The 140,527-nt window shown below is 44.3% G+C and overlaps 11 protein-coding genes and 1 non-coding gene across 17 annotated transcripts; 7 read left to right on the top strand and 5 right to left on the bottom strand.

The window, feature by feature from the left end:
* Positions 1-11,612: 11,612 nt before the first annotated feature.
* On the bottom strand, positions 11,613-12,481 carry LOC133929103 (uncharacterized). Its single transcript, XM_062375709.1, has 3 exons — positions 12,280-12,481; positions 12,106-12,161; positions 11,613-11,974 (listed from the first exon to the last, which is right to left on the bottom strand). The coding sequence occupies exons 1-3, from the start codon at positions 12,368-12,370 to the stop codon at positions 11,843-11,845; spliced, it is 279 nt and encodes a 92-aa protein (XP_062231693.1). The 5' UTR covers positions 12,371-12,481; the 3' UTR covers positions 11,613-11,842.
* A 16,961-nt stretch (positions 12,482-29,442) lies between these two features.
* Positions 29,443-32,199, top strand: LOC133929102 (large ribosomal subunit protein eL24). 2 transcript variants are annotated; one of them, XM_062375707.1, is made up of 6 exons: positions 29,443-29,555; positions 30,394-30,435; positions 30,584-30,659; positions 30,742-30,843; positions 31,359-31,507; positions 31,677-32,199. In XM_062375707.1, the coding sequence occupies exons 2-6, from the start codon at positions 30,425-30,427 to the stop codon at positions 31,822-31,824; spliced, it is 486 nt and encodes a 161-aa protein (XP_062231691.1). In that variant the 5' UTR covers positions 29,443-29,555; positions 30,394-30,424; the 3' UTR covers positions 31,825-32,199. The 2 variants fall into 2 exon arrangements, with proteins under 2 accessions (XP_062231691.1, XP_062231692.1); XM_062375708.1 differs by having other exon boundaries at positions 29,489-29,555; positions 30,387-30,435.
* A 407-nt stretch (positions 32,200-32,606) lies between these two features.
* Positions 32,607-37,965, top strand: LOC133929099 (BRCA1-associated RING domain protein 1-like). 2 transcript variants are annotated; one of them, XM_062375701.1, is made up of 14 exons: positions 32,607-32,955; positions 34,054-34,192; positions 34,275-34,523; positions 34,611-34,711; positions 34,918-35,104; positions 35,198-35,304; positions 35,403-35,498; positions 35,611-35,709; positions 35,806-35,904; positions 36,008-36,103; positions 36,211-36,343; positions 36,546-36,711; positions 36,917-37,038; positions 37,523-37,965. In XM_062375701.1, the coding sequence occupies exons 2-14, from the start codon at positions 34,091-34,093 to the stop codon at positions 37,898-37,900; spliced, it is 1,935 nt and encodes a 644-aa protein (XP_062231685.1). In that variant the 5' UTR covers positions 32,607-32,955; positions 34,054-34,090; the 3' UTR covers positions 37,901-37,965. The 2 variants fall into 2 exon arrangements, with proteins under 2 accessions (XP_062231685.1, XP_062231684.1); XM_062375700.1 differs by having other exon boundaries at positions 34,272-34,523.
* Positions 37,966-39,703: 1,738 nt separating this feature from the next.
* Positions 39,704-46,633, bottom strand: LOC133929101 (probable NOT transcription complex subunit VIP2). 4 transcript variants are annotated; one of them, XM_062375704.1, is made up of 17 exons: positions 46,470-46,612; positions 44,539-44,630; positions 44,048-44,153; positions 43,787-43,953; positions 43,654-43,687; positions 43,333-43,533; positions 42,606-42,818; positions 42,433-42,534; positions 41,899-41,984; positions 41,743-41,817; positions 41,130-41,558; positions 41,005-41,057; positions 40,891-40,932; positions 40,637-40,781; positions 40,458-40,538; positions 40,240-40,327; positions 39,704-40,157 (listed from the first exon to the last, which is right to left on the bottom strand). In XM_062375704.1, exons 2-16 carry the CDS (start codon positions 44,554-44,556, stop codon positions 40,316-40,318), a joined length of 1,764 nt encoding a protein of 587 aa, XP_062231688.1. In that variant the 5' UTR covers positions 44,557-44,630; positions 46,470-46,612; the 3' UTR covers positions 39,704-40,157; positions 40,240-40,315. The 4 variants fall into 4 exon arrangements, with proteins under 4 accessions (XP_062231688.1, XP_062231686.1, XP_062231687.1 ...); XM_062375702.1 differs by having other exon boundaries at positions 43,333-43,687; XM_062375703.1 differs by having other exon boundaries at positions 43,333-43,687; positions 43,787-43,899.
* LOC133929944 (small nucleolar RNA snoR35) lies at positions 44,048-44,125 on the top strand. Its single transcript, XR_009911675.1, has one exon. It is a non-coding gene; the product is annotated as a small nucleolar RNA snoR35 (small nucleolar RNA).
* Positions 46,634-57,721: 11,088 nt separating the features above from the next.
* On the top strand, positions 57,722-60,435 carry LOC133929098 (uncharacterized). The gene is made up of 5 exons (XM_062375699.1): positions 57,722-57,898; positions 58,021-58,176; positions 58,542-58,593; positions 58,683-58,749; positions 59,983-60,435. Exons 2-5 carry the CDS (start codon positions 58,021-58,023, stop codon positions 60,071-60,073), a joined length of 366 nt encoding a protein of 121 aa, XP_062231683.1. The 5' UTR covers positions 57,722-57,898; the 3' UTR covers positions 60,074-60,435.
* Positions 60,436-61,797: 1,362 nt separating this feature from the next.
* LOC133929097 (leucine-rich repeat receptor protein kinase HPCA1-like) lies at positions 61,798-67,691 on the top strand. The gene is made up of 19 exons (XM_062375698.1): positions 61,798-62,265; positions 62,448-62,568; positions 62,678-62,749; positions 63,161-63,235; positions 63,334-63,405; positions 63,517-63,678; positions 63,787-63,858; positions 63,932-64,003; positions 64,119-64,190; positions 64,282-64,350; positions 64,451-64,525; positions 64,610-64,681; positions 64,772-64,906; positions 65,006-65,481; positions 65,570-65,731; positions 65,958-66,097; positions 66,252-66,471; positions 66,581-66,813; positions 66,967-67,691. The coding sequence occupies exons 1-19, from the start codon at positions 61,959-61,961 to the stop codon at positions 67,459-67,461; spliced, it is 3,102 nt and encodes a 1,033-aa protein (XP_062231682.1). The 5' UTR covers positions 61,798-61,958; the 3' UTR covers positions 67,462-67,691.
* Positions 67,692-82,923: 15,232 nt separating this feature from the next.
* Positions 82,924-85,165, top strand: LOC133929843 (L-ascorbate oxidase homolog). The gene is made up of 3 exons (XM_062376601.1): positions 82,924-83,322; positions 83,426-84,535; positions 84,667-85,165. The coding sequence occupies exons 1-3, from the start codon at positions 83,069-83,071 to the stop codon at positions 84,971-84,973; spliced, it is 1,671 nt and encodes a 556-aa protein (XP_062232585.1). The 5' UTR covers positions 82,924-83,068; the 3' UTR covers positions 84,974-85,165.
* A 1,266-nt stretch (positions 85,166-86,431) lies between these two features.
* On the bottom strand, positions 86,432-87,409 carry LOC133928141 (protein SCARECROW-like). The gene has a single exon (XM_062374401.1). The coding sequence runs from the start codon at positions 87,407-87,409 to the stop codon at positions 86,432-86,434; it is 978 nt and encodes a 325-aa protein (XP_062230385.1).
* Positions 87,410-92,249: 4,840 nt separating this feature from the next.
* On the bottom strand, positions 92,250-99,868 carry LOC133929096 (uncharacterized). The gene is made up of 5 exons (XM_062375697.1): positions 99,695-99,868; positions 97,927-98,069; positions 97,658-97,787; positions 93,505-93,696; positions 92,250-92,634 (listed from the first exon to the last, which is right to left on the bottom strand). Exons 1-5 carry the CDS (start codon positions 99,845-99,847, stop codon positions 92,422-92,424), a joined length of 831 nt encoding a protein of 276 aa, XP_062231681.1. The 5' UTR covers positions 99,848-99,868; the 3' UTR covers positions 92,250-92,421.
* A 14,972-nt stretch (positions 99,869-114,840) lies between these two features.
* On the top strand, positions 114,841-118,205 carry LOC133929095 (uncharacterized). The gene is made up of 2 exons (XM_062375696.1): positions 114,841-115,335; positions 117,146-118,205. Exons 1-2 carry the CDS (start codon positions 115,070-115,072, stop codon positions 118,044-118,046), a joined length of 1,167 nt encoding a protein of 388 aa, XP_062231680.1. The 5' UTR covers positions 114,841-115,069; the 3' UTR covers positions 118,047-118,205.
* Positions 118,206-127,250: 9,045 nt separating this feature from the next.
* On the bottom strand, positions 127,251-131,452 carry LOC133929094 (uncharacterized). Its single transcript, XM_062375695.1, has 8 exons — positions 131,069-131,452; positions 129,903-130,047; positions 129,585-129,735; positions 129,372-129,497; positions 129,218-129,298; positions 128,704-128,896; positions 128,359-128,629; positions 127,251-127,821 (listed from the first exon to the last, which is right to left on the bottom strand). The coding sequence occupies exons 1-8, from the start codon at positions 131,258-131,260 to the stop codon at positions 127,613-127,615; spliced, it is 1,368 nt and encodes a 455-aa protein (XP_062231679.1). The 5' UTR covers positions 131,261-131,452; the 3' UTR covers positions 127,251-127,612.
* Between the last annotated feature and the right edge of the window lie 9,075 nt (positions 131,453-140,527).

Genomic DNA, 140,527 nt, shown 5'->3' with positions numbered 1-140,527 from the left:
ACAGCAATCTATGAACAGTAAAATACGGCGCTGCAGTATGCCACATCACTGTTGCTACAGTACGTACTACAGTATTATTAATTACTTAACGCAGACTACTGTAGCGGTTGGCTTATTACACTGTTTATACAGTGATTCTCTGCATTAATCACAATTAAGACAGAGGATCCGGATCCCTTGGATTCGCATGCGATTATGAGGTTAAAATATGCTCACTAGTGACTGGTGGGGCTGCCGAATAAAAAAGGAGAGAGGCAAGGTACATGTGCATGTGTGTTCGATGGCTGATTTCGAGCAACATGCAGGCGCTTGTTGCGCGGGCTCACGTGACAGGAGTTGGCTGTGGTGCAGAAACATGTTTAAGGTCTACCAGGAGCGTCTGGCGCACAGTTGGTCGGTTTCCAAGGATACGTCGGGCTGCACTATCCTGTTCGATCACAGGTTGTAGTCTTGGTAGGACACGACACTGATTGAGAGGGATATAGAAGAAACTGCAAGGGCCTCGGTTGATTGTGTAGATAGCCTGGCAGAGCTGAAGTCAACACAGACAGAGAGATTGGATAGAAAATCTAGAGTTTGTGATTTCGTACAAATCTTTTCTGAGATGTTGTGTAGACATATCCTGTGAATTTATTTATATAATGAAGATTAAATTTCGTAAGTTTTGGTTTTTCTCAGTGTTCTACGTTTTATCTTTTAGTTTTTCTATTTTTTATCTTTTGATATGACGTAATTTGCCTTAGTTTGATATATAAAAATCATCTTAGAGTATCTAAGTAATGTTTTGAAAAGTATTATTGATTGACTTTTCATAATTCTTGCATAATCACAAAATTATGATTTAATTAATTTTTATCACCATCTGTCACAGTCTAGTTATGAGGTCATAATTCTTGATCTAAAGATCTGATTAACTTTATTCTTGTTGTATTAGTTCCATAACATTATGTAGTTTCTATTCTAAAATTTAAGGACAATTAGACCTACTGATATTTATGAAAATTATTTTTAGTGATGTGATAGTAGTCTGTCTAGAATGGAATATGAGATTAATTTAGTTCTTTTATTAGGTGAGCTAATTTTAAATTTGATTTCTATAATCATTCAACTTCTCTGATAACCTATTTTGTGAGTAATGGATCCAACTGGTTCTGTAACAATTTGTGTATTTTATATTAGTATAGCTGAAAGAATGATGATGTCATCTCAAACCGAAAAAAAAACGTTGACGTCACAAGTCACAGAGAGAAGTGTCGGGATGGATCGGTCCAACCCTTATTCTACCCACGTAAGTGTCCGGGCCATGGGCGGAGCTACAAGATTGTCTGAGTAAACCCAGGACTACCCTATAATTCCGGCCCTTTTTGTCAATAGTTTCCACTTCCGGCTTTCCCCAGCGGCCCAGCCCACGGCGAACTCCCGTCGTCCCGATCAGCAGCAAGAAAAGCTCGGCAGCTCCCGTCGACCGTCGTCCCGATCCCCATCCGCATCCGGCTTCCCTATCCTGGGACGCCGCCGCCCGCCGACCCACGCGGCCGCGCCCGATGGCTTGCCGCGCCGAGCCGCGGACCCGCGCCTGCCAGCCGCCGAGGTGTTGGTGGTGCTGTTCATGGAAGAGCTAGAGGCGGTGCCCTGCGGCGGCCTCCTGGTGCAGCAGCAGCAGCTGCGTGAAGGGTATCCCTCCCAAGGCCGGCGGCCCGGCTCCGGAGTGCGCGAAGTGCTGCGGCATGTGCGAAGCGTGGTGCTGCTGCTGCGGTGGCAGGGCGTGGTGGTGCAACGGCCGGTGCCTGAAGGGCCCGCCCAGCTCTTGAGCCCCCGCGGGAACAGGCTGGGACAGCTGCTGCTGCGGCGGCGAGGAAATGGCGAAGGCGCCGTCCATGATGAACTGCTGGAACTCGGAGGCACCGCCGTAGCCGGACTGCATGGCGACAGGCTGAGTAGTCAGTCCGGATCGGAGTGTGGCTATCCTGCCGGGTTACTAGTACAGTAGAACTGTCGCAGTCCTCACTCAGTTGACTGGGAAGTGAAAGGAGACTCTTTTCCACTCAGTTGTGGTCAATTACTGCTATTGCTAGTCTGCTACTGTTGCCACCCCTACACTACCTTAGTGGTGAAGCTTGCTTGGTTCACATGTTGGGCAACAACAAACAAGGGAGAAGAGGCTTTGTCTCCTAACAGCTTAACCTGAATTGAAAATTGGAAATGCTTAGGGGAGAGGAGATGGGGATGTGGATGAAGAGGAGAGGAGGAAGAAGGGATGGCCTTGTCTTAATGAAGAGGGGGAGGGGAGGGAAGGGAAGGGAAGGGAAGGACATGTTTGGATGCTTTTCGGTTCTGTTTCATCTTTCAATTTATTTGTTTATTAGGAGCTACTACTTAGGCTCGGTACAGAAGTTAAAAACCCAAACAAATAATATATTTTTGTTGACTTTTAATCTTAGTTTTTAAGAAGCTAAAAATAAGTTCAAATATACTTGTACTATAAATAGACTTCTGAAGAAGTCAGAGCTCGTAGAACCAACCAAGACCTTACTAAGCTTTAAGAGAAAAGGACATGTCCATAAATTTGCAATGTTGAGAACTTTAAATATATGTATATTATATTTTTAATAAATTTTATATTTATATATTGAATTTAAAAAATTTCATTAATTAAATCCTAGCACGCCACGTGTCTGGGCTTACTATAAGAATATGTGCCATTGAGCCAAACACAGACTTTTTTATTTTTATATTTTGAAAACAAAAAATGGCAAAATTAGATGTTTGTTTACAAAATTGTAAAAATAGGCTATTATCGTCTAACGGGTGATAGTAGGTGTCACCCTTCCAACATACAATAGACTTAAAAAAATAAAGATATTATCCTTTCAACATGTGATAAGTTAAAAAATAAAAAATAAATATTATGCTCTATTTCTCTCAAAAATCAAAACACTGTTAAAATAGTTATGAAAAATTCTAAACAAAGTGTATTTATAAAGGATGCTATACTCTATCTCTCTAAAGTTGATCATATATCCTCTATGACGTATATTTGTTTCAGAATTTATTATAATTATTTTAGAATGTTTTGAATTTTACGTGGAATCCCCGACCCCATTTTTTAATTTAGGACGTAATTTTTTTGCCAATCGAATCTTCTTTATATTAATATAATAGAGAGTTCTTCTGACAGTTTTATTAAAAAAACACCAACACACGTACGGCGAGCGTATGAGAACCAAATCCAGCGTGCGCCAACCACAGAAAACGTCAGCATCTTGTCGACGGGGACTTCGCGGCGCTGTACGCGCAGAGTCAGAAACGGTGGATTCGCACAGCTCCTTTGCTCTATCCACCACGCCGGCGTCTCGCCACCCACCCACTCGTGGCCTCGTGGCTCGGCGATTCGTCGAGTTGGAAAGCACGAGAAGACCAGGGCATCGATGCCGCTGCACACCTGTTGGTTTCTTCGGAATTGAAGTGACCTGCATGCCCAGATGTTAGCAGATTTTAGATCATCTCTAATAAATATTTTTAAAATAACAAAATTAGATGGATACTATTATAAAAGTGTTTATATTGAAAAATACAATTAACCGTGAGAATGATATATAGATCCAGGATCCATATATTATCCTCACACTGATAATATTTTCCAATTTTTACAATTTTTGCGATAGTATCCAGAAAATTGCTCCTTTAAAAATTCATTTCCTATAATAATATTACAACATCATCTAAGAATAACTTCAATTGACTTCTCATCCAACCCTCAACTCTATTTTTTAAAGAAAACGATAAAAAATCATCTTCAACCGATCCCTCATCCGGCCTCTTATATTTGAGAAGCTCTCATTTCTCCTCTCTCACCCTCACATGTAGGAGGTCGCATCCGAGCCCCTATTTGCGTCGCGACGCTACTAGCCCCCTCTCGCGTCGATGTGCAACCCGACAACCACCACCGCCATTGTGGACCTCCGTCGCCGGCGTGCATGCTACCGCCACCCCCAAAAACAGATTCTTCTCGTCAGTCCTCTTGGTACCGACCTCCGGTTGAGCCTGGTAGTCGTTTGCCGCTAGCAATGTGTCAAAGGATCAGTCAAACTTAATACCAGAACTGTCAAGACCCGTCTAAATTAAATTTAAATTAATCACCAGGACGATCATTTAACAAGATGAGAGCTAGCCCACACATATCTTTCGACGTGCCGCGTGCTAACCCTCATCTCGCCACAATAATCATAGGCACCGATGATTAAAGTGAATCTAATTCCAACAGTTCCGATATATGTGCGTTGGTAACTTAAAAAAGCTATTACCCACATATACCTCAACAATATGAATACCACAACATGATAAAGAAACGGAATTACAAGAAAAACAAATTGATACAAAAGATAAATGACAAGGCTCATCTAGCGTTAACTTACAACAAACATCGCAACGGAAAAACAAAACTAAAGAAACAAAATTGGTGGCGCTATTTGCCCATAAGGCAACCAACCGGGGGTCAAAGTAGCCGGTAGCTAACTCCACCTGAAAAGAAAATAAGTAGTATGAGTACGAATGTACTCACAAGACTTAATCTATAGTGATACATATAAATAACCCGACTCTAAGAATTATGCATTTTGTTGTTAGCAAAGAAATGGTCACAAGGTTAAGTAAATTTATTATGTGAAAGCAAAACTTAATACAACTGTGTGAGCATCTACACTAGAACACCTATACCAATCTATCTTGTAGACATCCACTTGAAATATAACGTAACTATAACCAAAATAAACATAACTGTAAATGGAACCATCGTATCTCACCATATCCAACATACATTCCTAACATACTATCCATCCCAAACATCCCACATTCATAACTCTACGACCGATGCAAATAGACAAAAGCATGCTTGATAACCGAAAGTGCGGCAATTCGAATTGATTTTACATCCTGCAGGGGTACTTTTGGACCCACACGATTCGATAACTATTCGGCTTGTATGACCCGCTAAAGTCCACGCAAGGGGTACTCGTGCCAACCTTTCTCAATAAGTCATAACCATTTAATCATGCGCTGATAGGTGCGGGGTCTTCTAGAACTACCCCCAGAGCAAACTGGATACTCCAACCAGTCTCTCATGCCCGACATCATAGACTCGCACGCTAAAAAACCACAACTACAAAGGTATTCGGCTCACCCATCCCATATCCAGGTAGGTGGCAAGTACAGAAAAGTGTTAAAGCCAACTGCACTAATGGATAGTACTTAAAACGATGCAAGCGATCTATGGCATCTGAGCTCCTCTCCCGAACTACCCCGAGGAACTCCTCCGGTGCAGATGATACCCCTAGCACCGCCCACATCTCGCCTCATTCTCACAACTCATCCAACCGACATTATCAACCCAATTTGTAATCATTGTGAAAGTAATTAACTCTTATGCTCACGAACGATGAAACATTTTAATCACTTGACTTCTACCAGTGACCTATGCATTGTTAAGCATCACAAGCAACTTATAAGTTAGACAACATCGTATTAAATCTAGGTTACAAGAATACAAATAATCAACAATTCAAGACGAGAGAAATAATACATCAAAATAGGCTCTACCCATGGAACCCGACATCGACTCACTAGCATGCAAACATACATAAAACATAATTTACCAATTAAGATGACATATGATCCAAAATAATAGGTGCAGTATGCTTAGATAATTGCCTTGCCGCTTTTCTTTAATTCAGGATCAACGATAAACCTCCTCGTGATAACCCGCTAATCTCCGGTTTGATGATCGCTAAAGAAAATAATACATCGTAATTACCATGATGAAATTCTACAAAATATACTTTATAATGCATAAAAATATTTTTCCTAGTTAGAAAAGGTCATAGGAAAACTAGTAAAATTGGTTTCACCAATTTTTGACTCATAAAGAATTAACGGTGAATTAATGAAGCTTTAACCTAATTAATTTATCTCTGAATTTTAATTAATTATTTTATAGATGAGGAAAATTTTAATAGGTATAGTAGGTTATTATAAAAACAAAAAAATTGGTTTTATAATTTTTGGAGCTACAGAGAATTTATTATGGATTTTACAAGTTTTAGCAAATAGTAAACTGCACTGAAACGGTTCTATCTAAGTTGACCGCGGTCAGACCGCCAACATGGGTGATCGGACCGTTGGGAGTGGTGGTTGGACCACGGGAAAACACGGTCAGACTGCCGGCGTACAGAGAGATTCAAGATCTAGTGGTCAGATCGGACCTTTGGGCAGTTCGACTCCTGGAATAGCGGTTAGACCACTAGAAAATGCGGTCAAACTACTGTGCTCGACTGGGAGCACTTGGTGAGCTCACCAACGATGATTCCAGAGATTCCTTTGACCAAGGCCGGCACCTAAACACTCTATGCGATGAGGAGAACCTATTTTAGATAGTTCAAGTGACATTCATGGGACCAAAAAGCTAAGGCCTCATAGATCGACATCTATGGCTAGGGAGCTCAGTTTTATAACTATGGGGTGTGGAAGAACCCGGGGAAACAAGGGGGAAAAGGGTTATGAGAGTTTCACCTTGGTGTGAAGATGCTTGCTTGTGAGTTGGTCGGCTTCGGGGAAGCTCTGATGTGTGGATCTGCTCCGAGGTGCTCCAACCGACCTAGAGGTGGAAGAAGCGTTTCGATCTTGCTCCAGCGAAGGGGTTGCTTGGGGATGAGCTCAGAGACAATGTCGGGGACTCGTGGACGATCTCCTCCTTCGGTCTTCGGCCTCCGTTGGGCTCGGGTGGGGTCCTCCTCTTCTCTTCCTCTTTCTCTTTTCTCACTCTCTTTCACTCAGTGGGGAGAAATGAAACGGTGGGTGGATAGATATGTGCTGGTCGAGGGCTTAAGTGGCGGTTCGGTGTACTGGTGGTCGAACTATGAGGTAGCTAGATCAGACTGTCCGGGAGCAGAGACTCTGGAAGTTCTGCACGCCACTAACGGTCAGACTGGCGATAGCTCGATTGGACCGTTAGGGGGGTTTCTTCTAGGCTTCTTTCTAAAAGGTTTGGGGGCTTTTGTGGTTTTGGATAGGATTAGGGTTTTGGAGATGATTAGGAAGACCCAACATACGTGGTGGAAACATGTATACGCCAAAAACATAGGTTTTTGAAACGTTTTAAATACTTAAAACATGATTTTAAAACACTATAATGCTTATGCATGCTCCGCGACCGAATTAAGATTTTTGAGCAGTGACATGAACTTTCGGGTAGAACCTGGAACTTCTGTGTAAATTAAAAAACAAAATCCGAGTAGAACCCGAAACTTCCGCGTACTATGTTGTTAAATAAACTATGCTGTTAGATATATAGCCGTTAAAAATAACACTATTTAGATATGAAATAGTTATGTGTCAGTTACAATATATTAATAAAATAGAGGTGATTGAAATATATGGGTTAAATATGAGAGGTCAGTTGGAACGCTCTGAGAAGTAAGGGGTGAAATATAGATAAAGAGTCCCTAAATAAGAGGAATAGGGGGTAAAATATGAGTCTCCGGTTGAAGTTATTCTAACATTATTATAGTACTATTTTTTTTTTTATCTCTAACAGTTACCCTATTTTCTACCATATATTACCCTTCAAACCCAAAGTCACCCTCTATAAACAGTATTACGGGTGCTATAATGACCCGCAAATTTAAAGGACGAGCTCCTCTTTCCACAACAATATAACATTAGATACGGGCTCTACTAAAAATAGATGCCGAGCTCTCAGACCTCAAATCTAGCGGTATAGTGATAAAGGATGAATTCACTGCTCAGTTGGAGATGGCCTTATCAGGCATATACTATCATCGGACACATTAGAACACAAGCCGATAGATACTTCTCAAAAGGATAAGAAGAACATAAGTTGATGGATACCTATCTATCTACGTAAGTTCTAAGATGCGATTAGCTGAAGACGAACCGATCGATGAAAAAGTGGCAGCTAGGTTTGGATAACCGGATAGCTAGCCTCGCATGCAGCAAAACCAACACGTGTAGCTAAGGATGGGTCATGGGTGTGTGAGGCAGAGCGATCCCTGTCGTCCATTTGCTGCAGCAAGCACATGTGTGTTTCTTTTCTTCCTTCTCTCTTTCCTTCGAGAAAGCGAGGACACGTGCGATGCGTGACGATGTGAAGTCAAAGGATAGAGAAAGGGATCGATGCGATCGTCATGTTCATGCGTTGGAGTAGCCTGTCGAACTACTACTCTACGCTACGCTTCGCGACCTCGAACTGATCCATCCATGGATGCTGTGCCGATTGATTGAGCAGCAGAGCAGACGAGGGAGGATCTTTCTGTCCCAATCGAGCGGGGCAGCGTCTCGCCGCCCAACGACAGCGCCGGTTTTGTATGCTTCTCTTTTCTCTCCCCGGAGGGCCACGCTGATAATCCGTGACAGTATGCACTAATGATAGGGTTCCAATAATTATAGGTGCGTAAAAGCTTCGTCCACTCAGCTAGATCACCCCGCATGAAAAGGCGGACATGAGAAATGGAAAAGATTTTGAGACTAGTTCAAGCGTTTTTTGAGTGAACCGGTGAGAGAGCTGATTATTATATTGTTAAGAAAGAGCTCAACAAACCGCACGATGTCCGGTTAATTAGGAAAAGCTAGGTGCAAAACTACAAACACAATGGGTAAACTATCTAGCTAAAATAGACTTAGAGCACTATAAAACACCTCAAAATCTCAATATTGATCATCTATCTAGCTAAATTAGATCTGTTATGGTCAAGCGTCGTCACAGATCTGATCAATGACGGATTTAAGCTGGCAGCCACTATAAAACACAAAGAAGGAAACTCATAGACGATATCTCTAAGGAGGGCATGATATCAAAAATGCCACCATCACCTATCAAAAAACCAAAACCGGGTTTTCACCCGAAGATCTTCCCAAAGTAGGTAGAAAACACCACAACATCGCCTACAAAGAGAGTATGACACCAACATCGATATGAAGTTGAACAAAGCTTTCCCCAGTGCTCTTGCACCCATCCGTGTAGAAGGGAACCAAACACGGCTGAACCAGAAGCACATTGCAACCACCAAAAACACGTCGCCGATGATGCAATCGTCGACCCCTTGAGCACGCGTGGCCCATAGAGCCATTGTAAAGCCATAGAGCTCCCCGCGGGCCAGATCTGAAGGAAGAGATAGATCTAACAAGAGGAGAAGACTAAGAGACGCCAAAGAGACCATGAAGAGGAGGAGCACCGAGAGAAAATGACCATTGCGCCATAGTCATCAATATGACTAGTCACCGGCCATGTGGTGGTCCATGCTAATAGTTTAGCTAGCCTTGCTGAATATTTTGTCACGATAATATTTGATTAAAACTTAGTCTCTTTAGTTTTTTTTTATTAAGTCAGTATCATTTAGTTACAAAACATATACAATTAGAACAAGAGATTAAAAAATATATGTTAGTGAAATAGAAAATTATTTATACTCCAAATTTATACCCGAATTATATACATGTATTAGTTCAATTCGTATATAGTTTGATCAACTGTCAAAATCGTATGTCGTGTGTAGGTAGCTCAACCAAAATCAGAATAGGTTTAACTTGCCTGTGTGTTGTGCCTTACCTGCTTCTGATCTTAGCTATACGGTGCTTCTTAATCTATTATCTTAATAAGAATTTTTTAAAAAGTCATTATTATTATGAATTTTATTTATTGATTAATTATATTTTACTTGGACTCTTTTATTTAGGTATTTTATTTTTATAATAATTTGATTTTTTTTTCTCTAAGACTATATTTGATATGGGTCATTCTTTTTTCTATTCTAACCCCAATTTTAATAATTATTAATTTATTTTATTTAGATATTTTACTTCTCAAACCATATGAAAATCGCACTAATAATTTTCCATCATTTTTAATTCTAAATTTAGCTATTTATTAATCGTATTGATATAAACTATTTGTTTAATCTAGACCGTTAGATATTTATATTAATGAGTGATCTAGATTTTTTTTAATTAACGTGGTAATTTTATAATTTTAAAGCAAACGTAAGAGCTCTTTTTAACACTCAAATAATAATATAATAGATACAATAAAAAATTCATGTCAAATTGCTAGCTCAAACCTATAATAATTCTCTCTAAGACCCGGGCCTTCGAAATTCATTGGGCACATTAACGAACCCAGAATCATCCAAATAAAAATAATCGACACACAAGTAGACACAAACAACAAGAGTATTCTTCTTGGCAAGAAGCTAAGAACCAAGGTGGCAGACTGTTTGTTCATAATTATCCTATCCCACTCAAACTGTTTACCTATAATGATTCACTATTTTTATAAAAAATCAATTATATCAGAGCGTTTTCAGGGATAAATACACTTTGAATTTGATAAATGTATTGCTTGTGAAGTATGTGTTCGTGTATGCCCGATAGATCTACCCTTTGTGGATTGGAGATTTTAAAAGGATATTAAAAAGAATTGCTTAATTATAGCATTGATTTTAAGGTTTGTATATTTTATGATAACTGTATTGAATACTATCCGACAAGCTGTTTATCAACTGGCAGTACGGTGAGTCTTAATCTTGCTTATCTCCAAGGAGAAGGACCAAGTGGTAAGCGAGCGAGTGACCATTGCACACCAGAGCATAGAGTTACCACCCTCCAAACGTCACCATGCCCACCGCGTCGTTGTCGCGGCCGCCGCTCGCAGCCAGCGACGCTTGCTCACTCGGCGCATCTTGTGCAGAACTCGGGGTCACGGCCTCACGGGCGCGGCGCCCAAAGTCAAAACCCGGAGCGGCGCACAGCGCGCTCGTGTCTCTCCGTCAGCCCACAGGGAAGGCCGGTGAGTCGGTGACCGGACAGCGAGACGGAGGAAAGGACACGAGTCTCTCTCTCAAGTCAGAGCAGCATCTCGCCACCTCACATCACCACGAGCACGGGCAGGGCAGCGTCCGTGGGGGGTCCTCTTCTGGCTCGGCGCAGGGGTTGTTCACGAGTCACTGATGCTAGCTGCGGCGTGCTGCCGCTGGATGATTGGTCGGCCAGGGAGGGATCGTGCCAGGATTGGATCGACGCAGCGGGCTCGGCGCGAGGAGGAAGGCAAGCTTCCATCTGAATTGGCTATCTAATTAATTAAGTAATTAATCTGTTATTCTATTTTTTAAAACGAAAGCAAATGAGAGCTGGCATTATATTAAATACGAGATAGTACCCGATAGGTAACAATAAGAAAACAAAAGACTGACTATGGCCTATAAACAACAAGAACTGCCCTATTCGTTTAGAAATAATAGATATAATTTTTTGAAAAAGTTAGATTTTATATACTTTAATTAATATTTAATCATATTATAAGAATATTTAATATATAAAAATTATATAACTAAATTCATATTTTAAAATAATTTTACACTTATATAGATATTGTAGCTATAAATAATATATTTTAAAAAAACATTAATCCTCGTCTCCCAGCAGCAGACGAGGATGACGAGCGACTTCAGCACCCTTTTTTAAGCATTCTATTGACATTTGCAACACGTTGTAGAGTTAGGGATATCCGGATTCGGTGAATATATAGACGTACGGACACAGAAAGAAGACGGGGAAGAAGCTCCATTGATAATTCCTTCAACGTTTCTTCTTCTTTTTCGGTCAGCAGCTTTAGCTCGCTAGCTGTTCTACTCTGATTTTTGACACACACTCCACTTCTGTAATTAGACATACAGTACATGAGCACTAGTTTTTTTTTTCTTCTTCTTCCTTATCTAGAATACAATACAGGACCACTAGTATAGTAAAGGTGAACTACTACAAATTCCAGCTTCGTTCATGCTCTCCCTGGACCCTTTGGCGGGTCATGGCGGTTGTTGGGGCCGGACCCGGGGTAGTCGTGCACCTCCACCTCCATCCTCGGTGCCGCCCTGCCGCCGAGGTTACGCGCCGCCGCCATCATCGCCTCCTGTTTCGATCTGAAGTCATCAGGAACCAGCTAGGATTCTTGCAAGACTCTATTTTCGCTAATTGTCCTATAGAATCAGGAGAAAACAGCAGGCTAGCTCGACAGGAGATCAAAGAAAGATCAGTTAGTACCTGAGATGTGAGCTTCAGAGACGGCGGGTGCTGCTGGTTCCTCAAGTGCTGACTTCCTGCAATTGCGAACGCGCGGGCAAAATAACTCGCGGTCATCAGTAACCGTGAAAGGAACCAAGGATTAAGCCAGAGCACTGAAGACCATGATCGAGTTGGTGTGGTGGAGAAACTTACTTGACATGGGCACCGAGGAGACCAAAGGAAGGAGAAGGCAGGAGACCACGATGAGCTCGAGGAGAGGCTTCCTGGAGCGGGAATACTCCATTGCTTGCTCGCTCGCTCGCTCGCTCACAAGAATCCCAGCCTCGCAGAAACCGAAGTGTGCTCGTCTGAATCAAGTGGCAGGATTGCAACGCGGGATGATGCTGGGTGGTGTGCTGCCTGGGTTTTTATAGTTGGACCACGCTGCTGCTAGCGCATTGGCATCCTCTCACATACCGAAATAGAGGTGGGACTTGACCGTGCCATGCCGTGCCGGAATAGCATAGTGCTTTTGGGCTTTGGGGCCTTTGGGCCGACCGTGCCGTGCCGTGCCGGAATAGCATAGTGCTTTTGGGCTTTGGGGCCTTTGGGCCGTATCAGGACGGCACGAGAAGATGTTAGCCTCGTCAGGCTGGTATGTGGAGCCTCCACTGAGGCCCAGACACGGAGCATCGACACGATGGGCTGCATCGTGTCGGGTTGGCACGGGCTCAGCACCTCGTCCCACTGCTACTATCATGCCACCTGCTGCTGCCGCTTCTTCCACTTCAGCATCCGCAGCAACAGGGGTAGCTCGACACTACTTGTGCTCCGCTTCACTCTCGCGGGCCACTTGCACCCTGTCGCGCTCGCTGGCTGCACCCCCCCCCCCGCTGTTGCGAGCTCCTCGATCCTCCTCATGAACTCCGCGTCCCCGCCTCCCATGCCATCCAAGCTAGCGCTCAACGCGCACTTGGTCGGCGGGCAGGCCGGGCGCCACCCCACCATTACACCGGCTCCCCAATTAATTAAGGACCGAGATCTTATGAGCCATGCACAGTCACCACCGAGGATTGCGGGAGGCGTCCGTGAGAACGTGGAGGAAGCCGATGAGGTAGAAGAGGAGCGTGCATATGGCGACGGTGCCACAACTGCGACCTAGATCATACCACCACCATGGCCACTTCCTCATCTCCCATGCTCTGTGCTCTCCTCCTCCTGCTCATCGTCTTCGTGAATGACGGCTCTGACATGGGGGCAAAGAAGGCGTTGGACCAGCTATGCTGGAGCCTAGGAAGCTACTACATGATACCGAACCATTACATGTTCACGCTCTGCGCTGACCCGTCTGCGCCCATGGTGGCCGCGCTCACGGCAAGGCTGGCGCCCGAAAATGCCATCGCGGCCAAGGGCAGCATCGAGGCTGCGCTCTCGGTCGGTCGCTCCGCATGGGGAGCGGCAAGTGCCATGAGGTCGTTCCTGCAGCTGTACAGTGGCACCGTCTCTGCGCGGCGAGGTCTGTGGCCACCGGGCGGTACCTCAACGCGTAGGAGGTGTTGCAGGCAGCGCAATACTAGGGTGGGTGGAGTGTCAGTGTGTGGGGTACCAGGGTATGAAGGCGCACACACTTGTGTTAACCCAGCCGTCTCCAATGGGTCCCACTTGTGTGAAGTGTTAGTGTGTCAGCACGAGGGCCCTGCCGGATTGGCAACTCGCACATAACACACTTGATCGATCCGTCCATATGCATGCTTACTCTGACACGTGTACACGCGATGGGTGAAGCTATGAAAATGACAGTGGTAAAAAAGTGACTGGACGACTGAGCTAGGCAGGGTAGGGCAACCATGCGCGTACGCGTGCGCGGGATCAATTTACTGTAGCTTTAGTACTTTATTACTTTACCATGTTGGGGTAGTACGTTTTAGATCAATGCCTCCATGTACCACATATGCAACGAAGTTATACACGTCACTGCATCATCCCGTGAGCACAATAAAAGAGTAAAAAAGAATATAATACATAAAATATATGCATCAAATATTTTTGGAGGAAAAGAAGAGAAGTTTTATTATAAAATAATATGTTACAATGTGACTGCCTCGTTAAAAATCTTACTCCCCATCATGGGGATTCCCTGGTAAGGAAAAGAGTACAGTACACTATTACACACATGATTTACTCATTATCATCTAGATCAATGTTCTTGAGGTCCACTAATGCCAAAGTGATCTCCTGATCCTCAAGCTGATGTTGTGTGCCAGGGTTCGTCTTTGTTACGTCCCAAATTCCGTAATTGCATGATTAAGCTTAACCATGCATCATTAACGTCATAATTAAATTCGTGGTAAATTATTTTGGCACACTAGAGCACTTCGTTCTGAGTCATTTGGACGAGAGAAAGAAATTCGAAGAGAAAATAATAGAAATCGTAGTTAAAACGAACATCTTTCTCTTTCACGTGGGCCCTCCTTGCCGGCCCCACCATCCCAACCATCCAAAGGGGCAGCACCCACCTGCTCCCCTCTCTCTCTCTCGCTCAGCTCACTCTCTTCCCATCGTGCTCCCTCTCCCTCTCTCTCAAGCACTCTCTCCTTCTCCCCCAAAATCCCACATCAAGAGAAGGAATCGAGGTGCGCATGTGGTGTCTACACGATCACTAGCTCGTAAGCTATCCATCTCTCCAATTTATTTTCATTTTCCTGAAGGATTCGAGTCGGTTTTGATGTCTTTTGGTGTTCATAGTTGAAGCACAAGAAGCACCGGTATTCTTTCTCTTCCCAAGCTTTCTTTCTTCAACCGACGATCCCCAAGCTCGGTGAAGTATCTTGGGTGAGTCCCCTAGGCATCCATGGCAAGAATCCGTATTTTGGTTGGATGGATTTTGAATTTGGAGTTAGGGTTGTGAAGTTCTTGAGTTTTGGAGCAAATTAGAGGCTTGTGGATGAAATTTAGGAATCGAGTTGGTAGATTAGTGAGTGAGTTGTAGACCCCCATGAGCCATTGCAAAATCTTGCTCTTCGATTTGGAATCGAAACAACCAAAGGTTCCCCTTGAAATTTCTTTCCCCGCAAGGTCCGGAGTGTCCGGAGGAATCTCCGGAGACTCCGCAAATCTCCTGACACTTCGCAAATCTTCAGAGAGTCCGGAGAAATCTGCGGAGACTCTGCAAGTTTAGAGAGTCCGGAGAAATCTCCGGCGACTCCGCAAGTTCGGAGAGTCCGGAGAAATTTCTGGAGTTTACGGCCTTCTGTATTTCTCCGGCATTGTTAGTTCGCGAATTTCGTGTTCTTCCTTATGTCTTATCCATTTAGCTTGTTGTCATGCATATTGTAGCATACATTATTGCACTTCATTCATACTTATCATTGCACGCGTTCTTGTTTAGTGAGCGAAGAACCGGCGCGTGACACGACCGTGGTTGAAGGCAACGCCAACCTCCCGGAGTTCCGTGAATGTTGTGCGGGGAGTATCAGACAACCACCAGAGCAGCAAGAAAGTATCTAAGCATATTGCACCATTTGAATAAATTGTGTAGTCTAAATTGGTAAATTATGCTTTATGTATGTTAGAATGTTTAGTGAGTCAATGTCGGGTTGATGTGGGTAGAACCTATGTTGATGCATGATCTCTAACTCGGTTTATTGATGAACTCGTATCCTTGTGACATGGGCTTCATATAATGTTGTTAACATAAAAGTGATACGAGATACTTAGCAATGCATAGGTCACCGGTACAAGTCGAGTGGTGGACAGTTCCATCGCTTGCGAGCTATAGATTTACTCATGGTTCATACTACAAATATTGATGATGGTTGGATGAGTGGTGAGTATGAGACGAGATGTGGGTGGTGCTAGGGGTGTTATCTGCTTCGGAGGGAAGTCCTGGAGGCAGACCGGGAGAGGAAACCAGACACCGTAGACAGCTTGCATCTTTTAAGCACCGATCATCGGTGTAGTCGGCTTTAGCACTTACCTTACTCACCACATGCCGATCTAATAGTAAGGCAAGCTGAATACCTGTGTAGCTGTGATCATTTGGGCGGGAACATTGACAGTGTGAGCGGGTGGGCTTGTAAGAGGTGCTAGTTTGCTCCGGGAGTAGTTCTAGTACCTCCGCGCCGAGTGATGCACCATCCAAATGGTTGTGACTTATTGGGAAAGGTTGATATGAGTACCCCTTGTATGGACCTGTGTGATCATGCAAGCCGTATGATCATCAAGTCGTGTGGGTCCAGGAGTATCCCCTACAGGGTGTAAAAATATTTCAAAATGCCGCGCTCTCGGTTATGAGCATGCTTCTGTCTATCTGCATCAATTGTAGAGTTTTATCTTGTGGTTGATGGTTGGATATGTGGAAGAAGTTTGAGTTGGTCTTTGTTACATATATGTTCAATGGTTCTAGTTATTTATGTTCAGTTGGTTATGGCCAGGTAAAATTATGTTGTTGTTGATTAAGTTAGTTGCTCACATCTATGTGTCTAGGTTGCTTACCGTTTATTTTTAACTTAACCATGTGGATTTTTCTTGCTAATAGCTTAATGCATAATCCTTGGAGTCGAGCTATGTATATGTGCTCTATATGGTTTAAGTCTTGTGAGTACCTTCGTACTTATGACTGCGTTTTCAGGTGCTGCCCGTGAGGAAGACCCGGTGTTTGGCTACTTCGTGCTTGCTGATCGGGGTGGCGGGTAAGAGTAGTTCATCCTACTCTCGGAGGTCGTTCTTTTGGGGTGGAGCCTAAGGGCATGTGGCTTCACTTGGAATTGGTGTCCCGCTAACGCTAGTATGCAATGTCGGAGTTTGACTGTTCTTTTTCTTCGTCTTAGCGCCAAAACAGGATGAGAACCTGCAGCAATTTGGGTGAGCTTCCTGAGGCCTCGAATGAGAACAACCCACCGCCGCCTCCGCCGCCGAGCATGGCTGATGTGCTCATGCAAATTAAGTAGAACCGTCAGGCTCAGATGGCGCTTCTCGAGGCTCTCGTGCACAACATGACCCCTTATGGAGGAGGTGGGGTCGGGCGCCAAGATGACTTCTCCGATTTTCTACGGACTCAGCCGCCCACATTCTCGTTAGCTGAGGATCCTCTGGATGCTGACCACTGCCTCTGGACTATCGAGTAGAAGCTCGCTTTGCTTCGATGCGAGGACCACGAGAAGGCGCTCTTCGCCACCCATCAACTCCAAGACGCAGCGGGTGCGTCGTGGTCCAACTTTCTGGCCATGCACCCTACCAATCATCGAGTGTCTTGGGTGGAGTTCCGTCTTGCATTCCATGACTTTCACATTCCAAAGGGCCTTATGCAGATCAAGAGGCGGGAGTTTATGGACCTCAAGCAAGGAGGGAGAACTGTGATGGAGTACGTGCAGGTGTTCAACCACCTTGCACAATATGCTCAGGATGAGGTCAACACCGACAAGAGGAAACAATATCGTTTTGTCAATGGCCTCAACTCGAAGATGCAGGACCAACTTCAACAAGTTGGTGAGCATGTCCCTCATGGTGGAGTTCAAGCTTAAGAACCACCAAGAGGAGAAGAAACGCAAGAGGGGTCCGTCGGCTTCCATGGGCAGGAGCTCTCAACGCACCCGCACTAAGAGTCAGTCTCCACCATCTCACGTGTCGGCACCAAGTGTTCCACAACCGATGTGGTTGGTACAGCGTCCGGCTTTCTCCGCTCCACAATGGTAACTTGCAAGACCCGTCGGCTCTCAAGTGAGCGTGACAGGTGGCCCCGGTGGCCCGTGCTACAACTGCGGCCCGTGCTACAACTGCGGTCTTGTCGGCCACTATGCTCGGGATTGCCCATACCGAAGCCGAGAACCATAGTGACTGCTCCAAAGCCACCACCTGCTCAGTCTGCACCACAATCTTCTCAGGCCACCCACGTCCCCAAGCGTGTCTTAGCACACCACACCACTGCTGAAGAGGTTCACAAGGGTGACAACATGCTGATGGGTACGTTGCTTATGCATTCAAGTTCTGTCGTTGCTCCCATAGTCGTTCTTTTCGATTCTGGAGCTTCTCACCGTTTCATAGCGATGAGCTATACATGATGGCACAGGTTGAGAATCGACACCACCCCTACACCTTATCTTATAGATGCACCCAGAGCTAAAGTTCTTGTTAAGAAATGTGTGTCCAACGCATCGGTGATTATCAACGAGATATCTTTCTGTGTCAATTTGTTGCTGATGGACTCAAAGGGGATAGATGTCATATTGGGGATGAATTGGCTTATCAAGAATGAAGCTGTCATGGATTGTGCTCAGCGGACCATCACCCTTAATGGTCCGTCCGGCACCCAAATTCATTTGAAGCTCAAGGCCATTGATCCTTTCCTTTACGCTCTAAAGGTTGTCCCCACCATGGATCTGTTGAGTATTCCTGTGGTGTGAGAATTCCTGGATGTCTTTCTGGATGAGTTTCCAGGGATGCCACCCAATCGTGCCGTGGAATTCTCTATTGACCTTGTGCCAGCGGCCCCAGTTTCAAGGAAGTCATTTAAGATGTCGTCAGTTGAGCTAGCTGAGTTGAAGAAACAGATTCAGGAGTTGCTGTCAAAGGGTTCAAAGAAATCTCTGGAGACTTCGTAAGTCCGGAGAGTCCGAAGAAATGTAAGGAGTCTCTGGCCTTCTGTATTTCTCCGTCATTATTAGCTCGCGAATTTCGTGTTCTTCCTTATGTCTTATCCATGTACCATACATTGTTGCACTTCATTTATGCTCATCATTGAACGTATTTTTGTTTAGTGAGCGAAGAATCGGCGCGTACCCAACTGTGGTTGAAGGCGACGCCAACCTCCAGGAGTTCTGTGAGTGTTATGCAGGGAGTATCAGACAACTACCAAAGCAGCAAGGCAAACATCTAAGCATATTGCACCCTTTGAATGAATTGTGGAGTCTGAATTGATAAATTATGCTTTATGTATGTTCGTATGTTTAGTGAGTCAATGTCGGGTTGATGTGGGTAGAACCTCCAGTAGCTGTACTGGAGGGTTCTTCTGTGGCACCATGGCTGCGGGATCTTGCCCACTTGGTCGAGACCGCCTAGCACCAGGCCACGTCAACTTGCACTGCGACTATCGCAAGGGCCGGTGAGGGTCTTGGTCGTCAGGGGTCACAACAAGGCCCACGACGAAATAGGTCTCGTGCTCCCCCAACCACGCGGAGTACTCGCGGACCACCTCCATGTCAGGACAGCTAACTCTCCGACTTGCGTAACTCTCTACGCCAACGTGACCTCTGGGGCGTAATCCAAGGCCAGGTGGCCACTAGAGAGTAGGAGGACAGGGCTCGGCACAAGAACGAAAAGGGCAAGCAGCCCTGCCGCACGCCTTCCCCCTACAGGGACGCATCGGATGGCTCTACCCCTTTGCCAGGAGCTCGAGGCCGTTGTCTCTCTCCCGAGGCGTGCGCCGTCGCCCAACAGCGAGTGGTTCCCCATTACGAGACAGGGTGTAACAACCTGTCTGTCACGTTACGTGAAGTACGCTGGCCGGACAAATTCCAGCCGATCCTAGCCGAGAAGTATGACGGTTCGACTAACCTGAAAGAATTCTTGCAGATCTACACCACCATGGTGCAAGCTGCGGAAGGCCATGGGAAGGTCATGGCAAATTACTTCTCTACTACCCTGATCAGTTCCGCCTGGTCGTGACTGATGAACCTCCCCCGCAGTTCTGTTCACTCCTGGGAGGATCTATGCGACCAGTTCATCGTTAATTTCCAGGGGACCTACGCCTGATCAAGGATCGAGGACGACCTATATCAGGTCCAACAGCGACAAGGAGAGTCATTGCGAGACTTCATCCGATGTTTCACTGAACGCCGGAATACCATTCCAAGAATCATAGGAGAATCCATGATCATAGCGTTTAAACCGGGGGGGGGGGGGGAGGGCAAAGAGCAGAAAATGGTCGAGAAGCTGGCCACCCGTGTAATCCGAAGCACAAATGAGCTCTTCAAGCTCGTGGATAAGTGCGCGTAGGCCACCGAGGCCTGGGAGCAACATATCGACACCAGGTCGCGACCAGTATCTGAACGGTCCGCCCCTGCCAAAGGGGTCGACCGGAAGAACAAGAAGAGCAAGTGCAAGGCCAGACCTCCTGAGGTCTTGGCGGTCGAGCAAACGGCCCAACATGCCGGCGCTTCGAAAGGAAAGACGGGAAAAAGGGTCGGGGCTACTGCCCGATCCACCGTACGGACGCCCAAGACCTAACTGAATGCAAGGTCTTGCGAGGCATCATCGAACAGGAGCTCGGAGAGCGCAAATACAAACACGACGATGATGATAAGGACGGGGCCGCCCCCGACCAGTAGGCACTGGGTTACCAACAGTCCGATCATATGGTCCATCACATCTTCAGGGCACCATGATATATTCATCTAATAGGGAATACAAGTCAGTGGTCCAGGAGGTGTGGGCGACCATGTCAGACCCAAGCCCGCGCTTGAAGTGATCGGAGGTCCCGCTCACTTTCAGCCAGGCTGACCACCCCGCGTACGTCCGATGCCTTGGTCGCTACCCCATCGTGGTCGAACCCACAGTGTAGAACATCCACCTGGGCTGCATGCTCGTCGACGATGAAAGCTCGATCAACCTCCTCTTCACCGATGCACTAGATGCCTTGCAGATTCTAAGAAGCTCGCTGAGGCCGTCCCCACCTTTCTTGGGCATCACTTCGGGCTCCTCGGCCAACCACTAGGGCAAATCGAGTTATCTATCACCTTCAGCTCATCGGACAACTTCAAGATCGCAAGATTATTTTTCAATGTGGCTGACTTCGGGACAATGTATAACACGATTCTAGGACAACTAGCGATGTCCTAGTTTATGGTCATTACCCACTACACATACCAGGTGATCAAAATCCATGGGCCAATAGGGGTCATCACCATTACTGGCAGCACCAAGAGAGACATGCACTGCAACAAGAGGAGCCTCGACATGGTCGAACTGACTCCCAGGTCGCATCCCTTGACCACGGAACCCAGCGGGCGGCTGGAGAAAGTCCACATCATCGCCTGCCCCGACGATCGGCTCAAGGCAGTGAGCCTGGATGACACCAACCCAACCAGATCGGTCCAGATAGGGGCCACCTCGGACCCCAAATAGGAACTCACACTTATCACCTTCCTCCGAGCGAACACGGACGTCTTTTCATGGAGTCCGTCTGATATGCCCGGAGTCCCCAGGGGTGATCAAGCACAAGCTGTCCATGCGACCTGACGCGCGACCAATAAATTAGAAAGCGCATCGGTTCACAGCCGACCGAAAGGAAGAACTTCGTTAGGAGATCGATAAGCTCCTCGAAGCAGGCTTCATACGGGAGGTGCAATACCCAGAATGGCTGGCTAACCGAGACATGGTCTGGAAGCACAATGGTGGGTAGAGAATGTATGTCGACTTCACCGACCTCAACTGGGCATGCCCGAAGGATCTTTTAACACTTCCCCGAATTGATCAGCTGGTTGACTCAACTGCTGGCAGTGATCTATTATATTTCTTAGATAGACGATCAGAGTACCATAAATTTAGTATGTATAAGGAAGATGAGAAAAAACAGCTTTCGTTACGCCCTTTGGGGTCTTTTGCTATGTAAAAAGGCCTTTTAAATTAAAAAGCGCTCGTGCCACTTACTAGCAGTGTATTCAACTCGTCCTTCGACCCTAACTCGCGAGAAACATTAAAGCATACATAGACGATGTGGTCGTCAAAAGCAAAACCAAGACAGATCTAATCGTAGATCTCCAAGAAACTCTCGACAATCTCCGAAAATACCGCATAAAGCTGAACACGGAGAAGTGCACGTTCGGAGTTCCATCAGGGAAGTTGTTGGGATTCCTCGTACCCCAGTAGGGGATAGAGGAAAACCTCGACAAGATCAGGGCAATCGACCAGATGCACCCCCGACCAGCTTAAAAGAAGTTCAGAAGCTTACAGGATGCATTGCTGCTCTAAGCAGGTTCATCTCAAGGCTAGGAGAAAGGAGATTGCCACTCTTCAAACTCCTGAAGAAAAACGACCTCTTCCTATGGATACCAGAGGCAAAAATAGCATTCCAAGAACCCAAAATGTACCTCTTCTCCCCTCCCATACTAACCACACATCGGCCCGACGAGGAGCTCTTGCTCTATGTTGCCTCAACACCACAGGTCGCAAACGTGGTCCTGGTCGTCGAGCGGGATGGCCTCCAGTGACCAGTATATTACGTCAGCAAGGTCCTGCACGACACGAAGGCTTGGTACCCACAGTCTTAGAAACTGCTATACGCCATCCTAATAGCCTCTCGTAAGCTCAGGCACTACTTCCAGGCTCACAAAATCAAGGTGATTTCCTCGTTCCCAATCAGGGAAATTCTCCATAACAGAGATGCAACAGGAAGAACGGTAAAATGGGTAGTAGAGCCCGGGGGATTCGACCTCCAATTCATCCCTGGACTTCTATCAAGTCCCAAGCACTAGCCAATTTTGTAGCCAAATGATTGTCCATCGAGTCCGAGCAGGTACCACGACCAGAGGCAGACGAGCACTGGACCATTCACTTTGAAGGGTCGTTCACACTAAAGGGAGCCGAGGCTGGAGTGGTCTCGACCTCACCCACCGACGACATTCTCAGGTACGCAATTCAATTATATTTTCCAGCAACTAATAACACTACCGAATATGAGGGCCTCTTGTCCAGATGCGAGCAGTCTCCACACTTGGGATTAAGCGACTGTTGGTTATAAGGGACTCGCTTTTAATCGTAACCAGGTATAAAAAGAGTTTCAGTGCTATGACCCGACGATGGTTGCATACCTCATCGAAGTGAGGAGACTAGAGCGACGGTTCATCAGCTTTGAGGTCAAACACATCCCTTGCAAGGACAACTTTCTAGTCGATGAGCTGGCCTGTCTAGCTTCTTCTCGTCAAACTGTCCCTGTTAGAGTCTTTGAAGAAAGACTCTCACGACCATCCACCATGGTCTCAGGCCAAGGTGAGGGGATGCTCTGCTCGAAAACGGAGCACCCAAGGCAACAACTTTAGAGGCAACACCTTCCTCGGTGTCGTCAGCCTCGAGCGACCATCATAGGTTACCCTGCTCAATTTGGGTACAACCTGGATGGATCAAATCTGAGACTACCTTCAGAATCGAGCAGCCCTTGACGATTATGCATCAACAGAAAGGGTCTCGCGGTAAGCCCGTAGATACTCTCTAGTAGAGGGGCGCCTCTACTATCGAGGGAGCAACGACCTTTTACCAAAATGCATCACTCAGAAAGAGGGAGCACAATGCTCTCTGATATCCATGGAGGCATATGTGATAGCCACGCTTCATACCGCACCCTAGTCGGAAAAGCGTTCCGGCAAGAATTTTATTGGCCCACTGCCCTCCACAATGCCTACGAGCTGGTGAAACGGTACGAGTCGTATTAGTAACACGGCCGAAATACTAACCTACCAACCCAAGCACTGCAAACCATACCACTCTCTTGGCCTTTTGTTGTCTGTGGGCTTGATATCGTGGGACCAATCCCCAAAGCCCTAGGCGGTTTTGAATTCCTGTTTGTGGCCATCGACAAATTCAATAAGTGGATCGAGGCTGAACTCGTCAGGAAAATAACCGCGACAGCAGCAATTAAGTTCATACAAGGACTGGTAGTGCGGTTTGGATGTCCAAACCCTATAGTCATGGACAACATAACTTAGTTCACCAGTAGTGCTTTTCAAGACTACTGTGATGAGATCGGGAACAAGGTATGCTATGCGTCTATGGCACACCCCCAAAGCAACGGGCAGGTCGAAAGGGCGAATGGGATGGTACTACAAGGAATCAAAACCAGGGTCTTTGATCGGCTTAAAAGCTATTCAAGGTGTTGGGTGGATGAACTCCCTACAATACTCTGGTCGCTGCGGACAACCCCCAGACGGGCTACGACTGAAACCCCTTTCTTCTTGGTCTTTAGCATAGAGGTCATGCTCCCCTCAGAAATAGCCATCCAATCGCCTCGAGTCATCAATTACTCGGACGACGACCAAGTGGCGCGATGAGAGGATGACATAAACCTGATCAAAGAGTTCCACGATCGTGCTCTAATTCGAGCCGCCCGACATCAACAGAGCCTCAGACGCTACCACGATCGTAAGGTACGAGAACGAACATTGGTTATAGGTGACCTCGTCCTTAGGCAAATTTAGAATAAGCCAGGTCAGAACTAGCCCTCCCCCAAGTGGGAAGGGCCCTACAAGGTGGTTGATGTTACCCGGCCTGGTACGGTCAGGTTGGTCGTAGAGGACGGTCGTGAATTACATAACTCCTAGAACATCGCTCTATTGCGCAAGTTCTATGTGTAGGGTCGCTCGAAGACGGGCCTATTTCTCTATTTTTGTAGGGTCCTCCGAACGAGCGTGGAATACAACCTATAAGTTCTAAAAATTCAAAAAAAAACTGAGACTCCCTATTTTGCAGGACTCCCCGACCAGCAACGGGCTCCCGACTGATTAATTCTCCAACCACGGCATGCAAGCATGCTTAAACGGCCATTACGGGATCTGCCAAACAAACAAAGTCACACACCCTCACTCGGGTTGAGCGCTAGTCACCACCGACGGGTTTTGTCAAGCTATGATCTGGTCTACGCCCCAACAACCAGGCTAGCAAGTGGAAGGGGACAAGGACGGGCGTCGTGAAACCTCAAACATGTTTCATTCATAAAAAGGAAGGAGTACAAGCCAACTTGTTACATCCAATCGGACAAACTACCTTGGTACATGCCTGCCCAATCGTCCCTGGCTCAAGTAACTAAAGCAAAGTTGAAAGAAAGAGTCCACCGGACTTCCATCTCTACCTACCTCTGAACGAGTCAAGAAATCTCTTATACTCCTCCCGAGGGTGGCAGCTCACCGCTCCAGAGATCGGGCGAGGACATACGTAGGGGCCAGGGAGGGAAGCCGAGGCAAAGACTCTGCTGGAGCTGATGACTGACCCTGGCACACCCTGAAGACCTCTCTTCCTCTTCATCTCCAACTCTTCCTCGTCATCGATCTCTTTCTCCAGAAGGTCCCAATCGATCCACTCCTCGTCACCAGAATTATCGATGACCTCGGCCGAGGGATCCACCCGAGCGGGAGAACGAGGAACAACAGGAGGTGCCCTCCTTTGAAGGGGCGGAAGCATGGTGGTCGCCGGCTCCAGTATCGCAAGCAACGGCCCCAACCTCGCAGGCACATCCACAATGAAAGGCGCCTCCGAAGACACCTTGGCAGGCGGATCTAAAGGCGGAGGTAGCTCCATCTCCACCAAGTCATCCAAGATCATCAATCCCTCCGACGATGAAGGAAGGGAGCATGCCATGGCCTGAGGGTCTGCCTACAGTACGAAGCGGAGGGCAAGACAGAATAGAAACGGATGGGCTCTAGGCATTGGAAGACCTGAGAGGAGAAGGTAAGGCAAGGAGGTGGATTGGAAGGCCGCTAAACACTTAGATTTAAAAACCTACACTGGCGTGGCATTCGAAAACGCTCAAAACCCGAGGGGACGCGCTGATAGGGCCAAGAGTCCCACAGGTCCAGCTGTGACCAATGTCTCTCTTCTCATCCCCCTTGCCTTTCTCTCTCTCAGGACACTTAAAACCTCCACACATGACACGAAATTCGAAGTCAAGCTTTAGGAACTAACTACATCAAAACGACCACTCCAGGAACCCTAGTGGCAAATGGCCTGAGGGACTGACTACGTCTACCAGGGACCCTAGTGGTAAAACTAGGTCGGACCACGGTCATAGGGAGGCTTGGGGGATTATATCAGTGTATTAAGTAAAATGGTACCCTGACTAAACGGGCCCCACAAGGGGCCTACAACTAGAGCTGCGTATTCCCCAAAATATGGTCGATCGTGCGACCACAACGACCAGTCTAAACGCCCGCCCGACCAGTCTCTCTGTACCACCACTTACACTCACGATCAGCCCCACTAGTGGCAGGGCCAGATTTGACGCAACCTGTCTAGAGTACAGTCGCTAATATCCACTCAAGTGTTTTTCTTTCCCCAGGCACTAGCACCAGATGATGAAATTATGGACGACGCAGTTGGGCACTGTCCCATCCCGTAGCATTAAATACGGCGGACAGCACACGGCGGATGGAACGTTGTTAGTACCTCAAACAAGCAAGTGGACGGGGTCGACGCCGAAGGGCCATGTCCCGTCCCGTAGCATTAAATACTGTGGGATAGAACTTTGCAGGCCGGTACGACAACGCAAGATAGATGGGACGTTGTCAGCAGATCGACCAGGCAAATGGACAGGGTCGGCACCAAAGGGCCATGTCCCGTCCTGTAGTATTAAATGCTGCAGAATAGAACTTTACAGGACTGGCACGATGGCGCACGACGGATGGGACGTCATCAGCAGCCCGACCAGGCAAATGGATGAAGTCGGCACAGAAGGACCTTCTCCCGTCCCATGGTATTAGTGTATGGCAACTAGACGTATAGTGCGCTCAGAGCAAATGGGCACACGCTGTTACTCCGTAATGATGGTCTGGATTAGATATTAGGATGAGTAGAGGTTTATCTGTTCGGAATCATATGTAAATACTCCTCATCTCTACTATATAAAGGGACGAGAGTCTCGTTCCAAATAGAGGAGTAGGAGACTAGAACAAGGAATCATCTATAATCCATGAAGATCCTTCATAACATACATAGGATGTCAGACTATTATTCTCTAGTGAGTCTGAATCTATATAACTCATTGTATCCCTTAGTCCATTCAAACACACACGTATTCGTTGAAACACTATTTACACACCTACTATCCAGTATACCAGAATCACTATCAGGATTCACTCTCGACACAGTGGTAACTGGCAACGAGCTGTGCGGTGCGCCACTACAGCCTCCCGCTACGGCGTGTGGAAACTCTTTTTAGTTCGACTCAGACCGGCGAAAACACCGGCACGACGAGCGCCCGGTGTGGCTGGCGGGCGGCGACAGCGACCGCGCATTTCCAGCGGGCTTTTCGGTGGTGCCCCGGTGAGCGCTTACTCATCGCGGATCTCTCTTCTCTTTTTCAACTATGAGCAGGAGCACTGCTCTTTCGTCACGGATCTCTGAACTAAATGATTCGACTCCATCTGCGTTCTGATAACAGGATATATTCCCTCTTTTTCATTAGTGGTAGGCATTTGGTTTGTTCGATTTCCTCGGTTCGTTTTTCTCGGTTGAAAGAAATTTCGGGTTTTGAGAAATGAAAACCGTAGTTACTGCCAGGAAATTAGCAGCCGCACAAAATCGGTGTGATTATTTCGGTGCGGTTTTCGGTTTAACTGGAAAAAAATCATCTCAAGAGCTCGATTGCTCGGTTCACCATCAAACACTGACGTTATATTTGGTTGGACATGGACATACCAGTCCTATCCTGTATGAGATGGTGCAGGATGAAGCCTAGGACGTGCGTTTGGTTGATTAAATTGTCCATTGTTCAGAATGAATTCTCGTATAGATTTCAAGTATATGCGGTACGTACAAATCTGCGGCACCACGGGCCGTGGACGGACTCTTCCCGTATAAACAGTGCTGGTCGCTGGTCGCGTGTGCACAGTACTCTCCAAAATCAACAGTACATCTTCTGTTGCTCAAAAAATATTAAACAATTTGCTGTTGCTCAAAAAATATTAAACAATTTGTACGTGTTCCATAATTTATGTGTAAACTATTTTAATTAGATTCATCCACAACACATACGTAGAATTTAAACTAAAATTCTCAAAAAATACTAATTTTATAACTTCTAATAATTGTTATAGCCTCGAATAAATTCTCAAAAATATAAAAAAAGTTCACTAATATTCTTCTTATATAATAGACTAATTTCTAAAATTATTTTTAACCCTAGTTTATATAGTGAAAAAGTGAATTCTTTTGTAATACTTTATTATATGTATTTTTATCATCATATACAACTCATCCAGAATCAACCTGTTCAGGCAACCAAACATAATCTTATATCAAGTCATTATATTCCATACAACCAACTAAACATATTCTCGTACCATCACACATATCTAACCAAGCAACCTCCTTGTACTATCTTATCTAGGACTATCTCGTCCAGTCTCATTCCATCCAAGACGATATCATCTCATACAACTTCGTTCAACCAACGAAATACTACCTAAATGTAGACTCATTCAAGCTTCAGATCCAAACAAAAAATTTGTTTGGTTCTCCAACCCGATGCAGGTGATCGACGATGAACCAATAGTTAGGACTGTCAAAAAAGCTCGAAGCTCACGAGCTACTCGAACTCGACTCACTGTAAACTTGATGTGAGCTCGGTTCGAGACCCTAACAAGACAAGTTTAAGCCTAGCCACAAGCTCGCGAGCCTGTCGAGCTCGAATAGCTTGTCAAAAGTTCGACTAACTTCAACTGCTTTATGTCAAGACAAAGGCGATGTCCATTCACTTTAATCATATTTATTTTTTAAAACCTCATCATCCAACCTAAAATCCAATCGTCTAACCTAAAAGCTACGTGACTACATACATATATGGTTTATAGATAGGACTATAAAAAAAGCTCGAGGCTCACGAGTTACTCAAATTCAACTTGCTCTAGGATCTATTCAAGCTCGGCTCAAGACCCTAACAAACCAAAGTCAAGCCTGGTTGTAGGCTCGATCAAATATTTAGTTCAGATCAAACTCGGCTCGAGTTTCTATCAAGCTCAAGCTTGAAGCCACAAGCTCACTCGAGCTTGGCATGTTGAAAACCCTACCGGTAGCACCCCTCGTCGCCTTCATCCACCTTGTCCCTCCTACACAGCAGCACCATGCCTCTTTCGCCTGTCGTCACAGTGTCTGCCTACCATGCCCCATCCATCGCAAGTCACCGCTTCTCGTAGCATGGCCCTCCGATGTTGTGTCTACCAGTGCCGCACCCTCGCCCTTCATCCCTCGCACATGCCCGTCGAGGCTACCATCATCAAGTTGTAATGCAACAGTGTTGGGCCACACACATACACACAAGGGATTAAATTTTGTCGATTTTTCACCAAAAATTCGTGAATTTCAAAGGGAAATGGAACACCTAATTTTAAAAATTTTCTTTCAGTGACATGTGAGACCCACAAAGCAAAGGACAAAAAATGACCAAAATTTCGTGTAATTTCAACGTTGACAAAAAAAACTATAAAATGAGATTGAAATCCCTTACACACACTCTTTCTATAAAAAAAGAACACGTGAGAAATGAAGCTACAAATCAAAATATAACAGTGTTGGCCCACACGTCATAATTTAACGATCGGCCCACAGACCATAAGACTATTATTGGGCTAAACTTGTTTGGGCCCATTAAAACCGTCGGACTTTGTAAATTACAGGAGCCCGGCCCACTCAAGAGCTCATAAGAAACCCTCGCGGAGCCATCAGCACACTGCTCCCTCCACTCCGCCGCCGCCGCCCGTCGCCTCGCAGTCGCCTGCGGCTTCGCTCCAAAGGTAGCCATCGAAATGTCCCCCCCCCCCCTCGTCCCTATCCTAGAGCAATTAGTTCGTGCTGTGCTAACCTCATTTCGTGCCGGTGTTAGCCGGAATCGTATGTAATTTGGTTCTTCATTCCATTCTGTGCCCTAGATTCGGAGGTTTAGATGGTTTCTTGCACCTGTAGATGATCCCGTGTACTGATTCCCTCGCAGTGTAGATAGGCATCGGGGAGGTATCCAGTTGAGTTTTGGGTCGGCTGTGTGTCTGGTGATCTTTGGCTTCCCTTCCCAGCAACGGATCAGAGCACCGGTACTGAGGCGCTACGGCTGTTTAATGGCGCAGTTGCCTATTTCTTTTGCGTGCTACATGGACCAGGGAACCCGCTTTGCAGCAGATATTTGTTTCGTGTTTCTGCTGCCAGTAGTCGCCCAACAGTTAAAATCTTTTGAGTTCTCAATCTTGGCAGTGGATAACTAGTGAATTCTTGCTTACTGATTGGCATTATAGATTCTTTAGTTGTCTTTCGAGACCCCTTGGGTTGAAGCACACGCACTCAGGTGCTATGGCCTTTTGCATTGCATAGCTGCCTATTTCACTGATGTACGAGATGGACCAGGGTAGGACCCTTGCGGCAGGAGCTTACTTATTGGTTCTGTTCCTGCTGCCTATCGAATCCCAATATTTGTGTGGCTGCAAAATGGCTTGGTTACTTTATGTATTGTTATGGATTGTCATGTCATGTACTTGCATAGTTACATTCTCTTTTTTTTCTTTGAACGAACGATAATTACATTCTCACGTGTTAATGTCATGGGTGCTGATTTTCTGTCTTTGACTCATGGAAAATACGCAGGAGTTTGTGAAGGTTTCTTGAAGCTGAGAAGATGGTCCTGAAGTAAGTTTCTACTTCTGTGATTGCTGTTGCCATATGTTCATAGATTTTGTTAGTCATTGCCCTTTGTGTATTCAGTGTGGTTAGTGATTGTTAAACATCAATAGGAGTTACTGAACTAGATGGTTTTTTAACTATGATCTTGTTGCAGGACTGAACTCTGCCGTTTCAGTGGTCAGAAGATATATCCAGGGAAAGGCATCCGATTCATTCGTGCTGATTCTCAGGTTGCTTGTTGATGCATTTATTGTCAGGGATATCTCTAATCTTAGAATGTTGTTATAACGATTGCTTGTACATATTTTACAGGTGTTCCTTTTCGCCAACTCAAAATGCAAGCGCTACTTCCACAACCGCCTGAAGCCTGCAAAGCTTTCCTGGACAGCAATGTACAGGAAGCAACACAAGAAGGTACTGTATATGACCCAGCCAACTTTCTTTAGTACGCTACGACATTTCTCTTATGATTACATGCTCTTTGGTTGGATGAACCACAGTTTTCTCATATCAGCTAGATGTTTTCTTCAACCTTTTAGATTGAGCTGAGATGACATGTTGAAACTTTGGTACTTGTAATTTTAATGGTTGTTCAAGTCCTATTAAGGCATGGAAGCAGGATTCCAATAAACCTCTAATTTGTTAACGCATCAAATAATTTCCTTCCATTCAAGATTACAATTAAATGCAATGCTGATTTCTCCGAATGAGCACCTCCATGTGTTCATGTGTACATGTAGAGATATATTCATTGGGTATCTGTCTTCTGAATCATGCGATTGTGTCTTTTGTAGCCTTATCCTTATATTTATATGTGTATAAGTTTGTTTTGTGCATGGCATCTGAGTACTCTTTGAACAACAATTATTTCTGCCATGCTTCTGTTGGTGCTAGAATTTCTTATATGTTTTTAGCATTTTTGTTTGTAGGATATTCACGCTGAAGCTGTCAAGAAGAGGCGCCGCACCACTAAGAAGCCGTACTCCAGGTCCATTGTTGGTGCTTCATTGGAAATCATCCAGAAGAAGAGAGCTGAGAAGCCTGAAGTCCGCGATGCTGCTAGAGAAGCGGCTCTTCGGTATGTTCTCTGTCATTCTATATAGCCGTCATTTTCATGCATCACAATGGTAACCATTGGTCCGGTTTGATCTGCTCTGTTCTTTAAGAAGATGCTTAACAGAAAAGCAGTACATACTGATAGCCTAATGTCAACCCAATTCACCGCTCGAACCGTCGTGACTTTGCAGCGAGATCAAGGAGCGCATCAAGAAGACCAAGGACGAGAAGAAGGCCAAGAAGGCGGAGGTGGCCAAGTCCCAGAAGACGCAGGCGAAGGGTGCCGTTCAGAAGGGTTCCAAAGGCCCCAAGCTGGGTGGCGGCGGCGGGAAGCGCTGAAAGTTCGATGATCATCTAAGCTTAGTACCGTTCGCTCGCTCCTCGAACCCGCTAAATCTTGTTGCACCAAGCCTCTTTTGTAAAACCATATTTCAGCGTTGACAGTGCGACTACTGCTTTTGTATTTCAGCGTTGACAGTGCGACTGCTGCTTTTGTATTTCAGCGTTGACAGTGCGACTGCTGCTTTTGTATTTCAGCGTTGACAGTGCGACTGCTGCTTTTGTATTTCAGCGTTGACAGTGCGACTGCTGCTTTTGTATTTCAGCGTTGACAGTGGTGTTAAAAAAGCAACCATGTTTCATGTACCTCTTTTTTTTCGTGTTGACAGTGGTGTTAAAAAAGCAACCATGATAACGGATTCTTGATCGTAGAAACGCAACCATGTTTCATGTACCTCTTTTTTTAAGTGTTGTTGATGTGCGCCCAGACGCTTGTCAAGCGATCGGGATCCACTGTATTGATGTGGAGATTGGATCAATTGATACAGTGGTGCTACAGTACATGTCTGAGCTACAGTAGAATTGAATGCTGTTTCTATCGTAATCCACAGTAATTGATTAATGGTAAGGACTGTAGCAACATACTCATGTTACTGTTTAAATAGTAATTTTCTATATTAATCATCATTAATACAGAGAATCCGTGTCCGTTTCACGAAACCACTTGACAAGGTAAATCCTGACCACGTCTGACTCCAATGTCTTTTCACTCCTCTGACCTGCATCGTAAGCCGGGAGTGGTGTACGACCATGACTCCAGGGGCAGTCCGGTGAAGTGATTATGAGCCTACTCTACTGCTGCTGCTGCTGCTCTACTCCACGGGTGGTAGTGACACGCAAAAGATTCTGCTGCTCGCTCCCTCGTCTCCCGGAGTCCTGGGGTCCCGCATCCGTTCGCCGCGCGTGCGCCCGTCGGTCGTCGCCGCCGCCTCTCTTCCTCCCTGTCCCCTGCTATTTATTGCCGCTGCCTCCAAATGTCTTCACGTCTAGTCTCCTAGGAGTAGGAGGTGAGAGTACTAGGAGTGCACTGCACTGCGGGACGAAGCCGAGGCCGGCAAGGTTTAACCGCGCGCGGCCGAACGTTCGCTGCTGCTGCACGATCTGAGGATGCGCGATCGTCCAGCCGTTCAGGTGAGTTGGTGCAGCACTCCACTCTCGTCTTCCTCCTCTCTCTCTCTCTCTCTACACCACCTCGTCCTCCTCCCCCACCTCTCTCTGCGTGCGTGAATGGTGCAGCCTGGTCTCTCCTGTGCCTGCGCCGAGTGGCAGTTTCTTTGGTTCCTCCCCCTCGTCTCTTCGTCTCCCCCGTTTCTTGCTCCTGCGTCGTACGAGTCGCCTTGGTTCCAGGGCGGTTGCTTCTTCGTGTGTCCCCCCCGTGCAGCACCGATGGATCGGTGCGATGCGTACTGAAATCGATGTGGGGCTGCTGGATCATGGCTGCGAGCTGGGACGGGAGGCGTCGGTCTAGCGACGTCACAACTACAAAATTTGTGAACAGGGTCACGGTTCTTGCTCGTTTTGGGGGTCACCTATTCTCATCATTTCAAACCTGGGGTCACGGTTCTTCTTCTTCTTCTTCCAAAATTTGGGGGAACAATTCGGCCATGAACCCTTCTTTTCTGAAAACGGCCTGATGGGTAGCTGGCCAGATTTTTGTCAAAAGTAGTACTAGTCGCTCGTTGTCCAACCAGGGCAAAAACAGTGCAAATGATCTGCAGAAATGCGTCCCGTGATTGGGCGAATAAGGAAAAAGGTGACCAACGTCGTCTCCATCATAGTACAAAAAGTGGGGGTGGCAAATTGTTAAATAACCCATAATTGCATATTATTTTTCTTTCTGACATCCTTGACATCTGATTTCAGATGTCGCGGGTTAGATGTTGGTCACTGTTGGAATACATACTCACATGTGTACGTGCATCAGCTCTACGTGCCGTGACCTGCTACTGCTATCCGTCCGGCACCAGCACACAACCACATGTATAGCTAGATATACATCCGGTTGTATAGCTAGATATCACAAGGTTATTGTAGTTTCTTCTTATCCTAACAACTAATGTACGCCAGCGTTAGCTATATATGTACTCTGACCATCAATGAGTAATCTATCGTGTGATTTTCCATCTATTTTCCACTCTATCAGTCACCAGTCTGATAATTACCAAAGATATCCAGTCCACCAAGTTTGAGTTTGATGTTACTCACCAGTCATCACTCTGGTACTTGTAGATACAAAGTCTGCTACTCATGTGAGCATAAATGGTCAATGGCGCAATTCAAGTCCTTCAGCGGGTTCGAAAGTAGAGCGATAAAATTGACCAGACAAATCAACTCTCCAACTAAACCCAGCCGGGCTGGGGTAACACAGGTTCTTACTTTACATTGGTTCGCAAATCAGACGCAATCAGATGTATACTCAACTTTCTGTAAATATCATTTTATCATAGAAGAGTAAAATGGCATCGCCGTCGAAGGCACCAAATGAGAACATTGTGGTAGACGAAGCAAAAGTTTCATTGTCTGGTGCTAAGCTAACTAACACCGGGCCTCGTCAGCATTCCTATAGAGAAAGCAATGTGTCGAGAAAATGTGTGCTGTCCGAAGACATTGAAGGTGCTACTGAATTGAAGAGATTGCCAACTCCAATCAACCTATTTGAAGATGAATGTGTTTATTGCCACTCATTTAGAACAAGTCCGGTAATACAATTTGTATCATTTACATCTATCGTGTGAGCAGACGTGTTGAAGACACCTCATTGGCATTAATTTTTTCCCCTATTTCAGTTTCATGGTCCCATGGTACGTTACCTAAAGGGAAGACTTGTGCCCATTGACGAGGGCAACCCATCAAATGGCATCTATGTCCATAGGACATGCCTGGAGTGGTAGGGTTCTGTGTAGACAATGTTTAACACTTTATATTTAATATAAATAATTTGGATTTATCTTCATGCTATTTTCAATGCAGATTTAAGATGCAACAGTGTTGCCTTTTTTTATTTGTTCAGTTCAATGTTAATCTCACAAAAGGACTGCATTTCTACGTTGATATGACCTTTCATTTTCTGTTCCTACTGAATTTTTTGTGAAGGGCTCCTAGAGTATGGTTTAAGGGTGATATTGTTATGAACTTGGAGATAGAAATCAGTCGTTCTTCAAGATTGAGATGCAGCAGATGTGGTCTCCTGGGAGCGGCCCTTGGTTGTTATTACAAGCGTTGCAATAAGAGTTTTCATGTTCCATGTGCAGTTCAGATATTTGATTGCCGCTGGGATGCTGTAAGCTCTTGAGTGTACTTTGCCATTGATCCATTGGTTTGTGATTTTTACCACCTATATGATGTTCTAATATTCTTACTTTTTATGTTGTAGGATAATGGTTTTGTGTTGTGCCCTGAACATGTGTCAAAGATGCTACCATGTGATGAGATGAGCTCACAAACGAAGGAGAAAGACAATTCTTCTTCCTTGCCTCGAAGGTATGTGAATGTGATGTTCTTTGCCCTTATAGGGAGATATGTTGAGGTTCCAGTTCATCTGATTTATAAATAATCTGCCTGTTGTGTTATTTTTCTAGCCAATGTTCACACAAAGAAGAATCTTTCACCATTTTCAATGGGGAATGCCAACAAATTGATCAGCTTAACACCACAAGTCCTTTCTTGCCTTTGGGGTATATGATATTTCTTCACCTTTCTTTAGGAGATAATGTAAAGGTCCCTGGTCATTTTATTAACCATCCATCTTTCATTTATATAATTGTGTACTGTATTTCGTGATTCCAGCCAATATTCAGACAAGGAAGGAATTTTTTATGATCATCAAAGGGAAAAACAACAAACAAATCAGCTTAAAACATCAAGTTCTTCCTCGTTGCCTCAGAGGTATGTGATCTTATTCATTCATGTTTCTTGTGAGATATGTAGATATTAGAGCTTATCTGATTATTGCATAATCTCTGTGTTGTTGTTTTTTTCTAGCCAATGTTCGCACAAAGAAGAAGCTTCCACTAATAGCTCAAGGGAAGGCCAACAAATAGATCAGCTTAACACCTCAAGTTCTTCTTCCTTGCTACTGGAGTATGCCATGTTTCTTCACCCTGATATTGCAAGCTTCCTGGTTACTTGAAATAATCATTAATTTTTTATTTCTGTAATTCTTTGTTGTATTTCGTGATTCTAGCCAACAATCAGACAAAGAAGGAATTTCTAACTATCGTGTGGATTATCGACAAAAAGATCAGCTTGATACATCGAATTATTCCTCCTTGCCACAGAGGTACGCTATCTTTCTTAAGGCACTGCCCTTCTTGGGACATAATGTAAAGGTTCCTGGTCCTTGATCAGTCATTAATTATAATTCTCTGCTATATACTATCATTCCAGCTGTCATCCAGACGAAGAAGGAATTTCCAACGCTTGCCAAGCGGAAGAAACAAAATCAGATCAGCTTGACACACCAAGCTGCCCTTCTGATCAGTGGGTTTTACTTGGTTCATCTTTAAGTGCATCAGAAAAGGTAGCTGGTAGCATAGCGAGAAGTGGTGGAACAAAAAAGCGACTTCATTTGGCGCTTCTTGGATGGATAACATGTTTGCTATGTTCCATCGAAATCCAACTTTATGGAGAACTCTTTTGCATAAGAAACGATTTGCTACATTTCTAAATAAGTCCTCTCCTCTTCCAGTTTGTGATCAATTTCATTTACACTTGTTGAGCAGGATTCCTTGCAGAAATTTGGGAGTTGGACCGATGCCACGGTGACCAAAGAGTGGGCCAAAAATGTGACTCATGTCATCGTGGGCAAAAATGCTGGTAGCAAATGGAGTAGATCGTATGAAGTCCTCATGGCAATACTGTCCGGGAAATGGGTTGTCCAAGCTGAATGTTAGTATTGAGTGTTCTTTTATGAACCTTTTTTTGATATGTTTTAAAAAAAAATTACTGTGTGCAAGTCAATTTTACTTATCTCAACAAGCTGCTGAATCCGATCTCTTCACATTTACATTTATCCATGAAGTACGTTCTGGAGATCACAAATCAACAGAGTAATTTTATTCCAGTGCTGATGCACTTGACCTCCCTCTTTTAGGGATTGTGGATTGCTTGGAGCTGCGCCCAGGTCCAGAAGCTTCTTATGAGGTAACATTCAGCAATGATTCACACAGATCATTTGATGGGCCAAAGAAAGGAAGAATTCGAGCGGCTGAAGGGGTATGTTATATTGTTTTGTATACATTTATATCTATTTCTGTGAGTCAATTCAACATGATGCTGCTATATGTAGCAACCATTGATCACTGATTTCTTTTGGCATAAGTAGAGGATTTTGGTTGAGATCGAGATGTCGCCATGTCGATATTTTGTTCTTACTACAAACAAGTATAAAAATGCATTGATTGTTCATACAATAAATGACAGACATAAAATGGATGGCTGTTCAGTGTCAAAAGACTAGAAAAATGCATATCTATATAAATTATTAAATTTAGATTTGTTCAGCGTGTTCCATCAGCAAATCCTGACGTTGCAAAATGGTTGTGCTAAGTTAACTCACATGTCACAGACTCTAATATGCAGTCCCATGTGACTGCTCTTTGTATATGGAATCCAGATGTTTTTGCACTTACATTTGCGGTCCATTCTCTAGATACATTTGGTACCATCGCATCCGCGTGACGAAAAACGATGCTTGCAGGCACCGAAACTGTTTTCGGGAAGGAGTTTCTGCCTCAGCGCCCACATGAGCCCTGACGACAGAGACCACTTGCGAGACCTCATAGCGGCCGCCGAAGGGCGGATACTGGAGGGAAGCAGCAACCAGCTGCATTTGCTACGTGAGAGTTCTTTGGTGAAGCCGTACTTCGTCTACGACGGCGGCGCTCCGACGGAGTTCACCTCGAGCTCGCTGCTTGACCTCAAGGAGGGGGTGGAGCACGCGGCGGCCGGGGCGCAGGTGATCAGCCACCGCAGGGTGCTGGACGCCATCGCGGCGTATGATGCGGAGGTCCTGAATCAGAAGGGCTGGCTTCACTCTGCAGGCTTCGTATCCGTTGTTTCTGTCAGGAATGAGTGAAAAGCTTCTGGCAGTTCTTTACAGCCCTTGTTCCGTTGTCAGGCAACGTTAGGTCTTTTTGGTCACTGTTTTCCGGACGTCAGCTTCTAGCACTCTAAGGTGATTAAAATGTGGGGGGAAATCGTTCCCTTTTGTTTTTCCAAAAGTAGACGAAGGCTTTTTTTGGTCATTTTTTATCGGTCATCGGTGTCGTAGCTTGGCACGGAGTATTGGCCAGAACATGCTGGTGTGTTGCTCATCTTATATGTGACCACTGCCAATCCGAAGCCGTGACTCTGCGGACATGCGGTAGAAGACTCAAACTTGAAGCCTTCCATTGAATCTGTTACTATTTATTCTCTCTTCTTCTCTTGTAAAGATAGAGATCAACTAGGAAAGTAGGAACTGGTAGAGGAGGATTGAGCCCCTCCACCCTCTCCCAAGATCTGCCACTGAGCTTATCACGAAACGCCATTCAAGTCAGTAATATAAGATCGATAGGATCATCACCGGCAATATGGGATCATCACCGGGGCATCCGAGACTTCATCTTCACACAGTAAACTTGCTACAGACAAAAGTGCCTACGCTTCACGGTCCATGCATCTATCAGCTTTCGCGGGCGGAATCCCAGAAACATGGAAGGCGTCCATGGTCCAAGTGCTGCATTGTTCACCTTATCATGATTTATTTATTGAGTAAATTTAAACTATGTATACTTTGATAAAATTATCGTATTTAAATAATAGTTTCATAAAAATATAGATTTAATATTAATTTTATCGTAAAACTTCAGATAATTGACAAAATTATCTTAAACTACAGATTTAAACAATAATTTCACAAAAGTATAAATTTAACGCCGATTTTATCTCAAAACTACAGATTTTAAAAGAGTTATTCTCAGACCTATTACCATGGCAACAGATCCCCACTTATAGTCTTACAACAGCTGTCATCTTATGAAACGAATACTTTCAGAGGATGAACTCTTCAAGCGGGGATCCTGAGAGACCACTTTGAGATTCGACCGGGGGATGGTTCTGAATCTACCTCGTACGTGAAATAAATGCGAGTATATGAGATGTAGGCGGGACGGATGATCGGATGCTAGCGGGAGTAAATGCTCGAGAGATTTTAGACAGGTTCGGGCCGCACGGAGTGTAATATCCTACTCCTGTGTATATGCTATAAATGCTCTGAGAATACCTCTCTGTGGATCTCTTGTGTTACAAGTTTTTCTATCTAAGTCTAGAGCTTCGGTCTTCAAGTGCCGATCTTCTTGAGCTTCTGCTTGGCTTCGTGCTTCGTGTATCCTGACTTTGTTAGCTTGGCGTGCCCAGAAAGAAGGGCGCGAGTCCCCATGAGCCATAAATGAAAAGTAACCATCATGAGGCTGCAGTTTGATGTTACGAAGGGTTGAAAATGCGTCCCTGACTGGTCCTGTCGCCCATCATGCCACCTTTTAGCGAGTGCAGCAGAAGGGCCCACCGAGCAACCCCGCGTGCCCGCCCGGTCAGAGCAAGGCTTGACACAGCAGGACGACAAACGATATGCCTCGAGCCCAGCGACGATATCTCCAAACAGCGCCGGATGACGCGCGATGGGACCCGTCGCATTAAATATCCTAGCGCCTTCCTGTCAGGCAGTGACAGGGACTGACAGCAGGTGTGGAGGAAGTGGTTGAAAGTGATAGACCATGCTCCCTCTTAAATACAGAATCGAACCTCTCACCAATTAACACCTCACCACCAAACACTTGTGGAATCCATCGGCAAGGGACTTCTCAAGTCCTCGAGTAAAATTTGTAGTTTTACGATAAAATCAACATTAAATCTATATTTTTATATAACTATTATTTAAATTTATAATTTTACAATAATTTTATCAAAATATATGTAGTTTTACAAAATTTACTCTTTATTCATATCATGCCGGTAAACCATGATACATTACTACATTCCGGTCAATGGTCGAGCAAGCACAACAGACCAGACTCCCCCAAGCAAATAACGAATCATCAAATGAACTACGACGGGCAGATCCAAAATCAGAAGTATGAACTTGTACGCAAGAGAACAAAACATTTACAGTCATCACAGGGAGACTTCGATACCCAAAAATGAAAAGAAAGAAAACTTCGAACCATAGTTACAATAGCCCTAATGATTATGGCCAACAAATTATGAAGCGCACTAATCTCAGCTACATGCCCACAAATACCAAGAGGGCTGTCGGCCAACAAAGGAGCTCCGTTTTTCAGAACAGCACGCATGCCCTGTTCAGAGAGAGAGAGAAACTTTAGGGTACGAATTTAATCTGGACAAACAAATCAGTTTCCAGGGGCCAGAAGTGCTTACGGAATCATTTTGTATGAATTCAACCCGTCTATAATAATAGCTATCGATTGAACAAAAGCAACTTCAAATGCAGAACCTAGCGCAACAGCTGCAAGCAAAAATTAGCGAGTCAACGAGGCAAGTCAGTACATACGGAATAATTACACTATCTTTGATACAGAATAGAAACACATTGTGTATCAAGGGTATCCAAGATTATTAGGACTCAAAATCCTGACCTTATATTTCTCGTCTAACATTTTGGGCGGCAGAAGGGCAGGTCTCTTCTCTACTGCTTCATAATGGAGAACAAAGTTGTCCTGCAAGCAAAAAAAAAGGAAAGAAAAAAAACTCAGATATATTTCTCGGCTAATAGATAAGGCTAGAAAGTCTAGCAGGTTCTATTTGGATAAAGAACCTTATGAATCGTGTCCCAGATGTTTGGATCAAAACAAATGTAGGACCCTCGTTCATGAAGTGGAGTTTTGACAAGAGGTGCCACATTTGGAACTCTTGTAAGCCAGACACAGTACTCTTTGTGGTAAAACCACCCTTTGTTGTATCTGGAAAAAAAATGGAGTAGCAATTTACTTGTATACATAAGGAAATGGTGCAAGATTTATGGTGACAATATGATGAGTGATACTACAAACTATGCAGGTCACTGCTTACAGTTCGTTAGCAGCATACAACTGAGCAACATCCTTAGGCATACTGCAGAAAGAACAGAGTCAAATTTGTGTAGCTAGTAATACCAAATGCAAAGTTAATTGGACTAAAAAGTACCTGTAGAAGATGTAGAATAGTGTTAAGGGGTGAAACTTCTGAAAATGTAATGGCTGCACAGGAAAAAAAAACTGTAATGCCAGGAATTGGGAGGCTAATGGTAACCAAAATGTTGAGAAGCTTACTTGGAGTGCTGGAGGTGGCTCAGCAGAGAAACAAGCCGGGATCTGATAATCGGGTTCTCCTTTAGCCGGCTCATTTAACCATGGAGAGCCAAACGTCTTGTAAAGATTATCTTGAGAGTTCAGATTCAATCCTAATGTTGTCAAATCAATCCCTAAAGCAAGAGATGTTGGCCCAGGCTCTTTCAATCTAATTAAACTTAACAATCCAAGCAAACTATATGGATCCGGCACAGTTTGTGTTCCCTGAATAGAGTTTAGACTCTTATCCTTGAATGGTTGTGGACTTGAAGATGCCTGCAACCTAAGTGCATTTTGAGTCTGCAATTGATAGTACTGCTGCATAAGTTGCTCATAAAACCCTGAATTGGATGACGGACTTGGAGAATTTGACGGCCTTAGTCCAATATTTTCCAGCCCGGTATTTTGAACCTAGTAAAGAATCATTATGGTTAATAATCCACATTTGGAAAGCTTAGCAGACACCAAATATCAAAGTTTCAGTAGGGCTCTCTCCGCTGTTCCGGTTAAATGGGAAATCACAAATTTAGTTGTTTCCTAAGAGTGGTATGTTAAATCTTGAGAAAATGTAAAAGAAAATCCTAGCGTTTCTTACTGAATTAGCACTCTGCTGATGTTGTTGACGGGGCGGATAGCTGCCTCCCAAGTTAAACCCAGATGATCTAGTCATCTGTACAACCATATGTTGGGAAATTTAAGAATATGCCGATATAACTGTTCAGGGAATGAAGTGGCAAAAACATGAACTCACAGGATAATGTTTTGCTTGCATAATATTTACATTCTCATGAAGGTGGTCCTTGTGATGCATATCCATAGCATAATCTGAGGAACTACCTTACATTTCAAAGAAAAATATAATAACGTAATATCCCAAAAGGGAAAAAAAGGATATCACTAAAAACACAATCAGCAGAAAGGAAAAATGACTTCGACAGATCAAATGCAATGAATACAACATGATTATCAATAACTAATGAAAGCGTATCAATGATGTTAACACATGATCAATGGAAAGTTGAGAAGAGTATCAGGGCCTTGGAATGTGATTTAAATGAGAAGAAACAGCCAAGGAGTTAATAAGATATCACACATTATCATGTAGTGCCAAATTATAGTCTATGTTGTTGATGAAGAAATAACAGATGAAATGCAAGTGCACAAGCTACAAACTGTAATGCTAACAAGAACAGGTAGTCATTCATACCAAACAACAAAATAAACTGTCTAAGAGTTGTCCACTACATGCATAACGAGACGTAATGGGTCATTGGTGAAAATACACCTTTAAACCCTGGTAATGCTGGAAAATCTTCATTCTGAATGCTAAATTCCGGATTTTGGTGCACAATCGCGTTAACACTCACTCCATGCTTTTGCAGTGACCCTTCAATATGCAGACGTAGGGAGTTAGTTAATCCAATAAAATCTGAAGATTTGTTAGCATTGTCATATTACCATATTGCCCTTGACCACCTCCAGCAGAATTAGGCCGCCCTGTTAATTGAGGAAAATCATTTATATCAAATGGAGAACTGTCACCGGAGGTTCCATCATGTAGCATTCCAGAAGAACCTAAAGAACTGTTTCCTGGCTGCACTTGATTCTGAGACAGTGATCCTCCAGGTGTTGGGTAAGAACGTCCAAGCATGTTCATGAACTGTGGTGATGCTGGTAAAGGAACAAATAAAACTATTAAATCAAAGCCCAGTATTCACACCTAATACAAAAAAAAAATCATTCCAAAACTCTTCATAAACCCAGTACTCCACATTATTTTACTTGCTTCCTATGGTTAACAACTCAACACAGCTAGGAACATCCATAGACTCAATGTATAGTGGTACTGCTTTATAAACATAATGACTTTGTAAACATTTCGGTTGCCCTTGTCAATTTCGAGTCAAATTAAGCCAAGTTAAAGTTCAATATTTGAAACTCAAAGAGTAAAGTGTTTCCTTCCTCAACCCTCTTACTCGTCTTTCAATTTTTATATGACTGCAGTGGGCCTTTCAAATTCTTACCATACAATTATAATTCTTACCAGATCACTTCACTTTCCAGACAGCAAGAAAGATAAACTGAGAATAGATGTACACATATTCATCAAAGACACATGGAAAGTTCAACCAAACCACCATGTCCCACAAAAGAATAGAAAAAGATTAACATGTCAACTGCATACCTTGTTGAAACATACTACTCATCCTGTTGGATCCTTGAATATTAATAGCCGCACTTCCAGAGTTGCCACTCAAATTCATGCGGGATGCAATACCAGGCATAGACAGCCCTGCAGAGCTTATACTTCTTCCAATATTGCTCCCACCCACAATACTCCCAGAATTTGTTATTTGCGGGCCTAAATTCCCCAAAAGTGGAGAAGCTGCCAGCCCAGGAGCAGAATTGCGGTTACCCACATTAGCCAAGTTTGAGGATAAACCTTGTATTGAACCAATAGCATTCATGCTACTACTAAATACAGGAGTTCTCCCAACATTCATACCTCTGTTGCTAATCCCAGAATGCCCATGAGGAATCTACAAAGGGAGTGAAACAAAAATGAGAGCTGAAGTAAAAGAGCTCTCACTCTGCGTGAGCAGGAAGCCAGGAACAGACTGTGGAAGTGGGGGGGGGACCTGAGACATGGAAGCTTGAAGGTTATTTGAGGGGAACCGGCCACTGGAAATACTACCACCAGGTTGTTGAACCCCTGGTGACGGAAGACCAGTCATTGAAGCATTTCTTGGTGCTAGTGATCCAGACATATTTGTAAGATTGAGATTTCCATGAATGTTGTGTGAAACTTGCAAGCAAATTCAAAAGAGTTAACAGAAAAGCAAGAGATTGCAGCACGCGTCAATGGACTAACAAAATAAAATATTGTAATTTTCACTAACCTGAGTGATGGAAACCTGGAAGTGAGCCAGATTGACCAGAAAAAGATGATGTAAATGATCTTCCTGTTGAATCTCGAAGGTTTGAGGTGGCCCCACTAATGTTTGACTGCAAAAAATGATGAAAATGAGTTCCAAACTTGTCAGAACAGATAACTGGAATATTTTAAGATGCATTTGTAGTTACAAGGATACAAACATAAGTTTTTTCTAGAAACAATAGCTAGTACATAATGCTGTTACACTACACAAATGAGCAGCAAGTACCCTTCAAGAAATAAGACAAAAAGAACCTCGAGCATCAGATGACTGTTTGCTTTCCATTCAGCAATAGCTTAATGTCCCCTTTGAGATAGAGGAGCTAAACAGAGAGCAAGTGACTTACCAAATTACCATGTCCAGAAAAGGACAAGTTATAGGAGCCACCGGTAACAGAGAAGCGATCTGATAAACTAGACTATGATGGTTTACTGGATAGAAAAAAGAGAACGTACATTCAGTGGTCCTGACATTTTGATGATGCCCAAGAACGAAGAAGCCAAGAGTCAAATATTATTTGCCAAATGGCATGATATTGTTATCCAATCTGGAGTCCAATAAGAGGCAATACATGTGTAAATAATGTGTACAACCGAATTCCTCCAAAAATGCACTTTATTCTTCAAAGAAACAAAAAGGAAAGCTAACAAGCACATTTGCTTCGACTTAGATCTTCTTTATCAGTACACATGGCCAGATTAATGCATTACTGAATAAATGCATATGCGACAATGCAATGCAGGAAAAGTTGATTTATAGTTTACAATACTGAACAATAAGACTCCATTTGGGATAATACTGAACAATAAGACTCCATTTGGGATTTCAGTGCAGTACTAGGTTCATAGGTTGTGCTGTGAAGCAAGGTGTGAGGTGCCTGCCGAAATTTGAACATATTCGCCACATCTCGAGAACTAAAATATGTTATCTCATTGAAAGACACTCACACAGAACAAAAAAATTGCATGGCAAAATTGAAGAAAACAATTCACACTACCAAAATATAAAGATAGAGTGGAAATTATATAACCGGTCTCGGCACCATGAAGGCGAGTGCAGCCTTCAGGTCCAAATTGGTGTTTTCAGATATGCAACTAGAATTTAAAACCTAAATTGGCAAGCAAAAACTAACATAAAGAGCTTGATTATCTCCCGGTTTACACGTACCTGTAAACTAGCTAATTTCTACAATGCAAACCAAAGCTCGAAAAAAACTTACAAAGAAATTTAGTCAAAGAAAACAGTGTGTGAAAGAAACAAAATTACATATGACAAACGAGCACAAGCCAACTGCATCCCGATACTAGAACTCACGGCCCACAGAACTTTACGACTACCGATTCATAAGTATATTGTGAAAACTTTATTACTTATGGACCCAATCGGCTTCAAGGATCCTCACCTTCGTGTGTATGTGTCTCCATACAGAGTCTAAACATGAAAATTACCGATGCGGTACTCAACCAATGAACCAACAACATATTTGGATAAGCACGAGATGCTGGATTAGGAACTTTCTGAAACTGGTAGGCCACTTCGAAAAATAGATACCCTAGAGATTAGCATATCTGATCTAAGTCAATAAAAGCAGGGAAATTGATTTCTATGTTCATGGTTTCTCTGACTACAATTCCATCTCCACAGGCATCAGCATTGTTTGGCTCCTTCACATTTTTTTGGCTGGTTTGAGGTCTATCTGATGTTCCTATAGAAGGTAAAAATGCTTCGCAACATTATCTGAGCCTTTTCTCAAATTCAGAATCTAACTTTCTAACAAATAAAGCTGCACGGTTTAACTCTTTAAGTACTACATGAACAGGTGACAGAGAGCTGGTGACGGGTGACCTGCTGGAGTTCAGGAAGCTCCTTGATTACACCCATGAAAATTTGACACTGATTCCAAAGGGTTTTATTAAATAAACTTTTCATGCTTCCCAGGTTTCTACTCCCCTAAAAACAGGGGGTTCTGTGACCAGTGATCAGTCACAAAAGTATACAATCTCGAACACTGAATTACAGTATTCAGCAACTACGATTGCTCCGGTGTTTCCCATCACACTTCGACCCTCGATTTGAGGCTCTGCTTGGCGAAGCGTCCGAAGCACGAGTTCAGGGTTCCGGACTCCGAACCCAGCGCCACTCCAAATGTACAAAACCCACCGCAAAATCGAATCTAAGCTAAACCCAACCCAAACCGACGCGCGGTTGGAAGCCACTCACTCCGCCGCGAGCGACCCCGCCAGCGACGCGCGCCCGAACGTCACAGATCAGCCGACGAACCCGCGCGTGGGCAGGGCGGCTGCCCATTGCCATACGAGACAATCTACGACGCGGGACGGCACCGCGGAAGCACGGAGAAGAATCGGGAGAGGACTGGTGAACTGACCTGGAGGGGGCGCGGCGGTGCGGCGCGAGGATCTCTCTGCGTCGAGGCGGAGACTGGAAGAGAGAGAGAGAGACGACGGCGGCGATGGGGTGGGAGGCAGCACCGTGTCCACCGCACCAGTGGAAATGTGCGGGGGATGGGGTGGCGTCCACCGTGTCCACGCGGGCCCGACACGAATTTTTTTAATAAAAATTGCAAATGTTCATATCTGTTTGAAAAAATTTACAGCTCTAAACTGAGATCTAAACTGAGAGCTCGAAGATGCCAATGATCTAAGACTCGATGATGATGTCATGGTGGCTGCCATGTTGACATATCACATGCTAAAAGGATGACACATCATGATGGCTGCCACGTTGACATATCATATGTTAAAAGGACGACAAGTAGTCTATCGTCTTTATAATGGGCGATAAGAGCATATGTGCTGTGAGGACCGATGACATTCTAAGAGAATGAAATTAAGATACTTAAAATTATTAGGTTTTAAAAACTTCACTAGATATAACTCTATCAAATTTTATCAAAATATACTTTAAATTTACCTATTATATATACTTTACCACTCAAAAGGTTTGCATCATATAATCAATCTTAACAAACTACTCTAAGAAAGTAAGTGCGCAAAGGTATATTATAAGTATGTAAATACGGAAACGTAAATAAGATAGAGAGAACAAACTTGGCACAAGAATTTTTATCTCGTGGTATCGATGGCACATAAGTCATCCTTAATTCACGTTAGAGCTGCGCAAAGAATATGCTTCTAGTCGTCAAGACTCTTCTGATCACGACTCTTGAGCTATCAAACCATCAAGGTAAGATCTCAAGTACGATGAGTCATTAAGTTACAAAGGTAAGGTCTCACCACTAATATCTCTTATGGTCACTTGTACGCCGTCTTTATTTTAGAGCTTTAGCCACCAAGGCAAGGGCATCTACGTCCCTGTACATACTTCTTGTCGTCGCTTCACACTAAGTTGGAGGGTCAACAAGACTCTAAGACGTTGGCATACCTCTCGATACAAGGTTGGATCACTTCTTAATCTACTCTCTAGGTTTTAGCATCTAGCAACACTTCTCTCTAAACATATAAGTATTAATCACTCTCTAATCTTATGCTTAATCGTCTTGATAATTATTTTTAGTACTTTGATAGATTGGATGTCTTCTTAATTGTATATTGGCTTCTCTGCAGTCTAGCACCTTCAAATAAATGAGTAGAGGGATATTTATAGGCTCAACCCCATGAATTAGCTGTTGCTCCAACGGCTCAACTTTACTATGAACACCGAATGATCCGGTGACAACAGTTGTACCAATCCCAGATCATCTGGTGCATACACCAGTGGAATCTAGCAGTTGGAACTCCACTAAAATCTCTTCTGAACACCGGATGTTCTGGTGTAACCTTCACTTCTATCACTGTACTATCCGGTGTGTAGATTTGAGCCTGACCGAACCAATCTCTTCACTGTTCAATTGTTTGGTGTATAGGTCTTCTTATCACTGGATCTTCCGATGTGTATAGCTTCATCTCCCCCGAGCCAGACTATCTTATGGAAAATACTGCGATGTTGTCATTCTTTCATCACTGGACTATCTGGTATAGTCAACTTCATTCTCCAAAAATTACACAGCTTCTATTAAATGCTTCGATGTACATTACTCTTGAGCAGCGAACCTTCTGGTGTGTACAATCTGCTTTCAACTCAGTTTTCCATGCTCCTGGAAAATGCTCCGGTGTGTACACCTTTTTCTGCACCAGACCATCAGGTATATGCAATTTCTATAGGAATTATCCAATTATGTCCAAACTTTGTCCTGACTTCGATGACTTCTTCATGTCTTGCATCTATGAGACTTATTAAGACATATACTTGATAAACATGTTAGTTCTATTAATTATATTGACATTAATCACCAAAATCACATATATATTCTAATAAGATCATGTTCACTATAATCTCCCCTTTTTGGTGATGCTTGCTTGGATATATGTTCTTACCAATGTGTCCCTTTTTTTGTTGTGGCTCCCTTTTCTTCATCGTCACTATCTCCCTTAATCGATCAATGCAAGAGCTCATTCTTCTCCCATTTTGTCAACTTTGGCATCTCTAGTCATCTTGCTTTCTCCAATAGGCATGCTATCTTGCAACCTGCTTCTTGCTTTGGTCATTAAAATCACCCCCTTTGTTAACAATCTCAAAAAGGTTACAAATACATGTTAAACCCAAGAAAAAGCATTAGAGCACATAGGAGATAGCTTCATAAATTATGATCCATATAAATAGCACCACTTGAGATATGAAAGAGTTATGTTGATACCAATTGAAAAAGATTATGAAGCATTAATACCAATAAAAAAGGAAAAACAAATATTACAATTCATGGAACTCTTATGATATGATCTAAACTCCGCCTATATTCACACATAAGGTAAGACTCACTTGTGATTACCACTTGTATGTATGTAACAAAATGTAATGGTAGAAAGTCTAAATCATATCATGCATGAAGATAGCTTAAATGTACTAATGAATTGATAATGATACCAATTGAAATCTTTAAGCATTGCATACCTCTGGGGACGTAGATTACTCTATGAGACTACGAAGATATCATTTGCAACATATGTTAGTCTCAAAATCACAACCCATATGATATACTTTCCCTAAATTTGTGCATACAAGTTTCGAATACTTGTGAGATATATGCACTTATGAAAGTACTTGATGTCAACTAGGGGGGGGGGTGAATAGTCGTTTCTGAAAATTAAAACTCTGCAGCGGATCATACAGTGTCTAGAAACTCCGGCTCAATCCGGATACTCTGGGTTCTGGAGTATCCGAATTCACTCGGATTATCTGGACTATACAGGAACTCGAAATCAAAGTAAATCTAAGCAAGTCTAATATTGTCTACGAGTTACCACATACTCTATAAGATGTATATGCTCCTTTTCAACAACAATCTGCACTCAAATACTCACAAGCAACAATATTGAGACAAATTCACAAATATCAATTTGAACGAGTAAAGTGCAAGAAAGTAAATGGAAACAAGATTTGTTCCCGAAATTCGACCACCTCACAAAGAAGTGCCTACGTCTCCGTTGAGGAGCTCACAAAGAGCCGGGTCTTTTTCAACCCTATCCTCACCCAAGCGACCACAAAGATCGAGCTAGGGTTCTTACTCAAATCACGAGTAATACAAACTTCCCGTGGCACTCCACAAAGATTGGGTGCTCTACGGGTGACCTCTTGCCGTCTAGAAGCACGAAGCTTCAAGAGTAAATAATGCAAATCACAGCTTGGCAAGAACTCAAATGCTCAAAGGTTTGCTTTTGCTCTCTTGCTCTAGATTTCACTTCCCAAACCCTAACTCCCAAATCTTGCAAAGATCAAGCACTAGAGGGGTTTGGGAGGACTATTGAATGCTCTTTAGAAGGTTGGTTCATAGGTAGCTCAACAGCATTGAATGGAGGGGGTGAAGAGGTATTTATACTCTTTCCCCCAAAACTAGCCATTACAGTGCTTTTTAGATAGACCCGGAGTATTCGGATTTATCCGGAGACTCTAGGTAGCACAGAAACACACGCACCTAACCTGTCAAAACTAGCCGTTACACTGATCCAGAGTATCCGGATTCACCCGGAGACTCCGGGTAACACTTGAGAAAAACGGGCAAGAAACTAGTCCGAAGGATGCCTGGAAGGTCCGGAAGCATCAGGACCTGGAGACTCCAGACCAACTCGGAGACTCCGTCTTTAGCACCCTCAGCAGATAGAGACTCTTTCTTGAAATCTCACTCGAAGACTCCGGGATACTGACAGCATCCAGAGTATCCGGGCTAACCCGGAAACTCCGGGCTTAGGCTTTGAAGCGAGACAGAGACTCTCTCTCGTAGTCTCACTCGGAGACTCCGGGACACTAACACAGTCCAGAGTATCCGGGTTAATCCGGAGACTCTGGGTTCAGACTTAAAGACAGACAAAGATTTTCTCTTGGAGTCTTACTCGGAGACTCTGGAACACTAACAGAATTGCTATTGTTGTTTTTCTTGAGCTTATAGTAATTGCTCTTGATCTGTAGTTAGATTTGGTGTAGAGGTTGGAGATCTTGTTGGAAAGATTTTTTATCTTCTTTTTTTCCTTGGTCTCCTTCTTAACTTGCTTGCATTGAAAGAATATGTTATCTTCTTGATGGCACTTGAAGTATGTCACAGTGGGCCCCTCCACAAGCTTGTTCATCATGCTATCATGATTATCTTGAGGAGGTTGGATACATCATTTGGCCTTTAATCTTGCCAAGTCTTCTTTGAGCATCTTCACTTCCTGCTTGAGCTCATCATTCTCTTGTGCAGTGAGTTCATTAGATGGTTCTACAAAAATATTCTCAGTGCATATCTCATTGCAAAGAGGTGAGCTAAATATAACAATTAAATCATCACAAGAAGTGAAAGTGTGAGGAACCGTCCAAATAATATTCTAATTAATCACTAGGAGGATCATTATTCATAATCACAACCTCAATGATTAACCAGAATATCATCCCGGTAGTCCCGGCACGCGTTTTTTGCCTAAGATCGGAACACATGCCTTTCCAACATGTACATCGCAATAAAACTTAAGAAAGAGCGAGTAATTAACATTATATTACAAGTTCTTAAGCATGCAACAAGTTATCACAATTTACAGTAAAAGATAGGTAGGAGAAGACTAAAACCTGCTCAACTCCTAACCAGCAAAAGAACTAAGCAGCGGAAGACTAAAAGCTATAAAACAAAAGGGGGATGGAGTCATATGCCCTTAGGCTCTATCACAAAAGCACGACCACCCAGAGTAGGAAGCACTACTCTTGCCCACCACCTGCATCGGCGGGCACGAAGTAGCCAAACACCGCCTCTCCCTCAGCAACAGGAGTACCTGAAAGCGCAGGCATGAGTACGAAGGTACTCGTAAGACTTAAACCATATAGAGCACATATACATAGCTCGACTTCAAGAATTATGCATTGATCATTAGCAAGGATGAACCACAGGTTAAGTAAAACATATACACTAAACCTCCTAGACATATGTGTGAGCGACTGAAACTTTACCAAAACATATCAAAACTACCCTGCATCTAACAACTGAACAAGTGTAACTGTACCAACATGTATATCAATAAGTAACAAGTGCCCACATCACCATCTCCCACATACCGAACCACAAACCATACTCAAAACTCTATGACCGGGTGCAAATGAAACAATAGCATACTCATGACCGAGAGCGTGGCAGTTCAAACTATTTATACACCTTGCAGGGGGATACTCCTGGACCCACACGACTCGGGGACCATACGGCTTGTGCCACCTGCTAAGGGGTACCCGTGTCAACCTTTCCCAACCAGTCCCAACTGTGTGCGGCATGCATCGCTCGACGCGACGGTACTAGAACTACTCCCGGAGCAAACTAGTACCACTTACAAGCCTAACAGCTCACACCGTCGATGTTCAAGCCCCACAAAGTCACAACTGCGAAGGTATTCGGCTCGCCTTACCATTAGATCGGCATGTGTTGAGTAAGGTAAGTGCTAAAGTCAACTACCACGATGATCAACCTTAAACGATGCAAGTGGCCTACGGTGTCCGGTTTTCCTCTACCGACCTACGCAGGGGAACTCCACATCCGGGCAGGACAAAACACCATCCTAGCACTGCCCACACCTTATCTCAGTCTCACCACTCATACAACCATCTCAATTTCAACAAGTGTATGTAACCATAAGGAGGTCCTATGTTCGCGAACAACAGGATGCGCCGTCGTTCGACTTCTACCAAATGACCTAAGCATGGCTAAGCATATAAGTCGAACTCATATCTAGACATTGACAACACCTCAAGGCTACAAGGAATGTAAATACATACGTATTCAAAGTAGAAGAATGCAATCGACATAGGTTCTACCCATTAGTACCCGACATTGACTCACTAAACATGCATACATACATAAGCGCATTTCATCAATTTTAGACTTATCCAATTACACAAGAGGGATCAATATGCTTAGTTGCTTGCCTTGCTACCCTGGATCAAAAAGGTGGGGCGCATCAGGATCAAACTCGGCCTCCGGGATCATCGGATCGGCGTTCTCTAAAAAGAATAACGCGTGCAATGCCATGAGTATGGATGAAATGGAACAGTTCATGCCATAGGATGCGCAAAACATGTTAAAAGTGCAAATATGTGAACTAGAACAAAATTAGGACTCAAACCAATTTGAAAAGTTGCTGAAAGTGCGAAACCTCCGAAGAATTCTCCGGAACCTCCGGACATATGCGGACTATCCGCAAAATTATGCAGAACATCCGGACATTGCGCAACTCAGGCAAACTCCAGACTATCTGGACTTTTCTTCGGATACTCCGGACATGTGCGGACCCTCCGGACTTTTGTCCGGACACTCCGAACCTGGGCTAAAAATGTGTTTTCTACGATTCGTCGATCGATTCAACTTGAACACTAGACACACTCTACCTAAACATGGTCATACACTATATATGGGGTTTAGATTCAATTAATTACGAGATATTAAAGATTGAAACCATTTCAATGACTCATTAAACCTCAGCGCATATTTCATTAAACAACAGAATTCAAACACTCATCTCATGGCTTATAGTATTTTTAATGTGTAGAGCATGTTAATACAAGGCTAACAAAAGTGGTTTCATAATTGTAGGATATGGCAACAACTAATCGTGACCTAAACAAGCCGAAACACATTTAATTAACTCACTAATTCTCAAAAATATTTTCTAGAATTTCAACATTTTTAACACGTAGTTCACACTCATAAGAAGCTAACACAACTAGTCCCACATGGTTTGGGGTTTAGATTAATTAATTATGAATTTTACAAGCCTCAACACGCCTGATAAATAGTAACTACGGACCCTCCGCACTTTTGCGGACTATCTGCATATTTTTGTGGAGGTTCTGGACTACGGAATCTCCGGACAATTTTACGGAGGTTTCGTACTTTACAGAACTGCTTCTATTTGAGGGGAAACTTTACCAAATCGATTTGTGATCTTTTCCACTCTAAAGGAGTATATGTTTGGGAGAGTTTCGAGAGTATAGAACTTAACTAACCACCTAGCAACTCAATTCCTAAATCAAATCTCAACCAAACCCTCATTTTGGTCTAAAATCTCAAAAACTCATGAACTTTGCTAAAACTCGAGATCGATCAACCAAATCACGAATTTTTGCTATGGAGAGCCTAAGAGACTTACTCAAGATGCTTGTGGAGTTGGGTGACCGTTAGAAAGTGGAGGAAATACTCGGGAAACGAAGAATTTCGGTGTTCTTCTCGTTTTAACCCTAAACACCAAAACGAGCCAAGAACGACTCAAATCCTCCGAAAATTTGAAAATGAATTGGATGGATGAGTAGCTTTTGAGCTCTAGAATGCAATGGTACCACATGCTTACCTTTAATCCTTCTCTAGAGCTCGGATTTGAGGAGAAAGGGAGAGAGAGCTTGAGAGGGGAGTGAGAGGGAGGCAGCAGCAGCTGCTGCACGGGTGGGAGGTGTGGGGGTGAGGGAGGAGAGAGAGGGAGCAGGTGGGGCTGCCCATTTGGGTGGTTGGGAAGGTGGGGCCCACGGGTGAGAGAAAAAGCCCATTTTAATTGTGAATTCTATTCTTTTCTCTCCCGAATTTATTTCTCTCATCCAATTTACTTTTAACGAAGTGCATTAGCGTTCTGAATTACAATTACGCAAAATTAAATATAATGCTTAAGAAGTATGATTATGCTTAATTGCGTGATTAAGAATTTGGGTCGTGACAGAAGCATCTACCTTAGAATTGAAATTAAAGAGAGATGTAGATTGCTTTGAAGAGACCTTAGATTGATATTCAGTATACTCAAATTTTGCCTTAAGCTCTTCATGTTCCTTGTTTAATAATTCAAATTTGCTTAATAATTGTTTATAATTGAAAACAAAGGTAGCATGAATGTCATTGAGAGCATTAATTTTCTTAAATTCTTTAGATGATTTTTTAAAACCTTTTATTGCTCATTGATCAAATCAAGAAGTATTTCTTGAGAGGGTGAATCCTCATCAGATTCATCATCACTTGCATCATTTTTTATATTTTTGGCCATAAGGCACTTGTGTGATGATGACCTTGAGTAAGGGTTTCTTTTGGAGGAGCGAGTGGTGAAGCTCTCATCACTTGAGCTTGAATCTTCATCTTCACCCGCCCATCTTTCTATGCTTGCAGATGCTTTGTCTCTTCCTGTTGTTCTTGATCTTCTTCTACTTCCTGATATGATCAATTGTGTTGACCAAGTCTTCAATAGAGAATAGATGATTAATGACATTGATCCTCTTTATGTTCTTCTGCAATTGTAAGATGAGTTTGGCGACTTTGAGACCCATCTCTTCGTCATTTGAGGTGTTTTGCTTATTTTCTTCATCTTCTTCATCAACATCATCTTCGGTTGAGCTTGACTCTTACTCTTGTCTCTTTATCTTTGCTTCATGTGTGAGTATGGTTCTTATTTGCTTGTTAGGGTAATGTTCTTGGCATCGGATGGGGTAGAAGCTTCAACCTCTATGTTCATGGTCATCCCGTGGGCGGTGATCTTGCTGAGAACATGAATTGAAGTCATCTTGCTCATATCGTGGTCATCGTAGATGATGGAGACAATTAGCTTTGTACTTTAGAAGAATAGATTGAAGTATTTTTCTCACAACTTGAGTGTCTTCAATTTACGTCAAACCTATTCCATTGATCTTATTGACAAGAATATTTAAATGTAAGTACACATCATTAGTATTTTCATGGACAAATTGTTTGATGCTATTGAGCTTAGTGACAAGCACATGGTATTTCTCATTGCTCATATTCTTTGCTCATAGTATTTTCAATGAGGTTAGTCCAAATATCATATGTATTGGTGAGAGAATATACTCTATTGAAATCATCAATGCTAAGAGATGATAAAAGGATACCCTTCGCCATAGCAACAGATTGTCTCTTCTTGTTTATGAGACGTTGTCTCATCCCTTATTCGGTGACCTTCCAAACATTTAAACCTTTGGTTTATAGAAAACAAGTTAATAGAATTTTTCAACGGGAGAAATTAGTGTCGTCAAAGTGTGGAGCACTACCGATATCCATTCCAACCCAGACGTCACAACTCTCTAGGATGTTAAACCTATCAAGAGCACGGGGCTCTAATACCACTTGTGAGGATCGGCGACGTCTCAAGAGTGGGGTGAATTAGGACAATTAAAACTATTAGGCTCTAAAAATTTCACAAGATAAACCTATATCGATTTCTATCTAAATATGCTCTAAGTTTATCTAGTGTGTCTAATCTACCACTCAAAAGGTTAGCATCATATAGTCAATCTTAACAAACTATTCTAGAAAAGTAAGTGCGCAAAGGTAGATTGCAAGTATGTAAATGCAAAAACGTAAATAAAGTAGAGATAGCAAACTCTTCTGGTCATGGCTTTTGAGCTACTAAGGCACCAAGGCAAGACCTCAAGTACGATAAACCACCCAGCCATCAAGGTAAGGTCTCACCATCAATCTCTTTTCCGATCACTTGTACGTTGTTTTCACTTTAGAGCTTTAACTACCAAGGCAAGGGCCTCCGTGTCTCTGTATATGATTCTTGCTGCCGCTCTATACTAAGTTAGAGGGTCAACAAGCTTGAGCCACCAAGGTTTAATGTGCCAATCAGTCATCAAGACTCCAAAACTGAAAGTGCATCTAGCCCTTATATGTGGTTTGATAATTAATGATAATACCTATGGACTAACAACATTATTGAGAATTGTTAGTAGGTTGTTCCATAGGTGATGTATGATCAAATTGTGGAGAAATACCACATGATCTGAACTATGAATCCAAATCCATAATCAGGATAATTGAGGAGAGGTATCGATATACTATTAGCTACGACAAGGCTTTTAGGGTGAAGAGAAAGGCAATTGAGATAGGATTCAAGACATACGAAGTATCATACGATGATCTTCCACAGTTGCTTCGCACTATTACTAAGAGGAACCCTAAAACTTACATTGATACTGCGCACTACCTGTCGGTGAAGGAACTTGATATGTTGGTCCTGCAATGCAAAATCTTTGCCTTCGGAGTTTGTATTCAAGCTTTTATAGCATTGTTGCCCTATCATTTGCATCGACGGGACTACCTAATATTACCAGTGGCATTTTCCTTTGTCGAAAGTGAGAACTTAGACATCTAGTATTAGTTCATGCAGTGCATCAGGATTTTTGTTGTGATGGATCGACCGAATGTCTGCCTTACACATGATCCGCATGCAAAGATTTTGAAGGCAATCCTCAACCTGCAGGATAGTTCAGCTGAACACCAAGTCAGACCCATCTCACAAGATTTGCAGACAGTTCAAGAACAAGAACATGATGAACCTTTTTAAAAGGTTGTGTAGTGCATGAGGCGTTTGGGTGCTAACTTCTTCAGACAGTTCAAGAACAAGAACATGATGAACCTTTTTCAAAGGTTGTGTAGTCAGAATCAGCAGCAAAAGTTCGATGCCTTGTGGAAAACAATAGATAAGCTTACCACGAAGCGAACATAAGAGCATGCACAGAGGCTATCTATACACACATATGCATACACATACAATACACATATACATACGAATACATATACGTATCTATATACGTACACATATGTGGGACCCACATGAACAACAGCTACAGTAATTTGACCTTAGAATTGCTCCCATTCTTAGCCCTTTAATATAGATAATAGATTTTATTGAAAAAATAGATATTTGTTAACTATTGGAAGGGCAACATGTTCCCATCCCCTGTTGGAAGCTGTTGGAAAGGCGATATGTACCTGCCACCCGTTAGAATGGCAACTCGTCCTGCCACCCATTGAACGAGTGACATGTAGCAATGCCTGTCAACACTGGCAAGCTATATCGATATATCACCCGTTGAAAGGGTGATATCACTTTTTAAAATGGGTGATATGAGTCTAGATTAACAATTTTTCAAAATAAACATATATATTTGTAATTTTTTGTTTTGAAAAGTATATAAAAAACTCGGCCGGACACCTCGGATCCGTCGGCCCAAATCGAATGACCTTATATGGGCGACCTTTTTCCCTTAGAAAAATAACTCAATCAAAATTCAATTATCTACTCTACAAGAAAGTGGGCCCAACCTACTCCCTCATCAAGCCCAACTAGAGCACTCTGGTGGGCCCATCCCCAACCCCTCGATCAGGCGAGGCGACTCGACTGGGCGCTAGATCTAACATCCGTCTCGCGAGATCGGGGAGAGGGGAAGAAGAAGCGCCAAACCCTACTGCTGCTGCCATCCTTGCCCGTCTCCCCAGATCTGCGATACGGTCCAGCCGAGGTGAGCCGCGATCCATCTCTCGCTGGCCTGCGGGGGTCTGATTCTCTGTCTTTGATGCGAGGCTCTTGAAACTTTTCGGGGGGTAGTTGTTTGACTCGCTGGAGATCCGTTTGTTGTCGCAGATGGCGAGCACTGGGCGGTCGATGCTGCTGTCGCTACTTCTCTTCGCGGTGACGCTGTCGCTACTCGAGATGTACAGGGGCAAGTTCGCCTCGTCGGAGCTCATGACCATCGCCGGCGGCTTCGTCTGCTCCCTCCTCTTCCTACTACTCCTCACCGTCTGTCCCTTCCTAATCCGTGTTGCCCTCCTAATCCCGTGTTGCTTCTATTTTGTTTTTGTTTTTTTTTGTTCGCTCGGAATGGTGGATATTGGAGAAGCTCTTTACTCTTCCTGATTTGCTAAATGAAATGATAGAAACTTGTGCAACTAGACCCTTAGCAAGGCAAAACATAGTGAACCTAGCATATAACACTTAGCGACCTTGTGGTGCACACTAAAGTACATTTGGCTGCCACCCTTAACACGGTTTTGTGTTATAAGATCAATTAGTTCTGCACTCATCAACTCTTTCATCAACAAATGTATTTTCGCTGCATGGAATTTTTGGTGTATGATAAATTGATAATTGGACAACTGTTGCAGTTTATTGGGAACTACCAAGAAGCTAGTGGAGTTAGAACCGGGTGGGGTGCAGGTATGTGTGGCGTATGATCTCAATTCTAATAACTTCCTGCAGCGTTTATTTTTTGACTTTCTTTCATCATAATTGCTCTTTCCTTGCAGTTGTTGTAGCAGAACTTGTTGCTCTTATTGTAGCTGGCACTGTCCACCGCGTCTGTATCACAACATGGTATGTTAGCACACTTGACTGATTTCTTTATACCAGACATTGGCATTTATTCTGTCCCATGAACCCATCAACAAATCCAAATGCTTCAAGTCTGCTAAATAAGGAACGTGTTTGAGATTATCCAGAGATGCTAGTTTAGACATTCCAATGGAATGTTTGCTTATGAGTTTTTGTTCTTTTGGGAGGAGAGAAATAGAAGGTGTAAGTTTAATAATTTTGCAAAGTATAATGTGATGTTACCAAAGCATAGGTATTTATTCGTTATCCTTTTCTTTTGGAGGTGGGAGGATTGACTAATGTTGTCATCTTAAGTTCAAAACCTACAATACAAAGAGACCTAGAAACGACAGTTGAATGTGCACAGCCTGGAAGCCACAGTAGAATGCCCACATAGATAGCCCATCCAACCCGTTGTTGGTTGGAATCAAACTCTGGTCATCATCCAGAGAATCAAGTGCCATACCATTTGGACTATGCAATGGTTGACTGTTCATTGTTAACTATAGGATATTGTTATGAATATTACAATTAGCATTTTTGCATGTTGAAAAATAATAATGCTATAGGCTCACTACATTACTATTCGTGGGTTTCATGTTGTTCTCCTTACATATGCCTTATGCAGCCAGCACGCCATTTAAAATTATGAGATGGATTGCTAGTAGCCAAGTAAGATCTGTTGATTCAAAATATCATAGTAGTGTTCCTTCTGTAACTTATCAGATTTACACTGAGTTACTATTGCATGCAAACTATAGTACACCAACTACCTGGGGAAGTTCAGCCACCTGACAACCATGACTTTTGAGAGTTATTTGACAATGATAGATCACATTTTAGTGCTATGTCGGGGTAAGGTTTGCGGTGTCCACCATGGTCTCGACACAGCATTGCAATATTACAGTTCCTTAGAAGTTGCATTTCTGTGGTACTTCATGAAGCAGCATTTCCCAAGCTATGCATGTAGCACACATGACAATGCCTGGTAAAAGTGTGCTGGTGGAACTTATTATATTATAATGTGTAGTTATTGCTTTGAAATATCTGGCAGTGGATAGACAACATTTTCACAATATTATGTAGAACTCGTCCTTGTAAGACCCTAGCGTTAGTGTTCCTATTTTGGTGGTTGCGGTCTTCCTTTATCATTTTTCTGGGGTTTATCTGCATGCTCATGTGGTCATGCCGTAATCCATGTTAACAAACTAATCCTTTGGGTCCGCTTTGCTGCAGCTTACTGTTTTCCGCTGGGCTCCTTTACGAGGTTGACAAGCTCTCCGGTATGATCCTTGCAAGGAGCGAGTCTCAAGTGAGGCGGCGTTAAGCACAAAAGATAATCCTGTACGATGGCTCATTTTGTAGATCAAACCGAAATGTTCACACCCTCCATTGGACTTGAACCCATTTAGCTATTTTGCTAGGCATATAGGACTTGAGTTTTGGATACTGGTGCGTTTGCACCGAGGTCACATTCTGATTCCGTCAGATCCGTTGACTAGGTAATGTACCTGGTGCCTTGTTTAGGCCCTGTTTGTTTCAGTTTTTGCTAGCTTCTGCTACTTAGAAGTAGAAAATTGAACCAAACAATATGTTTTTGAAAATGTATCCTGAGAAGCAAAAGCTGTTAGAAGCTGTCATTATTACTAGAAGATAAAAAAACTTAAGAAGTTTTTATAGCTTATGAGAGATGATGATTTGAGAGATATTATATATATTATATATTTTATCTGCATTAAAAGTTAATTCAAAAGGTTTTTTATAAGCAGTTTTTTAACGGCAACTTTTAAAAGCATCTTTGTAAAAGCCTAAGCTCAACCAAATAGACCCTTAAATCCTGCGGCGCCGAGTTTCAAGCGTTGAAGTTTTGCTTGGCCCGTTTGGGTTTGCGTGTTGTTTAACAGCTTGTCAACGCTGGGTTCTGTGGTGAGAAAGCGCAATGCAGGATAGAAGCCGCCGATACCAAACCCAGGGAATTTCCAACGTAATAAGCATGCGGCTGAGTAAAATGGCTGTGGCGCCGGCTGACACGCGAGCGTCGACCGCTTCCCCGGCCGTGCAGCCCTGTACTTGCGACCGTTTCGGCCAGAGGCTCCCATGGTGTGTACGGCCGTACGGGGCAGAGCTGGTCTGCACGGCGGAGAGCTCGTGTCGGCACGAAGCGCCGGAAGAGGCAAAGCATGGACTTTCCGTAGCCGTTTTGCTCCGTGATTGGAGTAGATGTTTCGGCCTGCGAGAGAGAGCTGAGGTTGTGTGGGAGGGTGGGATAGCGATTAGCGAGGCTCCAAGCAAAGCATGCGCGCCGGCGGTCGTGATTTGACCGGGAGAACCCGATTGACCGGGGATGCAGGTCCCGCGATCAGACACATCACAACATGCACTCACACCCGATTGGCCGAGAGTACGAAACTTCCAATCAAGCTCCCAATTTTTTAGAAACCCGGTACAACACGCTTATATCACTACTATATACACACACGCAATGCTTATTTGGTTGGACGTTGCTAATGGTCTGATTCAAGAGCCGACGTTTATTTGGTTGGACGTTGCTAATGGCCTGGTTCAAGAGCCCGATATACTTAAGACTATCTCCGTTAAATACTTTATAAATTTATCTCTATATTATAACATACTTTAATATTATTATAATACTATTAGCAAATATCTTATTTTCTACTCTATTACTCTCTCTCCGAATCTACAATCACCTCTTTGAGCAATGTTGTGGAGCTTCATTCCTCCCTCAAATTTGCTGATCCTCTCCTCTTACCGATTTGCGCCCGCAACCCTGTAGCAGTAGAAGTTGATTCCGCTAGAGCTCATTTATATACGCTTGGAGTCCGTATCGATAACTGCAACCGTGAAAGCCGACTCCCATGGAGTTGGCCCTATTAGTAAAACAAAAAGGAGAGGGAATGATGCCGGCGCGCTAATCGCAATTAAGCCCCAGTGCCTCACCCCCATGGTTCGGCTGCGAAAGCTACGTGCCACCGACCGTCGTCCGAGGGATTAACAAACGTTTCTTATCGGCGTTAGCTTTTCCATTGCATTGGCGGCCAGCTCGTTTTCCTTCCTCTCCTTTGACCAGGGGTGCAACGAAGCGAAGGCGCGTGGGCTCGCCTGCCATTTGCTTGGGTTGACCTCTTCCCTGCGCAGCCGCGCTGGGGAGGAAGAAGACGCAGGGAGTTGGTGCCCCCCTCGCCATTCAATGCATGTATAACAGTACAGCGAGGCTTGGTGTCATGACCTTGCGGATCGGAGGGGCTCACCTTACAAGTTGTGCAGCTCTCTCTCTCTCTCTCTCTCTCTCTCTCTCTCTCTCTCTCTCTCCCCCTGGGTTTTGCGTTGAGACGGATAGAGAAGAAGAGTTCACGGCCAGGGCCAACCACGCAGGGGGAGCGTGCCTCCGGGTTCCGATCATGAAGGCGCCGGCGCGGTGGCGGGTCCTGCCGCCGCTGCTTCTCGTGCTGCTGCTGGCAAGCCTTCCTGCCGGCTTCTGCGACACCAACTCACAAGATGGTTAGTGCGGTTAGCTCTGCTTCTTGCACGCACGTTCTGTTCGTTTCGTGGATTTCCATTTCATTAGTTCACGGGGGAAGATGCCAGGATAGGTCCTGCAAGAAACTAGACAGGATTTTGACCCAAGATTGCTTCTTTTGCTAGTAATTTCCCTCTATTTTTTTTAAAAAAAATCTCTGCAGTTTCTGCTCTCCAATCTCTGATGAGCCAATGGAAGAACTACCCGTCCAGCTGGTCGTCGAGCGACCCCTGCGGCCTGCAGTGGGTCGGTATCATGTGCAACAACGGCAGGGTGACGTCGCTGTGAGTACCAGGCCATGGCTGTGCCGCTGTGCAGTTCGCTTCCTGCATCGATCGATTTCATGTTGTCATGCAACCACCTTATCGTAACATCGTGCGTGCTCGTTTGCAGGAGGCTGTCAAGTGTCAACGTTCAGGGTACGCTCAGCAACAGCATCGGCCAGCTCAGCCAGCTCGTGTACCTGTAAGTCACCTGCCTCCCCCAACCTCTATCGGAATCATTAGCTGCAAAACACCTTGGTTTACAAGGCATGAGCTTGGATGATTCTATAGCATTTCAGATGATTCAGGATAGAAAGGTTTTGAATTCGTCAGAACAGCTTTGCTTCTAGTTTATAAACTCTGCTTTCTTCAGCCTTGGGCTGTTGAGCTAAGCTGACCAATTCAAGTTTACCAGATTTTAAGTTCTGACTAGTCTGGTGACGCAATGGATTAGGTTATTCTATTATTAAGGCGAGGTTACCAGGAATTAAACAAAATACACTTGAATGTATATTGCAAAAAAAAAAATTGATCTGTTAAGTTCTAAGTCACACTGGTTTACCTTGCGTAAGAGAAGAAAAGGTGTTCTTGCTCACAACATAAGCATTTGCAGGGATCTTTCCTTCAACATTGGTCTCGGTGGTCCGATGCCTGCTTCGATCGGGAGCCTCTCTCAGCTTACTACACTGTATGCACAGAATTAGTCTTTGTTGTTGATCCTACTTTTCCTCATCAGACATACACAATCACCAACAAACTTTATGACAAACGCACTGTACTTGTCAGGATCTTGGCTGGCTGCAGCTTCACAGGAGGCATTCCACAAGAACTAGGCAACCTACCACAGCTCTCATTCCTGTAAGTATTAGCTTGTTTATCCAGATGAAACATCCATCACAACTTTCTGTTCTTACACTCCTTCTGATTTGACAGACAAAATTAACTGGTTATGTCGCACATTCTCTTTAGGGCACTGAATTCAAACAAGTTTACGGGCAAAATACCGCCTTCACTTGGTCTACTCTCAAACCTCTTCTGGTTGGATCTGGCTGATAATCAGCTTTCTGGACCTATCCCGATCTCAACAGCAACGACACCAGGGCTTGATCTACTTACCCACACAAAGCACTTGTAAGTAGTGCCAATCTTATTTTCTGCTCTTGATTATGTAAGCAAGATCAAAATGTATGCACCTCCCTTTCATCTGTTTCATATTTCTAAATTCTGATCTATGGACAGCCATTTCAATAAGAACCGGTTATCTGGAACGCTTACAGGCCTCTTCAACTCCAATATGACTCTGATACACATGTAAGGGATCACAAGACTTTTCATATCATATTGATAAATGCATCCTCTAACTCGTCACGTCATCTTTTTTCAGATTGTTCGATAGCAATCAGCTTTCTGGCTCAATCCCAGCAGAGATAGGGGGCGTTTCAACACTCCAAGTTCTGTGAGTATCTTATAACCAGTGGAATTCACGAATATTCCACCAAGATTGTTCTATTATATTTTCCTTTTTTGAACAAAATTTGTCATATCTTTGACTTGCTTTGCATCTTTGATAGGCGACTAGATAGGAACGGTTTTGGGGGAGCAGTTCCTCCGAACATCAGCAACTTGGTTAATCTAAATGAGCTGTAAGTGACCTGTGATCTTAAACGTTCAGCTAAGATAAGATCTCCTATATCAATGGTGGTGCCTATTCAGTAAAAATGTGGGGTTCTGCAGGAACTTGGCAAGCAACAAGCTCACTGGATCACTGCCAAATCTTAGCAGCATGACCAAATTGAATGTTGTGTAAGGCACCAAGTCACTAACTATAACGCTGCTATGCTGCTTTGTCCAATCATACAAATTGTCTGGATAATTTCTGATGAATCTGTTCTTTCATAACCAGGGATTTAAGCAACAACTCATTCGCCGCTTCAGTAGCCCCAAACTGGTTCACAACGTTAACATCCCTTACTTCTGTGTGAGTAATATAAGGCTACTCACTCTTTAAATCAATATCGCTGGAACAATTTTTCACTCATCCTGATATGTTTTTATCAATCAGATCCATAGCTTCCGGACAACTTTCTGGCGAGGTCCCCAAGAGTCTCTTCACATTGCCCCAGCTGCAGCAAGTGTAATGTTCTTGCGACGTATACTCGAATTAAGTTTTAATAAGCAAAAAAGTACCTTTTGTGTTTACCTGTTTATGTCGCTGACCAGACAGTGTACTGAGCAAAAACGCATTCAACGGGACACTTGAGATCACAGGCAACATCAGCAAACAACTGCAGGCTATTAATCTCCTGGAGAACCGTATATTGTCTGTCAACGTCACCCCAAGCTACAACAACACTCTGGTGTAAGAACCTGCAAACTCAGCCCCAAGATCCACAAAATTGCTCTTTTTACCCATCCATTCAGCAACCCTGCATTTCTTGTTTGTCAAACCTGCATACAGGCTATTTGGGAATCCGGTGTGCGTGGATCCAGATTTATCACGCTTCTGCAGCATCCAGCAGGAGAACATGATAGCATACAAGACTAGCCTGGCCAAGTGTGCCTCGACAGCTTCATGTTCAAATTCTCAGAGTCTGAACCCTGCAAACTGCGGATGTGCCTATTCATACAACGGAAAGATGGTCTTCAGAGCGCCATCCTTCACGGACTTGACAAGCAGCGCCCCTTTTCAGCAACTGGAGACAAGCCTCTGGAGACAACTGGCTCTGCGTGACGACTCAGTTTACCTCTACGATATCCATTTCAACAGTGACAACTACCTCCAGGTTCAAGTGAAGCTGTTCCCATCTTCAGGGGTGTCCTTCAACCTGTCAGAACTGATAAAGATTGGCTTTTATCTCAGCAACCAGACCTACAAACCACCCACAAAATTTGGTCCTTATTACTTCATTGCAGATCCATATGCACCCTTGTCAGGTACAACACCTTAGTTTCACCACGCAAAACTCCCACTTGTATACAATTAGTATGATGGTTTGAAATTCACTGTGACTTTCTGTGTCAGGTGCTTCTGCTGGTGGTAAAAAATCACAGATCAGTACAGGTGCTATCGCTGGAATTGCGGTAGCTGGTGGACTTCTTGTGATTGCCCTCATTGCCATGGTATTATTTGCTTTACGACACAAGAAACGGGCTAAGGAAATGACGGGACGAGCAGACCCTTTCGGTAAGGATTTTAAAACTTGTGTGTATTTCAATTCCTGTTATTTCACTGACAGCGCCGCTAAACTATTCAGCGAGGAAAGCTTTAGAAGCTTACAATCATTTTCATGGGTAGTTTTTTGTTTTAACGACGAAGTGTCACTGTTTGCAAACAATAGTAACCCAAATCAACCATGACAAGAATAATACTAAGTGTTAAATATGAACTGAATTTTGTTCCAAAATCACAGCTTCATGGGGAGTTTCTCAGAAAGACAGTGGTGGGGCTCCACAGCTCAAAGGAGCAAGGTTCTTCTCTTTCGATGAACTGAAGAACTGCACCAACAATTTCTCAGACAGCCATGAGATAGGCTCAGGGGGATATGGAAAGGTATCAAACAATATCAACTCACTATTCAGCTTTCTTAAAAGACGATTTGCACAAACAGTTATACCGTTGAATCATAATCCATTAGTTAGATAAATCTGCCTACACTTTTAAAAAATCAGGCAACTTACAAATATCGAAATTGGTAAATTAAAAGGTGTATAAAGGAACACTTGTGGATGGAACGCGGGTGGCGATAAAGCGAGCAGAACCCGGATCCATGCAAGGCGTGGTGGAGTTCAAGAATGAGATCGAGCTGCTCTCCAGGGTTCATCACAGGAACCTTGTGAGCCTGATCGGCTTCTGCTACGAACAAGGGGAGCAGATGCTGGTGTACGAGTATGTCTCCAACGGAACATTGAGAGAGAACTTGATAGGTACATTTAGCAACCAACTCCATGACAGTGCCAGAAATCTATAGACACAAATTGTCATCTCGCTTGTGCTCAAAGCAATCAATCTGTATGTGCACGATCTATCATGCAGCGAGAGGGACGTACCTGGACTGGAAGAAAAGGCTCAGGATTGCGATCGGGTCAGCGAGGGGGCTAGCATACCTTCACGAGCTCGCCGACCCGCCGATCATCCACCGGGACGTCAAGTCCACCAACATCCTCCTCGACGATAACCTGAAAGCCAAGGTCGCCGACTTCGGCCTCTCCAAGCTCGTCGCTGACACCGAGAAGGGCCACGTCTCCACTCAAGTGAAAGGGACACTGGTAAGCAGCACTAGTGCTCAATTTCTTTGCAATCTCTTATCATGACTCATACATATATAATCTTGTGCATAAAGATCGTAGAAACCTAAAAATGATTAGTTTGACAATAGAAATTGACACCAAGCATATTGTTTTTTTTTTAATGTTTGATAGGGTTATCTGGACCCGGAGTACTACATGACGCAGCAGCTATCGGAGAAGAGCGACGTGTACAGCTTTGGGGTGGTGATGCTGGAGCTGGTGAGCGGGCGGCAGCCGATCGAGAGCGGCAAGTACATCGTGCGCGAGGTCAGGCTAGCCATCGACCCGAACGACCGCGACCACTACGGGCTGCGGGGCCTCCTCGACCCGGCGATCCGGGACGCCGCGCGCACCGCGGGGTTCAGGCTGTTCGTGCAGCTGGCGATGCGGTGCGTGGACGAGTCGGCGGCGACGCGGCCGGCCATGGGGGAGGTGGTGAAGGAGATCGAGGCCATGCTGCAGAACGAGGCCGACGGGGTCAGCTCAGCCGGCTCGTCGGCCAACGAGTTCGCCGGCGCGGGGGGCGCGCGCGCGCACCCGTACAGCGACGTCGAGATCACGAGAGGGTCGTACGGGGGAGACAACGCGTCAGAGTACATGCCGTACTTCGAGGTCAAGCCCAAGTAGGATCATATTTCAGATGTGTTCTTACCCCATTTTTGTTGCAGCTTGCGACATGCATTGAAGATTTGTATGGATGTGATGCGTATTCATTGGTTTGTCGAGCTTTTACCATGCATGCTACGTGCAACCTATCATGAGATTCGTGACACAACAAAATGTACATGGCTAGAAGTATGGATTTGCCAACATAAGGTGCTTGATTTTTTTGTTCTTATTAAAGTCACATTTCTTTATCTTTAGCTCTTCTCGTGATTCATGTTCTGGCAAACGGCGGGTTCGAATTCAGGATCTATTATTCACTACAACAGAAATTGTTTTCACAATCGACTTTTAACCGTTTTTTCAGTGGGGTTCAAACCGACAAAAAAAAAAGGATTGTAAAAATAAGCAACTACTCCAGTCGACTATAAGAACCGACTGTAATAATCTTTATTATAGTCTGTTGCTACCACAAATCAACTAAGCTAACTAAAATATTGTAGTCAATTCGTAACATAAATTGCGTGCACTATGATGAGTAGTACAATCGGTTCCATATTAAAACTAACTGAGATATGGTCCGTACTATACTGAGTAGTAAAGTTGGTTCGTTACCGAAACCAGCTATAATATTTTTCATATTGTAATTGGTTGTTTATATCAATCGATTGCACTATGCTGTAGTAAAATCGGTTCATTACTAGAACCCGCTGTAATATTGTCTGTATTATAGTCAGTTATTCGTATTAACCGATTGTACTATGTTGAGTAGTTAAGTTGGTTCTTTACTAGAACCGGTAGTAATACTGCCCGTATTGCAGTCAATTGTTCATATGAACCGACTATAATATGAAGAGTAGTACAATTAGTTCGTTACTGAAACTTACTATAATATTTTGAGTAGTCGATTAGACGCCCCACTCTCGATCTAATCGATCAGTTTAACCAGTGTGGTCCATATTGTTCGTTACCGGAACCGGTCTTGTTCGTATTGTTTGTTACCAGAACTGGTTGCAATATTTTGAGCAGTTGATTAGATCGCCCCCACTCTCAGTCTAACCGACTGGTCCCCAAGTGTGATTGGTTAGACCGAGAGTGGGAGCTGGTTTAACAGACTCCTACACTTTTTTGTAGGTTTTTCATGAACAAGAACAGATAAAACTAGCATAGTTGTATAGCATGAGTATATTTTAGACATGTATGCAACATGAGTACATATCTCTTTGAAAGGACAGTGATATCGTATAGATGGGAGTGAATATGCCTTTTAACAAAACTTCGACCCCTTTTATTATTTGGCCTAAAATTACAGCAGAAATAAACTAATAGATTTTTTATAATTGAAAAACCTAAATATTCTAGACTCGACTAGTGCACAATCACCTTAAATAAGTGTTAAGGTTAGAATACTAGAGTGTGAAAAAGATTATTCAAATCTAATAAGATATGCAAAAACTCCAATCGAAAGTTTCAATTTTATTGTTCATTGAAAAAAAAAATCCGATTTTACTGTTCAACAAAACTTCCGATCAGCTCAGAAAACAAAATTGAATATCGCGAAATTAACTCAATGCATATATAAATAAACATACAAGCATGAATATCAAAGTAATGCACAAGAGTATGAAATACAGAGACAAATGATTTGTTACTAAAGTTCGGATATCCACAGATATCCTACATCTCTGTTGAGGAAGCTCGATCACACTTGAGCTAGGTCATTTTCAACCTTTTTCCTTACGAGGCTGCACACATGCACTCCTCGTCTCTATTATGGTCAACTCTTTCTCCACTCTAGAGATAGTGAGTTCCACAACCACTTTCGGGCCTCCTTACAATCTTCACTTGAGGAGATCGCCGGCAATCCACCATCGAACCGTCTAGGAGACGGTGGTCTCCAAGAGTAAGAAATTCCTAAACTCGCACACGATCAACACCGAGTGCTCAAACACTCGTAACTAATACGACACATGTGAGCAACCCAAGCTTCACACACCTCACTCTATTCTTACTAAGCCACAAAGGCTTGATTCTCATAAAATATTGGTAAAGTTAGGAGGGGAGCACTCAAAGACGAAACACCAAGTTCTAACACCTCTCACAAGCACCACAAAGTTAGCAAAATTACTTCCAAAGCTATACCCCACGCAAGGAGGCAAAGGGGTATAAATACCCCACTCTGAAAAACTAACCATTTCAAAGCATTATGGCCTAACCCGAAACTTCCGAGTCCTAAGTCAGAAGTTCCAACTTAGGTTGAAATGTTACCATTACAACAATTCTTCTATTCAAAAGTTAATCAAATTCGGAACTTCTGGTCCAAAATGGGAACTTCCGGTTTCATGAGAAAACCAAAACCAAGAGATTCCTTCCGGATTGAACCCGGTACTACTGACTAACTCGAAACTTCGAGTCCAAAACCGGAACTTCCTGTTTCAGCACAACTGACACTCTTAAGAACGGCGATAACTTTTGATCCCGATATCTGATTTTGATGATTTCAAACTCTATAGAAAGCTTATTCAGAGCGCTACACATCCCTACTAAATTTATGATCTCAACCACATTGGATCAAAAATAGGAACACTCTGAAAACCATTCAGACACTTCCACCCATTGTACAAAGCTTAATCTTCCAAGATTAAACTAGTTATCATATAGGATATGTGAATCACCACTAAGGCTTGGACACAACCACTTTTCTCCATTAAGACCGACAACAACAAAGGGTTAATTCTAAAACACTTTTTAATACCCTGGACTTGTAAAGCGCACTCTAAACACAAACACATCCCGCACTAAGCATATGGTTTAAGCACTTGACACAACAATCGAGCAATACTTTTGGTAGTCCCTCTTGATAGTACCGCTATCGATCCTATAACCCGGTCTCCCACCAAACACTTTGAGACTGGCAAAACTAGAAAACCTATTCTAGTTATACATTTGCCTTGAGCAATCCCATCGAACTTGATGAACATATCATCCAAACCCCGACGCTTCTCGTAGCTTTTCAAGGCTCGTCATCAACTCATCTTCTCTTGATGATGATGATAATCCTCGCTTCTATCTTGATCTTCACTTGATCTCCGAAAGCTTAATGAAGCTTTGTTGATAGCTTCCCACGCACAAAGCATAGGAGATTTTGCTCTTCGCGTCATCTTCATTTGGTTCGCTACCAAAGTATGAACCGTAAGCATCAAGCATATAAGTTGTCCACTAAGTTTGTCTTGATCTTGGTTTTCCAACTTGGCATATTGAACATGTCAATTCAACTCATGCCTTCTTATAGAACCTAACCCCAACGCACTCTCAAGCACAAAGTACAGAGGTTAGCCTATAAAACCTAATTTATAACTTTATAAATTAAGTCACTTGATCTTCACAAGTAACTTAGTTTTCACTCTTATTGTCAATCTTCATATGGAACCTAACTCCACTTATTCTCAAGCACATAGCACATGAGTTAGTTCATAAAATATAATTGACAGTCTCATACCTTTAGTTACTTAATCTTCACAAAGTAACTTAGCCTTCATGCTTATTATCAATCTTATTGAAACTATTCTCAATCTCCGAGATCTCTTCCACTCTAGCTTCATCACATAAGCATCACCTAGAGCTCATTCATCTCGATGCATCTCTCTTGATCACACGATATTCCTCAATGAATTAATGCTCTATCAATCATGCATCTCCTATGGAATAACCTATTAACAATTCTCAACACAATTATTAATCTATATGTATTGTCATTAATTACCAAAATCACACTTAGAGATAGATAAACCTTCAATATCCCTATTGTGACCATTCTCAACCTTCGAGATCTCTTCCACTTTAGCTTCTCCTTCATCACATAAGCATCACCTAGAGCTCATTCATTTCGATGCATCTCTCTTGATCATATGACATTCCTCAATGAATTCATGCTCTATCAATCATGCATCTCCTATGAAACAACCTACTAACAATTTTCTACACAATTGTTAATCCATTGGTATTGTCATTAATTATCAAAACCACATTTAGGGTTAGATAAACCTTCACTCTCTAATATACACAATGACAAAAACAAGTGAATACTAATCATGACAGACATGATGGAATAATTAATTGCCTAAACATAACTAGGATAATGATGCAAAATAATCACTTTATCCTAGCCCACCCTTTGACTCATCATCATATGCCAACAAAATAATCCGCATCTATAACTGAAAATAGACAAAAACAACAAAGTAGTAGAATGATTCATTTGCCAATATGTGGCCTCCTATCATCAGTCAATGTATTTGAATTGGAAAGCCATGGTGAGAAGTATAGTGCCGAGACAGATCTCTAAACTACAAATTCAACTTAAATTCCTGAAAAGAGACAACCATCTATCACTTTGGATTGTAAAATCAATTTAAATTCTCCTAGAGTCTCGCAGATTAGGGCACAAAACATCATAACTATCATATATATGTGGGCTCATAAATGGCAAAAGTAGAATAACCTCCCTATCACCATTGTGCACCTTGTTTTTGTTATCTCAATGAATATGTCATCTGATGATCATTGAAAGAAGATTCATAGTGATAATATTGGTGGAAGAATAATCACTTCATTCTAGCCCATTCTTTACCTTATCCTTATAGGCCAACAATATAATCACCATTTTCATTTGTTACTGAAAATGGACAAAAGTAGCAAAGCAATTCACTTGCCAATATTGACATAATGACCTAAAGCAAGGAAGAAAAGAAGCTAAAAATAAACAGAAAAGGGCCTCAGCTCAGGGGCACAAGTTGTAAAATCAGCAACGTGGATTGTCATTATTACACACCTTCTTGCTCCACACCTCATAGAATATGAGAGAGATTGAAAAAGAAAATATGTAATTGCAAGATCAAAAGGGCATTTCTACACCCTAAAACCTAGCCGATGAGGTGAGGGACTCCCCAGTTTTAAGTTGGGTGCATTGTCCTTTCACAACCAATGTGAGACTATTCCAACAATCTCCCCATTCATACAGATCCCTTAGTTATTCACCGCCCCTTCACCGTACATTGACGGTCCCTCAGGCCATGTCCACTGGCACAAACGGTCCATCGGATCTTCACACACACTCATATCCATCAGGCCAAAGATTGTAGCCACACCTTGTGGATTGGGCTCTGATATCAATTGTGACATCGAAATGCCTTTTCTACACCCCAAAAGCTAGCCGATGTGGTGAGAGCCTCCCTAGTTTTAAGTTGGACGTATTGCCCTTCCACAACCAATATGGAAATATTCCAAAAGAATCTATTAATTTGTTTGTCTAATGAGCTTTCTCTATGCAGGCTACATGGGCCAATGTCCAGATGTACAAGGCGTACCTAGACTTCATTGCCCTGTTTGACGACCTCATGATCGGTGACGTGAGGTGGACCCCGTACACCTACGAGGGCATATTCAGATGTACCCCCTATGGATTGTCTTCATTGTGCACACGAGACTGAGAATAATGGCTAACAATGAATGCCATCATCTTCGTCGAGGACTACACGGCGCATCAGATTATGTGTCAATTTGATCGGTACCAATAGTTCCCTACCCTCGTCTAAATCATGCCTGCTCACGTGCACATGTACATTTTATGATTCATTTCTTTGAATATTCAGTCACACACCTTATCTTATGTATTAACTCATCTTGCAAGATGTCACAGAAGGGTACGTCGTTAACTACCCTGTGGGCGCCACGTATTCAATAGTTGATAGCGCACTAGGATGACGGGGCAGAGGGCATGGTTGATGAGGACTGGTAAGGAGGCATTCATGGACTACCTGACTTGTTTTCTACCTCAGACATGGACCCACAAGTGACGTACACATCGTCTAAGGTTCAGACTCATGTGGCGCACGTGCAGGATACTTATTCGGTGAACAGAGACCAGGCTCAATCATTGGCGGTACATTTAATCAACACCAACAATAGTTGTACGCTAAATTTAACTTACAAAGAACTTGTATCAACCTACATAATATTTTTTTGTAGAGGGACCTCGTGTAACAGATAGGGGTGGAGGCCGGCACTAACATCGAGTGACTAGACAATATAATAGATGTCCCTTCCTCCAAAATACATAGTGTGTTCCACATGATCTATGAGAAGGTGCAGAAGATCATGAAGATGTTCACTTGTAGGTCCACTCCAGACATTGCTTATCAACCCCCCACCGCTTGACCGGCTTAGACGCCTTCTGTTCCACCCCTTCGCGATGATGCCACTAGATCTGACGTACGCTGAGCACTACTGCAGTAGCTCCTCCAGGTTGTATTACACTTGTGCTAGTGAGCATTACGGTGATAGCTCCTCTAGACTGTCTTACACTGGTCCCGGTGAGCATTATGACAACAGCTCCTCCAGATCGTTTTACACTGGTGCTAGAGAGCCAGGTACCTATGTCAAGAATACATTATGTACTTCATTAATTTCACATTCACAATTCATGCTAACATGGTTTTCTCTGTAAACCACATGCAAAGATTGAGGATTTCGATGGCATACATGCTACGATGTAGTACCTTGAGCAGGTCATCAGGGAGGGTACCACAAACTTCTCGACTGGCTTTGACGTCTTCCTCGGGCCGGGTCATACGTAGGACAAGATTATGCCCTCCCAGCTAGGCGACGCACCTCTCATAGGCACGCAACAAACCTAGGAGGAGTAGGTGACGCCAGTTCCCAGCGGTCAGCCTCCGCGGATAGTCATCCTGCCGGACCCTCTCACATACTCAACGGACCACATGAGAGCAAGGGGCCACAGGATTCCAAGAATAGGGGATCGTCCCAAAGTGGGGACACAGTTAGGGAGTAGTTTAGGGATTACGTTGCTTATATCTTATATTATGCACATATTATTCTACTATGTTAGTATCCTACATTCAGTTTATTTTTTCAACTCCTGTCCTCCGTCAGCATCGTGACATAGGACTCCACTCAACTGTTCCGTCAGGATTACGATGTCAAAATATAAAAAAATTAATCAATTCTAAAAAATCAGAATTTTCTATTTTAAAATCAATCCTAATTTCTTTTTTAATAGGTATATGTCACTCGTTGCAAGGGTCTGTCCATGCTGACAGCCCACACCGCTCTATCGCCTGTTGAGCGGGCGACATGAGTCTATATTTGCAATTTTCCAAAACAAACGTGTATATTTGCAATTTTTTGATTAAAAAATATAAGAATAAAAAATGACGCAGATCTCGCCATGTTGCTCTATCGCTATGTTTGTAATGAATTTTCCATTGTAGATGTAGTTTTACATAATTATTTATGTTTTGTTGCAATAATATTAGGGTTTTTATTGATGGTTGTCAAGTATGTCGGATATGTGTTAGTTTATGATTTTTTATGGGGACAATGAAATATTATATAGTCTAAAATGGGTAGTATTGTCTGTATTTCAGTCAATAGACAAGGGTATCTCCAGACCTATGCACAAAAGTGTTAGATACTTGTATACCTGATTAATGCATGGTTTCAAAATAGACCTCGGGATTCAAGAGATGACCATTAGCATTGTGGGCAATCGTTACAGAGAAGGCATATATTAGGAGGTGTTCCCACTCTTTGAAGATGAAGTATGGAAGAGGTACCTGCAGGATATTGTGCACAGATGTTGGTCTCCTATGTTGCTTGTGTAATGGAAGAATAAGGAGGCAGTTAGGGAGATACATGGTAGGGGTACACGGAGGAGGAGAGTGATGAGGAAGAGTATGAGGAGGATGTCTATTCGGATGGTGCACATTTACCAGATTATTCGAATAAACCTACCGGTGAGGCAGACGAGGGGGAAAGAATCCCTTCTCTAATTGAAAAGATGGAGCGGGATGATCGTGAGGCTAACGAATCTCTGAGTATGACATCTTGGATGATGAGGACGATGCTCCAGTTCTCGTGGACTGGGACAATCCTAACTTTAACAACCTTGTGATGAATGAGGGAAATCAAGTGGCCTGGGAGTATACGCAAAATGAGGTGACTCAAGGTGCTAGGTATCCTACCTGTCAGGCTATGAAGGATGATGTGACTCAATGGGTGACATCGCTTCAACGATAGTTTTATGTTGTCAAATTAAGCAAGAAGGAATATGATGTCAAGTGCGTGAATAAGGGTTGCCTGTGGCGGGTTCACGGCTTCAAGGGGAAGTGGGTTGAATATTGAGAGGTGTCGATTGTGGTCGAGCATGATGGACGAACTTGAGCCCAGCCATAGGAACATAACCTCATCCTTTGTCGCCAATGTGAGGTATGCCCAGATTGTGAATAACCTGAACTACAAATAGGAGTCCATAATCAGACGAATTGAGGATTACAAGTACACTATCGGCTATAACAAGGCATGTAGGGCGAAGAGGAAGGCAATCAAGATGAGGTTCGGGACCTACAAAGTGTCGTATGACAATATGCCATATTTGCTGAAGACCATTACTCGAAGGAACCTGGGGACGTATTACGACATTGATAAGTACACATTGCTATCCAAACCTGGCAAGTATGTCATGAAGCGATGTTTCTTTGTAATAGGGGAATGTATCGAAACTTTCAAGAATTGTCAGCCTATCTTGTGCATCGACGACACTTCCCTACCGACAAGTTCACGGGACATATCGTAACTACTATTGGGGTCGATGAGAACAATCAAGTTCTACCGTTAGCCTTTGCATTTGTGGAGGGTGAGGACAGTAGAAGTTGGTATTGGATCCTATAGCTTGTAAGGATGATAATCTGCTCGGCCGAACGTGTGCATTATACATGACCAACATGCTGGGATGCCCAAGGCAATTCTGGATCTGCAAAATAAAACGAACAATGGCTTGATTGGACTTGTGTGGCCAGATCTGTAGAGTAGGTGGTGCATAAGGTATTTGGGTGCAAATTTCTTCCGCCAATTCAAGAACAAGAACCTCATGAACATGTTCAAGCGGTTATGCGGTCAGAACCAGCAGCAGAAATTTGATGTCCTTTGGAAGACACTGGATGAGCTGATGAAGAAGCAAACACAGGGAGGCCCATGAGGGGGCCAAAGGATAAACCAATACCTCTTGAGTCCCTGCCAAAGGACAATGAATCTAGCATCACATGGAGGACCGGGTCACCTATCAGGCCATTTAATGAGCAGATTGAGAATGAGTCAAAGGAAAAGTGAGCTCTTCTCTATGATACAAATGGGGCTAGGTACGACATTATGACTACAAATTTAGCAGAGGTTTACAACTGGGTGATGAAAGATGTGAGGGGGTTGCCGCTGGTGGGTATTGTAGAGTTCATACTTCAAGGGGTATGCAAGTATTTCAGGGACAGCTATGCAGTAGCGCACATGACGTTGAATAATGCTGATATGATTTATGGATGACTAAGTACATGGAAGACAAGGAGGAGAATACAAAGATGCACAGGTAAAGATCATGAGAATTGCACAATACAAATATGAAATTCTATGTATGGACAAAGGAAGGAGAGGGGGCAAGTGTGAGAGAGTTATCCATGAGTGCACCATCTTCGATGACAGGTGCATTTGCACCTACTACAAGCCGATGCTACTACAGAAGCCATGCTCTGTGAGGAACCGTCCAAACAATATTCTAATTAATCATCAGTAGGATCATTATTTATAATCACAACCTCGATGATTAATCAGAATATCATCCCGATAGTCATGGCATGTGTTTTGTGCCTAAGATTGGAACACATACCTTTCCAACATAAGCAATCATAACTAAGCTTAATAAAGAGCGAGTAATTAAATCATATTACAAGTTCTTAAATATTTACAAGTTTAACAATTTACAGCAAAAGAGATCTAGAAGGATACTAAAACTGATCAACTTCTAGCGAAAATAGAAACTACGCAGTGGAAACAAAATCTAAAGACAGCAAAAGATGGGTGAATCCATATGCCCTTAGGCTTCACCCCAAAAGCGCGACCTCTGAGTAGTTGCCTACTCATTCCCGCCGCTAGCATCGGCGGGCGTGAAGTAGCCAAACACCGTCTCTTTCTCACCTGCAAAACCTGTTCAGCAGCTAAGTACGAAGGTACTCGCAAGACTTAATTCATATAGGGTACATATAAATAACCCAACTTTAAGGATTATGCATTGGACCATTAGCAAGGAAAAAGGCTATAAGGTTAAGTAAAACATATGCGCCCGCAACCTAGACACATATGTGTGAGTATCTAAACATAACCAACAACAATACAATTATACCCTGCAATAACTAGCTATACATAAAAGTAACTGAAACCATCATGAACAGATATCTAACACGAACCATCTCCACTATGACCAACATATCCAACCACAAACAACAACTTATGAGTCTACGATGGTGTGCATGGATATAAGGCATGCTCATGACCGAGAGCACGGTAGTTTGAACTGTTTTTACACCCTACAGGGGATACTACTTTACCCATATGACACGAGGACCATTCAGCTTGTGCCACCCGCTAAAGTGCACACTAGGGGGGGGGGGTACTCATGATAACCTTCCCTAATAAGCTCCAACCATTTGGATCGTGCATCGCTCGACACGGGGATATCTAGAACTACTCCTGGAGCAAACTAGAAGCCCCTACAAGCCCGTGAACAGGCCCAAATGATCATAGCTACAAAGGTATTCGGCTCGCCTTACTATTAGATCAGCATATAGTGAGTATGGTAAGTGCTAAAGCCAACGGCGGCCAACAGTTAGTGCTTAAACGATGCAAAGCGATCTACGGTGTCCAGGTTCCTTTCCCGAACTGCTATGAGGACTCCTCTTGAACAGAAAACACCCCTAACACTGCCCACATCTCGCCTTATACTCACCACTCATCCGGTCATCTCAACACTAAAGTATTTGTAAACTATAAGTGAGCCCTATGCTCGCGAACAATGGCATCACTGTCATTCGACTTCTACCGATCATTCCACCAGACCACCTCACGTACTCAGCTAACCAGGTAAGAGCGAGGAGGCGCAGGGTTCCGAGGACGAATGCGACCAAGGGCCTCATCCCTAAGAGGGGACATAACTTGAGGTAGCTATGTCATTGCTACTTTTATGGTGTTATGTAATGGTCTTTCTTTAAAGTACTATATTATTGTTACTGTCATAATATCTTTCTTCAAACTACTCATACAACGACCATTTCATCACAGTGGCATGAAAATATGTCGACCGAACGTATGATGGCATATACGATACCCTTTGTGGTGTACCGGCGCTTCACCTTACATGTCTTAGGGAATGAAAAATAGTACACGTAAAATACAAAATTAAATCCTCTGCCTACCGCAAAATCACATCAATATTACTCCCAGTTGTTCCTCTGACCTTCCATGAGAGGCAAGATATAGCTTCTTCTAACGTTTCTGGCTCTCTCTTGGGGCAATTGTTCCTGTAGTTCTTCGATGACGACGTGAAGGTGACAGATATATTCTTGAATGTGTGGTTCTATGCACAGGTCAATCTAGTACTGGAACCCATAATCATCCATCTGGAAAAAAATATAGATGAGACAAGTAAATGGTGTTGCGAAAATAGGAAAGAAGGCGAGTATAATTGCTTCGTACTCTGAAATGTGGACAATAGAAAAATCGATGTCTTGTGTCACCGAAATGCTCATAAAGTTGGACTACATCTTCATCTCCATGTCGATATGGCGGCCACAACGAGCAAGGAAGAACATTGTGGTTTCCGTAGAAATCTCTACCATATACGTCTAAATGGGGGTGTGGAGGTGATGGATCGATTGGATCATCGAGAGGATGAGGATACGCTATTCTCTCTATTCAATTTGAGGTCAGGAGATGTGTGAGTAGAGAATCGATTGGGTTGTGTTTATATACAAGATGTCCTGGTAGTAGTGGATATATGCGGCAACACATGTTCTTTCTTTACATTGTTTTGCAAAATAGATGCAATCAGATGTATACTCAACTTTTTGTAAATATCATTTATCATTGAGTAAAAAGGCATCACTGTCAAATGCTTCAAACAAGAACATGGTGCTTTAGACAAGAAGTGACGAAATGCTCATCTTTTAGCATGAAATGACAACACCTTGCTACAACACAACATATCTATCGTGACTCACACTTTAGACATAAAGTGACCACACGACTTATCTTTAACCATAAAATAACAACACCTCTATCACGACTCAAGCTTCACACACGAAGTGACCACAAGACAGAGCTTTAAGCATCCTATCCTATAGCTTGGACACATCCTGACTTCACGTAGTAAAATGATGAGGAAACACTCGCCCGTGACCTTATCCCTTCTTCTATAGTACCGCACATATTTCTCTCTCTGTCAGCGGACAATTTCAACATCCACACGAAAGGAATCCCTGAGACCCACCCTTGCATCGCAATAACTCCTCCTCCAACACATCCGACAGTTCCTAACAGTATAACCCCCTTGTGTATATAAGGGTAACTCATTCATGACTACTTCTTCTCCAACATAGTCCAACACAATCCCTTCTATGGTTTTCGGGTTCGACAAGGGTAAGGACAAAATGGGCCCTTACGAGCTATGGCGCGACATCCTTGACAGATGCAAGCATGAGGATGAAGAACAAAGGAGAAATGAGGACCAAGAGCAGAAGAAGAGGGAGATGGAGTTGGAGATAGAAGAGCACGAGGCATGCACGCCATGATGCGACTGCGGTATAATAGCAAGCCTGAAAACATTCCCGCTTGCCGCGGTTGCTTGGTTTTGTTGTGTGGTAAGTGTACATGATATCCTACCGTGCTACGAATTTTATCTAATTCACCTGATTCCCTCCAATAGTATGACAAGCCTAGTTACAAGTACGAATGGTACGTGGATGAAGAAGAGTATGCGAACATTAACTACAATTATGATGAGGCTGAGGCAATGAGGTGCGGGGATGTTGAACGGCCGAAGATGAGACTACAAGAGCTCAATGAAGAGTGGTGTGATAAGTACCTCACTACATGCGGTAACATGCAGGTCCTCCACAATGCGTGTGCGGTGTATCGGTTGTGCCGAGGCCTGTGGCACACGGAATGATATAATGATATGTGTGCAGCAAGCCCTACCCCCATGGATACAACTTCCAAGAGATCCACTAGGAATATCTGGATGAGAAGCCTCCATCTTTTCCATATACCTAGTAGATATTTTCTTGCACCCGACAATCTATCTTTCCATAAGGCATGCTTCGTTTAACGATGGAGTATTACATGCTATTATAACTTATCGTAGAATGTGTACGAGTCAGTGCATATTATCTTATGTATTGTATCTACAGATAGACAATGAATATTTACGATGACCCTTATTTATGATGTACTTTATTTTGTTCAATGAAATGGCTAGGTTTTATCATTGTACCAATACATTTTTCTAAGCCCAATGATTCTATAGGATTTCTTGTCTTCCATGCATAGACAACAATAACTCCTTGCTAAACTTTTGCAGAAAGAAATGACCACACCAAGCAACAACTTTCACAGAGAATCTCTGTGAATCATTAATGCCACAACTTTTCTAGCTTTTACAGCGAATCCTATGCACTAGCCCTCATGCAAGCCCATACACTCAGTCCTTGCACCAGCCCCCAGCCACTATAAATAACCCCACCCTCATCCATTGATACACCACTCATTTCTTAGCTCTCTCAACTGCAATGTCTTCCTCAACTCCACCGAAGTCCACCCAAGAAACATTAGGAGATTTTCATCCCTCAGGGGGTCGAACCGCCGATGTACTTATGTGGCAACTCTTGTAGGCTTTGCAAATCACAGGACATCTCCTACACATATAGTCTACGCTTTTTCATGTGTGCCAACTACCAGTACGATAAGTCTCGATATGGACCGTACGAGTACCCACCAGTATAGTGACATAGACCACTCATGTGACACTTTCTATATTATTTCATGCACTGTCTTACTAATCTACTATCTTCTTTCATTTGTTTAGTCTACTCCACATATCTGTGACTTAATGGAATAGCTCGATATGGAGCAAAATAAGCACTAGAAGCGGTGGATCGACATGATCATGCGGTGGAAGAGGGAAGCGTACGAACGCTGAGAGTACGAGTAAGAGCAGAAGGAACTACGACTAAAGTGTCAGGAGGAGTAGCTCATGAGGAAGATAACAAAGTAGCGCACTGCGGCTGAAGCACGTGAATCAAAGAGGGAATGGAAGCGGGAGAGGGTCCGTTGCGCTAAGACGGAGGCCCCCGAAGCCCTGCAAAAGAGCAAATATCCTAGGTGCACTCACTAGAGAGCATATATTGTAATCCGGTATTTTTTCATTTTCTAAGGTATGTTAGGATTAGCAGCACCATGATATTATGTTAGTTTTTAGGCGTACCGTACATGTCAATATTTGTTGCTGTCATCTTTTTATGGTTAGGATCCTTTCATGCAGCGACGATAAACCCCATGTCGCATGTAATACTTGTCAGTTTATGTAACATCCGTGTTGGGTTCTATGCTAATAGTGTTTCACAACTACAATTGTTCAAAAAATTAGATTTTGTATCCTACCAATATTACTTTACTAAAAAGTTACTCATATAATTTTACATCAAATAAATAAACAAATATCGACAAATTTATATCGAATCAAAATTTTCAAAACAATAACCACTATCGATAACTATTTGCATAACTAACATTTCTCGTCGAATAATTGCGCACTATTTTTCAAATTACCGTATAAAAAAGTTAAATTAAAAAAATAAAATTCTGCATATCGCCCGTTTAATAGGTGAGTACAACATGTCGCCCACTGAACGAGCGACAGGAAGGTCTCTCCTATTCAGCGGACGAGAACTTGATCTCACCCAATCTTCTTCTCTCCATTTATTTAATTCGTTGACGGTCGGAACCTACGAAATCTCATCCCTCGAATGGATAACGGTAGATTAGACATACTATTTTTTAAAACGGCAATGTATTCTTGAAAATATCAGAGAAATAAAATATATAAAAATATTCAGCTTTGGACTTCCTGCTAGGCTGTGGCCCAACCTGCGTGTACTCTGGCTTTTTCCCTGGAAGTTCCATGGACGACGATCGATGCTACTGCCCCTGCCCTGCTGGCTGCCGGTGGTCAGTTCGCCGTGGGTCTTCGAAGCAATGCTGAGTTGATCCATGCAACCCAACAGGTAAAAGCCAGCTGGGGACGCAGGAACAGGTCAAGCGCACGGAGGGAGGGAGGCGCGGCAACGGCGGGGAGCACAGGGACAGCGGCCAGGAATGGGAGGACGCGCGACCAAGCCGCCCGCTCCGCGCGCGCGACCTGCCACAACACACTCGGGCGACGTCCTAATTACGCAGAGCTCGCACGCGCTATAAAGCCCCGCCCCGGCGTCCCCTCCTCAACCCGAAGCTCCCCGGTTGGCCTCCCCCACCAAACCTCCACCCTACCACACCACAACTAGGGACGTCTTCCATGGCCTCCTGCTAGCTAGACCCGAACTACCACGCAACTCCTCATTACAACCCTTCAAGAGAGCACCACACTAGAGAGCGCCCGCCCACTTGCCTGCCTGCCGTGACCGTGCGTACGTACGTGCTGATCGATCGGCGGCCGGCCGCGGGGTGAATTGAAGTCGAGATGGCGGCGACGATAATGCGTGCGGCCGCCGGCGTGCTGCTGGTTCTGTCGGCGCTCGCCGTGGCGCGGGCCGAGGACCCGTACCTGTTCTTCGAGTGGAAGGTGACGTACGGGACCAAGTCCCTGCTGGGCGTGCCCCAGAAGGTAATCCTCATCAACGGCGAGTTCCCCGGCCCCAGGATCAACTGCTCCTCCAACAACAACATCGTCGTCAACGTCTTCAACGAGCTCGACCAGCCGCTCCTCTTCACCTGGTCCGTGCGTCTGCTCCGATGCCGAAACCAACACAAAAACATTGTGCACGGCACGCACACTGGACGACATATATATATATTACACGCGCGTACGTGCATGCAGGAATGGGATGCAGCACAGGAAGAACTCGTGGATGGACGGTCTGCCGGGCACGCAGTGCCCCATCGCGCCGGGCACTAACTTCACGTACAAGTGGCAGCCCAAGGACCAGATCGGCAGCTTCTTCTACTTCTCGTCCATCGGCATGCAGCGGGCGGCGGGCGGCTACGGGCCCATCAGCGTCGTCAGCCGCCTCCTCATCCCCGTCCCCTTCGACCCGCCGCCACCGGAAAGCGACCACACGGTCCTCATCGGCGACTGGTACACCAAGGACCACGAGGTCATGGCCCGCCTGCTCGACACCGGCCGCAGCATCGGCCGCCCCGCGGGCGTGCTCATCAATGGCAAGGGCGGCAAGGACGCGGCGGACCCGCCCATATTCACCGTGGAGGCCGGCAAGACGTACCGCCTCCGCATCTGCAACACCGGCATCAAGGCGTCTCTCAACTTCCGCATCCAGGGCCACGACATGAAGCTAGTAGAGATGGACGGCTCCCACACCGTGCAGGACATGTACGACTCGCTCGACGTCCACGTCGGCCACTGCTTCTCCGTCCTCGTCGACGCTGACCAGAAGCCCGGCGACTACTACATGGTGGCCTCCACCCGGTTCATCCACGACGCGAGGTCCGCCTCCGCCGTCATCCGCTACGCCGGCTCCAGCACCCCGCCGTCGCCGAACGTGCCCGAGCCCCCGGCCGGCTGGGCCTGGTCCATCAACCAGTGGAGGTCGTTCCGGTGGAACCTGACAGCCAGCGCCGCGCGGCCCAACCCCCAGGGCTCGTACCACTACGGCCAGATCAACATCACCCGTACCATCAAGCTCCGCATCACCCGCGGGCACATCGACGGCAAGCTCCGGTACGGCTTCAACGGCGTCTCCCACGTGGACGCCGACACTCCGTTAAAGCTCGCCGAGTACTTCAACGTCACCGACGGGGTGTTTAAGTACAACCAGATGGCCGACGTGCCGCCCGCCGTGAACGGCCCCCTCCGGGTCATGCCCAACGTCATCACCGCCGAGTTCCGCACCTTCATCGAGGTCATCTTCGAGAACCTCGAGAAGAGCATGGACTCCCTCCACCTCGACGGCTACGCCTTCTTCGCCGTTGGGTACGTACTTCCTCTACTCAATTAAATCACAAGACAACAAAACAGAGTTGCCACGGATGCATGCACGGGCACGGCCAGGCTAGCTGTATGAGCTGATGACTGTGTGCGTGTTCGATCTGTGCTGTCTGCAGGATGGGGCCGGGGAAGTGGTCGCCGGAGCTGAGGAAGACGTACAACCTGCTGGACGCGGTGAGCCGGCACTCGATCCAGGTGTACCCGCGGTCGTGGACGGCCATCATGCTGACGTTCGACAACGCGGGCATGTGGAACATCCGGTCCAACATCTGGGAGCGGCACTACCTCGGGGAGCAGCTCTACATGAGCGTCGTGTCGCCGGCGCGGTCGCTGCGCGACGAGTACAACATGCCGGAGAACGCCCTCCGCTGCGGCAAGGTCGTCGGGCTGCCGCTGCCGCCGTCCTACGCTCCTGCGCGCTAATTAAGGAGGCCCTGTTTTCCCGTTGTGTTCTGATAATCCGTTCGATCTTGAGTTGTTCCTGATAATTTTCTTTTGCTTTGGCGCAATAACCACCGGGGATCATAGACGCTTTCAAACGAGCAAAAACGAAAGAAAAGGTTGGGAAGGAAGGTCGGCGGCTGGTCGGCCGGCCGGGAACGCATGAATGTAATCTCGAGATGCCCTCTCAAATCATTGTAATGGGAGTTATATAACTTTATCTCTATCATTTACTCAAATAATTGCCCTACACCAACAAGGCCTGCGAACCGAGCGGCAGCTCGGTGGTAGGCGCGCCCGTTGTGGCCGCATCCGCTGGGCTCAAATCCGAGCGTCGCACCTTTAGGAGCTGACGAGCCTTGGCTCCTCACGCATGCTCCTAGGCCGCCAGCTTCGATCGGCGGCACCTCTGTTGGCCCATCTTGTGAAAATAAAAGGCCTTACAGATGCATGTTATCGTGTTCTTTGATTACATTTTAAGCTGTTTTAAGGTGCTGCCTGTAAATCGCAGCCGTCTGTTGGTGTTCAAGCTTTGTAGCTAATAATGTAGTTGAATTTTGGACACGTCAAATGATCGAATAACCATAACATATGTGATATATAGTTACTGGTTTTACTCGGTTCCTCATTTGTACCAGCTACAAATTATTTTCAGGTGCGATCTCTTTGCAGCCTTCTAAGTCTTCTAAGTTAAATCCAGTTTGATTGAAAGTGAAAACCAAATCAAGTCATCTCCAACAGCTACTTTAAATTTTCATCTTTAAAAATACTATTACAGTATTCCTTATTTTTTCATCTTCAGCAGCTGCCCATTTCCTACCTTCTACTCCTCTTTTTCTCTCTCCAGATCCGCTGGCAGCCTCTATAAACAGTGTCGGTACAATGTTACTACAGTACTGCTACAGTACCCGATGAGTTTTCCTGCCTCCGGGCCCACTGTCAGCCTCTGTGAGCAGTTGGAGATCAGTTTCTAGTGCTACTGTAGCACTGAATACCTCCGCTGCTGGAGTTGGCCTCAGAGACAAATGAACATCCTCCGTACAGAAGAAGCCCACCAACCAGAGCTGGCCACTGACAAATGGCCCAGTAGCCAACTAGCCACAGCGCATTACATGTGTGACTGTCTATGTGGGCCCACTTGCAAGAGAGCGCTCTAGCATGGCAGGTGCTTAGAACCGTAGCACGCATCAGGATTTTAATTTTGTTTTCCAGTTTTTTTGTTCACCCGTAAAAAGATCAAATTTCAAAAGATTTTATTAAAATTTTATTTATTTTTTCATCATTTGTTTTGTAAGTTCTATATATTAGTGAAAGAAAAATTCAAGAATTAGATATCTCGTTCCTTTTCAAAATTTCGGCGAAATTTTAACGGTGGCACACATTAAGGATACTAAGCAAGACGTTAATCCTGGCACACATTAAGGATACTAAACAAGACGATTAGCTGACTTGGTTAACGTGGGGCGAGGGGCACCACGTCCACGTGGAGGTCGCGTACAGCGAGGTGCCTTTCCACCCCAGCCGCACCGTGCCGTCGTGGTCATCCGCCACCGTGTAGCCCAGCCCCGCTGGGCACGCCCCGGCCACCAGCTGCGCTCGCCGGCCGGTGCCGGCGCGCAGGAACCCGTGCCGGGCGAGCTTCGCCCGCCAGCAGCCGAACTTCCCTCGCCCCCTCCGCGACGGACCGCCCACCGCCAGCACGTTTCCGATCTCCCTGCCGAGCACCCCGTGCTCCACCAGGTGCCTGCTCGCGTCCTCGTCGGCCGGCTGCGACTCGCCCAGGGAGTCGAACAGCACTGAGTAGTGGTGCAGCGCGGAGACGAACCGGTCCAGGAAGTGGCCGTGGTCGTGACCGGCGCTACCATCCCCGGGCGCCCCTAGCTCCTGCTCCACCAGAGTCAGCACCTTCGGCTCCAGCCACCGCACCAGCCGCGTCGTGGCGCCGTCGTCCCCGGCCGCGTCGTACATGGCGTGCCGCAGCCAGTGCACGGCCAGGGCCTCCCCTGGCCTCTTGCTGAGCACGTCCGCCGCCGCGTCGACGTCCCCGGGCCGCTTCGCGATGGCATAGAACTCGAACGGCATGCTCAGCTTGCTAGCCAGACCGGCGAGCTGGTTGCCGGTGTCGTGGAGCACAGAGCCAGACGTGCCGAAGCCTGTCACACGGAGAAACGGTGGGCCGCCTGGCCGGGCCACCAGCGCGGGGAGGAGCGAGAGCCACTGCAGCGCGCCGCCAGGCACGACGTCGAGGTCGACAATGTGGACCATGCGCTTGTCGTGGAACACCTCCAGGATGGCCTGGTTGCACGCCAGGTAGGCGAACCTCTCGAACGGCGTCACGTTGTAGAAGGCCCTGAACGCGGCGTGGATGCCCGGGCACGGTGGCGCCAGGGGTGCGCAGATGCCGAGCCGCGAGCTCATTAGCCGCGCCGCCAAGAACCTTGGCGAAGTAGGCCACGAGCCGCTCGCCGCACGACGACGCGTACGGCGAGGCCATTTGTGACAGCTAGAGGAGCATCCCGTTTGCGTCCGCTAGGTTGCCCACCAACACGGCCACCGCGTACTCCATGAGCAGCGCGATCATCCGCACGCCGCCGTGAGCCTCCTCCTCCGCCCTGGCCGTCGCCGCGCAGCCGTTCCGCTCCTCCACCGAGCCATCGCCTCCTTCGGACCCCTCCTTGCACGTAGCCAACTCATGCTCGCTTGCCTCCGCCACCGGCTCGATGAACTCCGCCATGTCCTCCTTGCCAGTTCAACGGTCACTGGCATGAACATGACCTTGGCGATGAACTGATGATGAGGCAAGAAAGGGTGACCCAGTGGCAGGTTGGCGCCGCCAGAGCTGCCGCGCGCCGTACAGGTGCTGATAATGAAACTGCAACAGGCTTAGAGAATCTTGCATGTCTGAGCCTGTTCCTGCACTCATAAGGTGATCGATGCTCAATCAACTAGGGTAGGTTTTGCTTTTGCATAGTTGGAGAGAAGGGGAGCAAAGAGAGCAATGTCTATATGACTATATATATGTACGGAGTGCCATGGTGTATTGCTAGGTCAAGAAGGTAGTGGCAGCACGTCGCAAAAAAAAAAAAAAAAAAAAAGAAGGTAGTGGCAGCAGCTTCAGAAGAAGTTACACGGCAGGAATCTGTGAAACATCAGCCTGATGATTCTTTGTTCTGCATTCGGATTGGTCTGATCTGTAGGCTTGGCCAGCACTTACAGCTGCTTGGTTTGGTGTTTAATTATCCGGGGCTTAGTAAACTTTGGTAACTGGTTAATTCAGGTGCGGAAGCAGCCATGGGCCAAGCCTTAGGCTAGTCCATTGAAGTTCAGGTGGGTCTAAAAAAATCTATCTTCTTTTGTACAGTAAAATTTAATAGAAATTTAGATCTAAAGTCTAGACTGAAGCCAGGCTGCCATCGGCATGTTTCCGTACAACTAGCTAGTGTCCTTAAGTGTGTATTGTACGTAGAGTCCGGAATGTTCTAGAATATTCAGTGAGGAATTCCTTTTCTTGAATTTTTTGACGGATCAGCAAAGCATGCATCTCTATAGAAAGAAAATACTTGTGCTATCAATTAATACTTACATTGACACTTCAACTTAGAAGCGATCACAAATGTCTTTCTGATGTGTAACTTTTTCCCGTATATTCGTGAGGAATTTTTTCCTCTTTGCTAATTCCTAGAGAGTTATGAATTAATACTATACTACATGTTTGTGTTGAGGAGTACATTTCTATGTGCCGCACACAGAGAAAATCGTGGCCGAACTACTAGAACTCCTTGGATCCTACAAGGAGACAGTGCCAAAAACCAGTCGAATGTAAGAGTACTGCTAGTTTCTAGAGGACTTCTGCACTAGAAAATGCTTATAGTCGCGTTCTTTTTGAAATATATATATACACACATATTGTATATCTATTATGTGTCTAGGTGTACTGTAGTTCACTGTTGCGCTACTCACAAAATAGGTCAGTTATTACAAACATATATAGTCATAACTGGATAACTTATTTAATCGTAATTATGCACTTTTTTGTCATGTGATCGTAACTGGATCACCTCTGCGCACACCTTTAGTTACGATCCAAAAAGCAGTATAGTTATTATCGTAACTGACTTTTTTATTATGTGATTGTAACTCAACTATTTATGCTGTCGTAACTGACTATTTTCTTAGTCGTAACTGTGATCGTAATTGTGTCACATCTGCGCACACCACATTTCCGATCCAAAAAGCAGTATAGATGCTACGTAACTGACTTTTTTTGTCATGTGATCGTAACTCAACTATCTGTGCTATCGTAACTGACTATTTTCTTAGTTGTAACTGGAGGTGACGCAGCAGTAAACTACAATACTTCTCGTAATTATACACTTTTTATCATGTGATCGTAACTCACCTATATGTGTCGTCATAACTGACTAGTTTCTTAGTCATAACTGGGGTGGTGTGAAGGTGGTTGCAGCAACTGAGGGTGACGCAAAGTAGTTCACTGTTTGCGTCTAGGCGCTGAATAGACTCGTCGTGTGTGATATATATATATATAGTCCCAGAGGGTCTCACTTGACTATTGCCTGACGGCGAACAGGCTCTCAGATGTCACCGGCTCGATGAAGGTACCCTGGAAGTTGTTGCAGAAAGTGCCCTGAACTAGGCCCAGGTGTAAATGGCTCCCAGTTATAGCGCCCAGAACCATCAGAAGGCTATCCCTCCGAGGCAAGGGGGAAGCACTTAGCCATGGTGGTCTAGTTGCCTCCATTGGTCTCGGTGACTAGGGCGTACGAGTGAACAAACTCTCCTGGGTCCAAATTAACCTTAGACTTTGGAAGTTTGGGGGTCCGAAAACTGTCTGGGAAGGGCACGACCTGCAAGGGAGAGTCGAAGTCTAAGAGCAGAGCCACCGACGGGCCGACCGAGGCCAATGCTTGGGGGCAATGAGGGGCACAGATGAAACCCTCGCTGGCCTCCGGAGCCTAGGTTGCCACAGTGTCAACCATCCTAAGGGTGGCCTCAGTTGTGACTGTAGCCTGCTGCACAGATCGAAGGGCCACCACATGTGCATGTTGTCTAGTCGTGGTGGCATGTACAGCTACGGCCTCAGATGCAGCCCCTTGGGGTGCCGCAATGCTCTCGCATGTACTGCTGCTGAAAGGCCTCCGAGCCGGCAGGGCCCCCCGCGTTAGCCGCAGTCGGGATCGCGATCATGTCGGTGATGGCAACGAAATCCTCATTTCGCCCGAGTGTGGACTCGTCATCGCCCTCGGTCATGGCGCTAGCGTTGGATAGCGCGTGTTTGGCCGTGGCTGCCACACTGACTTTCACACAGGTGTTGCCATGGAGCCAGCCACTCGGGCTGCCGCTTTGTCAGTCTTCTTCTTGGGTGGCATCCCGCCTCTCTGAGTGATACACCATTCTAAATCCCCATATTCGATGCTAGCTGTTGGTGAAAGAAAATATCTTACACGAACAAGGTGCGGCAAGAGCTTAACTCACTTGAGTGGCTCAAGCTTAGAGAAGTAGTGGAAAAGAAGGAGTGCCAATATTGATCTGAATATTTTTCGCCTTTTGCACCGTGTGCTCATGGTCAGTATTTATATTGCCTTTTATAGTGTAAGGGTACAAGCATGCCCCTAGGAGCAGAGATACAAGCTACAACTATACAATCATGATATAGGGCCAACTTAGTGAAGCACTGCCTAGGACCGAGGCCAAAATATCAGCCTCTCTGATGACATCACCTAATCATGGTGGTAAGTAGTCATAATGCTTGATCAACCGCCGACTACGGCACCAATCTAGTCTGGCATGTTAGGCCTGCCTTGATTAGACCAGGATTAAATGCCAATAACATCGTGGCAAGAAGCCATGTGGCCGATGGAGCCTCCCACCGTTGATCTTTCTGGGTGGCCCCTCGCCTTCCCCAAGCCTCCGAGGGTCCACCTCCTCTAGGGGTTAGTGGCCTCCGGAGGTTCGGGTCCCGAAGACTTGGATCTCCACAATGGCTCTGGAGCTTGAGGCCTCCGAAGGGGTTTTGAGCCTAATGACCTTCGAACTTTAGGCCAGCGGAGCCAAGAGTGTTAGAAGTCCTTGATAGCGACCCCAGCACAAACGATCAAAGGTAGTGCAAGCAATTTATTTGTCGTGTATTTTCTACCCTTTCTGAACTAATAGCTTAGCGTGCTCATGGGTTATGCCGTTATGGACGAGCTCGTCACACCTGTTCCGTGCACGCTAAAGCACAAGTAGACTAAAAGCTGGTAGCTCGGGAGACGCCCTGTACTTAAGTGTAATACTCGATTGCTAAAAATATGAGCTATCGCTGAAAATTAAAGGCTTGCTATATTTGTTTATTTGTTCGGTAAGAGTCGCATGTCCAAATAAAGTTCTGTTCGTTACAAACTCAAGTAATCCATGAGTGGGGTACAGACTTAACCACATCGACATATGCGGTAAGGTGCTGTAGAGACCACGAAAATGTGCAAAACAAAACGTATTTGTGACCGGATGAGTTCCAATTTTCAAAATTATGTTTACATGCTGGTGCTATGCAAGTAGAGTATGACAATTCTCATATCGTGCATGAGAATTGAGACCCTCGAGCTCAGCCAAAATGTGGTATGTGTTAGTACCCAGAAACTAAGTTTGTTGTAATGAAATGAGACTCTTTCCGGCGGTATATTCCTTCTTCCCAACTCAGCTTCACCGCAAGCCCATGTGTGTCACCTCTCCGATACCATTGGTTTCGCTGGAGATGGAGGATATCCTGCCATATTTGAGTCCCTGTCCGACACCGCCTGCCTTCCCCGCCCCTCCATCTTGGGTAATTACCAAAAGGAATCGGTAAACTCACGATTCAGTCGGTAAAGCCCAAAACCATTTCTGATATCGATTCCGATTAGTTTCACTGGTGTATAAACCAGCTGAAAACGGTCGCTCTAATGTCTACCATCTTCACCCCTATCCCACAAGTATCATAACGCCCTAGTTCGGCAGATGGGCAAGTCCGTTATCATCCAATCGTCTTTTCTACTACAGTACCCTGTACTTCGATGAACCACAGTCAGATGATAAACTAAACTGGCATTTTCACCCCAATGTCGTAATTCTACTCCATTCTATAAAGAACTATAGAACTCCTACTTGCTGGCTAAAAGTTTTAAGCCTACTTTCTCTAAAACGTTGCAAGTACCATTTTCCCTGATGCAGCAAAACGACATCCAAAGGTTCCAACTAATGCAGAATATGCGTCCATAGAACATTAGAGAAACGCACCACAGTTCATTCACAAGCCACAGCATGACAACCAAGTCCAGACAGCACTAGAACCCAGTCCATTTGTATGGTTTGGATACAGCAACCTGGATCTAAACACTTTATTCATAGGACCTGATTCCACATATATCACAGACCACCATGAAGTGGAGAACGGCTCACGCGGAACCGAGGAAACGGCCCATCCAAGCAGAGAAGCGAGACCAGGCCAGATCAACGGCTTCCTGGTTCTCATCAGTCAAACCCATTCCCTTCTTCCTCTTCAGGGCCTCCACCGACGTGTTCATGAAGGCATGCGAGCATCCAGGGTATATGTGGACTTCGTATGGTACCCCAGAGGACTTGAGCTTCTCTTCTAGGGACTTAGCCGCCTGAAACATCACGTAAGAGCAGTATTAAATCTCAGATTCAATATACACAGAATATGCTATTCCTGTATTTTTGTTTGTTTGAGTATTTTATCAAGTAGATTGCAAGCACGCCACATGATAAAAAACAACATGGAGATACTGCGTGGAATTGCATTCACACATACTTATATTACTAAGATATACTGAAAAGTATTAATTACTTAACGATGACGAGTATCAGAAAAGTTGCACTGAAAAAGAGTGAGATCTGCCCAGCTGCTGTTTTCCATGAACTACTGGGGGCTACATTAACACCTAAACCAAGGTGGTTATATGCAGATTTCGATGGATGTTGATACTAATAAGTATACATGATGAAGGGAACACCATGACATCAGAAAAATACCCCCCCCCCCCCCCAAAAAAAAAAAACACACACACACACACGCAAAAAGAAGGCGGCGGAAACAGATGGCACGGTGAGAGCATAAATTTGTGGTTCTTTGCTCCAGCTTGGGTCTAGGACAGTAACGAAAAACTGACTTCGTGAAACCTGGTTCACATTGCTCTTGCAGTAATAGACAGGTTCAAGCATTTTGACATAGCATTTGTGATCCTATTATGCCCTGTTAACGTCAGTAGTAAGGTACATGGGGGACAGTGCAACCTCAGGTCTCAACCGGTTCATCACCATTTGTCGAAGGAAATATAGAAAATAACCTGCCTTCTAAATTAAAATGAACTCAGATATTGTCTTAGTAAGGACAACAGTAACAGCTTAGTAGCATACGAATCCATGAAAGCATGCAATGAACCAAAACCAGGAAGGGAAAACATGGATTCGTCATATGTCATAACAACAGAGATGTGACTTATTAAGGATGGCCTTACAGTGACATCCGAAAATCCAATAAAACTGTCATGCTCCCCAAAATGAGCCTGGATAGGCGCCTTAGCCTTAGAAGGATCAGCAAGCTCAGAAGATGGTGTTCCATAGAAAGCAGCAACAGCATCAACTTCTGGGACTAAAACTCCACTTGCAATTGATAAAGCACCTCCCATGCAATAGCCAGTAACACCAACCTGATTGCAGAAAAGGCGGCAAAAGAAGGTTATCAACTAATCATTAGGCTATTGACACAAACCTGCATTGTTTTCAACAGAACATATGGAAGATGTACGTACGTTGCTATGCACAGTCAATCACTATAGGATAATTATGCTCTGTATATGTTATAACTTTATTCTTTGCGCTAGTTAGAGTACTCACTACTCTATAGCAAAAATGGGTAGTACTCACTATCCTATAGCATAAATGGGTATAAAACTTTTTCCATCTTGCTAATTAGTCTTTCAGGAGCAGACGGTTCCTGCAAACTTTCAGGCACATCAAGCCCAACTTATTAAAACAATCTTAATTTTTTTATCCTAATTTCTTCATTAAAAATTTGAACTAATCATTGCTCACTAACCACTATTGAAACTTTCCTACTTACCATAGTTAGGCAATTTTTGGGCGCATTAATTAGGTTGATCCAACAATGATTTGGATTATCATAAAATAATGCCTGACTCAATTTACCTTAGAACATAGATACAATTCTTCAGCATATTATTAGGAAATTTTGTTTGTTTCTCCACGTGGGCCCAAACTGATTAGGGCATCTCATAATTTTCAGGACAATATAAACATCCCAAATAGAAGTTTAATTTATTGTTACAAATCAAAATCAACTTTATTCATTTTATGCATAGTGATCTTAATTGCATTGCAAACGTCCACTCATGCTCCTGTCAATATCTATCAATCCAAAAGTCATACTGTAATGGTGGTTGTTTATTGGAGGGAGGAGAGGACGGAGATGGCGACCATGGAGGTCACTGGAGGCTATGGTGGGTGGCGGCTAGGGTTTTGGGCGCAAGGAGCTGGCTCGTGAGAGAGAGAGAGGGCGAGGGTCGGCCAGCGGCTTGCTTATCTCTTTATTGATGGTTTGCCTCTCTTTATATAGAGAGGCTAATTTGGTCTCTAAGTAATCTATTACAATTTTGAAAGTTCTAAAAACCCCTAATCTACTTAACAGCCAAGAAACGGTGTGGACCCGGCCGCTGCTACAGTACCCACGGTACTGTTTGTGTGCGTGACAAAGATGGAGGTGTTGGTGACATCCACATCATTTGTTCCACCAAGATCAATCGGCTGACAGAGATGGAGGTGTTGGTGACATCCACATCATTTGTTCCACCAAGATCAATCGGCCATGTATTGGTGTGGCTGCCGGTGTACACAGGAACGCGACAAGCGACAACAAAAGCATCCATGCAACTTGGAGCGGATGTTGGAGTAGCGATGCCCAGCTTAGTGTTGATGAAGTTGTAGGTGCTGGAGGAACTAGCAACTCCCACCATCATTACATTGTAGACAGTTGCGGCTACACCTTGGAGCACCATGCCATGGAGCAGGGCGACGTTGGTCTTGCCTGCAGCAACTTCATGGCCTACTACTGCCGGTACCGTGTGGTCTGGATCATTATTGATGAAATCGCGATCAACCACGATGAAGAGGTGTTTGCAATCATGATTGTCGCTAATCCCCTCATCGCACTGAGGGCAAAGGTTGATATACCACCTCTCCATAATCTCCTTCCTAGTGAGGCACTTGATTGGTGACAGTCTTATGGGGTCGGCATTTGGAGATGCCCTAGGGCCTCCTGCCCTAGGCGTGATCTCCAAATCAGCCGCATGTGGCAAACGAGAGTTTGCGGCTGCTGAAGTGTCATAAGCCTCGGTCAGGGACGCCGTGACCACGGACACCACAAAATCCTGTGTAGCGACCGTGTGTTCCTCCTGAACACTAGATGCTGCCATAATAATAGGTTCTTTGTTGTGCGCGATCTGACCATCTGTAGAGAAAATTTTTAGGTCATGGGAGAGAGCAGATGGTACGACGAAGCCTAAGGAAAGGAAGTCTCTGGTCACATCCTCCGCAGATTCTGGAGAAGCAGATGAGACGACGTCGTGCTTGTCGAAGAAAATGTCGTGGAGGACAGCGTCGATGCCGACGGAGAAGTCGTCGGCGAGCACACCTAGGGAGACATGGGCAGCACCACTTGGCATCGAGATAGGGTGGAAGATCGGCGTAGAGGGAAAGCTGATGTTCGACGTGTAGGCGATGTTGCAAGAGTGTTCATCTGCCGGTGGTCGTCGAGAAGTGTTGGTCATGACCTCTGATGAAGCTGTTGATGATGGGATGATAGCATCTGGCAGAATGACTGTTGTCGGCGGTAAAGCAACCTGCTGCTGATCATCCTTGTTGGTATAGGCATCTGAGGCTAGCGATCGGCACGGTAAGGGGGAAGAAAGCTTAGGCGCCTCCTTTGGATCCGAGGAATGTTGAGGACGGTGAACAACTCATCGATACATTGTCGGCATTCACAACGAAATTCCTCAAATTACCTACAAAGATCCCGTGATGAAGGCGTAGGATCGGCGACGAATGGAGCATGAAGATCGGAGGAAATCAGAGCCCATAGTACTGTTCACGCGATGAACAGTATCACGGTTACTGTTCACGTGAGGAACATGCCCGCTTTGTCGTTGTCGAGGTCGATGCAGTCTTTGCGATCGCATCTGCGTATGTAGATCTTGAGTTGACTGCAGGATCAATCCCTACGACGAAATCCATAACGTCAGAGTGGTCTCTAATACCAGATGTAATGGTGGTTGTTTATTAGAGGGATGAGAGAAGGGGGATAGCGACCACAGAGGTCGTCGACAGGTATGGTGGACGGTGGCTAGGGTTTTGGGCGCAAGGAGCCAAAGGCGTGAGAGAGAGGGCGAGGGTCGGCCAGGCACCAGACGCCTGAACGCAAGAAGCGCTTCCTTTCTAAATTCTTGTTTATCTCTTTATTGATGATTTTTCTCTTTTTATATAGAGAGGCTAACTTGGCCCCTAAATAATTTATTACAATTTGAAAAGTTATGAAAAACCCTAATCTACTTAACGGCCAAGAAACAACGTGGACCCGACCGCCGCTATAGTACCCACAAGTGGCCTTTTGGGCCAACCGGTCTTATTGGGCCATAGCCTAGATCTTGACCCATGACACATATATTAAGGGCCTGTTTGGTTGCCGGCGGATGGGGCGGGCCAAGCCTGCACGTGCAGGCACGCACGTTAAGATGCATGGCTGCACGCATGAGCCTGTCCCGAGCGATGCAAAATCACTATTGCAGCCTGGCTCCTAGGATCCGTTTCTCCCGAGCCAGGCTGCGCTAATGATGGTATTAGCATATAATTAGTGAGTATTAACTCATATTAGTACATTTTAAATTGGATTAAGGCTTAATATGATAAATGAAGTACTGTAAAGTGTCTTTACGCAAAATAAACATCATGTTAACACTTGTTTTTTTAATTTCAATCCTATACAACATATACTCATGCGGGCAACCAAACATAATCTCTTCTCAACCAGACTAAGCATATGCAGTCAACCAAACAAATAGCACTGCATGCACACAGCCTGACTCAAATGAGCCTAGCTCACTAGATACAAGTCAGGCTAGACCATGCCTAGCTAACTGAATGTGGTGTGATGAAGGCTTCAACAGAAGATAACATAAGAGACTTGAGTCTCTTTCCGGAATATGGTTAAGTAAACGTCTGACATTTTAGTAATTCCTTCACAACTGCCAAAATCTAACACCTTTAGATGGCCATGCCAGTAAATTGTATGACTAATCTACTCTTATTCATCCAGTGCATTTGTTAAGAGAACATGCAGAGGAGATATCTTTCCAATTAAGATAAGAGTAAAAACAACAGGGTTAAAACTGACAAACAACAGAGTGCATTGTAAGACTAATATATTGCTATCCTTCCAGCGTATTGGAGACTTTGGAGCTCAATACCATAAGAGAGCCAATTGTGCTTCTCTGACAAGAAAAGGACCCTAGTATCGTACAGTGATAGATTCTCAACGGGATAGTAGTAGTTAATCGAAACAGTTTCCCAGTAACTTATATAAAGACAAACAACTCCTACCTTGGGGGATCCATTTGTCTTGAGCCATTTAACTGAAGCCTGAATATCCTTGACTGCACCCTGCCAGTCCAGACCTTCCATAAGATGTTGTGCCTCAGCAACATCGAGAGCAACTTTCCCACGGTACAAACTGAGAAGGCAAAATGACGTCAAGAAATCAAGTGCTTGACAAAGTAACAATATTGTGAGCAACAGTTGGCATCTTATGAAGCATTCATTTTTTATTACTGAAGTGATAAAATTGAAAGCAACACAAGATACGATCATACTCTGGAATAAGTGCTCTGTATCCTCCACCAAGTTGGGAAATGTGGACCGCGTGATTCTTTATCTCATAGTCAACTCCCCACCACTCTTGCAAAACCACAATTCCAGGAGCATTTTCTTTGCCAACAACATAGGCATCAAAAGTCTACAGATAACAGATTAAATTGGAATATAAGATAACAGATCAAAGCTAGAAAATCATATTTGTAGTAAACAAAAAAATCTTGGTGGTCCCTTTCTTCAGTTAAAGCTGTATTACATGATTTATGTTTTTGGCTATCATAAATTCCCTGTTGCCAATAGAAGAAAAACTTCCCAAATTACCATCCTTGGTTGGCATATTGCCTGATACCAAGGTAGATACAGTATATGTTGTGCATCGGGGAAACTTCCACAGAATACAAACCGACTTTTGCTCGCGTAGTCCAAGAAAGTGAAAGCATCACCATCTAGCATTACTTTTATTGTGCAAACTAGGAACAAGATAACTAGGTACAAAACTGCAAGGTTGCTGCACATGTCTCCAAAACAAAAATTAAGCTCGTTACACTGTGCACAGCTAATTATCTGGCCAAGATCCCACCTCCCATATTTTCAGCATTTATATTCGGATCCCTATCCCCAGAAAAGTTATAACTTCAGAAGAATTTCCAGAGCACAAAATTCAGAAATTTTTCTAGGATGTAGCAAGTCAATTCTTTAAATAAATCTGGGAAAATCTATCGAAGTTATTCCACTTCCATCATCTATCAAGCGTATCTATATGGCTACATTTCGAAGTCATTCCACTCCTAAGAAAATGTATTCCATTAAACTCGGTGAAAGGTAATAAATCCTTGGTCAAATCCCTAAAACAGTAATGGCATCCATTACAATTTCAAACTATCTTGAAGTAAGAATGGACATGGTGTTTTCAACATTGTTGTCATATACTCCGTTGTTTTACGGCGATGTGAAAACCATAGAGCAACGTTGAAAACGTAAATATTCCATGGCAATACAAAGATAACAAAAGAAACACACATGTAATAGAAAAACTGAAAATAGACAAGGTGAAAAATGGCGATTCTATAAAATTGCACCAAACAGGACTCTCTATATTTTTTTAGTTAGTCAAACCACCCCTTTAAGTAAACATAATATAAGCAAAAAAAAAGGTCGAACAAATATTACAAATTCCAATTAAATTGATTTTTCTTGGTACTGCGTTGATTCCCCGTCGGCTACTTTGTCGACATCACAATCACATGTCACGCCCTTTGTTACTAAAAAACGTCTTGTGAAAAAGAAGAAAAAATATAAAAGAGTAAACAAAACTAAAAGAGAAAGCGGAGCATCCAAGGAAATAAAGCCAAAGTTGAAGAGGAAAAGAAAAGGAAGGAATAAAACAAAAATTCATACAAATAAAAGCAAAATTCAATATCATCTCGTTGGATTGAATTAGGTGAAACCGCATCGTCCATAAATGAGATAGCCCATCCAAAAGTACTATACAGGTATCACAACAGAACGATCATTCCAGCTTCAAATCGAACGAAGTAATCTCTTACATCGGGGAAAGAAAGACTGAAAATAAAATCCCTACAAACGGGAGCTAACCCTCGCAATCTTCGTGAAATGCGAGCCAAATTCAAAAAGATAGTGGCTAGACAGAACGGAGGACGCGCAGAAAAACCCTAGAAAAGCCCTGCGAGCCGACGGGTTTTGCGAGAGGAGAGGAGAGGAGACGGGCGGGAGGGGAGGGGAGGGGAGGGAGAGCAGCTGACGTACGGTGTCCTCACGCTGGATCTGGATCTTCTGGAAGGGGGAGGCGGCGGAGGCCATGGCGGCGCGGAGCTGGAGGCCGGAGCGGCGGACGAGAGGGGAGCGCGAGGTGGAGTGGAAGGCGGAGGAGGCGCGTCGCAGCAGGTGCGCTGTGGCCATCTTGTGCGTTGCTCCACCGCACCAAATCTAAGCTAATTTTTGGGTGGGGTGCGACCGTGACAGTGTGACAGCGACGCCACCTACCCTCTCGGTGGGGCTCACTCGCCAGTGGCCATACGTGTCACCGTGTGCTTGGAGCCCTGCACGGTAATATCTCTAGCAAGTACTGTTAGAATTAATGTGTTTAGAAAATCAAGTTCGTCTGGAGATTGTATTAGTATAGGTAAGTTGATGTATGTACGTGGAAGGCTAGAATGTTATTAATTGGCCAGTTATTGTATATGTATCGTATAGAAGTTCTATGAGTTCACGGAATACATAATAGTCTATCAAGTCTGACGCATGCTTTCGTGTGTTAGTTGTTGCAAACGAGGTAGAGTCCAGATATAAGTCGGATAACTTGTGCTAGCCGGTTATACTAGTTTGCATGGAGTCTAGTTCGTAGGCGAGTCGGAGTCTATATGTGTGGTACTTGGAGCCATATAAATAGAGCTCGGGGGTCCTGAGATATATGACTGAAGTTAGAGAAAGGACATGAGTTAATAGAGTCGAAAAATTGCCCCAAACTATCATTTGTTTTGCTTTCATCAAATCGTCAAGTTCCAGCTTTGTTTTATCGATGGGAAGTTCACGACTCGTGAGTAGTTGGTCAACCATGTGGTCGAGCTCGTACTCGGCGGACGCGTGCTCGAGCATAGCACGTACTACTTGTCGCTGGGGTGGTCGGATTTTACTGGTCGCTCGCGTGGTCGAGGAAAGTGAGCTGATCGAGGCGCGTGGCCCTAGGTGTCGAAAACCAACGATTGGTATCAGAGCCTATTAAGATGTAGAAGATGATGCTATCGCGAGGTCAGTGCTACGTCGAGGAGCGGCTACACCGTCGGCATGGCATCATCGAGGAAGGGTGGCACGAGGTGATTCGCAGAGACTGGATCATGGTTGTGGGCTGACAGTGGTGGTATAGAGTCTAGCGCGTGGGCTAGGCACGTATAGACCGGCAGTGTTCAATTTTTCGCGAGGAGTCCAAGCCAGACGGGCGACACGTGTCATCAGGCGTTGGTAGCTGGTATGCACACGGCTGGCTAGGGTGGTTCATGTCTTGATGCGACTCAGTGAGTCCTGGTCGGACATGTCCATGAGGATAAGTCAATGCGCAGAATCACACGTGGGGGCTTGGTGGAGTCCAGGCGTATCTGGTGCAGACTCTAGGTGCAAGGCGAGAACAGACCAGAGCCTAGGTGAAGATTAGAGCTGAGATTCGTCGAGAAGCTCGAAAGTACTCGGTTAAGTACTCACTAAGCTCGAATCTACTCGATACTACTCGACGAACAATTCAACAAGTTTGCAAATACTAAAAAAGTACTCGGCGAGCTAATAGTACTCAGGAGATACATACTTCGAGAAGCTAGGAAATCTGTTGTGTGCAGTTGATGAATAGTAGAGGTAGCGAACCAACATCAGCGACAATGTCTGGATTAGGAGTGCCGGCAAAAGAGAGTTCACTGGTGTCACTACACTATTTAATGCTTACGGGGAGCAACTACACAATTAAGATTAAGGTGTTCATGCATGCACAAGGCGTTTGGGACGCTATCGATCACGATGACCCGAAGGAGAAGGTAGTCGCTAAGTGTGTATCGGTGATGGTGGTGGCCATCGAAGATTCCTCTGTGGTGGTGAAGACGGATACATGGGTTCAGCGCAACATGAAAGGTGAGGTTGTGTTGCAAACTCAGTCATCCCAAATCAAGTATGGTCTGGTGGTGTCGATAGAGAAACAAAGAACGAGAGCACATAGAAGCTCCAGGAGTCTGGTTATGATGAGTTAGTTGAGTGCCGAAGCTCTGCGTGTGTTTGTGTTGTTTTTTAGGTTTCTCTACGGTAAACTAGGCGCAAGAAAGCGTGAACAATTGGAAGTGCTTAAGCTCCGATCAAAGTCTCAATCGTCGTCAAGTTGTGTCACTGGCGAGAAGACAATTGAAGCTTAGGTAAAGATGAGTGACGGACATCAAGATTTTGGAGTGCATGAAGAGAACAAGATTAAGGGGTGATTGTTAGAATTAATCTTGTTTTGGTGTGTTTAGGAAATCAAGGTCATCTAGAGATTGTATTAGTATAGGCAAGTTAATGCATGCACGTAGAAAGCTATGATGTTATTGGTTGGCCAGTTGTTGTATACGTACTCATATAGAAGGTCTACAAGTTCATGGAATATACGACAGTCGATCAAGTCCGAGTCATATGCTTGTGTGTGTTAGTTAATGCAAACGAGTCAGTCCAAATACAAGTCGGATAACTTGTGCTGGCCAGTTATACTAGTTTTCATGGAGTCTAGGTCGTAGGTGAGTCGGAGTCTGTATGCGTGGTACTCTAGGCCATATAAGCAGAGCTTTGGTCCTAAGATGTATGACGGAAGTTAGAGAAAGGACGTGAGTTAATAGAATCGAAAAATTGCCCCAAACTATCGATATGTTTTGCTTTCATCGAATCGTCAAGTTCCAGCCTTGTTTTCTCGTTGGGAAGTTTGTGACTCGCGAGTAGCTGGTCGACCACATGGTCGAGCTTGAAGTCGGCGGATGCGTGCTTGAGCACAACACGTACTACTGGTCGCTGGGGTGGTCAGATTTGCTGGTTGCTCGCGTGGTCGAGGAGCGTGAGCTGGTCGAGGCGCGTGGTCCTGGGTGCCGAAAACCAACAAGTACTTAAAAAGTTGTACCTATAATATTATTATAGTATCCCTTAATACTATCAAAGTAGTTTCTATTTTTTTTTATCTCCAATAGCTACCCTATTTCCTATATTTCATTACCCTCCTCCTCCATTCAGACCCACAGTCATCCTCTGTGAACATGGTTGAGAGAGGAGAGAGAGTACCTCAAATTTGAGGTACTCACCCCCCACCCACAATACTATAGAACTAGATGTCGCCTCTGCTAGAGTACGATGAGAGGTAGCAGATGTGGCAAAAGTACCTGCTATAGTGATGCAGGTGGCATTTGCTATCTCTACTGGAGATGGACTTACGCTGTTTCTGGTTCTAGATCACTCTGGTAGTCTGGTACGTGTCCCTTTTGGCAGATGCTAGTTGAATACTGTGTGTTGCAACGAGAGTCAAATATTTTCAAGAGATAATATACTTAGCTGCGCGGAGCTAATACAAAATAACACATCCTTGTAACTTGTCTATACATATTTGGATAAAATAAGATAACAAAAAAATTAGCAATATTTCTAAAAGATCGAGTTGATGCCAAATTTGTGACGTTGCCCCCTTGGCGTAGTTTAGAAGAAAATGAAAAAAAATTGTCAAGCGACCGGCAGTATATATTTCCCTTATTGAATCAAATTGAACTGAACCAAAAATACATATATATCAGTAACAAGGCAGGCAAAAACCCAAAGGGAAACATCGTAGGGAAATGAAATCACACGATGAGTAACAGAGCGCCTACATCGATGTTGGTTGGGTGCTGCTACGCTGCTCACCTACCAGTTGCTAGCCTACCGGACACTACCAATGTGCATCCTAGCAGCTGTCCGCTAGTTCTATGCATGCCTCCATGTTTTGTGTTGCCATCACCATCCAATATGCCCTCACACATAGGCACTGTCCGCAGCCATCTGCCCTCCTAGAATTGAAACGCAATGGCACTAGTCTTTTAGCCTTACAACACAGTCGTCAAGCTGACTGGAGAGGCAACGCCCTCGCCAATGCTACAAAATCAAGAAAATTAACACACAAGAATTGCCGCAAAATAAAAGGGAAAGATTAGCATCCAAGAATTCTAGCAGTAAAAAAGATTAGCACAATGGCACATCCCACCTTGACCAAACTCATATTGGTAAATACATTTCCCAGCATGTGGATCAAAGCTGGGCAGGATCTTCGCATATTGCGTCAGCAATTAAAAATGACAATTCATCTTTCATCACATCAATTATATAATTAACACAGTGTACACTATGGATGAGAAACAACAAAAAAGAATTAAGAGCCTAGGGCTATCATACCGCTTTTGGTTCAGCTGTTAACTCCAAATTGTATAGCCTAACAATTCTTCAAGAAGCAAACAAATTCTCTTTCCATAATTGCTACCACGACATCCCGCAAGCTTGCAAGACCAATGCAAAAAGTAGCAGAGATTAACAAAAGTAGCTAAGAAGAAACTGAAAAACAAATATTTCAGTTCGTTGCTTCCTAGCCATACCATCAAATTGGAACTCCATATAAGTGTTTCATGCAGCTTTTGTAGTTCTTTTCACTACTATAGAATCCATTTAGCGAGACGTCTCTGTACAGACGGATCTATGAAGCTGTCTGTACAAAAGGTGTCACATACGGCTCCAAACTAGAACCATCTGAGAAAAATAATAACGAGCACTTATAACAAAGTGGGACGCTACAGTACAGACGGTTCTAAACTAGAACAGTCTATATTATTAGTACAGACTATTATGGTTTGTAACTATCTGTACTGTTACTTTTTGTCCAAATGGTTCTAATTTAGAACCGTCTACACTATTGATAGTAATAGTATAGATAATTCTAAATTAGAACTGTTTGTATATAAAGAAATAGTACATATGGTTCTAAAACTACAATTGCCTGTACTATTGGTATTAATAGTACAAACGGTTTCAAATTAGAACCGTCTGTATAAAAAAGAACAGTACAGACGGTTCTAAACTTAGAACCGTCCAAACTAGTGTCCCACTTATTTTGAGTGCATATCTTATATTGATTATTTTATACAATAGTCAGCAATGAACGACAGGTGAGACGGTAAGAAATGTTCACGCAAGGTTAGAGGTTGCGTGTTCGACTCCTAGAAAACGAACTCGTGGTATTTTACGTGAAAAATCTTGTGACTACCGACCACACCCATGTAATAATATAAGGGGTTGGTGTGGGTAGAAAAAATATATTTTTAATTTTTTTAGCTCCAAAAACCCAGTACGGACGATTCCAATAATGTGCCGTCTGTACAAATAATTGGTACAGACGATTCAAAAATTATATGTACAAATCTAATTTGTATAGACTCTTGTTCACAGACGGTTCAAAAAAGTGTCCCGCACGAAATTTTCAAACCATCTGTACAAATCATTTTTCTACTCGTGTTTTTTTAATAAGTACATGCTTCAGAATCTGTTTTCAATTGATGCTTCAGAATATTGGACAACACTGAGGAAATCAACTTCAAATGGCACAAGCTCATGATCTCTCTATCCCATATTTGAGCTTAGGATCTCTCCATGAGCTTCTAATTACAACATTTTTCCAAGAACCATCAAATAAATTGTTTGGACGCGAGAAATCCATCTAAAATTTCTTAGCCCGGGGTGTAAGGGTGCGGGTGTGCCAGTGTACCTAAGTACACAAAATAAACAAAGAAATATAAGGAACACATATTTTATTCATATTTTTGATAAATACAAATACAGGTTCCCATCTGTATATGTGCACTCCATAGCCTATTGGCGATGATCCGACTTAGGCAACGTGGCCTTCTGGTTCCCAGGATCTCAAAAGACTCCTAGTTAATTACCTGTGCTTGTGCTGGTGAAGCCAGTTGGAGAACCTCCGATTAAGCTGCGTACATGGTCATCTTCTTCGGTCTTCGCTCCGCATTCTTCATGCATGTGATGGTGTAAATGGTGTAGATGGGGCGCCAACGTCATCCATGGCCTCGTCGGTCCATGAGCCGGTTGTGGCGCAGCCGATGCATTGGCCTACACCCACCCTTATTGTTTGGTCTCATCGGTCATGAACATCACGTAGTCGTAGTAGATGGAAGATCATGCATGGTGACGCTCAGCTTGTCCAATTTGATGACTTGGCAGTGTCGTCGGGATGGGAGGAAAGTGAGAGGAAATTGGTGTAGATAAGCGGTGCGCGCAGGCTAGGGAACACCGTCAGTGAAAGCATGTACACTCCAATGCTCAGCTTCACGATCTGCGTACGTGTATGCATGCATGCACCAATGCACCTAAGTGCACTAGCTGACCTCCAGGTCGTGCGTGACATCCAGCAGCCAGCGTGATGACGTTGGGGTCTCGGTGAATGACGCAACATCTCGGCAGCCTCGACATCGTCCACCACAATCTTGATGGCACCGTAGCTCCACAGATTGTGGCGAAGTGTTTGGCTTCATCTCGGCGACCACTCCACTGGATGGTAGCGTCTTATACTCAGAGATGAACACGACAACAGACCGGACACTGCATCTCAACATATCACGAATGGTCGTCATAGCGAAGCGCTTCTCCCTATGCGAGGGCGAACTCCAAGTGTGCCTCTACAAGTTGTTGTGGTGGCTGCATGGTGATAGCGTAGATGTCCTTCACTGCATGTACGGACATTTGGGTGTCTGTCGATCGATGATATGCGGCTTGACTTACAACACCGACTAATGTACCCAAACGACATCTCCTGTGGCAGGCTTGGAGGTCTTAGCTATGGCGTCTGGGGTAATAGGAGCTGGCCACCCATCCATGCATGTGATCTGAGATAGGAGAGAGAGAGAGAAAAATAATTAAAAAAAAAACAAGCTCACCCATGGATGACGTGAACACCATTCTCATCTTGGCTTGTGAGATGCAATTGACGACGTCGAGTTGGAGTGGATGCGCGTTCGTTTCCTGGCTCCTGGCGATGACTTACATGGGCGGGTGTGAACTGTGAACGGATGCGAATGAAAATGGGTGTATGTGGAAAATAGATCTCTGTCCCTCCCCCGGATGTGGAGAGAAGGGGTCCTTTTATAGGTAGCAGCTAGGGCAGCCAGCGGGGAGAGGACATCGTGAAGCAGCACTGCCGCTATTCTGTTCAGCAGGCGCGTGATTCTTGGAGGTGGTTAAGCTGCTCTTGTTGGATGAGAGCGCCGCTTCACCGAATGGATAAGCATGCTGCTCTTAGCTTGGGTCTGTTGGACCATGAGACTAGATAAGGACAGGCCCATACCTCAGGTACATGAGCCTATGAGGGCATCGAGCCTACAGTACGTTGCCGTATATATCTAGCTACGTGCAGGTTGACTGGTGGTTTAAGAACAAGCATTGTCCCACTACTGTGGGACAACCCATCGGGCTATAAGTATTTATGTTGTACTGGAGAGAGAAAGAAAAGAATGTGGTTTGTGAATCCATGCACTCTTTATCATGCATGTAGGTGAATGCCCATGCAGGTGCTTTCTTTCTTTTTTTCTTCTTGCTTCTTGGATAGCACACATGTGAGTATGTATATCATCTTTAACACATAGATTGATGATAGAATATACCCCAAGGTTATGAACAAAATATCGCCAAACAAATGCCCCCCCCCCCCACCAAGTGGAGTTTGAATTCAGAACGAATTCAAACGAGACTTGGTGAAAAGGAATTTTGGGTTTGACGCAATGCAACCTTGACCAGCAGGGATTTTATCTTCCAAACACAGGCATCACCTATCATAATGATCTCCTGCGCATCCTAAATGGATCCGGTGAGAGGCTAACTCCGCCGGGAATAATGATTCACCTCTGATGAGGTCGGGCCATGCAATATTGGCTCCGTGAGAAGCCAATAACAAAATTTCTCTTTTTTAGCCGTTCTTTTAGTAGAATGTAAGGACTCCTTTGGTTGGATTCCTTAGGGTCAATAAATGAACTCTAGGATCTTTAAATTGTAGTGGGGCACTATCAGTGCACCCTTTGATTAGATAAGCATTTGTTTGAACAAATTACATACTCATTTCTCTTGAATAAACCTCTCTATTATCTCATATTTTCTCCGTTTCCATTTGGGTGCTCGCATGTATTTCCTTATTGCTTCAACCATGCATACGTATGTATGGTTGTGTATCACGTTGCAGCTGCACATGGCGCAAGCCGAGGCCACCAACACACTATCGTGGCACATGTCGAGGTCGCTAGACTGCATGCGCCGAGGTTGCCAAACTGCATCCATAAGGGCGATGAAGTAGACGAACTGTTGTTGTTGCCCAGGTTGAGGCAACCGGGTTGCTGCTGCAGCTGGACCGAGGCCATCCCATTGTCCAAGTAGCGCGCCAAGTTTGCCGAGCCATCGTGTCGTGGTGCTTGTCGAGGTAGCTGGGTGCCTCCGCAGCTCATGTCGAGATAGTCAGGCCGCAACCCCCAATCATACGTTGAGATCGCCGGGTTGCTATAGCCACAATCTCAGGCATATATGTCATTCATGTTATACATCATGCAAGTATGCTACAGTGCCATGCAAGATTGTGCAGGCCACATGCATGAGTGTTTGATGGTGTGGGGCTGATGTTGTAGTGCGCGTCGAGGCTGTCAGGCTGCCGCTACACCACACATTGAAGTCATCATGTCGCTGCCATCGTAGTGCATGTCGAGCTCACCGAGCAGCTGTCGCATCAGGTTGTTGATGTTGCACGTGTCGAGCCGCTGGCTTGACTAGTATGTCAACTGCTGGTGTAGTCCGTCTGAGCTGGTGTTTACTTCCCGCAACTGGGAAGTAATATTTAGCGTCGCATGGTACTACTCATGGACAGTGTAAGGACAAATGTTGCCAGTGATATGCTTTTGCGTCCTGTTGTCGTCAAGAAATTTCAAGCATTGACGAAGGGTGGAGGGCAACACTCGACATTTGTGGATCCATGGCCTCCCTAGGAGCACCGAGTATGAAGTGTTGGCTTCAATGACGAACAACCGTACCTTGAAGCTATAGGTAGATATCTGAATCCTAATGGTGATGGCATCGAGTGTTGATGTCTCTGAATTTTCGAAGCTGCAGATGACCACATCTGGTGTGAACCCAACCCAAATTAGACTTCAGAAGGGTAGTGTGTTCACGGCGGACCCTGGGTCGATGAGAATCCAGCGAAGATGTGCAGCTCCTATGTTCCCTTCGATGTAGAGTGAATGATTGTGGTCACCATCTTCTATGATATTATCTTCTTTATCGTAGGTGATCTTGTTCACATACAACGGATTGGAGAAGAATCGATGCTTGGCCATGGCTACCTCGTAGAGCTCCGGATCCAGCAATGCCTTCACAAGGGCTTCACGAAGTTCTAGCACTAGCATGAGAGCATCATATACGCTCAGAAGTGTAGGAATCCGCTTGAGATGTGCGATGACATTGTAGTCGATGTCTTGTGGCTTTCCTGTCTTTTTTGTGAGGCTTTTGGAATTTCTTCTGGCGGGTTTGAATCTTTTGTGTGCTTATCCACCTTTGATGTTTTAGCCTTTGGTAGATTCGGTAAAACCTTTCCTCCTCGTAAGTTCATATTGACTTTAGCTTGCACCTCCTCTTGGTGGTTCTCCGTACGTATCACTTCTTGCTCCTTTGTTGTGAACAACTCGTAGGAGTCTGAGCTTGCAAAATCTTCATAAGCGAGGATGGCATTGCAGGTTGCTACACTTGAGGGTGGAGTAAAGATTGTTCCTTCCTGTGCTTCTTCCATCTTTGTTGATGATGACTACACCCAGTTCTTGGGAAGGAACTATGCCAAGGTAGGTAGCACATAGCCTGGGTGAGGAAAAGGTGTGTCTCCCTCAAACTTGGGGACAAACCGATGTGGCAGACGTCGTTGACTGGGGTCTGACCGCCTTCTAGTTGTCGAGGTAACATATGACAATGTTGTCGTTCGTTGCGGTCGAGGAAGAAAGCCCCTTGGACGAGGTCGTCGATGCACATCATTCCATGCTCTCTCATCAATGAGGTGGGGCACCTCCTTATGAGCATCAGGGTCTGCTGCAAGCGCCATGCTAGTAAGTTGGTGCTCCACTTGGGAAAGTGGTACCCATGAGTCTTCATGTCCATCTCTTTCCTCATTTGGTATAGCGCTCGACTTCACCACCACCATATTAACTACATGGTAGCTAGGGTTCATAGCTTCTGGATCCAAATTTATCCTATTCTCATTTATGGCTCTTTGGAGCCATTCCTTGAAGGTGACGCAGTCTTCAATGATGTGGCCAGCATACTTGTGGTATGGGCAATATAACAGATTATTAGTCATGTTTACCTAGTCAGTCCTATGTGGATTAGGCAGGTTTAGAGCATTGTGTTCCATCAGTTTCTCGAACATCCCTTTCACCAACTCTTGCCGGAAGACATATTACTTCTTGAGGAGCTCTTGGATCGAGGGGCGTTGCCTGCTCCCAACTTGATCATTCTTCATGCCCAAAGCAGGAACTTGGCTTTGGGGCATGGTGGAGAAGATTATTGTCACATTTGCCTCTATTAGTGCCTTGGCTTTGCCCCCCATTATTGCTTGCTTTGGCCATTGAATTAAAGCACTTTGTCTGGTCAAAGGCGCTTGCATTCTTGTAGAGCTCCATGATCTAGGGTGATTTCTTGAACTCCAGCTTGGTGGTGGCCACTGCAGAGCTCAGAGCACTAAATGTCCTTGGCTCACGCCGGGAAACTTCAAGAGACCAATGTTGTTGCATGTCATGGACACACATTTCAATGGCGTCCACTAGGTCCATCTCCCTAGCAAGGCGCATGTAGTTGTTTCAGAACTGCACGATGTAGTCGTCAATAGCTTCATCACATCATTGTTTGACCTGTAACAACTCGATGATGGAGAAGTCTTTCTTCATGGAGACAAAATGCTTCCTGAAGACTTCCTTCATTTCAATCCAACTCTTAATAGATCCAACCAGTAAGCGACTGTACTAGTGGAAAGCTGGGCCGGTCAAGGATTCAGAGAATTACCGAAGTAGTAATGATGAGGTGTTAGCAGTGTCTCCATATGCTGCTTCAAAGTACACGAGATGCTCCCTTGCGTCACCAGTCCCATCAAATTGACGGAACTTGGGTGGATGCCATCCTGATGGGAAGGGCACTAGGTCATGCCATGCCTCATATGGCTTCTCGAGCCCACTCTCCGTGGACCGAGGGGCTTGATCACTAGCCATTTGCCTCATCTTCCTATTCACCATGTCCTCGACTATGTCATGATAGTCCTTTAACGTAGCAGGGGGTTGCACTGAGTTAGTAGAGTTGGTGGGGATGTTTAACGGTTGAGGATGAGCACTTGATGCGCCCTCCAATTCTTGGATCTTCGGATCCACAATAGGTGGAGGTGCACCTCTTGTTGAAGCATTTTGGGTTGAGGCTGTGATCAGTTCGACCAAACTATCAAACTTTGATGCTAATTCGTTCATCATTTGCCTTTGCTCTTGTACTTGTTCTTCTAGGCTTGCTCCACGTGGCCCTCTGTGTGACTACAGATCACCATGCTAGCATCTTTAGGGAGTCCATCTACTGCCATGTGTTCTAGCGTGACATTGAGGACATCTTGATAGCCTTGCCCATCCGAGGGGATGGATGCGTTGAGCTCGGGGTAGTGAGGCAAGTTGGAGAGAACCTCTAGTGATGGAGGTGATTAAGGGTCGGTTAGGGCTCCATCCCAAAGGTCATCATGTTCTATAGCTTCGTCACTCGAAGCTTTCTTCATTCTTTGAATAGCGATGGACTTGAGCCTTGTGTTAGTTCTAGGCCGATCTGCAACATGTTGTAGACCCTTTTGGTTTTGGGGTAGCCTGGAAGCGATGTCGACGTAGCGTCGCAGAGATGTGTCCGATGCGAGTGCTTAATCACCATCTGACAACGAGCCCTTCCCTACAGTGATAGGAAGGCAAGGTGTCGATGATCTTGCTTCCTTATGAGATGCAGATGTGCTTGACCTTGTTGGCTCCTCCACATCCCTGAACCATGAGCAAACTTGGCCTAGTCAGGGTAGAAGAGCTGTCGTGAATCTTGCCTTGGTATTCAGCGTGATTTCCTCATCAGAAGGGTAGCTGAATTCGTGGGTGGCAAGGGGTGGAATCCATTTGGTGTCAGACTCATGCACCGAGTGTGCTGCTAATGCAGTGCACATGATGACATTCTTCTGAGGTTCCTCCATTGCCTTGTCCTCCTTCATGAAGAAGCATCTGCCACTTGCTCAACTCCATTGGGAGGAACAATGGTTGGTGCTTGTAGATTCGTCTCATCTTGTATGGTAGTAGCTTCAATTTGTGCTTGAGGGGACACCTCACCATCTTGGGCAATCAATATTTGCTCGACTTCTTCCATAGGAGTGGATGATTGAGCCAACTCCAGTTGTCTTCTTGATGAAGACATGCTTGATGTAGCCTGTGCCTGCCCCTTGCCTCGCCGAAGGATTGTTAGAGGGCGTTGTTGAATGGACACTACCTCTTTTTCATCAGCGTCATCAGCTTGCGTCTTGCGTGGTCTTGGGGTTAGACGATTAAGGAGATGTACCTTTCGTCCCGTTCCAAGTAAGAGGAGATGCGGAATGTGATACTGTCATTTTCTTGGTGGACTTCACCGTCTGCTTGGATGCAGACTTGAGTGTGTTTCAACACCAAATCTTCAAGCTCCTGATACAGTGCATGACGGTTTCTCTGGCACCTCTCCCGCTTGCACTGATTCTCCATGGGTGTGTGTTGGACTCTTGGTAGAATCAGTGGTGTTGGTAATAGTGCTGGCGTAGCCTATTGTGCAGTCAAGGTAGGCACATCAATTCCATGTTGCCTTTGTGCTTGTGTAGACTCACAAACCCGCCCTATTTGAGTCAGACGAGCAGATGCCGAATGGTCTTGGCGCCTTGACCACTGATTCCAACGTGAAGGCAATGTGACTTGCCTCCACTGGACATCCCAAGGGGGTTGAGATCTGTGACGGGGCGCCAATGTTTGGCGCTCATGTTGAGGACGATGGCTTGGATGGTGCCGCTCTGTCCTACTTTTTGCTCGTGTAGATGAAGACTCCAACACTTCTTGATCTCGAAGCCTCCTTCCAAGTTGGCTCACTTGGTCTTGGAGTTGATGAAGTTCTCGCTGCACATGTTCACTTTGAGGTGCTGGTGCTTCAGGATGCAGGACCGCAGACCTATTGTTGGCGTGGGGAGGGGAACTGCTAGTTACTGTCATGGTGAGGCAAGGCGCCTAACTGCTTGGGTGGATGAGAGCAACATTTCCATCATCAAAGGAGATGGTCGGTCCCGGCAGGTGGGGTTGCTTGCTTGAGCGTTGCCTCTTCCAGTACTCCCTCATGATCGTGCACCTTACAGGCTCCTTGATTTTGGTTGGTTCGTGCACCCATTCATCAGGGAACAAGTAATATGGCGGCACTAGTTTGCTGGGGTAGGTGAACACCTAGTTTGCAAGGACCCTTGTATCAAGGGACCAATCCTCCTCCGGCATGGTGCTCTGGGCAATGCGAGAGTTAATCTGTTGATGGAGTCGTTGCACCTTATGGTACTTTCTCTTGTAGTTGCGGAGTGCATGAGGACTCGATGCATGACGAGCGTTGGTTAGGTGCCAGCGTAGGTTATTGGATACAGCTTCCAAGGCTTCGAGCAACTCCACCTTAGTGTGCTACACAGTCGGTGTAGGCACCTCAGGAACAACAGTTGGGGTAGGGGGATGAAGAGTTGAAACACTTGCACTCATGTTGGCCACCATGATGCGTAGTTGTTGCGCACACCGAATATCTCCTTTGATCTCAGCCACCACGGACTCCTTTAGCAGGGTACGGGCTTCAATCATCAAGTTGTGGTGCTCCCTCTTGGCCTTGGCAAAAGCTTTCTTTTGCGCCTTCTTGGACTGGCTCACCTGGAACTAAGTCGGATCCTGGGTCTGATGCGTGTAGACCTTGGATCCATGTTGGAAAATTGCCATAGGTGGGGTTGATCCAAACTAGATCAAAAGTGGCGTCGAGGTGTTGGCAGCGCGCCTCCTGCAACAAGGGGACATTTCATCAGGACATCTCCAAGCCGAAGATCATCATGCAACATGCTTGTGTAGGTTGGACGAACGACGAAGATGAATCCAATGACCACATTGCAGCAAAGATGGGAGGAGAACCAGCTCTGATATGTATTCGTATCCGATATTATCTATTTTGATTTAGATTCAAAGAAAAGATGTGAAAGTAATTTAGGCATTTTTCAATCGACCTCGATCATTTTTGACCCATACAAAAAAGAAAAAGAAAAAGAAAATGGGAAACCTAACTTTTTGTGAAAAGCCCCCTAGGAAATTAGGAAAGTACGCAAAAGGCCATGTACTTTTAATGGTCCACCCCGCCTTTTCTACAAATTGAGGACAACCTTAAATGATTACAAATAGGTCCCTGATTCTCTCAAAATGCACAAAGACCTAGAATTTTGGCAGAAACGACACGGGCGGAGCAGAGCCCACCCTTCTTCCTAGGAACATTTTTAGGCTGAAACAAAAGCTTGATAAGTAGGATACAACACCCCTACTGCACAAAGATGACAATGATGAACACCCAGAGTGCCAAAGGGGCCGAAGTAAGAAACTTCAAGTGTCCCATTGATATGCTAGGCGATGAACCTTTCGATGATTTGCCCGAACCGATTGAGATTGTGAATAGTTGAGTCGTTTATTTACTGTAAACTTCACCGTACTCCAGCTCGAAGAAACCCGTGCCTAATTAATCGAGAGCTCGGCGAGAAATCTAGTGCATCAGCAAACCCAAGCAAAGGCACCGCTATTGCATACCTATTGACATGCAAGCTCATATCTCACGTGTTAGCGGCCATATAGTACATAAGAGGTTCCACACCACCTCCTCTCTCCACGATACTCTTACGTACTGTATGACTACTACGTACCTATTGACATGCTAGCTCAGACCCTACGTGTTAGTGGCCGTGCAGTATGTAAGAGATCCTGTCCCCTCCCCTGACGGAGTCATGCTAGCTTTGCGAACATGGAAGGATTAACTAGCGAATGTGATAAAAAAAAAGTTAACCAGTGAATAATTTATTTATCTCTAGTATTATCGAATTGAGTATTTGAAAGCCGTAGTTAGAAGTACAAAAGTTCAAGCCGATCTTTATTTTTTTAGAGAAAAAAGTATGAACTTGCATTAGCCCTCTTTTCTTTAGGGCCGCATTAGCGCTGGAAGCGAATTAAACGATCAAATTCAGAAAGGGTCTGATGGTAGACAAAAAGCCCATCCATAACTACTAGCCGTGTCTGGGCTAACGCGATAGCCGGGACAGGGCAACTCTCCGGCCGCCCGCGTCTTCGGCTCGGCTCGATCCATCCAGCCCGACTCGGCGCTGTCGTCACCTTCTCCTCCTCTCCTTGCGCGCCGCCGCCGTCACCCGGCTGCCTTCCTCGCCACGGACGCCGGCGAGCTCCTAGTACCGACAACACTTGTGGATCTCCTTCGCGGTTGCAGGCCAGCGGCGGCGGCATGGGCAGGAAGAGGAGCGGCGGCGAGGGCCCCTCGACGGCGGGCAGGGTTACGAACCAGGCCGTGTCGCTCCGCGAGGAGAGCTCCGGGAGGACGCGCGTTGACGAGGCCTCCCTGATGAGAGTCAAGCACCTGCAGCGGCTGGCCGCGTGGGCGGGCGCGGAGGCCGGAGTGGGCCCGATCGGTGCCCTGCTGGGGCGCCGCCTCGCAGCGAACGCCGAGGCCGCCGGGGTACCCCTCGGCGCAGCCACTTTCCTTTGCCAGAGGTGAGAGCTGCTGCTTACTACGCCTCATGTGTCCTCTTTGCTTCTTGACCGTGGCCACTACGGCACCACACATTGGAGCATGCTTGGGATAGAAGAATTTGCCTGTGTATTTTACTATTTGCTGGACAAATGCTACATTCTTCTATGGTAGTTTCTCGTTTTCTTGCCTAATTTTCCTGTCCGAATTTGCATATCACAGACAAAATCAATCTGCTCCGTTTCCTGCGATTTAGCTTGTACCGGCTGTTATATTCTTGACTTTATAGTGGGAAATGCATTGTTGTTCTACTATTTAGTCTGCATGTCTATGCATAATCTTTGACAATCTAAAACTTCTAGAATGATAATAATCCTTTTCTGTTATGTTGAAAACATAATGGCAATATTACTGCCAATAATATTCGATGGCAGTGAACATGCAGTTGATGCGTCTAAGGAAAACTTTAGGCTCTATCCTAGGTTCTTTCACTTATTCAGATAACTCTAGCGAAGTCATAAATGTTCAAGTAGTCGCATGTTGTGCGCTGCAGAAACGTCCTGCTGACAAGCTTGCCAGGATATTGATCTTGTTATTTCTTAAATATGAATAATGTACTCGCATTGATGTTTTCTGTATATTGACTAGTGTAATATTTATCTGCCAGTGAGGGAGTTGTATGTAGTTGTAAATATCCAAACCAATATGTTCAATTGATTTTTATGAGGCAACGATAGCTAAGATTTTAAGGTCTCTTTGAAATAATCAAAACCTCTGTGACCAATACGTCATCTTACAATTTTTCTGGTGTTGCAAAGGATTTTGATAACTTCGTACTGCCAGTTATTTAGTTGGATTATTGCTAGGACTTGAGCATACTTTCTCTGTTCAAATTGATTTTCTCGACTCTCATGTTTAACGAGAGTTTGTTCTAAACTTCACCAAATCACTGATAATAATTTATGTTTACATACATGGATGAACGATCTATTTATTTGAATGATTTATATGATGTATGCCCATATCCACTATTTTGTCAATACAGTTTCATGAAAGCAATTAGTTATGTAGTGATAACCTTTAGATTGATGATACAAATATATGATTGATCATGAATGATTATAACTCGCTGCTTATGAAATAACACATTCATGTCAGGATGGTTCTTGATCAATATTTCATAATACCATAGAAGCAAAAGGTTATCATTGCCCCCTGGTTGGTTGTTCTTCCTTGTGTCCAATCTAGTCAGCTATGACAAAAACACGCACATCTGCACAAACTCAAAACCTCGTTAGTTGACTACAACTCTACCAGCAAAGAAGTAAATAAAAAACTTTGTGATGACAATATTGGTGTATGCATTTTCCATGTAGCATAAACCTCTGGTAAAATTTCTAGTTTGTTCAATCTTTGCCCTCAGAATTCAGATCTATTACATTTATAAGTTAGTTGTATCGGATAATACCTTTTTTCTGTTAGAAGGAAACTTTAAATAATTCTAATAAAACCATCCTTAATCTGCAATATGATGCATAATGATATCAGTGGCCAGGTCAATGCGATTCAGAGATTTCCTGAAATCATCTATACATTGCTGTAACCTACTTGGTACTTGGTCAATGTCACTCTCAGTTATGGTATATTTGGTTTTGATGAAGCCATGTCTGTATGGTTCTTATAGCCACTGTTGTTGGGACTTGTAAGTTTTGGTGACTTGGTCATTCTGTTTGTTTTCTATTTGGTATCTTCTTCCTAATTCATAACCCTTGTTTCAGCTTAGAGAAATACCTCAATACATGGACCTGTAACAAGATTCTTCGAATATTGCAGGTGTGAGACAGTTTTAAAGCCAGGCTTTAACTGCACCATCCGCATCAAGAAAAAGAGAAATAAAACAAAGCGACGGAAGAAATCAAACCGTTGTCAGAATAATGTTGCGTATGCATGCCATTTCTGCGGAGATCAAAACCTAATATTGGGTAGTGGGAAGGGTGTAGTTAAGAGCTTGTTATCGTCAAGAGAGCTAGCTAGCATGGACTCGGCACGCAGAATTTCGGGAGGAAACAATAGCAAAACAAGAACACAAGATATGAAAGAAGTGCTTGAGCATTCTCAAGCAGCTATTTTGCAAATAGATTCGTCATCCAGGTCGAGGCAGTCAATTTCTGAAAGTGATGAACAAGGGGAAAGGTTAAAACGTAATATTCCTAGAGATTGTAAAACAGAGGAAGGAGTGACCTTGTCAGCAGTGAGGTCTGGTCACTTAGCAGCGTCGACTTTTGAAGAGGATAGCATACAGAAATTAGCATTAGAAAATACAAATGATGAACACATTCATGAAACTGAGCCTATTTGTTCTAAAAAGGTTAAAATATGTGAAGCCAATGTTAGTCCGCCATCAGAATTTATGGTTGGATCGAAATTTGTTACGCCTCAGAAGAACAAACTGATGGATTCAGCGGAACCATTCAAGACCAGAAGCACGGGCAACAAGAAAGGAGAGATTTCTGGCTCAGTTACTGGCAACAACCTTACAAGCTCTAGCAAATCTGCACCAATAGACTCTTGGAAGAATATTAAATCCGCAACAAGTGATTCTGCTCAGGTGTCTGGTAGCTCAAGGAAGCGGACAAGAAAAGGGTGGACTACGCTAAAACAGATAGCTGAAAAGGATGAACTCGAGAGGAAAGAGAAGATGGGTAGCTTTGTAATCCCATTCTTCATGTCATAAGAGATGTTACAGTTTGCCCTCAATGTGAACGTTTTATCATTGGTGTATCATTTGAGAATTACATTTGTAGTTTTGGCAGTAAGCTGATCTATTAAATTTTGTACTATCAGTCATGTGGATCCAGCCAAGAAATATGAAGTTACCCAGATACTAGATCCAGCCAAAGGTACGTCTATTGACATACTTTCTATGCTCTTGGCAATTTTAGCAATTACCGTCTCAGCTAACGTCTTCGTCAGTGCTCTTTGCTATTGCCTCTGCACATACACGGACTGATTTCAAGTATTGAAATTTAGCTTGTCAGGTGTAATCTCCAGATGGTAGGTAGTAACTAACATTACTTGGCTGCAAGCCATAAGTATTTCAATGAGTGTCGTCCAGGCAAACGACTTGGCCAGCTGTTGTTGTTTCTGAAGCAGTGAGCTGTTGTTGTTTCTGATTCCGGCTAGAACAAGACAACTGCGCAACAGCATCCAACTATCCATGAAAAACAAAATGGACTGAGTAGTTTATCCTACAAAGCAGGCCCCTGCTGGTGTTTTTCTGTACTGAGGACATGAAAAACACAGTTGCTTAAATTCAGAGACATAGATTCACCAGATAAAAACTGAAGCAACTGCAACTTGTTTCCAGCCTTCGCACTTCACGTCTGACGATCTTCTGCAGATTGTTCTCACCTTCTTTGGGACTTCGAATGATGAAGGTCCTTCGTGGTCCGATGACCACCGCCCTAACACTCCCTGTGAAAACTCCAAAATCTTTTTCGAAGGATCAATCATATTAACTTGATGCCATAAACAAGAATTTAAGAAAATTGTCAAGTTCTAAAGCGTGAATAGACCTACACTTGAAGCGTATGTCTTTGATTAGTTTGGTATTCATTAGTTCAAATCTAAAGAAATACTGCCGCAGAGCTTACTTTATATATCTTGGTATGTGACAAGTGTAAATTGAACATAGCGAAACAAAGTAGAGTGTAGTCACAATACATAGTATACCAGGGCTAAGTACCATTACGTTTACGATAAGCGCAATATGGTTCATGAATCACCGAACAAACCTTCGCTGCAATAAAATGATGTTAAAAGCTGATTTTTGTAGGAAGATGCAAAATTTACCATTCACTTCCTTAATGGCGTAATTTCATGGTTCAAGCGAACAGGCCCTGCAAGAAATGTTGATGTCCAATTCGTTGAGGAGGTGATGAATATCTGTGGTCAATTCAAGAAACAATTAGTTAGCAGTAAGATTCCATAACAATTAACGAGAGTCTAGTTTTCTTCCTATACCAGATTTCTAAACCCTACTTTCACTCCCAGTCACTAAAAAGTGTTGTTTTGGTATAAATGCAAACAAAAAAATTGAGTTTGACCTACAATATCTCTCTATATATGTTCAGATTTATCATACAGAGATGGCACATATTGACCCGTATCAACAAATAATTTCAGTGTCATTTTTTAGTTTCAGAAATATGGTTCAATAGAAATTAACAGCAAAGTTGTATTTTGGGTGAAAAAAATTGAACGTTCAGCAGCAACTGATTATAAGAGATCACTCATAGGCTGGAAATAGCCCAAGATTCGCGGCCTCTTTCATTGGAAGAAGGTAAAATTGGTTTCGTGCCATCGAAATATGCACGTTTTAAAAATTTACCATCGAATTGTAATGATTCACTTTAATACCACCGAAAGTTCCCTCCATTTAGATTTTTACCACTCCGTCCACTTCTCACGTTAACGACAAAAAATCTGACCATTTTACCCCTGCAGCCAACATGACCGATTGTTCATAGTATTATCAAGACAGCTAAGGGCAAATATGACTTTTCACCTCGGCCAAAGTGAGAAAAAATGACAAAATGAAAAAAAAGGCTAACAGAAGTGAACGAAGTGGTAAAAATCTAAACGGAGGGAACTTTCGGTGGTATTAAAGTGAACCGTTGCAGTTTGATGGTAAATTTCTAAAATATGCATCTTTCGATGGCACGAAACCAATTTTCCCGAAGAAGAATCATGGCTGCGCTGCAGGCTGAAACAACACTACCTCGGTTTAGCATCCTTAGAGCGAACAATTGCACTATTGAGGTCCAGAATTGATTGGCTGTGAGAGAGGGATGTCAACACCAATTTTTTTCATAGCTATGCCTGTTATAGGAAGAGGAAGAACTTCATTGGCAAGTTGAAGGTTGATGATCAGGTGTGCACTAGCCAACCCGATAGGTATTGCGATGAATCCATGTTCCATGGTCAGTTTAAAACATTTTTTTTATTCATATACAAATTCATTCACAGTAACAAATGTATCATCTTTAATATAATAGATAATAATAGATATCCATTCAACGTCTCGATGTTGCTTTTTCTAGTTCGATATTGGACTACTGTAGAAATTGCTAAAAAACATCTATAGCTAAAAATAACTAGAACTCAGGTCAATAAAGAGTAGAGCCATGTAACATAACTTGTGACCATTAAGGACAAACACTTTAAAATTGATAAAGTTTGATAAGAAAAAAACATTTCGTTTAGCTGCATTCACAATAACCATGTGTAGTAAATTATACTTGATAGCATCTAATACCTAAAATGTGTTCTTAAAAAAAATATAATACTCAAAACATATATAGTAGATAAAATGAGTTTGTATACCAATTAGCTCTTAAGTTACTTAGTTATTATATGCTATTATATATATACACATACGGCGAGGCTATTCTACGCCTATGCGCAGCTACCATTCGTGTTGCGCACATTTCGTAACCGCCAATTACAATTCGAAGAATTGCGAGTTACAACTTGTTACATAGACCAGTTACAACTCTGAGTTATAACTCAGCCTCCAACATACACCAAACAACATGAGCCAGCTAACCAGCTTGTGCCACGTCACCCATCATCCACCCGCCAGAGCGTTGCATGCGGAGAATCTTTTGTTGATTCGAATCGTTAAAATGCAATATCTCTAGAACCACAGATCTGATTCTCTATCTGTTTGATGCATATTGTTGGAAAAAATGTGCTTAATAAAATAAGATCCATCAAGACTATATTTTGATGAAGTTTTAGAATCATAAAGGAGTTACGTCCATATAGTTACAATATGGTGAACATCGCAGTTACAACATGGCGAACATCGCAGTTACAACATGATGAACTGCAGTGTTCTCTGGTGGTGGTAGGCACTTTAGTTACAATATGATGAACTCTTTAGTTACAACATGCTGAACACTACAGTTGCAACATGATCAAGCAGTACAGTTGCAACATGAAAAAATAAAATAAAATTAATTGCATCATGCAACTAAAAGCAGTTACAATATGGTGAACACTACACTTACAACATGATAGACAATCTAGTTACAACATGCATATAGTTGGAACCGCTCTGTCTGTGGTTGCAACTACTAGTTGTAACCGCTCTGTCCGTGGTTGCAACTACTAGTTGTAACTGGCGCAAATCGCTGCTCACAAGGTGAGAACGTGCTAGGTCATCCAGTGGGCCGCATGGTAGGTGGACGGAAGCGCGCTGGGTCAGTGGACAATTACAATACTGTATACGGCGAGTAGCAACTCGTGAGTTGCTATTCTATGCCTATACACATGCTGCACATATACACAAAATAGCAACACAGTATATATATATATATATATGCTGTGGAACAACTTAAGCACAAGCTGAATACATCCTCCCATATAGACCTTTCTCAAATCCCAATGCATAACGAGCGGACAGAATACTAGCAACACGGAGTGCCGGAAACATTACTGATTTTTCCTACCTGAGGTGTCTTTTCTCTCTCTAGTAGAGGAGAGGAATGGTGGCAAGATGTGCAATGTGCATTTGTTCTTTCATATCCAATGGATTTGTGTGAGGATGGTCAAGCTGTTTCTTTTGGTGTGTTAAAGAGAGAAAGAGATTAGGGGAATCTGACTAAGGGCCCGTTTGGCAGAGCTCCAGATTCAGCTTCTGAGCTGAATCTGGAGGAGCTCTGCCAAACGGCAGAATTTGGCTTTAGCTCCCTGAGTGAATCACTTCTCCTGATTCACTGAAATGAACTAGAAGCTGAGGAGCTGAAAAAAGTAGCTTCTCCTGAGGAGCTGACCACGCTGATTCTCCTGATTCATAGAGTTTATCCTAAAGAATCATTAAGAATCACTTTCAGCCACAGAATCACTTCCTCAGAGAATCAATTTTTTTAGAGAATTTGAATCAGGAGAAGCTCTGCCAAACAGACCCTAAACTCTCAGTGCTAGTAATACAAGTATTGCGTTAGAGTGGGCCTAAATGAGGTCCATATCTCATCATGCATGCATGGTAGATGGATAGACCGTAGGTAGTACTACTAGCCTACGAATACATAGCTATGGTCTACTGCATATCAGTTTTGTAGTAGTAATTTCACAGAAACACTTCAATTTCGGTATAATTTTGTGAAATTCTCACGTTCCAAAAATGATCTTATTCCATGGCCGTCGTGCTGGCGCTCGACCAGATGTTCGGCAAGCCGTCCCTCCTCAGGAGCTGGTCCTCCTAGTCACTACTCACCGTGCCGTGCCGTTCAATTGGCATAGGTACTTTGTTTCCTTTTTTGACCTCCATTGCTTGGGCCCGAGAGCAAAAGAATTGCTCATGGCTGCCTTTTTTTTCCCCCTTCATCTTTGGTATGAAAATCGATTCGGGGTCATCACCAATTGCGCATGGAAATTCCTCCAGGTGTGTGTGGTTTTGCTTTTTTCCGATGGTAAACCATGCACTTTGTAAGGAGGGATTCAAGTGTAAATACTTCAAAAAAAAAGTTAGAGTAGGCTAATTTCCCTGTCTGTCTTGTCTATCTTATCCTCTCTTTTTCTCACTATATTTTTTCTCGAGAACTTCCCGATTACATTTTTAACTGTATTTTCAATTGCACGCCAAAAATCACTTGGCGAGTGTTCCTCTGTCGGATCAAATTCAGTCCACTCATAAAAGCATAAAAGGAAGGAGACATGCTTGCGCATCACATTTTGTTTGTCCCCCACTTGAAGAGCCCCTGTACATACACACATACTGCTACGGTGAACTGGCAAGACTAAGACTGCGAGATGGATTAGGGCCGTGTATGTCTCTGCCTGGGACAGGGATCCGTCCTAGCCTGCATGCGAAACAAAATGGTCGGTTCAGCGCTCGCTCGCTCTTGTCTCGCCCAACCAAGCTGATCGAGCACCGAGAGTTGCGCAGCCACAGCGACCCCCGCCGTCGGAGCTCGCCGGCCGTCTATTCCTCTATGGTCAACCAAGGTATAGATCAATCTCACCACGACGTGTGACCGAGTAGTGCTTGCGTACAGGGGCGGATTTAACAGGGGGTTGGGGTGCTCCGGTACTAAGTCCCCTATCGCTTCCTAGCAAAGGAGTTCTCCTCGGCCCCCAATAATTTTGTACTAGAGAAAATTTCACTTTGAACCATGTATTAGTGTATTTGGTACACTTTGAATCATCTTTAATAACAAATATCACTCTGAACCATATAGTTTGTACAAATTTTTCAATTTACACCCTGTTTAAAAAATGAGCCGGCCGTGTTCATGTGGTTAGCATACCTATCCACCTCGGCACCACGTTCAATTGGATGTTGTCTTGCATGTACCCTGACTCTTTCATACTAGTTCGACTTTTGTGTCCACCGAAAGCACATAGCACTGCGGAGATACGCGACAGCGAGGTAGACATGCGAGAGAGTGATGGTGCAGGTGGAGAGACTTGAGGTGGCGACGATAGAGACATGATAGACATGGTTAGAGAGGAGCGACGGTGTGTGACGACTGGTAGCAACCCCACATGATACAAGGCCGACCATGAGCAGACTATGGTGCCTAGATCCTCTTATTTGGGTCAAGTGGTGGCAACAAATTAAGTTCAGCTAGAGAGGTAGTATGCAAGGAATAATGGTCGAACAGGAAGAAGGCTTCAGCAAGAAATAGCAGTCTGCATCTAGTCTGACCACTTTGGGATTTTTTTTTCTAGGGTTTGCCTTATAGGGGTTGATGATTTTTGTTGGTTTCGACCTATAGGCGATCTCCCAACACTCGTTGTGATCTAGTCTGTTCACCGCTTTCTGTTCCTGTCTCAATTGGTAGCGACGACAACTAGCGAACGCATGATGAGGGAAAAGAATATGTACGAAGCAATATGTGGTGCTGAGGTGGATGGATTTGCTGGCCACATGAGCATGGTCAAAGACCCATTGCTTAGACATGGTATAAATTGAATGATTAGTACAAATTATATGGTTCAAAGTGATAGTTGTTGTTAAAGGTGGTTCAAAGTGCATCAAGTGCACTAATATATGGTCAAAAATGAAATTTGTTCTTTTTACTATGGATGAGAGATGAAGAAGAAAAGAGAGAGAGGAGAAGAGGAAGAGAAGGAATAGGAAGAAGAGGGACAGAGAGGTGAAGGAGCCTCCCTTAAGCCTCCCTTATCTAGCTTCTATGTATTCACCATTGCTTGCGTATGAACCCTAGAAACTAAGATCATATGACATCTCAAACACTACTACAGAACCGCTTATAGATGTTGTCTTATTACTATCGGTTGTGCAAGAACCGACAGTGCAAATGTATCACTGTTGGTTCATAATCTCCTATACTCGAATCATGCGGAAACCACTAAGAACCGACACTGATACCAACTATCGATGTTGATTCTAGCCACAAACTGTCACTGATGATCGGACCAGAATTTTTGGTTCAATTCGCTTTTGGCTCATGCCTGCTTAGCCGGCTGATCCGACCAATCATCACCTTGTGTTGAGATGATTCTTATCCTTTTCCCACCAGTGCTATTTACACCACACAACCTTATCTCTTCTCATCGAAGCGCGCTCTCTCTCTCCCCCATCCTCTCTCTCCCAATCCCTCTAGATTTGTCGCTAGGGAGGTAGGCCAAGGTGACCATGGACGCGACAAGGCGACTAGGGAGGCGCGCTGCTAGGATCAAGTTCCTTGTTGGTGGATCCGAGCTCCTCCTGCAGGATGAAGCTCCTCGTCGTCGAGACCAAGTCAACACCAGCCGCTCTAGTCACCACAACAAGGGCAGAGATGCTCCTCAGATCTCGTCCTCTCCACCTCATCATGGCTCCAGTCAGCATCGCCTCCTCTTCACCTCATATTTCCACCCCGGCCTTCTCTAGCACACCGACATGTACGAGGCATTCCCGCAAGCATCTGACGGGCACCCCATCTTTGTGTTCGATTTGTTTGATTTGATTGTGAGATCAATCGATTTATTCGATTTGATTATGATATGTGTTCATATGGATGAAATGAGTTGGTTTGTTCTTGTGTTGAGATGATTTGATTGTGAGGTGTATGTACTTTTGATTGTGATGCGTGTGTACTGTGGTGGTGGCCTTCGTGCTGCCACATTTTCTTGTGCAGGGCGGAGCAAGTGAGCGCGTGCAGGCGAGCGCGACGGATGGCGTGCGGGCGAGCGGTCGCAAGTGAGCGTGACGGTGGGCGTGCAGTCAAGCGGCTGCTCGGAGCCGGTTCATTTCTTTTTTTTAAGGAGGCATCACTACCGGTTAGAGCTATGAACCGACAGTGATACCTACTTTTAATGTCAGTTCCAGACCCAACACTGATAGCTAGTAGTAATCAGTTGCGACTCAATATCCGTCACCAATAACAATTTTGAACCGCAACTAAATACCTAGTGAAACCATCAGAAAACTAAATTACACTGGATATAGTATGGATACTGCAGCCGGTCGAGTGAGTTTGTTAGGTTGTGGTGTGCCTCCGCAGTAACATATATTCGACGGCTGATCAATGCTCTTACTGTGGTTCCATATTCATGCTGCTACACTATCCAAATTTCGACCTGCGAGGCATTGTCATTTGGCCTAGAGGCCGTAAAGAATGCTGAGTGCTTTGTTTGAATTTTGAACTCCGGATGAATTCGAATTTTGTTGTGTTTGATTGCTGGAAAACATAGAAGCAACGAAAACATCGCTGGATGCTGTTGGTTTCTGTGTGTCCATCAGTTTTCTGCAGCTCCACAGGAGACGGTTGCGTTTCACGCCTGCGCCTAATCTCTGGACCGAGAGGATCGAACGGCCCCATACGACTTCATTATGGGCTGATTCAAATGGGCTCAGGATACTTTGATGAAACCAAGGAAGAGTATGTGGAGATCCCTAGTGACAGTGGTATCACATTCAATGTTAAACCCAAGATGAAGGCGCTTAAGATTGCTGAGAAAGCAAGAGATACTATCCTTAGTGGCAAATTTGACCAGGTACATAATAATTCTCTAAAACTCTCTTTTACAGGTGTCGATATGATGTTTGTCCCTAACATTGCTAGGCGTTCTATTCTTATAGGTCCGTGTCAACCTTCCAAATGGTGATATGGTGGGTCACACTTGTGATATTGAGGCCACAGTGGTGGCTTGTAAGGCTGCTGATGAGGCTGTTAAGGTGAGAAGAACAAAGATGGGGAGCTGATTTCTTTTCTGTTAGCCTTTGCTTTTTCTCGCTTTCTGCATGCTGCAAGTGCCTCCTCCCAAAATACCAAATTGTGTCTGCAGGTGTCCTTTTAGTTTCTGGTAAGGGAGAGACTATTTATCAGTCGAGTGAAAACACTCCTTTCGTTCCCAACGTCGGTGGCTATCGCTACGCCCCTCAGCTGCTGCCCCTCTGCCTCGCTATGATGCCCGCCTCCATATTGCTCATCTCTAACCTCTCTGATCGCTCGCCCCACCCTCCGACCACTCACGCCATCACCACCGCCGGTCCGGCCACCACCAGGCATTCCTCTAGTCCCAAGGGCCACCAGTGAACCTGGCAACTAAATCCCCCAGCCCTAACCTGTGGACGCCATGGACCTCTTACATGTCTCGGCTGGAGAAGAAGAGTGAAGAAACTCAAGCACTTCCAAGAAGAAACGCTGGGAGCGTTGGATTTACAACGAAGGGACTGATTTTTTGTAAAATTTCAGCCAACTGAAACATGTTTTCTTCCCCAGAACTGGTCAAAGTTCTAACCTTTGGATGCATCTGAAGAATATTACCCTCGAAGGGGCAGCGTCCTCTAGTGAGCTCTGCGGTTGTAAGTCTAGGGTTCCCCCTAGTCAGAATTTCGGGGTGCATCAAGCCTTAGAACCTAGACATTTAGGAAAGGAATCCCAAGTTCCAAACACGTTATCCAACAACAAGGAAAGCATTTCAATGGAATAAATTTCATTACTAGGAAGGTGCATCCGTTACACTTGAAGAACTCACTCTGAGACTGAGTTGACAGAAATAATCTAACATTTCCGAAAACTACAGGCTACGGTAGAACACATGACGAATGACAATTCTACAACAAATCTGGGGGTTGAGATTGCTGGAGAGAACTATTGGCAGGCAGGAATAAATAAGAATCGCATAAAAAAAGACACATCTCATTAGTACCTGGGGGGCGGGCCTCTTTGTGGCCCACACCACATGAGGACTACCCTGTTGTGGGTACCTGTTAATACACACATACAGGTGAAGACCACCCTGTTGTGGGTGAAAGGCTGAAAGCTGCGGTTTCAGCTCTCAATTTGACCACACATGAACAAGGCCATGCCGGTTGCCAGTGTAGATCTCGTCACGCTCTTCATCATAGTACAGAGCTGTGACATCCTCAAGTGCCTCTGAGACCGTATTCTGGAACTTCCATGCTTTCTTTTGCTTGCACAAATTTCCAGCATTGATTTTGGCCAAGCATTTTCCAGTCAGTATGCTGCTTATGTTTATAGAGCCAGCTGCATTGTAGGAAAGAAAGATTAGTGTTCCAATTAGCTTACGAGAAATTTCCTCATACGCCAAAAATATAGTATCATGCATTCATGCTCATTCATTATCTGAAGGGTGGACGAAAGGCAATCTTAAAAAAAAGGACCCATAGTCATACTTCGCACTATAATTGTAAGTTATAAAAGTTTAACAGGGTTAATACGATGCACGAGTTTACATTCTATGGACATTACACTCAAGTGAAAACAAAAGTGCAGGTGAGCTCTACCCAAAAAAAAAGTCAACAATTTATCAAACTGAAGAAAATGCAGCTTAGAAAATAAATCACAAACCATCATACGTATGGTCATAAAAATGCATGAGATGATGCAACAACAGGTTTAGTGTAAATAGTTCAATCTGAGAAACACATGAAACATGATTTAGCAATGAAAGGAGGTCACAAGGGAAAATCAAAAGAACCATAACCAGTAGAATGCAACAAGCACTGACATAAATGTGCATGAGCGATTGAGCAATATATATATAAAAAAGAAGATGCGTACCATTTTCTTCTGAAGATGAATCATTGGAATCAGCCTTGCAGTAAGAGATAATAAGATCTTGATCACTTGTTATATATATGTTGTTCGTGTTGCAGTCAGGGTGCCACAACAGGTGGTCTTCAAATGATGTGACAAGTTCACCACGAAAGTTCCAAACTGCTACTGATCGATTCCGGAAAGTCAGGAACAGCTGCAACTCATAGAGAAAAATAAAGGCGGATGGGGTCATAAACTCAGTCCTGCTCACTTCTGTTAACTGGAAGTTCCTTACCTGCATTAGGTGCATGAGTTAAAACCCTAATAAAGAAACAAACATTCTTTTGTGTGACAAGGTAAAATGCTTACATCAAGAATTTGAAGATTCTCTCCTTCCTGCTTGACTAGAAGCTTTTCATTGAACTGTTCAATGAAATCCACCTTCTTATTCCGATGGAGAAGGTGGCTGAAAGACTTCAAGACCGTACCATCCTCAATAGAAAGAATCTTCAGAGGAACAGAGCTGCTTGTTCTTGTATAAATCAATAGCATTATCCCAGGGCTGTCACAAGTTAACAATAATTAGAGATTGGACAAATGACATCATGTACTACTGACTGAAAAATCAAAATGTTCACAGAAAAAATCAGCTATGATAGCTACTATTGCCTGCGGATGCATTAGATATATATACTCCATCCTAGATTCGAATGTTTCAGTCAATTCGACACATGCTTAAGTGTTAACTTATTGTTATTATGAAAGGTGACATTGAAATGACAACCAATCGATTTACTCGACATCATCATGGAAAGGAGCATCAAGAGTATCTGATATAATTCAGAGGAAAAAGGAGCACAGTAAGAAGAAAAGATTGAATTACCTAATCTTTATTTCTTGAACATTCGTATCAGATACCGAATATAGTAGGGTGTAGTTTTTCAAATCGAACACCTTGTATGTGCTGTTTATGGAATATGGCATCAGAGCAGTTTCACAATTTTTGTATTTGCTAGCCGTTAAAGAAGTCAGTGTACCTATCTTGAGCAGAGTAAGTCAAAACCTTTCCATTTACATCATCAAACTCCACAAATCCAGGCCATTTCAAGGACTCTGTCTCGAAAAGAGGGAAACCAGCATCTGGATGTCCTCGTCGAATGTACCTTGAAATAGTAGAGCAAAATCTTTAATGAAGATGACAGGATCAAAAAATCATTGCATTAACAAAACATATGGAACCAAAATCTTACTCTATTCGAGTTGTCCTGCATCGCAGAGCACTGAAATTTTCAGAACCATATACTGACACGGTAATGAGCGATTCATTATTCTTGTTGTAAAATAAACTGCGGATAACTTCATCAGGACTCTCATTCAGAAAGCATATTCTCTGATGTGTCTCTGCAAATATAAGAAGACAATCTCAGCATTATTCTTGTTGTAAAATAAACTGCGGATAACTTCATCAGGACTCTCATTCAGAAAGCATATTCTCTGATGTGTCTCTGCAAATATAAGAAGACAATATAGCCAAATGGAACAAAAGGACTGCAATAAGGCAAACATACCTCTGCTGAAAGCAGCACATACACCTGATTGTGATAAAGCAAAGACAATATCACGAGCTGCGACTATTTCAATAATTTTTGACCTTTTCCTCAAGTAAGGGAGTAGCAAGCTGTTCTCCTTAGGATCATGAGTGTCAAACTCTTCCTAAAAGTGACAACAAATATGCTTTATCAGAAACCTACAGTGAAGTATAGTGATTACCAAAACATACTGGAGATAAAATCATTGCTGCATGGACAATGAGAGAATATGAACTATTGCAAAAGTTGACGGTTCTAATTCAGTGGCTTGATGTTGAGCATTGGAGTGCAAATGATAAAACAAGCCTAGTTATTGAAACCAGGCAGGCAGTTGTTGCTCTTCTTTAAGTTTTTGAGTGAATTGCTTTTCTTTAAGTGCAGGATAAACAGTACTAAACTCATTATTGGGAAATGCAATACGACAAAAATAATGGATAACCAGGAGAAATACACCAAGTGGCATAGAGGCAGCACTCAATTACAAGATTAGCAGCTGATTCCAGCATGGATAGGCCCAACTTGGCAACACAAGCTACAAAAATAACTGGGGGAAATAACCAAGACAATTATTACTGGCATTTGCTATAGCCTGTATGGGATAATGGGGTTGCAATAATCCCAAAAGATCAGGCTTCAACAATCTCAAACATCGGCGCACAATCCTCTCCTCTTTTCCATCAAGCAAATACCAACGCGGTCCCAAAAAAATAAAATGCACTAAACTAAAATAATCATACATTGCGTGAGAGCATGGCAAGCAAGACACAAGGACTTGGCACAAATCTGCACAACTCAACATTGAATTTGGTCAGTTCCTCCAACCAGCATTGATATATAAGCCATACAACTAGATCACACAACCTTTACGTCTCATCCGGCACACCGTTCATCACTAAACTCCACTCAGTTACCAGCAATAATTCAACAAAAACCTATGCAGATCTCATGTTCCGCGCCCACTAAAACGTAGCTGCTCACTACCACCGCAAATCGACCAACCGCCAAGCCCAAGCTAAGCACGAGGTCCGTGACCCCCAACAGCTGCAATTCCTCACACCCAGCACGGGCGGCAAACCCCGCCTCAGGCGATCGCGAACGAGATCGAATTGAAGCTATAGATAGTGGTAACCGCGCGAGGGGCAAACCTGCAGCTGTATGTTACGGAAGCGCTCCTGCGCGGCGCTCATGGCGAAAACGCGGTCGCGGCGCGAGCTGATCTCCCGGCGCTGCAGCTTCCGCACACTGCTCACAGCTGCCTCCTGCCTCGGCCTCTTCCTCGCCACCACCCGCCGCCCGCTGCAGGGGCGCGGGCTCGCCGAGATCCGCCTCGGCTCCATCCCCCTCTCTCACCGCTACCCCCGTGGCCGCCGACGCTCACCGCCGAAGAGATAGACGGAGGGCGCCCGCGTCAAGCTGCCGCGGCGGGAGGCATCGCTGGCGCGGTGGAGCTGGCTCCCCGGTGAGGCTTAGGGTTTGGGAGCTCGAGCTCGGCTCGGAGATTGTGGGGAGAAGAATTGGACAGGTGTTAAAGACGAGGCGCCCTGTGATCTCTGACATGTGGGGACAAAACGTCAGTGACGAGGGCGGTGCGCTGGCGGGATCGAAGAGTTGGGCTACTGCTGGTTTTAATTTTTCGGGGTCGTGTCCGAACCAACAATACTTGACCCCCTCTTCGGCGTATTCACTGACGCGCGGGCCCGGGTGTCGAGTGGCTCCACCAGCAAGTGAAATTGTCAAGAGTGGCACGCGCTGCGCGTTTCATGGTGAGCCAACTTGGAAGTAGTACAGAGTGTAAACTGTGGAGCGTCCCACTTTTGGAAGCAGCCTATAAAATTGACCTCTTGTTTAGGCCTTTTCCAACAGTAGCTTTATCCGGCTGCCGTATCTCTGTGCGGGGCGTTTTGCCGCTTACCTACTTCCGCGGCATACTCCAACAAAAGCGGCATACTTGCTTTTTTTTTTTGTCTACTGTGATGCGGGCTGCCGGAGGAGATCGGCAAATTTGCCGAAGGAAAACGACTGCAGTATCTCTGTGCATAACGTATGCACGTGGGTTTGAGAGGAGCAGAAGAGTAATAAAAGAAAGTAAATAGAGTCGTTGTTGGAGATAGAAAAAATATGGGATACTGTAATAGTATTAGAGGATGACGTAATAGTATTATAGGGGTTGAATTTTTAAAATTTCTGTTGGAGATAGTCTTAGACGTAAACAGGTAGAAGAGAAGATTATATAAGATTAATATTTTAGAGGAATAGAAAGATTGATTATATAATGTTTAAGATATTATGCATAATACAATAAAAGATACGCAGAACAAGTATCAACTATTACTAAATACTATTAAACTTAAGCGGTTGAGAGGCCCCAAACTGTTAATCAGCAGGCACAAATGGTTCCCAAAAGTGATTACACCAAAATAGCATTATTGTCATCTTGATTCATGTTCCATGAGTCACAAGATGTTATGGTGTATATGTGGAATATCTTAGGTTTTAACATATTAATTAATAACAAATTTTACTTTGAATTTAAAAAATTGTGATTAATTAGGTCCACTAAAATCAAGGAAAATACATACTCAAATATGTTAAATTGACTAGGTATTCCAAAATACAATAGAGTTATTTTCAAAATAATCCCCGTATTAAGTTGGTTCATATGCATTGGTTTATGGTTTTTATGGTTCTTTGTGTGGAGATTTGAAATCGAGAGATATTCAATTTCAAATCTATTCTTCGTTTCTATTCAGCTCAAATTCAAGTTGGATTCGAATCCCTTGAATTCAAATCATCTTCAAAACCTCAAGATCCAAGTCCAAATCACAATTCAAATATTTTTATTTGAATTAATCTTAATCTAAAGTCAAATCCAAATTCAAATCACTTATTTTAATTTAAGTCTAAAATCTTTCTCTTTCTTTTCCTTTTTTCCTTTTCTTTCTCCTCGCGACGATTCCTCTCTTCCTTCTCGCTCTCGCGGACTAGACAACCTAGCCTCCTTTCTCCTTTCCCCTCTCTCACGCTCGGCCCACTCGACGCACTCCCGACCCAGCTCCTGCATCCCTGGCCTACTCGCTCGCACGCTGGCCAGCTCGCCCGTGCGTGCCCACGCACAAGCGCATGACCGACCACATGTCGACCATCGATCGTCGCCTACCCGGCCTCCGTCTCCCTCTCCTCCACCTCACCACCGTGACACACCGACCGCTATTTTCCCCTTCGAGAAATATCCTCGTGCATCCTCCACTCCCTCCTCTCTCTCTGCACATGCTTGAGCCGCCCATTCCACTTCGTAGCACGACTTTTGCGCCCACACCCGAGCAACGCTCCGCAACAATCTCTTGTCGCCGCCCATTTCCCCCCTTTACCGCCGCGTGCAGCCGGGTCGCCATCCGCACGCTGCTCGACCTGACCGAGTAGGCCTGGTTCAGCCCAGTAGTGGCCGCCCAGCTAGGCCGGCCTAGCTCCGCAGCCCGCTAAGCCAGCCAGCCCAAAACCCGATTGGGCCAACATTGTGCAGCACGACACTATGCAACCCAAGCTCGGCCTGACCCAACCAGGCCCGGACCCGGCCCAATCCAAGCCAATTTCGGCCTAGCTAGGCTATTCATGCTGGCCTCAGTTACTGTTCACATAGGCCCCACCCGTGGGCCCATCATGAATAGTATCATTTCATAATTTCTCAATTTATATTAGATTAAATCTTCTGGGAGTCTAAACTCCTCTGTTGTGGCTTCGATTTCGGCGATTCTTTCACTAAAATTCATCTAAATTTGAGATCTATCCATCTATCACAGTGTAATATCCATTAAGGCTCACTTAGATTTCCATTTGGTGCTAATTAATTCTTCTCTAGCATATTCCATTATTGATCGTAGTTGTAATTGCAGAGCGACTAGAGTTTTGTGAGTGCTGTACGGGAGGCGTTAGGAGCGAGGAAGATCCTGACTACAATCAAGACCTTTAAGAAAACATTGGAGAAGTCAAGTCATATCTCCTTAATCATATTGGACCTATGTTTTTAAATAATCTACATGACCAACTAAAACATGGCTTATTATCGCATATGTTATGTATCACGTTTTCTTTAAACTGTTTATAATAGCTAAATCCTATCAATACTTGTCATGTCTTAATGTTATCATCCAGAATACATATCACCATAGGATTACCTGTTATTATCTATATTAATGACAGGCAAAGTTTTGATATCTAGCATACTTAGGATTGAATACGTTTCCTCGAAGACGTCGCCTTAAAATACATCTCTTCGAAGATAACATTCACCGTTTATCAAATTAATTTATATGCCATGAATCCTTGATGTTTGTGAACTTTACGATGTATGTGAAATTCTTGATGTTGTGTGGGATATGAAGGGTGGTGTGTAAAAATAGGTGAAAACTGTTTTGATGAGGGCAAGTGGGGTGGTACTCTGGATGTGAGGATGCTCCTGGGGGCTTGAGTCACCTTTGTGGTGTTCATTCCCAGAAGATACCTACCTTGGCCGCTTAAGGACCGAGTCTTGCGCCATCATGCTTAGTCACCCCGTGCAACCATACGTCATGAATAGGCAGGACTTGACTTTACTTCATCAGACTGAGTTAGGCATCATACTAGGAGGCTGAGAGCAGCGACCAGTCAAGTGACCATCTTCCCTCTATTTGGAGGTTTCTAGAACTGGTCTAGGATTAAAAAGGGGGTTGGCCTTCAGTACATGAACTCTGGCGCTTGAGGGTAAATCTCATAGAAAAGCCTAGTAGGAAAGGTGATTGAAGTGTCTCAGTATGATTCGCTCCTCCGCTTTCAACGGTTGGAGGCTGAGCATGTCACGTGGGTACAGTATACAACCTATGCAGAGTATAAATCTATTCGAATAGCCATGTCAACGATCATGGACATGCGAATAGTCATGTCAACGATCATGGACAATCGAATAGCCATGTCAACGATCATGGACATGCGAAGCATCGACCTCAATTTATTAGATTTTGGGTGCATGTGTCTTAATGAGTGAGTGTGTGGACTAGATGTTCATGTAATGAGGTTAATGGCTCAATCCGCTAGGAGCTATGTGATACTAGAGGTGCACAAGATGTAATGATAGAGACTGCGAAGTGAGATGTAACCCCTTTGAGGACCGAAAACCCCCAATATAGCTTGTTACCTGGTTTTTAACTATTAAAATTGTTAAAGGTTATAGTAGATGACACAACTGAATACTTGCATACATTGCTTTACGCTTAAAACTAAACCGTAAAATCTTATCCTTGATTTTTCACTTTATGCATCTATCAACACCTTGAAGTAGTATATGGCTTGCTAAGTACCTTCCGTCCACTCTTGCTGTCATTCAGATGAGCAAGCTGATGCCGACTTTGTCAAAGGTGAAGGTAAGGATGAAGAGTAGTCTTAGAAGTCGCATTCGCACCTAGTTGTTTGTGGCTTTGAGTCTTGCTTTCCGCTGTATTTTGTTGGCCGCTAGACCAGGTTGTAATACACAGTATAGTTTGTAACCTTTTGTACTCTGGACCTTAATATATATGTACAAAGTTTAACTATGATACTATAACTATTATATTGTGTGCATCAGTTGTTTGATCCAGGGATTGATACAGAAGATACAGGAGATCTCGGGATTGAGGTCCTACACTATGTAACACCATAAAGCAAGAGTTCTTTTCAAAATTTCAATCATGTATGGAAGGGATTCAGCCCTATGGTAACATGCACAAACAATTCTCCCAAAACATGCTACAGAGAATTTCTTCCAGAGTCACAATTATATTATCATGTTGTATCCGAATAATAATTTAATTACATAAATGATTTTGTATGTCTGGCACAAAGTTTATCCTTAGGATTTAAGTATTTCACCAATAGTCTCTGCAACTGCAAACACCTTTCTTCATCGTGTGAAAATTATTAACATCCCTTGCTACAATTACTCTATCGATTACCATGCTAACGTACTTGAAGAATTCATGACAATGAGCACATATCATCAAGTTTTTCACTATCCTTAACACCTTTCCTAATGGTACAACACCAGTGATCAACCCGTATGCGAGGGCCAATCTTTCACTATGATGCAAGAACCCCCTCATCTCTCTCCTTGTACCCTAACTTCTCTACCTCTTGAATCAGTTCATTCAACTTCTGTATATCTCTAGCAGTTGCTCGTGTCTTGTTTCATTTGCGATTCCCCGGCCACATGAGCAAAGACAAGTAAGCTCAAATTTCTATAACCTGCATTAGAACACAAAATTTTTTGTTCAACGGTCCTTATATTAGCCTTATACAACCATCTGCTCCTAAAATATAATGTGCTACAAAGAGCATGCATTTTATTTAGCCTTAAGGAGAGAAGTAGCAGTGCCTTCCTTGGACCCTTTGACCCACAAATGATTTGTTCAGCAGCTTCTTCTGGTTCATCTCAGTTGTAATATGCAATTTTCTACTCACAAACAAATTCATAATAGCTCAGAAATGTTGTGGCCCATGCAAAATCACATAGCATGGTGGTGTTTACCAAACCTGTTTATGATACCACACCTAAAGCCTCACATTGATCACATACATTATTGTATACATTTCACAAGTTAAAATCCCACATAAGAAAAAACAAAGAATCATGTTCTACAATTCACTAAATAGCAAGGCATATATTGCTACTTGACCATGGCAGCATTTTACACATGTAGCTTTCTCAAAATTATTGTATAATCCAACAACGAAACCTTGTATTGCTAGTTAATGAAGCGCTACCTCAAGGACATTATCATTCGTCACCAATGTAAATAGAAACAGCCCTAAGTTCAAACTGATTCGTTTAACTTCGTCACACATATGCCACAAGTTAATCAGAAGATATGCTTGTAAAATGGAAGGAATTGGAACTGTGCATGCTGACCTCGGAAAGAACATTAATGTCTATAGTACAAGATAAAACCCATATTTAGAAAGACATAAAAGAATCCAATATGTTTGAGCTAGCTACCTCAATTGCGACGATGAAAAAATCCATGGGGTATAGGAGGGCATCAACAATGTGGATCATGATGTCTCCTCACTGGCATCGATAAATAAACAGAGAAGTTGGAGAACAATGAATAAGCCTTACTAATGTACCTTGGCAAGTAAACAAATAATGCATGGTTGCTTAGCATCCAAAGCAATTCCTTTTTGGCGAACACTAGTGCCTCGATGTTCTAAACATTTCCGCGTAGATCCCCTAAGCAATTATACAAATCCTGACCAAGACCCAGAATGAAACCAGCAAGGGGAATCAATGGAGCTGCTCGACACACTGACCTTCTTGGGTGTCGTCTCTGCCCTCGCCTGTACAGATGCAGGGAGCAAAAGGAACATGCGGCTGCCACAGACCAACTCGAGGTAGGCAGCTACTGTACTAAAGAACCTGAGTCTAGTGCCATTCATTGCCTAAATTGCAAAGAATCATCAGTTCCTTCGTGAGTGGCAGCGTTGTTGCCAAAATCATCACGATAGGTGGTGAACGACTGAGGGGTGAGGAGGGAGGCAAGCGGTCGGCGAGGAGCCATCAGATGCCTCGAGCAGCATGAAGAAGTGTGACGGGGAAGAACAGCGGCACCAAAGAGAAGCTCTGGGTGGCGGCGACTCGAGGGACGGAAGGGTTGCCACCGGATCTGTCCTGCTTTTTGTCGGTGGAGAGCAGTAGCACCAAGAATGGGTCTTGTTTCTTGCCGGCAGAGTGTAGACCAGCACGCAACAATAGCAGTAGTGCAGATCAGTAGCCGCATGGGCGGCGACAACCTTTCATGCCTTTCATTCATGACTGAACAGTAGCACAAAGGCAGCAGCCACTGATGCAGATCGGTAGCAGGAACGATAATCCAACAGCAGCAATGGCAGCACAACAGCAGTAGCGGGACAGCAGTCTGGAGGTGCCACGGTGGGTCAGCGGCTCAAGCGGTACGACTACGTAGCTAGGGCAGAGGAGCGTGGGCAACCCCATTAGGGGGAAGCCCCACCGCCACAGTCCTCGCCACTGTGTGGGCTTCCAACAGCTGCCTTAGGCAGCGACGAGGTAGGAGGGAGAGGATGAGAGGGGGTAGTGGTGCTGGGGATGTGGAGTTACCCAAGTCGCCCCTAGGAGCTAAACAATTGAAAATAAATGCTAAATACACATTGAAACTCAGGTGTCAATTCATGTAGCACTAACAAGTTTTTGATAAATCAAAAGTTTATTCTCCTATGCAGGTAATCTGTAGTGGTACCCTTTAGGGTTATTTCTGAACTCTGTTGCAAAAGGAGGAACAACACCAACACATAAAAGAAGCATGTTGTTCTTTTGGATATCACATTGATGGAAATCTTCTCCAAGCATGGTGAAAAAGTTTAGTAACCAAATTGGTACTTGAGAGTTCACTTTTAATATTTATTTTTATCGTTTTCATCAAAATCGATGGTAGCGAGTTCCAGCTCTACGAGTCGGTTGTCCCACTTGCAGTACTGCTTGCCAGCAAGCTCCCGATAGTAATAACCCTTGCAGTAGACCGGCCATCTGTCGGTGGCCTCCGCTGCAACGCGGTGAGGTCGTCATCTCGAGCCACCTCCACAGCAAGATCTAGAAGATCCTCTGCTACTAGTGCCATCATATCTGCTCGAGATACCTGAATCTGGGATGTCGTAGGATCTGCTCGAGACACCACCGCCCAGAGCTTTTCTTTGGCGTCACCGTTCTTCCCTAAGCTGCAAATTTAGTGCCACCTTCACTCCCAACGGATGCAAATCTACTCTTCTTCATGGGTTTATCTCCACATTCACTCCCAGTGGTTGCAGATCTACCGAAGGAGTCATCATCGGCTTCTCCACACTGGCGAGTTGTTGCTCCTCCAGAGGTCTGCTACCATGTTCGCTTACCTCATCCCCAAGGTTCTCTCCTACCCTGGGCTGGTGTACATCTGCCGAAGGAGGTCACCGCTGCACTTGGAGTAGTTGCCTAAAGCCATCCGCTACTCGGCTTCCCGTTGCTCCACATTCCTCTGGGTTATGGCCATGGATTTTTAGATTTGCCACGTGCCGCCCCGATTTGGATGGTCCTCCCCAGCTGCGGCCTCACCGGTGTGACCTGATCAAGGCAGTGTGATTCTACCGAACACAACCACCGAAACATATATTTGCCAATCTGTGCTCGCCCCTTGTTTGCATAAAAGTTAGCTATGGGATAGAGCATTAGGGGCATGGACGACCACAGGGGTGACTAGAATCTCCTTGACATCGTGGGTTGCCGATGTCTAAGCACACGCTTCCTCTGACGGCCCAGGAAGAAGTGACCCGGACAACCAGAGGAGACACCACCGAGATTTCTCACTATCACTGCACCACCTCCTACACATCAGTCCACCACCACTAAAGAGTTGCCTTGACCTCATGCGCAACAAGGGAGGAATGTTGACTAAGGGTGACAATGGGTGGATTCAAGTTTGCAGGAAGGGGTGACGAAGAGCTTTGCTGGTCCCTTTGATGCCCTCCCCTCAGCCTCTTTCGCCACTCCTCGGTAGGTGCATCAATTTCCTCTCAACGACACACCGAGTGATAACATGTCAAAATCCACTTCATTGTCTTCGTTGACGGGGCTTTGGTCACTATGCTCGTGGTTGTGCCCCATTGCCAAGTGCTTCTTCATCAGTGTTGCCTTGCGCTTCACCGCCATCATCTCCAAATGAAGCTTCTTTTTCCTCCCCTAAAGCAAGGCATTCATGTTCTTGCATTCAACTATTGGAATGGTGCCCTCTCAAGGACAATGGTATCTCCTCTGTCAAGACGATGCTTGGTGCTTCTGTCCTTTGATGAACTTAGCTCACCAATCCATATGGATACAGTTGCGCATGTAATTTGCGACAAGCTTCCTATCTCATTCGGGCGCTTACAATAGAGGTATTTGCAAGCCAAGCCTTGAAGGAGAGTGTCATTGATCTCTCTGACTATTTAGTCGATCAAAGAGTCACCGCATGCCAATGTCAATCCAGACAACCTTGCACCATTGCCTTTGGAGGGTCACTCAATAGTCTCCACAACCAACCAACTTCCAAAGTCGGTTTTGCCTCTAGTCGCTCCTTGCAACACAATTGAGTTACAAGATGAGGCTTCACTTAGGGACTCCCACGCTGAAGATCATAATTTCTAGGTGGATACTCCATCGCCGAAGGCTTCCAGCCTCCGACTGAGATTGATATAGATGAGGCTCGTGTTGTCGTTGATGCACATATCTTAGAGGAGCCGACTAGCGACCTTCAACAAAGAGAGGTTTCTTCTGAGCAACCACAAAAGCTGCAACATGAGGCCTCCCCTACAAATCTTTATGCAAGCAGATTAGAAGTCCTTAAGGATGCTTCCCAGCCACCTTCTTCATTGTTAGTTGACCATGGACTCTCTTTAGACAAGATCAACAAGGCTGATGGTGCCATTGTGGTGGATTGTCACTCTCCCGAGCTAGAGTCCCCATGAATCAAGCCATTATCCAAGAAGATCGCCTAATGAAAGATTGCTCATCTAGCCAGATCTATGACAATAAAGTTCAGTTTAAAGGTGTTGAAGAGTTTAGGCATCATAGGGAAGGA

Source organism: Phragmites australis, chromosome 9, assembly GCF_958298935.1.
Source record: "Phragmites australis chromosome 9, lpPhrAust1.1, whole genome shotgun sequence".
NCBI lineage: Eukaryota > Viridiplantae > Streptophyta > Magnoliopsida > Poales > Poaceae > Phragmites > Phragmites australis.
Note: the sequence above shows the minus strand (reverse complement) of the source record. Positions and strands in the feature narration are given on the sequence as shown.

Excerpts from the sequence above, each read along its gene's own strand:
- LOC133929103 (XM_062375709.1), bottom strand. The coding sequence starts at position 12,370 with ATGGAGTATTCCCGCTCCAGGAAGCCTCTCCTCGAGCTCATCGTGGTC. Across the intron at positions 12,162-12,279 it reads CTCCTCGGTGCCCATGTCAA|GAAGTCAGCACTTGAGGAAC; the intron begins GTAAGTTTCTCC and ends TCGCAATTGCAG. Across the intron at positions 11,975-12,105 it reads CTCTGAAGCTCACATCTCAG|GAGGCGATGATGGCGGCGGC; the intron begins GTACTAACTGAT and ends AGATCGAAACAG.
- LOC133929102 (XM_062375707.1), top strand. Across the intron at positions 30,660-30,741 it reads TCATTCGTGCTGATTCTCAG|GTGTTCCTTTTCGCCAACTC; the intron begins GTTGCTTGTTGA and ends CATATTTTACAG. Across the intron at positions 31,508-31,676 it reads GCTAGAGAAGCGGCTCTTCG|CGAGATCAAGGAGCGCATCA; the intron begins GTATGTTCTCTG and ends GTGACTTTGCAG.
- LOC133929099 (XM_062375700.1), top strand. The coding sequence starts at position 34,091 with ATGGCGCAATTCAAGTCCTTCAGCGGGTTCGAAAGTAGAGCGATAAAA. Across the intron at positions 36,344-36,545 it reads CTTTAAGTGCATCAGAAAAG|GATTCCTTGCAGAAATTTGG; the intron begins GTAGCTGGTAGC and ends CTTGTTGAGCAG. Across the intron at positions 37,039-37,522 it reads GAATTCGAGCGGCTGAAGGG|GCACCGAAACTGTTTTCGGG; the intron begins GTATGTTATATT and ends CGATGCTTGCAG.
- LOC133929101 (XM_062375702.1), bottom strand. Across the intron at positions 43,954-44,047 it reads TCCAGGTTTCCATCACTCAG|TTTCACACAACATTCATGGA; the intron begins GTTAGTGAAAAT and ends TTTGCTTGCAAG. Across the intron at positions 42,535-42,605 it reads AGGTGGTCAAGGGCAATATG|GGTCACTGCAAAAGCATGGA; the intron begins GTAATATGACAA and ends TGCATATTGAAG.
- LOC133929098 (XM_062375699.1), top strand. The coding sequence starts at position 58,021 with ATGGCGAGCACTGGGCGGTCGATGCTGCTGTCGCTACTTCTCTTCGCG. Across the intron at positions 58,594-58,682 it reads TAGAACCGGGTGGGGTGCAG|TTGTTGTAGCAGAACTTGTT; the intron begins GTATGTGTGGCG and ends CTTTCCTTGCAG. Across the intron at positions 58,750-59,982 it reads CGCGTCTGTATCACAACATG|CTTACTGTTTTCCGCTGGGC; the intron begins GTATGTTAGCAC and ends GCTTTGCTGCAG.
- LOC133929097 (XM_062375698.1), top strand. The coding sequence starts at position 61,959 with ATGTATAACAGTACAGCGAGGCTTGGTGTCATGACCTTGCGGATCGGA. Across the intron at positions 63,406-63,516 it reads CTACCACAGCTCTCATTCCT|GGCACTGAATTCAAACAAGT; the intron begins GTAAGTATTAGC and ends CATTCTCTTTAG. Across the intron at positions 64,351-64,450 it reads ATGACCAAATTGAATGTTGT|GGATTTAAGCAACAACTCAT; the intron begins GTAAGGCACCAA and ends TTTCATAACCAG.
- LOC133929843 (XM_062376601.1), top strand. The coding sequence starts at position 83,069 with ATGGCGGCGACGATAATGCGTGCGGCCGCCGGCGTGCTGCTGGTTCTG. Across the intron at positions 83,323-83,425 it reads CAGCCGCTCCTCTTCACCTG|GAATGGGATGCAGCACAGGA; the intron begins GTCCGTGCGTCT and ends ACGTGCATGCAG. Across the intron at positions 84,536-84,666 it reads TACGCCTTCTTCGCCGTTGG|GATGGGGCCGGGGAAGTGGT; the intron begins GTACGTACTTCC and ends TGCTGTCTGCAG.
- LOC133928141 (XM_062374401.1), bottom strand. The coding sequence starts at position 87,409 with ATGAGCTCGCGGCTCGGCATCTGCGCACCCCTGGCGCCACCGTGCCCG.
- LOC133929096 (XM_062375697.1), bottom strand. The coding sequence starts at position 99,847 with ATGGCCACAGCGCACCTGCTGCGACGCGCCTCCTCCGCCTTCCACTCC. Across the intron at positions 98,070-99,694 it reads AGATCCAGCGTGAGGACACC|ACTTTTGATGCCTATGTTGT; the intron begins GTACGTCAGCTG and ends TGTTATCTGTAG. Across the intron at positions 93,697-97,657 it reads AGACAAATGGATCCCCCAAG|GTTGGTGTTACTGGCTATTG; the intron begins GTAGGAGTTGTT and ends TTCTGCAATCAG.
- LOC133929095 (XM_062375696.1), top strand. The coding sequence starts at position 115,070 with ATGGGCAGGAAGAGGAGCGGCGGCGAGGGCCCCTCGACGGCGGGCAGG. Across the intron at positions 115,336-117,145 it reads GCCACTTTCCTTTGCCAGAG|GTGTGAGACAGTTTTAAAGC; the intron begins GTGAGAGCTGCT and ends CGAATATTGCAG.
- LOC133929094 (XM_062375695.1), bottom strand. The coding sequence starts at position 131,260 with ATGGAGCCGAGGCGGATCTCGGCGAGCCCGCGCCCCTGCAGCGGGCGG. Across the intron at positions 129,498-129,584 it reads TGCAGGACAACTCGAATAGA|GTACATTCGACGAGGACATC; the intron begins GTAAGATTTTGG and ends TACTATTTCAAG. Across the intron at positions 127,822-128,358 it reads TTCATCTTCAGAAGAAAATG|CTGGCTCTATAAACATAAGC; the intron begins GTACGCATCTTC and ends CCTACAATGCAG.